The sequence below is a fragment of the Macaca fascicularis genome, chromosome 1 (genome assembly GCF_037993035.2).
Source record: "Macaca fascicularis isolate 582-1 chromosome 1, T2T-MFA8v1.1".
NCBI classification, from domain to species: Eukaryota; Metazoa; Chordata; class Mammalia; order Primates; family Cercopithecidae; genus Macaca; species Macaca fascicularis.
The window spans coordinates 62,435,704-62,540,416 of record NC_088375.1 but is presented as its reverse complement, the minus strand read 5'-3'; the positions used below and the strand labels follow the sequence as shown (position 1 = coordinate 62,540,416).

At 49.2% G+C, this 104,713-nt stretch overlaps 1 protein-coding gene across 4 annotated transcripts; it reads left to right on the top strand.

Moving 5' to 3' along the window:
• Nucleotides 1-23,300: 23,300 nt before the first annotated feature.
• On the top strand, nt 23,301-91,250 carry LRRN2 (leucine rich repeat neuronal 2). 4 transcript variants are annotated; one of them, XM_074033899.1, is made up of 4 exons: nt 23,301-23,712; nt 49,300-49,489; nt 75,513-75,615; nt 88,231-91,250. In XM_074033899.1, exon 4 carries the CDS (start codon nt 88,457-88,459, stop codon nt 90,596-90,598), a length of 2,142 nt encoding a protein of 713 aa, XP_073890000.1. In that variant the 5' UTR covers nt 23,301-23,712; nt 49,300-49,489; nt 75,513-75,615; nt 88,231-88,456; the 3' UTR covers nt 90,599-91,250. The 4 variants fall into 4 exon arrangements, with proteins under 4 accessions (XP_073890000.1, XP_073889994.1, XP_073889997.1 ...); XM_074033893.1 differs by lacking the exon at nt 49,300-49,489; XM_074033896.1 differs by lacking the exon at nt 75,513-75,615.
• The last annotated feature ends 13,463 nt before the right edge of the window (nt 91,251-104,713 follow it).

Here is a 104,713-nt window from a genome sequence, read left to right as displayed (position 1 = left end):
CGCACTACATAAGCCCTAGGCTTTTCCATCCACTGCCAAGGGCAAGCGCTGGGGAGGAAGAGGGAGTACTAAGAGATACTAGATTTTCTGCTCAGTTGGAAAGGTGGTTGCTTAAAGGACTGATTTAAGTATTCAAAGATCTGTGACCTTCTTTGTACCCTCAGCTGATGAAATACATCACTCTGTTTATGTTTCTGTAAATTTCATCTTTTATTTGTGCCTCTAACAGAGAGAGTTGGTCAGTGGGACTTGCAACGGAGAATTCTGACTCATGGTGGCCCGAAGATGAAGGCTAAGGAAGGAGGTCATTTGAAGCATATTGCATGGCCCAGGATCTTTAGTCTGCCCTGAGGACTGTAGATTCCAAACAGCAGAAGGTGGTTCCACTAAAGACTGCTTCAAGGGAGGGTCTGGGAGAGGAGTGAATGGGAAGACGCCCCTTAACACCTGGAGGTGATTCAGCCTCACCCTCCCCCAGCATCTGGCACCTACTTCTCCTTCCCAAGCACCTCACACCTCTGCTCAGGCGGTTCCCTCGGTCTGGAATGCCATTCTCCACTCTGCCCAGATGACAAACACCTGTACCTCTTTCAGGACTTGGCTTGAGATCTTTTCTCGGAAGATTTTCCAGACCTGTCCTGAGACAGTGTTTCCATTTCTCCCCATGCGCCCACTGGACCCTCTGTGTATTTCCATCATAGCACATATACCTTCTGCTCCAGGACTGCAAATTCCCCAAGGCAAAGATGGCCTTGTCTTTCTTTTTAGACTCAGTACCTGGAATGGCAAATGAGATAGATACTACCCAGGTAGAGCTTATAATCAGGCGGAATTTTTATAAAGGTATCTGAATAAGGAATTAAGCCTTCAGTGAGGAGCTTTAAATGCATGATATTTTACCAATTACACTACCAGGACTTTAGCATCTAATCTGCTTTAGAGTCACTCCTGCCTAGGGGAGCTCCTAAGTGAATGGGGGAAACCCTGTTCTTGCCCTTAAAGAGTTCCAGTCTGAGAGGGGTGACACAGCCCTTGCCCTCAGCGGATTCCCAGAGTGATGGGTAAACATAATGTATTAGTCACGACATTGTTTCCTGCCGTGTATTGGTTTCTTTTCATGCAATAAGAAATGTGGCCCGTGAAAGTCCAAGCCTAAATTGTCCTGCAGTTCACAGACCAGAGACAGAGCTTATATCCTAACACTGAATCTCAGAGAAGGCACTGTTTGGCCTTACATGGGCCAGGTACCCATCCCTGTGGGCAGGTGGGACTGAGTGGAAGAAAGGAGACCAGGCTGGCCCTGCTGATCTACACAGAATGGATTTGCCATGGGACAGAGGTCTGGTACTGGGGAGGGGATTTGGAGGGGAGCACAGCAAGTTGTGCTTGACTGACAAAACTACTGCCCTGGATTGCCGAGGAGGCTGGACATATAAACGCAGTGCAGAATGTAGACTGGGGCACATACCACAGAAGCAAGTGCAGATCAATACTCCAGAGTGCACTTAGAAGCTGGGAGGAGTCCTAGTGTTTGAGGTCAGGTGGAGTTAAACAGGGAAAGCTCACTGTGGGAGATGAATCTTGACGAGGAATTGGAAGAAAGAGTGCAACAAGTTTTGGGGTAGAAGAGGCTTGTCCTTGCAGATGCCTAGGGACAAGGATGGGGTTTGCTGAAGGAATACCCTGAGGAAGAAGAGTGCAATTTCTTGGATGATGCTGGAAACCCCAGGCCCCACCAGTCTCACACACCTAGCCCGGGGCCCTTACCCCTCTGCTCCCAGTTACAGCATAGGATGCTCGCCCACCCACAATGGTGGGGACCAGCTCTTGGGAACCTGCAGTCTTAGAAGATAAACCTGCATAGATTTACTCCTTCCAGAGAGAGAAACAGGGATGGGGGGTTGGCGTGGGGGGGGTTAAGTCCTGTGGAAATTAGCAATAGTGCAGTGGGGACAGGAAGGAATTGGGAATTGAAGGGGGAGAGGGAGAGAGAGAGAGAGACACTAGAGCCATACCACCCTGAACACACCTGACCTCCTCTGATCTGGGAAGCTAAGCAGGCCTGGGCCTGGTTAGTGCTTGGATGGGGGAGAGAGACAGAGGTTTTAGCCTGTGAAAGGAGAGACAGAGGTTTTAGCCTGGGATGGAGGAGAAAACAGGGGCAGCCCTCACTGTTGTCATGGCAACACAGACACATCCAACTGTGCCCATAAACTCCACTGTGTGTGAGTCTTTTCCTAAGCCAAAGCCCCAGGACAGAAAGGAACAAACAGAGCCCCAGGTGTGGGGCTCACCCCCAGAGAGCTTGTACCTCTCCTGGCTGGGCACTGCCAGGGGCAAGAGTGGGTGATTCCTTTCAGAGGTCACCTCTCCCTTGGAGCAGACAGGAACGCTTCCCATGCCAAGTGTCTTTTGCTGCAGAAAGGAATATAATGGTAGGCACGTGGTTTGTGCATGAGGCATGGTTGGGGCCCTGGGGTCAGGGGAGAGGTCTCCCATCAGGTGGGCACAGAGGGTGGCACAGCCATGCTCACACATCCCCATGGAGCCCAGGAGCTCACCACCAGGACCATGACGCCAGGCAAGGTACAGCCCTGCTTCCTTCTCCCCAGGTTGGAGTGTGCTGGGCTCCAGATGGATTTTAGGAAGGCAGATTCCTCAGTTGGCTGGAGGAGGAGTCTCTGCCAAGCACCCGCAAAGCTGAGCTTCCCCCACCCTCCTCTTCTTATCTCTCTCCCTTTTCATTTTCTTGCCCCCACTTCCTCTGCTTATCTTCTTTCAGCTCTCGTTTTCTTTTCTATTCGCCTCGCCTCTCTCCCCGCCCACCCTGTCCTCTTTCCTCTTCCTCTTCCCCTCTCCACTGTCATCTGTCTCTAGTTCCCTTGGTCTCTCTCCTCTATCCCCACCTGCCTTCTCTCTATTTAAATCGATACTGAAGCCAGAGGAGTAGGTGGAAAAATACTGCACTGGGGACAGCAGGGAGGAACGTTTTGGCGTTAGGCCTTTCCCTTCCTGCCACAGTAGAACCAGAGCAGAGATCCTGAGAACCATTACCACTCAACCATGCACCCCTCCCGGCACTCACAGCCCACACCCCAGCCAACACGGCCTCTGTCAGGTAGCAGGAGGCAAGAAGTCAGGGAAGGAGACAGCGGTCACACCCCAGTCCCCTCTTATGTACCCCGCAGCCAATTTTGATTCCAAACCCAAGAGGAAAGTGGAACTTTCTTAAGTTTGCTTCATCTTGGGGTCAAGCCTCATGGAAACCCTAGGTATTCTGCCGTTTGTAATTTGTCCAAAGCCAAAGTTGAGTCATCATGCCCCTGCCCCACAACTGAATTGTGTACTCATCACCATGGTGGGAGGGGGGCTGGGTCCCTGCTCCTGGGGAGTCCCAGAGTGCCTGGAACACATGCCCCAGGCCTGTGTGCTTGATGGCCTATGTGCTTGGGGCTGGGAGGACAGAGGTGGGCCTGAACATCTGGAGCTGGACAGAGGTTGGTTTAGAAGAATTTTCAGAACTGAAACCAAAGTTCAGAAATGAGGACAATCTTTTAACTCTCATTCTGCTAATATGGAACTCCTTCTTATGTTGTAAACCCACCCAGTGAGATGGAGGCTGCTCCTAAAGGTCCATAAACACATTTCCTGGAGCTCAGGACCCTCCCTTGGAGGAGCAGTTACCCACCAAGTAGCCCCTCTACTGCAGACAGCTATACTAGGAATAGGCTAGCCAAAGGGTGCCCCAGGATGTCAGCCTGGTGCCCCAAAGGAAACTCTTGACCCAAGAAACTCCTTCAAATGCATGCAAATTGACATTCAGTCACCTGAACGTCTCCTGGGTCCAGGTGCAGGCTGAGGGCGGTAATAAATGGGGCTGTCACCCCAAGAGCCTTCACTCATGCTCCAGGACCCCACACTGTAGAAAAATATAGGTCCCTGGGTGCCGCAGGCAGCAGGGGGTGGGTGGTGGTCAGCCATCAATCATCCGCTGCTGGGGCTGCGTGTGTGTACTGCACATATGTACTTGCCCTCACTGGCATAAATGTGACTGGGGAAGTCTTTGTTTATCTGTGTGTGCATGTTCGTGGGTGTTTTTTATCAGTGTGAAAAGGTGTAGTTATGCATATATTTTACATATCTGTGTTTGGGGGAATCTATGTAGGTACAGCTGGATCTGGACAACTGTGTGTGTGTGTGTGTGCGCGCGCACGTGTGTAAAATGAAGCATACACACACTACACAGAGAAAAAGCACTAGAGAAGAATGGGCAGGCCAGCACGAGTGGTGAAAGAAAGCATAGCCTATGTAAGGCCTTATGGAGTTCTTAGCTTCCTGCTAGTGTTCACCATGGTCCGTCTCTGCTAATCTTAATGGTTGGTATAGAATCTTAGTCATTCTAGAGCTGTTTGACTTTTCAGAGCTGTTTCTTATCTATTACCTCATTTGATCCTCATAACAATTTCACAGGGATTCCTTTCCTAAATTCCAAGATAAAAGTTCTGAACTCAGAGAGGTTAAGTGACTTGCCTAAAGTCACACAGCTCCTTAGATTTGACAAAGTACTACCTAGACAGTTCCAGTAGGTGAGAAATGTCATCTATATCAAAGAGAAATGGTACATTGCTTTGCAGCTCATTCATCTAATATGCAACAGGTCTAACATTGGTCTAATGCAGCCTGGAACTTGCCCCTCTAAGACCTCCTAAGTCTGGACTAGGGTCAGATGTGAGTGCAGCTGCCCTGCAGGATAAGGGAATAAGTAAAAAACTAAAATGCTTGGAAAAAAACAGCCCCCACTAGACTTGTGCCCTAGCCCTCAATGTCAATTTATTTGCATGCATGCATGCACACACACACACAGCCTGGGTGCCCTCTCCCTGTGCGCCCCAGTGTCCTCTCCCTGTCTATTGGCATCCTTGTGACCAGGCCTGCTCCCAGAGCACATCCCAGATCTATAAGAGGGAGCAGTTTCAGTTCCTGCTCTCCAAGCTGTCCTCATGTGGGCAGGATGCACATGCAAAATGACTTAACACCGTCAAAGAAAACACACAAACAAATGCAGAGTAATAACCCAGCTGTAGAAGCTTTATACAGCCATGCCAGGGGGCGGACGGATGAGTGGAGAAACAGAACCGGGGGTGCTGAGTCAAAGCAGCTGTGTTCTGTGTTCAGGAACTGAACTCTAAGGGCAAGCTCTAGCTGGTACCTATGCCTCAAGGTCTCTTGCATAGTCTGGTATGGAGCACTATTGAATGGATGCCTTGGACCCCATGGGCTTTGACCCAGGGTCTGAGGCACCTGTGGGGCCTGGAGCAGAAAGGTGAAGTGGCAGGAGACCAGACAGACTGTCTCTGCCAAGGGGTAGAACAAGTGCCTCCATATAGGCCTCAGGCCAGCCTCCTCCTGTGGCCACCGATGCAATCGATGGCTGCCAGAAGATCTGGCCTGCCCTGGCAGCGCCTCGAAGCTGCACCAGGACTCCATCCTGAGTTCTGCAGGGCTCCTTCTCCATTAGATTAACCGTCCTCCTGAACAAGCTGGGAGAGAAGAGGCCACTGTACACAGAGGGAAACTGAGCCCAGGGCAGAAAGGAACTGGGCATTGGTTCATGCTGGACTCTGGAGAGCCAGACCTGCCAGCCTTCTTCTTCTGGTACTTCCTCCTCCCCACTGGCCTCATTTGAGGTCTTCTGGAGGTTGATTTAAACCAAGCTTTTACAAAAAATCCCTACCTTGTATCCCTTAGTTTATTTTCCCTAGGCTCCAGTTCCCTGCTTGTAATTTGGATCGCCCTGAAACGATATAAACATCTCTCTGTTTGAAGAGCCTCTGAGGAGCCTACAGCAGCTCTCTGGTCCTTCTGTGATCAGAGAAAGCACTTGGGAGTGGAGAGACATGGGCCCTCCTACCCCTGCCCCTGTCTGTGTCTAAGTCTCAGGACCGAGGCCTGAGGGTGCTGGAGAGGATGAGGCCCTGACGGGTCTGAAGAGCGTGCAGGGAGCTGGAGGGCGGGGAGCACTTCTGCTCCCTGAACCATGGCTGGTGCTGCAGTTTACAGCCAGGCACCTAATTTATAAGCTGTTTTTACTGCTGTTGTCAAACAGCCACAAACCAAAGAAATAAAGTAGCCAGAGGAACAATGTCTCCCCTCCACCTTGGCCCTCCCAGCCTGTCTGCTGTGTCAGGTCCTCTGTCTCCAAGGCTGGAGAGCCGAGGTCCTCTGGTGACATATCTTCTAAAGTGATTCTCTTGGGGCCCTGAGAGGGTGGGAGACATATTTAAGGAAGCTAGTGGGGAAACCAAAGCCAACTGCATGGGACCGCCAGGTGGGAAGCTCCCAGGATCCCTCCAGAGAAAGGGGCACAGGTTCAAACTTTGCTGCCTCCTAGCCAGGCATACCTGGAAACTGCTCTTGAGCCCATGTGGCTACCTCACCAGCTTCTCCCTGGTGCCAAGGGGAGAAGGGCCAATGATGATGTCTGGCAGAAGGAAGGCAGTGATGGTCACTCTGGGGCTCCATCCCATTCAGGGGACAGCCCAACCATCACCCTGCTCAGACACAGCCCCCATGGTCCACACCACAGTCAGCACCTGATGGCCAGATCAGTGCTTGATGGCACGGTGCTGTTCCCTTGTGGGGAATGGTGTATGAGTCATGTCTTCTACACCATGATACCTCAGGGCACTTTGGTGTTCCCTTTCTCGTCACTTGTGGGCCGGTCCACAGTAAGCCGGTGATCAATAAATACACAGGGAGCGAACTGAGTGATTCTGGAAAGAAAAGGGGGACAACAGCATTGCCCCTGAAGAAGGTAGCAGGCAGGCATGAGGGTGCTGAGTGTGGAGTGTGAGGGAACCACCCAGGGAAGAGCTAGGAATGACCCCAAGGACTCCTGCTGACATGGCCATGGACTCTTGGGGAGAAGCTGGCCATTTCCAACAGTCACTCTTCTATATTTCACTTCCATGGTGGGCCTTGAACACAAGATGTGTTTGATCAGGTGCTGAGAGCTCCAAAAGGTCTCTGCAGTGAGAAATGTCAAGCACAGCCTCCCATTAATCATGCTGGAGGAACACAGAGGAGAGTGGCGGTCTCTCCCAGGGCCTCCAGGAATGCGTCATGGAGGAGGCAACACTTCGAGTAGAGTATAGAAGACTGAGTTTCCTGGCTACAGAATAGGAGACAGCTATTTCAAATCATGAAAGCAGGGTGGGCCGTGGCCACTCAGTTGCTGAATCCTATTTGCTCACCACAGATAACCAGCTCCAGCCACAGCTCAAGGTCAAGACTACTGTCTCTCCATAGCCACCCAAACCACAAGCTCACCTAGAGCCATTCAGAAATCCCTCTCCTTAGCACTGCCAGCCTAAGCAACTCTCCTGTCTGCCTTCTTTATCTCAGACACAGATGGATGATAGAACCCCCTCTTCTCTTTCCTCTTGTCCCAGCCCGGGCATCCCTCTGCCGATGGCAACTGCACTTGGTGTCACCTGTCTCCCTTCATTACAACCCTTCACACTTAACCAGAGAAATGGACCAGAGTGCAGCTCACTTATCTAATATACACTCACTTATCTAACATTGGTCTAATACAGCCAGGAACTTGCCTCCTAAGCTTGGACCAGGGTGAGGTGTGAGTGCAACTGCCCTGCAAGATAAGGGAATAAGTAAAAATCTAAAGTGCCTGGGAAAAACCAGCCCTTGCTAGACTTGTGTCCTACACCTCAATGTCAATTTGTTTGCATGCAATAAGTCCCCCACCCCTCTCCTATCCATCTACCACAACCTCTGTTAGTCTAATATCCATTCAACAACCACATACGGGTTCACTCCGTATAAGGAGAATGATAGATGCTAGGGAGGTAACCTTGACTGATATTTAGTCTCTGCCCTTGAGGAGTTCACAGTTGAGTAGAAAATCATGACACAATGGTCAAGAGTGGTATCAAAAACCACCTGTCTGAACCATCTCATTACAAGAACATAGGGAAAGATTAAATGACTTGCAACATCAGAGAACAACACTGCAGAGAAGGAGCTGGACCACTGTACTCTTCCCAGAATCATATTGTAACATGTATGGATTTGTTATCAGATGGACCTGGCATTGACTCTTGGCACGGCCATTTCCTAGCTGTGTGACTTTTAAAATGTTACCCAACATGTCTGAATCTTAGTTTCTTCCTATGTAAAACAAGGCGAGCAATGCCTTGCTTACAGGATTAGAATAAGGATCAGGGTGTCCAGGCACAGTGGCTCATGCCTATAATCCCAGCACTTTGGGAGACCGAGGCAGGTAGATTACCTGAGTTCAGGAGTTCAAGACCAGCCTGGCCAACCTGGTGAAACCTACTCTCTACTAAAAATACAAAAATTAGCCAGGTGTGGTGCTGTGCGCCTGTAGTCCCAGCCACTCGGGAGGCTGAGGCAGGAGAATTGTTTGAATCCAGAAGGCAGAGGTTGCAGTGAGCCCAGATTGTGTCACTGCATGCCAGCCTGGGTGACAGAGTGAAACTCTGTCTTGGTAAAAAAAAAAAAAAAAAAAAAAAAAAAAAAGAAGAAGAAGAAGGATCAGGGTAAGATGCTGGAAAGTGCCTGGCAACATAATGAATTCAGGAGGTAGCGTACAGGAGTGGTTGTGGCAGAAGGAAGGGTAATGATAACAGCCAACATGACTGCGGGTCAGGGGCTCCACATGTACCTTCTCATATCACCCCTCTGAACCAGGCACTTTTCATTTTTAGGACAGTTGAAGAAAATGAATCAGAGAATGCAAGGAACTTGCCCAAGGTTACCTAGCTAAGAGGTGGGGAGAGGCACCACCGTGGGTCCCACCCTGAGGTCCTGCCTGTGGCTCTGCTGGCCTGCTCTGACTATCAACCTATAAACATGTATGGAGTCCCTTGGGTTTACAAGCACTCTGGGGATATGGAGCAGAACACTGTAAAGTCCTGGCCCTCAAGGTTCACAGGGAGTTGAAGTAGTCAGGGAAGGCTTCAGAGAGGAGGCAGGGACTCCACATGGGCCTTGAAGAATGTGAATATTATAGAAAAATGGGAAGACACAGACAGACATTCCCACAGATAGAAATGCATGAGCCAAGGCCCAAAAGCAGGATTAGTGCCAGTATAAAGAGGTTTGTTTTCTCTTTTTTGTTGCTGTTGTTGTGTAGAAATGGAGTCTCACTATGTTGCCCAGGCTGGTCTCAGCTCCTGGCCTCAATTGATCCTCCTGCCTCAGCCTTCCGAAGTGCTGGGATTGCAGACATGAGCAACCCTGCCCAGCCAGGAGAGGGCATTTTGGTTTTCGTTTTTGAGATAGTTTCACTCTGTTGCCCAGGCTGGAGTGCAGTGGTGTGATATTGGCTCAATACAACCTTCACCTCCTGGGCTCAAGCGATCCTCAACCTCAGCCTCCCAAGTAGCTGGGACCACAAGTGTGCACCATCATGCCTGGCTGATTTTTGTATTTTGGTAGAGATGGGGTTTCACCACATTGCCCAGGCTAGTCTCCACCTGCCTTAACCTCCCAAAGTGCTGGCATTACAGGTGTGAGCCACCATGCCCAGCCAGGAGAGGGATTCTTGAGTCCCACATTTACATATCATCTTTTCATTCACTCATTCATCTCTTTACCCATTCAACACATATCTCTTGAGCACATACTATTTGTCAGGCATTGTTTGAAACCTTGGCAATAGATAAACAAGGATGCAGCTCTCAACTCAGTCTAGTTAGCAAAACGGTGCAATGTGAAAATGTTAGGGTAGACAATATAGGGTGGTAGGGGATCCAAAAGAAGGGCTCTTGATCTATCCCTGTGGAGTCTGGCAGGGTTTCCTAGAAGAAGTGGTGTCTGAGCTGAAACATGAGGGACGCAAATACAGAATGATTTCAAAACATTCGTACTCACTATCATCATGATCAGCATTGTCAAAATCACTTACATTTATCGAGGCCTCGCTAAGTGCCAGGGACCAGATTAGGTACTTTATATATATTCTCTTCTAATACTCATGACAACCCTATCAGGTAGATGCATGCTATTCATTACGCCTATTTAAACATAAAGAAATGGAAGTAAAGAGTGTTTACAAGACTTTCCCAAAGTTACATGGCCAGGAAGTGGCAGGGTCAGGGCTCAAACAAGGTCAGATGGGCCTTACCCTTTGTGTCCTCAGCCACTCGCCAGGCTAGATGGCAGAGAGAAGCATGCTCAGGCCCATCAGGTGAGTGTGAGTGTGAGTGTGTGTGAGAGAGAGTGCGTGTGTGTGTGCTGGGAGTGTGTTTAACCCATCAAGGGATGTTTCTAGTGTGCCCACAATACTCCTCAGTGTCACACCAACTGTCCACACTCTCAGCAGCTCAGTCTTCCTGCCCCTGGCAGGAGTAATCCTTCAGAGTATAAACCCGGTGATTCAAAATGCCAGAGTATCGAAAGACAAAGCAGCTCCCAAAAGGCCAAGGACATCTCCTTTTTCTTGAGCTTCTCCTACCCCTCAACCCCTCCTGAAAAATTGGCACCATGAGAAATAGAGAGTGAGGCATTCTAAGTTTTTGCCAGGGAAGCTCAGGAGTCCCACGTCCTGCTGTCACCAAACTCTCCCAGTTAACAAACCAGAACTGTCCACTGGAAATAAACTTCTGGAACTTGTACTCCAAGAGAGACAGCATGAAGTTGCATGCTTGGTTGCAGACCATTTCTGCCCTAAATCACTGTGGGGTCTCACTGTCCTCCCCACAGAATGAGGTGCTCTGTCCAGGTAAGTCTAGTCTGTCTGAAAGGCTGATTGTCTACCTTCCTGGAGCCCCACAAGATGAGGATTCAAAAGATGGGGGTGGGCATAGATGGTGATGCACGGGGCCAAAGTATGATGAAACAGGAAGAAGCCTATGTCTTTCCCTTCCAGATATTTGGGCAGAAAAGTGAGAGTTCTGAGCTCCTAGGTTGTTCCTGGGTTGTAGGGAGGGAATGAGGGTGATTAAATGAATCAAGCCTTGGAATGGCTCTTTCAGTGCTCAGGGCAGGGAGCATTATATACTCCCTGCCAACTGCAGGGCCAAGTCTGGCATCACCAGAAGCACATCATGGGATTAAGGAATGCAGACTTGGCCCAAAAACAAAGCAGCAGCAGAAGGCAAGTCCTATAGTAATTGAATTCAGGATCCTCCTTAAACTTGAAGGTGAAGGTGATTAGGCTTAGAATAAACAAATAAGCAAAATAAGTTTATAGTTCTACTTCACAGGGTAGATAATGCACTTAGAATACAATATCCCAAGAGGAGGCAGGAGTCAGAAACATACAGGGCTCCCAAATGAGATTATGATGACTTGGGGAAAATGGATTCATTGTAGGTTAGGAGAAGTGAAGCATTGTAGCTATATTCTTAATATTTGAGAATGCCAGAAAAATCTGGCTCTTCTGAAACCATCCTGGACGTCATGCCAAGACCAAAGGCAGACTGGGGGCTGACAAACAGTGGGAATATAAAAACTGAAGTTTCTTTTTAAAAAAACATTTTATTTTGAAACGATTATAGATTCACAGGAAATTGCAAAATAGTAGAGAGCAGTCCCATGTACCCTTCACACAATTTTCCCCACCAGTAATATCTTACATAACTATAGTACAATATATCGAATTATACTGAGAAATATAATTTACTCATTTTATTGGTTAAAATATCAAAAGCAGCAAAGGGACATCTGAACTGAATCTGTCCTCACAGGGTCAACAAGAATTCTGGACAGAAATAGAGTTATAATCAAACATTAATTAGGCTGCACTTTGATCCACTTCATTGTAACCAAAAGTCGTGCAACACGGGATACTGACAACTTGCATCCCCGTCGTCCCTATAGATGGAATTTCTGTTGTTAGATTCACTCCGGCTTTTGTTTAAGAATTGCTCAAGATGTTTTTTCAGATCCCAGATTCCAGTGAAACAGCTGGTGTTAGTCAGTTTGAAGACCCCAACCGAGGAACAGACTGACCCCGAGAATACAATTTCTTTATCTCCCTGTCCCTTGACTTCACTCTGTATTCTTTGACCAATCTCCCCACTTTGGCTCACTCCAAAATCCTTAAAAACCTTAGCCCTGGACTCCTTGGGGAGGTTTTCTCCTATCTCCTCATTTGGTGGCCCCAAGATTAAACCTCTTTCTCAGCTGCAGCCTGGTGTCTCAGCATATTGACTTGCCATGCACATCGGGCCATGGACCTGCTACAGTTACAATACAATCCACAGATCTCATTCAGATTTTGCTGGTTTTAAAGAACTCATTTGTGTGTGTGTGTGTGTGTGTGTGTGTGTGCGTGCGCATGCGCACGTGTGTGTGTTTAGTTCCATGTAATTTTACCACGTGTGAAGAGTCGTGTAATCACGCCGTTATCAAGACACGGAACTGTTCCATTCACAAAGATCCCTCATGCTCTCCTTTTATAGTCACACCATATCCTTCATCCCCAAGCCCCGGAAACCACTCCTCTGTTCTCCATCTGTGTAATTTTGTCATTTTGAGAATGTCATATGAATGGAGTCATGCAGTACCTTTGAAATTACCTTTTTTTTACTCAACACAATGCCCTTGAGATCTATCCAAGTTGTTGCACGTATCAATAGTTCATTCCTTTTTGTTGTTGAATAGTATCCAGTGGCAATATGTACCACAATTTGTCTAATCATTCAACCATTGAATGACATTTGGGTTGTTTCCAATTTGGGGCTATTACAAAAACACTGCTATGAACCATCATGTACAGGTTTTTGTGTGTACATGTTTTCATTTCTCTGGGCAAATGTTTAGGAAGGTGATTGCTGGATCATGTGGTTAAGTATATGTTTAGTTTTTAAGAAACTGCAGCTGGGGGTAAATGGACAGTTAGGAACATCTGGAAACCATGGCGGGGGTCTCCATTGCAGGGTCAGAGGCGTCCATTAAGTCTCGGCTGGGGCCTGGCTGGGAAGGGAACAGATAATGATCACCCTAGAGAGACTGAGACTGCAGCTGACACAGCTGGGACATGACCAAAGGCAATTGGAAGGAAGAGCTATCTGAACTCCAAAGCTATTCAAAGCAACCTACGGAGAACTCAGAAACAAATTTTAATCAGCAGAGTGATACTGGCCTCCAATAAACCTCTAACCATGCTAGAAAGATACGCTGCCCAGAATGATTCTCAAGCCGTAATAGTGTACTGGTAAATCAGAGCCCTGTGAACAAAAAGCATAATCAGAGGGTTAATTGTTCACTAAGGAGTTTTGTGGTCCAGCCCCAGCCTCCCTCAGGCTCTGCCTCACATGATTGGAGGAGCTGCCAAGTGGAGGACACCAGCTCATTCCCTCAACGAACATTTGCTGAGGCCCTACTATGTGCACAGGCCTCAGACCAAAACAAAAGAAGCCTCTGGACAGGTGGTCACATTTAGCGGTGAATCATAAGTTGTGCCAGTCAAGAGGATGTTGAGGGCTTTGGTCTTCTGAAGTCCTAGGATACCTTAGGAAAATTAGCATCCCACCAGCTACAGCTTCTCAACACAGGGCAGGTTATAGGGCATGCGGATGAGGCAGCGTGTCAGGGCCTTAGGAACAATGGCTAATACTGAGCACCTTGTCAGGTGCCGGGTGCCTGCCCTGTGCCAGGGACAGCACAATAATTTAAAAGGGTAACATTTATGCAACATTTGTTTATTGAATTTCCTACTATGTGCCAGAATAACCAAAGAAGACGCTGATTTCACAGAATAGGGAGAGCTACTTGGACAAGAGACAAAAGGGTGCTTTAATAGTCCCAGCCCAACATGGCCAATGCTTTCTTGATTTCCTGTGCTAGAGATTAAGGCAGCCATTCAGTAATTCTCCAGTAGGGAGGGGTGAGGGAGCTGAATCTCCAATTTGGGATTTAAGTAGAGTTTGAAAAAGCATATTCAACATGATACTATAATTCTATATTTGAAATTAATATTAAAATAAAAAGTATTTTAATTTCATTTTTATAATAAAAACTAGAGTAAGTCAGGCTTGATAAAACGGTCTTCGCTAGCACAGAGATATAGAAAAGAACTAACTCTCAACTGAGGACAAATTCTGGAGCAAAATGCAGTAAAATCCCCAAAAGTATGTATAGTATTTTTGTTTATTACAAATAAAGTTTGAGTGAAAAGAAAAAAAATTTAGTATTGTATTATGGGGGTTATCATAATCACCCTGGCCCTACACACTTTCTCAAATGACAGACCCTCTCCCATCTAAAGTCAGAAAGTGCAACCTTCAGAACACCAGTCGGGGGCCTAGGATGCCTCGCTTCTCATCTCTGTTTGAAATGCTGTCTCCTTCCTCCAAGAAGTCTTTTGTGAGTGTCAGGTTGTTCTGCTCTTCTCCGAAGGTCATGCTAGGAAGAAAGCTCCCCTTGCTTTGGAAACTGCCTGGAGCCAGACCTGACTGAAAACTCCCCTGTGTTGGTGGATTTGTCAGGGGGTCGGCCTGGGCAGTAGGGGTAACGCAGCGTGAAGCATTCCCTTCGCCAAATGCGGTAGTAGGAGAGCAGGAAGCAGGCAGCAGGAGACCACAGGGTCTCCATCCTGAAGCACCCACTAAACAGCATCTGGCAGCCCCTAAAATGTTCTAAACCTCAATCAGTGGAAAAGGAGCAAGATCAGCTTCTTCTCTTTGTCCTCAAGAAAAAAAAGATACATTCCAGATAATTTCACGTGATGAAAGAGGAAGAAGCGCTGAAGTAGCAAAGGAAATAAATTAACGCCATCTCAGCTAAAATCACACACAATTAAAACCTGGATCTGAATGTACTTTCCTGTTCAGAGAGAGCAGCTTGAAAATGACATGCATTAGTCATTCACTCCAGCCACCCGACTCAATGTACGGGGACGCCACACGGTCTCTGATGGTGGGGCTGCCGGAAGGAAAGGGGAAGGGTTCCTGACCCCAGTCTTCAGCTTTCTGTTCTCTCGTCTGGAGTCTGAAAATCCCACTCCTCCGTGGCAGAGGCATCCAAATGAGCCAGGTAAGCCAGGTGGGAAGAGACAGCTCTCTCCAGTGGCCACTTTACCATCTTTCCTTCATGGTGGGACCTGCCAAGGCAGAGGTTCGGGTCTGGGCCCTGGGAAGGGATTTGGTCCAAGAGCCACTTATGTGGACAGGCTCAGCAATGGCAGAGCTCCTGTCCACTCTGCCCAGGGTCCTGGCCTGCACGGAGGCTCTCCTGCCTTCAGACAGTCTCCCTCAGCTCAGGGAGATGGGATTTTCTTTTTCTCTTCTTTCTCCTACTGTTTTTCTTCCTCTTCTCTTTTAATTTTTCTTCTTTGAGAAAAAAAAAACAAAAAACAAAAAAAAAGAACAATCTTCAGCAAAGGAGATGGGTTAATGTGCCTGAAAAAAAGAAGACAGAAAAGACTTCACGAACCAAAAGGTCCCCAGGTGCCGACATACGACATACCAAGGCCAGTGACCAGTGACGGGCTGTTCTTCATGTCCCCTGAGGGTAAAATAGGAAGGAATGTGGTTTGTGGCAGGAGTAAGAATAAAATATAAGGATGAGCTTTTTGACAGTCAGGATTTTAATCCCTTTAACAAGCAGCTCTCGGGGATATGGGATCTCTTTTCCACGAAAGGCAGGAGAGTTGTGGAAAGCAAATGAAGGGAAAAAACAAAAACAAAACCAGTGGACTCAGCATCAGAGGACATGGGCCTGAGGCTTGTTCTGGCCTCTTGCTGGCTGGGGGAATAGGCAATGTGAGCCTCATCAGCACCGGATGAGGCAACACCGACCGCTCCCAGCACAGACTCAGGGACTCGGGTCAGTTTTACCCATGTTGCTTATCATACAGGCCAGCTCCTATGGACGGGAGAATGGGCCAAGCTGACCACTGCCTGAAGAACCACTTCATCTAGGAATAAGACTGTCTCCAGGTCACACCTCCCTCAACCTTCTCTCTCTGTGTTCATTGTCTGGATCCAGGCTTCAGGATGCTTGCCTTAGGCTCCCCAGTGGGGCTGGGACTAGGATGAGGCAGGGGAGGTGCCTAGGCCAAAAGTTAAGGAGGCACTCAACCCTCAGGTTCTGCAAGCACAGGGTCAGTACCTCAAAGCAAGTGCCTCCTTAAATTTTGTGCCCCGAGCATCTAGCTTGCCTTACCGAGTTTTAGCCCTACAGCTCAGTCCTCTGCCTTTGCTACTATTAGATGTGTTTCTGGACACAAGAAAGAATATAATAGCCCTTGATGAAGCTACAGTCCCCAGGGGGTCATCTGGACTCAATAGTTTTTACCGATTCACTTCTTCCTAAGGAGGTGAGAGGAGGGGACAAAGTCAGAGCCAAAGCAACCAATCAACAATGCTATTTGATCCAGGGAATAACACTGACTTCCCCTGCCCTGCGCACTCCTGGATGGGGATCCCCACTCAGCAGGTAGGGGCTGGTAGGGGCAGGGGGTAGATGGAGGCTTCCGTCCCAGGCAGAGAGAGTTTATGGGAAGTCTGCCATGAGCAAGGCCCTCCAGTGGGCACTCTAGGGAAATAGCAATGAATGATACAGTTCTTTGGGGGAATTTACCATTTAATAGGGAGGCAGTATACCCAGAGAGAGTAACTTTTCAGGCAAAATGCAAATGATTGCAAATAAACATAAAGTGGCATAGACCAAGACTATTCCTGCAGAAGGGAAGTGGAGTGGTGTGACCAGAATCAGGAGTGAATGGCGGAAAGCTTTCTGGAAGGAGCTGAATTTTCTCCATGGTTTACAGTGTTCCTCCAGGTGGGCTCAGAATCCCTTGGGGAGATGGTCAAAAATGCAGTTTGTGAGCCCCCCTTGAGACCTACTGGGTGAAACCCAGGAATCTGAATTTTAATCAATTCCCCCAAGTGGTTCTTCTGCACACACAGTTTCAGAAACACTAGTTTAGACAGAAATAAAATTGATCCATGCAGTAGCTGCTGGGAAAGCCCTTAGGAAAGATCTTTGGACATCCCCATGAGCTCTAAGATCTATGTTGGAATTAATTCAAATATTGGAAATAAGACCATAAAGACTTCCTTCTCTGACAGAAAATAAGAAGGAAAATATAGAGGTCAGAGACAGTACAAAGAGAAAAGAACAGGATTAGGATACATGAAGTCGCAGTTTCTCTGTCCTGTGAACCATTTCTGAAGTGAAATGTTCAGAAATGAATAGAATCTGATTACAAAAGAAGGCAATCAACAGAAATAAAAAGGCTGGATTTGGGCAAATATTTTATTCTTAACATGTAGGATACCCCGTGTGTATTTTATTTGCAAGCTTTGGAAATAAAGAACCAAGGCTTGATAGTGACTTCTGGAAAGATATACATTGAACACCATGACTCAGCACACACACATACGTTTACATGAAAAAAAAAAAAAAAACAAAAGTATTCATAAAATATGTCCTGTTTCATTTTCATTTCAACAAAAATTTGTTTTCTTTTTTTTTTTTTTTTCGAGGTGAAGTCTCGTTCTGTTGCCCAGGCTGGAGTGCAGTGGTGAGATCTCAACTTATTGCAACCTCCACCTTCTGGGTTCAAGTGGTCCTCCTGCCTCAGCCTCCTGAGTAGCTGGGATTACAGGCGGGTGCCAAAACACTGGCTGATTTTTGTATTTTTAGTAGAGATGGGGTTTCACCATGTTGGCCAGGCTGGTCTCCATCTCCTGATTTCGTGATCCACCCACCTCGGCCTCCCAAAGCGCTGGGATTACAGGCGTGAGTCACCACACGCAGCCTTTTTTCGTTTTTTAAAAAAGTGCTTGTTGCAACCCACTGATGGGTCTCTACCTGCAGTCTGAAAACCAATAAAGTAGAAGGGAGGTGTGGGTGATGAGCACTTGGGGATGAAGTCTTTTTGACAGCCTATGATGGGTCTCAGTGAGGTGGGTCAAAAGTCAACTCAAGAGACGCTTGAGGGTCCCTGGGACTGACATCTCAGAAAGCCTATTTTGTCCTGCCGTCAAGCATCTTCTCAAGATTTTCCTCCTCCAGAAAGCCTTTCTAGATAAGCACTCCAAATGGCATTCCAACTTCAGCTCTTACAGCCCTCTCAAATGTCCCCTGGTCTTGGTGTATGCGTGGCAGCCCTTGACTTAAAAGTCATGCACTTCGGAGTAGGCCAGATATACTCGCAAATGGTGCTGGCTGGCTGGTCTGTTTTCAGATGTGCCATGGCACACAAAACCCTTGTCCCCCAGCTTCAGACCTCTGAGGCCTCCCTTTTTGCCCATACAGGTTCTGAATGGGGGAAGAGGGGTTACTCCAGTCCTTTCCATGGTCCCTTCTACCTAAGTTAGCTTTTTCTTCAGGAATCTTCTGAATATGTTAAACAGAATAGGATTTGGTTACCACATTGCCCAGTTTAACTGTTTTAGATACTCAAATTCGATTTAAGAAATACAAAGTACACTTTGGGAGGCTAAGGTGGGCAGATCACGAGGTCAAGACCAGGCCGGTCAACATGGTGAAGCCCCATCTCTACTAAAAATACAAAAATTAGTTGGACGTGGTGGCAGGCACCTATAATCCCAGCTACTCGGGAGGCTGCGGCAGGAGAAATGCTTGAACCCGGGAGGTGGAGGTTGCAGTGAGTCAAGATTGTACCACCACACTCCAGCCTGGGTGACAGAGCAAGACTCTGTCTCAGGGAAAAAAAAAGAAAAGAAAAAGAAGTACAGGGCCGGGCGTGGTGGCTCATACCTGTAATCCCAGCACTTTGGGAGGCTGAGGCGGATGGATCAGGAGTTTGAGGCCAGCCTGCTCAAGACAGTGAAACCCCATCGCTACTAAAAATGGAAAAATTAGCTGGGCGTGGTGGCACGTGCCTGTAGTCCCAGCTATTTGAGAGGCTGAGGCAGGAGAATCGCTTGAAACTGGGAGGTGAAGGTTGCAGTGAGCCAAGATCTCATCACTGTACTCCAGCCTGGGTGGCAGAGTGAAACTCCTTCTCAAAACAAACAAACAAACAAACAAACAAACAAACGGAGTACAGGTGTATCATTTACGGTTGATTAAATATGGTGTCTGTGGTGTTTGTGCTTATGCCTATAAAAAGTTGGGCACTAGGACGTTGGCGAGGAATGTAATTTTTATGATCACATTGTTTCTGGGCAAAAACAGGTTCAACCTACATAGTTTTTACCTGCAGTGCCTTTTCCAGGAATATAACCCAAGATAGATTTAAGGACTCCCTGCAGTTCCACACAGCTCTGCCATCCGCAATGTGTGTCTCTCTGCCTTTGTGGTTCTCTGTGTTGCAAGGGTGTCTGTGGATCCTGGGAGCTCCCTGAGGGCAGGGGTCAGGGAAGATTCCAGTTTTGTGGGGCCGTCTTAAGAAAAAACTCGCAAAATTCCAAATACAAAAGTAGGTACAATGGTGATAATTACTTACAGCCAAGAAAAAAGACAACAATTTGCATGAGCCTTGGACATTCAGGGTACCTTTCTCCTGACATTGCTTCATTCCATTTACCAGAAATGCTTACATAAAAATGTTTCCTGTTCATAAACTGGCTTCCCCTCTTCACCTAGAACACTCTACAGTTCCCAGCTCTCATAGCCCACCCTCTCCCCACCATCCTGCAAGTCGAGAAGCCCTAAAGCTTGAGCTTCATTCCCTTCATCTCTGCCTCTGCCTTCACTTGTTCTCTAATAGCCCAGAGAACAAGGCTCTGCACATGGTATGCTCGGGCAGGGGAGGGCCAGAGAGCAATGGGCACCCCTGGCCAGTCTGTCTCACAGTGAGGTCCATCCAACCACCTGAATCAGAATCCCCTGGATGGTTTATCTGACATGCAGACTCTGAGAATTACAGAATCTGATGCTGGCATAGGACCTCAGCACCTGCATTGGCCCACACTCTCCAGGTGATTCCAAGGATCACTGCTCTAGTGCCATACTCTCTGCCTAGTTGGGTCACTGGTGGGACAACAGTCCTCAGTGACTCCCCAAGCCCCACCCCACATCTCCCAAGGAGGCTGAGCAGAGGCTGCGCACAACAAATAGCAGTGGAGGGTCCACTGAGGGACCCTCAGTGACCCATGCTACATCCCCGGCCTCCCTTCTCTGATTCGGCTCATCTGCCAGGCGCCAGTAGGAGCCATCCCCTCCTCACAGCCCCCACCACACAAACAGCATGCCCACCAGTTCCGTGTCCTGACCCCTATATGAGAGAGCCACCTGGCATTGAGTTAAGGATCATTTCTAGCGGCATGTAATCCCTGCATCCTTCTCCTAAGACACTCTGATGTCACAGAGTCCCAGGCTTCCTGGTGGGAAATTATGCATGGCCAAGCCCAGAAATTAAATTTGGAGGGTGAAAGGTCAATAACAGGGCCATTAAATCCTTAGGGTAATTACCTAAGAGCTTCCAAAGGACTGTGAATTTGGGCAGATTTTCCCAGGAAAGTATGAGACTCAGAATGGCAGCAATGGGAGCAGGGTTGGGAGAAAAATGTCGATCATGTACCATGCACCAGCTACCATGCTCATGCCAACCATATAGTCCCCGTTACATCTCACAGCAACCTATAAGTATGAATCCATTCCATTATTGCTATCCTCATCCTAAAGAAGTGCTAGGGAGACTTGGCTTGGTGTTTGGACTCTGCCATTTGAGGATCCTGGGTTCCCATCTTAGCTCTATTACATACTGGTTAGGTAAACACTGGACCTTGTTTTTCTCCTATCGCTAGAGTCCTGGTATTGGTCAAATTTTTGATGAGATGATGCATAAATGTGCTAGCACCTTGTCTTGCATGTAGTAGGTGCTCAATAAATGTTAACTGCTATTACTTGAATTAATATCATTACCCAGGAAAGAATTAGAGCTAGAGAAGTTCAATACTTTTCCTGAAGCAAGACAGAGTAAATGGACAAGTAGAGTTCCAAATCCAAATCTTTCCAGCTCTAAAAGCTACACTCTTTCTCCAACCTCATTGGGTTCTAAGATGTTTGGAGTCAGCTCAAGAGAAGCCTTCCCCTGTTTTCTTCCCACAGCTGATGAAATTCCCTTATGCCTCACCTAGTACATCTCACAGGTTTTGCCACTTAGGGTCAACCACTTAGCGAATGTTACTTGCATTTATCCCATTTATTATTTCAATAATCGGTTATTGGACATCTACTATGAAGGACTGGTCTTATCTTATTAAGGTGTAAGACAGTCGTAGGCTCCAGAAGCTTACCCTCTGGTTAGGAGATAAGACATATGAGTATGCATAGTTATTGGGAAGCTGGGGTGCTGGCATGAGTGCTCTCTCTGGTCATGCAGTTGGTAAAGGACTGCTAAAATGTCCTCCTTTTCACCATCAGCCTGTCTACATTGATATTGGCCCTTAGACTGGAAAGGTGGCTCCAGTGACTTGACAAGGGACTCAAGTGCTCAGGTTAAAAGCTTGGAGTCAAGTTTTGACCCCTTTCAATCAGTCAGTCTCACAGTTCTGCCAAGTCCTCTTTACAAAGGCCCATGCATTTACTCTATTCTCACTGCTCCCCTCCTCCTAGATTCCTGCAACTGCTACCTCAATAGTCTCCCATCTTCCTGCCTCTTTCATCCCAAATCACTTGAGCACAGGGCCACAGCTAAACTGCTGAGCCTGGCAATTCAGACCCTTCATCAGCTGCTCCCACCCTGTATACTCAATGTGGCATTGTCACACTGTGAAAATGAGGTCTCACATTCTGCCTACAGATTTTGGGCTACTGTCTTAAACTCTCTGGGCCTCCATTCCCCGGTCTGTTGAATGGGGATATTAGTCAGCTCAGAGTCTAAGATGAGAGAGATGAGAAAAGGCTGGCATCTAATAGTAGCTCTATAATTTTCCACCCTTGCCTCCTACCCTCCAGACAACCCATTCTACTCTGCTTGTCTCCACTTTCCTGCTTTTGCTGGTCCCCATATTCTCTTCTAGTTCAAATCCTATCCCTCCAACTAGGCTCAGCTGGAGACTCAGCTCCTCCGTTAAACCTTTTGTGAATAACGCCAGTCCATTTGGGTGGTTTCTTTTTGCATTTCCATGGCACTTCCATTGCCTTGAAATGTTAAAATTGGTTTCATATAGTTCCAACCTGTCACTCTGAGCTCCTTGAGGCCATTATGCTCCGTAGCAGGGATGGAGAGTGGGAACATGAGGGTGTTTTAGTGGGAACTTAATATGTGCTCATTCAATATATGAAGGTGAGAATCCCCTCTGTGCATACAGAACTCACAGACCTTCAAGCCAACTTCAAGCCACCAGGCGTGGCAGTCACCACTGGCTGTACCCTTGGAAAAGACAGGGCCAGAAGTTCAAGCACTGGATGATGGCAGGCAGCCCAGGGAAGCCACTCCTCACAGGACTCCATACCTTGGGCTCCACCTCATCCACTCTTCTGTTGTTGGTTCTGCAGGCTCTGGTTCAGACCCATCAATAGGGTGTGGCCTGCCATGGAGCTGAGTTTGTGATGTCTGTTCTGAGTGGTCCAGGCTGAAGGCTCCACCAAGGCATGGGCGTTGGGCATTGGGCCTTTGTCCCAGCAGGAGCCCCACTGTCCTAAGCCCCCACTAGTGGCAGTCACCCAGCTTTTCTAAACCACCAGGAAGCAGCCAGCAGCCTAGCACTCACCTTAGGCACCTTCTTGCTTTCCTTCCCCAGTCTTCATGATGTCTAGCTGGCAGAGTGGGGAACCCTGGAGCCAAACCCCTGACTGGGCCTGCCGGTTCCTGACTGAAATCGACCTCCTTCATTGAGAGCTAGGATGGAATCTTCCAGAATGCTAGAGCTGCCCGGCTCAGGATGCAATGCTGGAAAAACATGACAACTAAAGGGGTCTTCCACTTCATTCTTTAGGGTGAGAGGTGCCTGGGCCCAGTGACACAATTCTCACCCACCCCACTACACTCCTTAGTCCACTGTTAACTTCGGGAGGGTAGCACCATGCAAAGCAAAAACGTGATCTTAGGTGAATGCTGTGACTGAGCTGCACCTGTCCTCACAAAGCTGCTGAATTCCCCATTTGTCCTCCTGGCCTTTGCAAGAGGGTCTGAGGCAGTATGAGAGAAGCCAACCCTTCTCTTCCCGGACCCAAGGGCTGTGCCCCTTCTCTCAGCCAAGCCTTGTGCCTCTAGCCACAAGGACAGCTCAAGCTTTAGCGTCTGGCCCCACCCAACTCCTTCCTCCCGGGCGTGTGCGCGTTAGGGAGAGGGGGCCTCTGGCCACTCAGGAGTTAAAATGGCAGCGGGACTGGAGGGGGTTGGCGTGGCATGCAGACTGGGAGGAGGCGACCGGAGTGGGCTGGGGAGGTTGGGAGAGCGGCGGAGAAGCGAGTGAGGAGGGCGAGCGCGAAGCCGGGAGGAGGGGCGCGCGTGGAGGGGGTGCCGGGCGCCGCGAGGGCCTGTTCCGGGCACCTGCAAACGCGCGGCGCTCTTAAGGAGCGCCCGGCTCTCGCCCGCCAGCCTCTGGCCACGACGCGCCCAGGGCGCGGAGAGGGGGTGGGGACGGATTGGAATTCTGCCATCGCCCTCACCGGCTGGGCCCCGGAGCCGCTCTCAGGATAACTCCACGTTGGGGAGGGCGCCCGCCGAGCCTCCCGGGCCTGTGCAGACGGCGCGCGCGGCGGGAGGTCGCGGACCAGCGTCCCCAGCCCGACCCCGGGCGGAAGGCGAGCGGAGCGCGGCGGCGCGGGCAGCGGACTGCGGACGGCGCCCACCGGGTGAGTGTGCGGCTACGGGGCTGACCTGGGCAGCGCCGCCGCGGCCGGGGAGTTGTGGACACCGAAGTCGCTGGCATGGCCAAGGGGGACGCGGCGGGAGCAGCCGGAGCAGCCACCTCAGGGCTCCCTGCTCCTGCCCCGGCACCGCAGCGCCGCCTGACCTGGGTGGGGGCCGGGGGAGGGCCGGCCGCTGCCTTCCGCCGAGACGCCTGCAGGGGAGCCGGCGACTTGGGAGAGGGAGGCGGCCGAGGGGGAGAGGGACGGAGGGTTGGAGAATGCCCAGAAGCGGCCAGGAAGGGGGCGCCTTGGCCTTCGCCCGGAGAGACCAGAACCTCCCCCCAAACTGTTGCTGGGTAGAGCGGGGTCCTGGAGATGTCGAGGAGCCGAGAGGTGGCGGCGAGGTTAGGGAGGGCGTGACACGGGTGGACTGGCAGGCTGGAAGCGCTCCAGAGCCTGGGGACTTTCTCCACCTTGGAGCTCGGGAGTCTGTGCGGAGGGACAAGGTGGCCTTGGGTCTGTCTGAAGTATCTGGAACCAGGAGCTAGGCTCCTCCCGGGCCGGCCGGCTGGGGTCCGACCGCAGCCTGGGATGGGACATTTGGGGTGGGGGATGGGCCGGCCTGGGGCTCAGCCTGGGGACTCGGGCAGGGGGAAGCGGAAACGGAAGGGTGGTTCTGAGCCCACCACAACATCAAGGAGACAGGCTGGGCTGGCCAGCCACAGGTGGGCCGTCTGTCCTGCTGGCAAAGGGTGGCGCAGGCTCTGGCCGCCCAACCGGCGAGGAGCCGCGGGGTGAGGGGGAACTGAGCTCCATCTGGGGCCGAACGGAGGAGCTAAAGAGGTGCAGGAGACCCGGACCCTGGGGAGGGGCCCTGGGGGTAGAACTGTGCTCCCTACCCTTCCTCCCCCACCCAAACGAACAGGAAGGAAAATGTCAGCTGGGCTTTGTGCTCTGTTCCTCAGGCTGCCGCAGCTCCCATCTGTTGGAGCCAACGCAGCTTCTAATTGGGCGGCTGGCAGGGTTGGAGGGGGTGGGCTGGGCACAGCGCTCAGTTGCCAGAGATGTACTGACAGGCCCTCTGCTTGAGAACCCCAGGACCTAGGGTGGTGGGGAGAACAGCCTCCCTAGGTCAGGGCAGTAGAGGTGGCTTCCTGCCAGCTTGGTCACTATCAAAGGGGAAGATCTAGGTCTCCCTATGCACCCAGGCCGATAGCAGGCTCCATGCCCCCCTTTCCTGCCAGTCTAGGATGGGCTCTGGCCCAGCGTTTAGTCCCTGAATAAGAAGGCCAGGAGCTCCTCCCATTGCCCACGGCTTCTTAAAGCTCCCTCCAAAAAAGAGCACTGGGCATGGAGAGTGGGGATGGGCTCTGTTCTAGGCACTGGAGTTCCCTTGCCTTTGGGCCCTGTTGCTACCAGAAAAAGTCACATGTGGGTGGCCTGACCCACTTTCCTGTCCGGGTGCTGTTGTGGCGAAATGATGGAAACAGAAGGGCAGAGCTAGGGGTCTGAGCCTCCTAGGCCTTCTTCCTTCCCCTGGGCTGACTCAGACTTCTCCTTCTTGCGGAGGGCTCTCTCTGGACCTGGGATGGAACCTCATTATTTGCAAAGGATGGAACTAAAGGCCTCAGTGCCTGGGAGATTGAGGTCTGCCCAGGGTCTGGCACCTAGGAACACCCCCAAATCCACACCCTCTCTCTAATGCAGTCTCCTCCCAGGGAGACACCGAGTGGCAGCAAGAACTCAGAGATCTGCTAATTCCACCCAGGCTAGTACAGCAGGTTCCCTCTCTAATTCAACACAGTTCTTCCCCACTCTGAATCCTCTTTCCTGTGCCTCCCCTCTTCCTCCTCCCCCTCATCCTTCTCTCCTTCGCTCTTCACTTTCCTCCTCTAACACTCTTGACTTCCCTTTTCCCCCTCACACTGCTCTTCCTCTTCTCTTACCCTCCTCATTCTTCCCCAGATATCTCCGTTTCTTCCCAGTCTCTGTCTCCACCTTTGCCCCGCTTCTCCTGTAAACTGCAGCTTAAACCATAAGCCAGGCGTGCACGCACTCCCGCTCATCCTGCTGGTGGGAGCACACGCACTGTTGGCTTTGCTGCATCCCTTTTGCAGAGGAGCCTGGGCTGGTGGGCCTGGCAGCTGCATTTGCCTGGCCCTGGTGTCCCTTGCACCCTGTCATTTACTCACCTGCCCCTCCTACTCCCCACACCCTTATGTTGTTTATTTGAAGGGAAAAGGAAACTCCATTGCTTTTTTAAAAATGTTACTCATTCAACAACTATTTATTGAGCGCCTACTGTGTGCCTCTCATGATTTTAGAAGCTGAAGATACAGCGGTAAACAAACCTCTATGTCTCAGGCTGACCACACTTGTATCTGGATTTGCCGGCTGATTAGCTCTGTTCCTGCCAGGCTCGTTCAAAGACCCACAGCTTGAGGGGGCAGAGGTGAGGAACATGAACAATGCTAGTGAATTATCACACTGAGTGACCTCTAAAGTGCCAGGTACCGCTTAAGTCATCCTGTCCTTAAGATACTTTTCTGACCCAAAAGGATGGACCAGGTCACATCTCACCATTTATCTGGCAGCCCAGGGCTGAGTAGAAGGCTGGTGCTTCAGACAGAGAAGGGGGAAGGAATCAAATTTATTATTGAATACCTACTATGCACCAGTCTATGTGAGGAACATTACAAAAGTTATTCTGCTCAGTCCTGCTGACAGCCTTCTGATGTCTGCATTACCATCCCCTGTGTTCTAGCCAAGGAAATTGAGACCTGGAGAAGATAAACCACTTGCTCCAGGTCATATAGATCTCCATTTTGAAATCACTTATATCTGCAGTTCATTTGGCCCTATGATATCTGTGACATCTGGTAACTTGTACACTTATACTAACGCTTACATTATAACCTACCTTTTCATGGGGCCTTATCTCCCAGTTAGACTATTAATATGCATAAGGATTTGCTGAACAGTTGTGTGAATAAGCTTTCTTAAGTGATCAAGGAAGGCTTCCTAGAGGACCTGGGACCCTGAATGAGGAGACCGGGAGGGCAATGATGTTTGCCCTGTGTAGGATACTGTGTGATCCTACACAGGTATGTGACAAGTTGTAGGCAGGCAGTCCCTCAGCCCACACCCCACCTGCATTCAGGTAGAATTGATTCAGGGTCAGGATATAGAAGCTTGGTCTACGGCCCGTCTAATGAATAAGTGTCACTTGTGTTCTTAATCTATATGGCTTGGACTCTTTATAAAAGCTCCAAGACAAAGGATGGGGACTGGAAGCTTTCAAGCCCCCAAAGACTCCAGGGAAGGGCAAGGACAATGGTTGGAGGCTGGAATGGGGCAGGAATGGGGAGAGTGACCAAGGGACAGAAGAGAAGGAAGACAAAGGCAGAAGATAAACTGAGAAACAAAAAACACTTTTGACAAAAATGAAGTAGCTAAAAAAGACAACAAAACAAAACAGAAGACAAGAGATATGCAAAAAAGACAGACAGCAGCATGTGATTAGATTGCTGAGAGAGGACGAGTCAGAAAGCTGCCTTTATCTATTACTTTCCGGTGCGGCGCCTGGGTCTCCCTGGCCTACAGCTCAGAGGCTGAAATTTCACCAAGTTAGCCTCAATCAGGCATTTGCTTATTCAGTCAACCCATCTTTTCTAAGTACCTACTGTGTGCTTGGCTCTGTGCTAGGTGCAGGGGACAAAGAGACAGATCAGATGTCCCTGCCTTCAAGGAGTTCACCGTAAGAGTAGAGATTCTAGAGACACACCACTGGAGTTCAAATCCAGGCTTCACCACAATGTAACCTCTCTTTGTCTCAGTTTCCTCATCTATAAATGGGATAATAAAAGTACCTACTTCATAAAGTCATGAGGACTACATGAGGTGATACATGTAATGAGCTTAGAACAGTATGTGGTATATATAGTAAGTGCCATGTAAGTAGTAGTAGTATTGTTATTATTATTAGATGGAGGAGTCAGTCCCATAGACAATAATGAAACAAGTGTTGGACTATAGGATAAGTAGATAAAAAGGTGACTCAGCCAGGCGTGGCGGTTCACTCCTATAATCCTAGGGAGGCTGAAGCAGGTAGATCACTTGAGGTCAAGAGTTCAAGACCAGCCTGGGCAAAATGGTGAAACCCCATCTCTGCTAAAAATACAAAGACTAGCTGGGCGTGGTGGTGCACGCCTGTAATGCCAGCTATTCAAGAGGCTGAGGTGGGAGAATCACTTGAACCCAGGTGGCAGAGGTTGCAGTGAGCCGAGATCACACCACTGCACTCCAGCCTGGGCAACAGAGCAAGATTCTGTCTTAAAAAAAAAAAAAAAGTGACTCTCTGTTTGCTGTTTGCAGATTAGGAAAGGGTTGCCAAAGAATGTGATATTTGGGCCAAGGCTTGAAAAGGAATCAACCAGGCAGAGATGGTGGGTCTGGGGACACTGGTGATGAGGGTATTTGGGGCACAGGCATCGTGTATGAAAAGATACCAGGGTGTGTATGTGTTGATTGCTCTTTGTGGATGTCACCATCACCACTGACACGTCCCCCTCAGCCTCTTTGTCTCCAGTGCTGGGAGCTGGGCTTCCAGTGGGGCTGGCTGGTCGCCCAGAACATCCCCACATGTTTTGGTGCAGGGGACCTGGTGCATCCCTGCTGGGGTTTAGTCTCATGACCTTGGTCTCCTGCACGTTCTAAGCCCTCATCAAGCAGAGTCTGCTCCAAACCCAGGGCTGCTAGGCCTTGCACTCTGCCTTCTGACACTTCCTAGGGACCTGGGAGATGCCTTGGTCTGAGGGGGCTGCCTTTTAGGAGGTGAGTTTAACCAGGTTTGGTTTGGAATTCAGTTTTTTTCTGTGTATTTCTTCCACCCACACCTTCCCTGCTGCTCAGCATTTGATGGACCCGAAGTGAGTTCCAAGATAAAGCGCAGGCAGAGGGTTCCTGGGGCAATTACTGTTTCTCAGCTTCTACCTCTCACATGGTAGTAACACTAATTATCATACCTAGCATTTACTGAGCATTTACTATGTACCAGGCACTGCGCCAACTGCTTTACCTGCATTATCCCATTAAGTTTTCAAAAATACCCCTATTAGATAGGTAGTTAACTCTCATTATCCCTAACCTTAAAAGCCAAGAAACAGACTCAGACTTGTTCAAGGACGTATAGCTAGGAAAGATCCAAGGGAGGGAGTTAGCCCTTCTCTCTGACTTTAGGACTCCTCCTGCTTCTTCACCACCCCCGAATCTGGTGTTCCTTGGGCCTGGAGGGTGCTCTGGGTCATCTAGCCCATTCTCCTCCTTCCCTCCCTCCAGGAAGAAGTTCCCTAAGCCAGCCCTGTCCCAGCCAGTGGCTGCCTTTCTCCTTTTTGGGATCTTCAGAGAGGGTCTCTGTGACCTTTTTTTTCCTGCTGCTCCTGCAGGGTGTGATATTTAAGATCCAACATTGTTTCCTTCTGTCTCAGCTAAGTGCCTCGGGGCCACATGGAGCCACTAGCCTCAGAGAAGCTGGACCTTAAGAGTCAGTGCCCATGGACACATGGTGGGAACCAATGCAAGGGTGGCTCGCTGGGAGGCGTGAGAATGGGGCCCAGACCCCAGATAAGGTGGAGAGAGATGGGGAAGGCTTGTGATTTGTGCTGTCGGTGGGATATCTCTAACAAGGTAGACTCGTGTGTTTCAGGAAAAACAGGTACAATTGTTTCTATTTACAAACATCTCACAAGGCAGGTTCTTCAGGGAAAAACATACGGAAGAGGGGGGCAGGGCAGTGATTATTAGGCAACAAGCCTGGGTTCCCCAGGAAGAATGGGTCTGTCCTATCTCATCTTTTCAGGGGGAAGGAAAAAGGAGGAAGAGAAAAGAAAGGCAGCAAAGGTTACTTTGCTCTCTAAAATGTTCTCAGAATAAGCATTCAAATGTGGTTGGTGAAGGTGTCTGTCTTTGGCCTGGGAGGGCAAAGGTGGTGATGCCCAGAAGGGGGAATGACCACAGAGGGGCAGCTGGTGGGAAGCAAGACATTTAAAAGCTGTGTAGGAGGAAAGAGGAAAGAGAGAATTTGACACTTCACCCTGCCTGGCTGTCACCACTCCTCTTCCCCTGCCTTCTGCTGGGGCTCAGACAGCTTCAGGCCTCAAGCTTGAGAAAGTGCCTGCCCAGAATTGGGCCCAGGGGTTGAAAGGTGGAATCTACATTGCGAGGGGACCTGCAGAATCATCCTGTCCACTGCTCATCTCTGAGTGCCACCATGCCTCAGCCATCTCAGACATGGGGTGGGGCTGGAGTCTTCGTTCAGCAAGTATTTGTGAAGCATGTAGCCAGGCACTTAGGGCAGACAGCAGTGAACAACCAGACAGACCTCTGCCCTTCAGGAGCTTTTAGTTTATTGTCTGGGGATGCAGTAAAATAAACTTATAAAGGAAATGGCATATTGGAGTCTGGTAAATGCTAAAGAGAAAAAACAGGGAAGGGAAATGGGGGGGTCAGTTGGGAGAGGGGGAGTTTGTTATCTTGTGCAGGGTGGCTGCAGAGACCTCACTGAGAAGGTGACATCTGAGGAGAGATGAGAGGGGGCACTGCAGTTGGGGCAAGCTGGGCAGAGGGGACAGCAGGTGCAAGGGCAGGGAGGCAGGGCCATGCCTGGAGAGTGGGAGGCGGCGTGGAGGATGGCGTGGCTGGAATGTGGTGAGCGCAGAGTTGCAGGAGATAAAGTCAGAGGGTCAGAAGGAGGCTAGCTCTGGGAGAGTTCTGGAGCTGGTGAGGAGGGGGAATTTTTCCTCGGAGTAAGATGGGCTCTTGCAGGTTTGGGGCCTGGAGCGGCATGATTTGACTTTTTAACACCCCTGATCATCAGCCATCCATTCCAGCATTTCCCTCAGCAGCTAGTCAGTAAGTGCTGCCTGGTTGCCCTCTGCAGCCATTGGAGCTGTTTCAGCCAATCAGTACATCCCCACCAAGGATTCTCTGAGCACTGTCCTAGGCAGTGTGGGGTGTGAGGTTGGGAAGGAAATAAAAAAGCACAGGACACAGTCTTTACTGGTAAGGAAACCTACTGATCAGCTGGGGAGGCAGAACTTATACTCACATGAAATAATGAGGGAATAATACCAGACAGTATTTAAAACCGAGTGCTAAACTGTGTGATTTAGACTATAAATGTTATCGGAACTGTGAGCTCTGTGTGGGAGTTATATAGGGAACGCTTCCTCAGGGGGGCGCGGCTGATTTAGGCTTGGAAAATGGAGTAGGTTCGACTCTGCAGTGGGAAGGATTCTTGCACAGAGAACTTGGAGCTGGCAGGGTGAGAGGAGAGAAGGGTGGCGCCGCTGGAGGGGAGGGCACTGAGTGGGAGTAAGGCAGCCCACGTGGCAGCTTGCAAGGGCAGGGTCTTCTGTCTCTGGGCAGTCCCTGCTTCCCACCTGGGTTTCCGATGCCCCCTGTACTCTCTCCAGAGACATGGAAAGCCACCCTTTCCAGAAGGAAATCCATTATCTAGTGTCCTTGCCCTCTCCTGCCCAAGACCAGATGATCTCTGATCTTGGAAGTCCTCTGGCTGCAGGGAGTCCCATTTCCAGCTCCGGCCATTGTCCCAGGTCTGCACGCCTCTTAGTTCACTGGTGTCTGGAGCCATGTTCTCTGGAATTCCCTTAGGCTCCATGTATCTACCCAGGCTCCAGCAGCTTCTCTTCTCCCTTCCTCTCACTGCCTGGATGGGCCCCTGTTGGGTAGGTTACTCCTGTAACATTCCTGGTCGTTCCAGATATCGTGAACTGGAAATAAAATTGCACCAAGATGAGCAAACTTCCTCCCCCATGAGGGGTGAGTGTGTCCTCTCCCTGGATCCTGGGGGTGTGAGCTCACCTCTGAAGTATAGAGAGAGATCACCAGAGTGGAGCAGACTAGGATCCATTGGTAGTGCCCTCACCCACCCAAGACACAGTGGGGGGAGATGCTCTCCTCCCTGCCTCCAGCCCCCAGTCTAAATGCAGGAGCCAAGAGACCCATAGGCAAAGCAGTCCACTACTAGACAGACTTCTTCCCTCCTCTAGGTCCTCGGAGCCTGAGAAAGGGGGGCACATCCGTGGCACCCCAGCACAACCCCCTGGAAGACGCAGAGGCTGAGCCTGAGGCTTTTGTCCTTATGGCTCACAATCCAGAGGAAGTGGAATCAGTTGGCATTGGGTCAGGATTCACGGTCCCTAGCCACCTTCCCTTGGGCATCTTAACTGCTCTGAGCCTCAGTTTCCTCATCTATAAATCTGAGTTAATAACATCCACTTCCTAGGGTTGTTAATAATAATAATAAGAGCTAACATTATTGAGTGCTTATGAAGTACCTGAAGCTTCACTGCATTTATCTCATTTCATCCGCATAACGCTGTGAAGTAGGTATTATTTTCCCCCATTTTGCAGTTGAGGACACTAAAGCCTGGAGGCCATGCACAGCCAGCAAGTGGCAGAGCCAGAATTCAGCCCCCAAATCTTTCTGACTCCGGAGCCCTGATTCTCAACTACCACATTAAGTGAGCAAATCTGTGTAAAGTACCTGCTACAAAGTAGAAGCTCAATAAATGTTAGTTCCTTTTCTCAATTTCCCCAGGGCTACTCCTCTAGAGAACAGCGTCCCCTACTTCATCACATTTCTTTTCCGGGGTCCCCTGGGACATATGGTAGAAGTGGGAATGGGAATGAGCTGCCAGTTTATACTGAGGGAAGAAAATAAGTCCGAGAGAGGTGAGTAATTTGCATACAATCATAAAACTGCGGGGCTGTGATTACTGCCCGAGGCGCCTTGCCCATAAGAGTTATTGATTTCTACTGGGTCCCAAGCAGTTGGCAGAGGGTGTCTTGTGGAGATGAGAACAGAGGTTATGCTGTATGGAAGAATGAGAGGCCACCATCTCCCCCACAGGCAAGAAAGAGCCTGTCTCACCTGCAGAGGCGAGAGTTGAGCATTATGGGCCTGAAAGTTGCTAGCAACAGTACCTAAGCTCAGAGAGGTCTAAGACCCTATGCTTTCTGAGCTTAGCTACTGTTTCTAGAATTTGTTCTAAACAATCTGGGACCATTCATGAATCTTGGAAGAGGACAGTGTTGAAGGTCAAAGTGTGGAAAGACAAGATGTTATCTCACCTTTATGACTGTTAGATTGGCATGCTTTTTGCAACAGGTAAAGTGTGCATGGGTGGGTACACACACACACACACACACACACACATTGCTCCATGTAATCTCGCATGGAAATAAAAATGAGCAGACAACTGCAGGGTCATCTGAATTTTGGGGTATATAGGGAATGGAGGTGAAGAAGCTGAGACAGGGCCAATCCCCTAAAACAGTCCTCATTCTTTACTCCCCAGAGACCCATCTCTCTGCACAGCCCACAAAACAGCCTAAGCCTGCCAACATTCACCTCTGATGGGCAGACCCAGAGCTCCTCTGCGTATCCCCCATGGAGAAAAGGAGAAGAGCCTAGGTCATAGTGCTTCAGAACTGATGGCAACAGGAAGCCCTCTGGTTTTGTGGCTTTCAAACATTTATAGAAGTTAATCCATTTTTCAATGTATGGTAGGCAGAATAATGGGCCCCCTAAGATGTCCATGTACTAATCCCTAGAACCTGTGAATATGTTATGTTCCATGACGAGGGAGAAAGAAGATTGCTGATATCTGACTTAAGAATAAATTATCCTGGATTATCTGGGTGGGTCCAGTGTAATCACATGGGTCCTTTAAAAGTGGAAGAGGGAGGCAGAAGTCAGCATCCGGGTAATGCCATGTGTGAAAGGCTGGACCTGCCAGTGCTGGTGTTGAAGATGGAAGGGGCCATGGGCCAGGGCCTGTGGGCAGCCTCTAGATCCCTGTCTAAGAAGCTGGGATAGTCCAGGAAACAGAGTCTCCCCTCCAGCCTCCAGAAAGAAACACAACCCTACCGACACCTAGCTTGAAGCCAGGGTGACCCATTTTGGACTTCTGGCCTCCAGAACTATAAGAGAATATGTCTGTGTTGTTTTTAGCCACTAAGTTTGCGGTCCTTTGCTCACAGCAGCATCAGGAAACTAAATACAAGGCAAAAGCCAAGTGGTGGATCAGAACCCAGTTGGCCTCCTTCTGACCTCCCAGCCACCCTGGAGGGATTGCTTCATAACTTGGTGGCTCCAAGGAACCTGGTTTGAAATACACTGTGTCTGAAATGCAACCTGCTTATTCTCCAGACAATGAAATCGAGGCCCAGGAAGGAGTGGTTTTGTGTGCGGTCACGCTGAGTTAGTGGATGAGCTGGGACTGCAACCCACGGTCCACTCCTGTTTTGTCAGAAATCCCAGATGCTTACGTGAATTCTCTCATGAACTCATCCGTTACAATAATTGTATGTGTATATTTTTACATGTTCAACAAACGTGTGCATATAAAGGCCCAAGCACTGTGCTAAGAACTGGGCAGAGGCGACGTGAGCACCGGTGCAGGAAGATGAGCAGCTCTGAGTTCCAGTCCTGACCTCAGCCCCTCCCTGCCCTCAGCTTTCTCCAAACATCCGCAGCCAGCCCAAGTTGCTCAGATCTGTCTGTATTATTTGTCCTGGAACTGGTCCCCAGGTGGGCTTTCTCACAGCCACCTGCTCTGGGTAGAGACACAGCTCTGGGAAGGGAGAGGACCCAGCCCACTGGCCCCGGCTGCACCTGCCCTCGTGAAGCCTATGCAGCATTTATCACCCATAACAAGCTGCAGGTGGGCAGGACCCAGGGCCGTGGGAGGGAAGGGAGAGGAAAAGCAGGCAGAGGCAGAGCGTTGCCTAAAATCAGCGCCCTAGTAGTGCATATACCCTCTGTCAGGCATTTTGACCTTCCCAGCTCTCCCTGAAGCACACCTGAGCCACCGGCCGGCCCCCAGGGCTGCCAGCTCCCTGGTGTTGGTCTCCATGGCAACCCCACATTTGCCGTTCTGGTTTCTAATGACTTATTGGCATGTGTGGTAATTTGCAGAGCTTGGCAGGAAGAGCTAGGAGAGTAGTGAGGAGGGGAGGGGAGGGGAGGCAGTGAGGGGGACTTGGCAGTTGGCGGGGCAGGGGTTGGGTTTTGGATGGGGACAGAGGCACACTTATCCTGCCCCACCCTTCCTAGTCCCTGCTGAGTAACATCCAAAGTAAGGGAGCTGCTTCAGGTCCAGGGCCTCCCCTCCCTGAGGAGTATTGGCTCTCTGCAGGCCCCTGAGAGGGAGACAGATGGACAGACAGATGTAGTGCACAGCTGCTCACCTGTCAGGCAGATTCTGGCAGGCATGGGGGTGACAGCCACGTTCAAACATGGCAGGTCAGACCACTCATGTTTTCCACCACTCTCCTATCTGTCTCCTGGGCCCTGAGAACAAAGGGGTACCTGGGCCCAGGAGTCGCTTGGTCCTATGGGGAGTGAGGTGGGAGTAGAGTATCCAAGGACAGATCCTTGCTGCTTCTAGGCCTCTCACACACTCAGACAACCAAGCAGGGCAGCCCTAAATGAAATGCCAGATCACATGGGTAGTGGGGGAAAGCAGGGAGGGGAGAACCAGTCTAGCAATCACAGGGGCCTAGAGGAGCAGGGGCCAGTCCCCTCTCCACTTTTCTTTGGCAAAGCTTAGCCAACCTCAAAACGATTTCCCCAGGGCAAGGCAGTGGGAAGCCTCAGATTTGCTGTGTGGCTGCAGTCTTCCTGCATACTACTTTGCTGCCTCTGTCTCTTTAGGTCACTCTTGATGCTGCGATCTGTTGTGCATTTGTGGGAGGCAGCCTGATGTGCTGAAAAGAGCACCCTCTTGAAAGCTGGATCCATCTGGGTTAGAATCCTATGACTTCTGCTTCCCAGCTCTATGACCTTGGACATGTCTCAGTCTCTCTTTGAGCCTCATTTCACTTATCTATAAAATGGGTTTAACACACCCAGTTCACAGTGTTGTGAAAAGGAAACTGGCTCATGCTTGTAAAATGCTTGGCACACAGCAGGTACCAATAAATATTAAAGAATTTTAAAAGTCATCTTTTAATTATCTACCCAAATAAACAGGAATAATGTGATGGATAATTTAAATAATTCTGATAGACTTGGTAGGGTATTTTTTAAATATTTGAGAATAGTCTTCATTTAGTTCAGTAAATGTTTATTGAACATCTGTGTGCAAAGTACAGGGCCAAGTGGGTGTTTCCCGGTGTTTTATGATTAGGGTGAATTTAAGTTGCTGGTGCATTCTCTAAGCATATATCATTGGACAGAGGGAGAGGGAGGGCCCCTAGGAAGGCTAGTAGCAGAGAGGGGGTGGCCCTCGGTCAACCATGTAGGTGGATCTTACATGGACTTCTGAGAAGTGGCTGGCCCTAAGAGAAAGATCTGCATTGTGAAGGCCCTGTCTGGGTGGTGTGCAGTGAGATACACTGCCCAGTTTCTCAGAAATGGTGAGTCTGTTTTTAGAGCTGGATGAAGTGGATGATTGATGGAACCAGTGGGTGGTCACTCCTTCACTTTCACAAGCTGCTGCTGAGGCTTGAGGGGGCCGGTGACCACCCAACTATCAGCTGGAAGGGGAGCAAGGTGCACCTGCTCTCACCTGGGCATCTGAGCAGATCACAGCTCCCTCAACTAGTGCTGGGAGGGAGGGAAGGAGAGCAAGGGGGAGCTAGGAAACTTGGCTTCTATCTCTGCCAGCAGATGGACTTCTGCCTGCAGCAGGAGTCTGTCTGTTCTTCTATCAGCCTCCCTGCAGCCTCCTCCAAGACGGCGCGACAGAGATGTGCAAACAGAACGTCAGAGATAGCTGGGGCCTTGGAGAGCGTCTGTCCCACTGCTTTCTCGCCGTCCTCATTCACGTTGTAGCACACAAACACAGTGATAATGGCTCAGGGAGCAACTGACCCAAGGGCTAAGGGGTCGTGATCTCAGCACACCTGTACCCATTTGTTGCTCCCTAACACCACTTGGAAAGCTCTACCTTAGCCGGTTCTCCCAGTGTATTTTTATCTATGAGAAACTTAAGCATTGGGGAGGGGGAAGGACTTGAGATCACAGAGCATATTAGTGCCCTTGGGACTAGACAGAAAGCTCCTAACTTCTGGCTTTGTGCTATATCTACTACCTCAAGACTCCTTCTTCCACTGTTTTTCCTGATCTTTCACCCTGGAGGGCCTACTTCATGTGCAAGAGAATGTAATGTCTCTGAGACACCATTATTCTCCAAACCTCGCAAAATAAGGCAACATCCTCCCCACCCACCTTTATTCTCACTAGCCACCCTCTTCATTCAGGAAAGCCTCTGGCATGTGCCCATAGACCTTCTCCCTTCCCAAGTCTGTGTCTCTCCATCATCCTGGGTGAGATTAGTGACGACGCAGACAGCTTCTTCTAACCCAGACCCTTAGGGGCTCACCTATCTCAGCCACTCACTTGCAAGTTCATACTCTGTATTTTGCCATCCCCTGAAAATTACCTAGCAGAGTACCCAGCTTTCTGGTCACCATCTTCTACACCTTTTGGTCTCCCAGCTTGCTTGTCCAAGGACTCTCACATCACCACTTTTTTTTTTAGTCAGTCAAATTTAGCAGTGGGAGGGTTGTATGACACCCCCACTCTTTAACCTCCTTGGGACCTTTGCTCCATTGGCACCTCTGCTTTTTTTCTTTTTACCATCCATTACCTTCCACTGCCTTCCCTTCTCTGAGTCCAGGTAGAGTCCATGGTCCATTATTTTTAAGAATCCTCCTGCCAATATCCTGAACTCTCTTGAGCCTCTGTCTTTTTATTGTCCCAGTTTGACCAAGTCCCAGTTCTGGATTAATTGCTCTATCTGCTTCTTTCTACCTGCATTCAGGAATGTGGACCTGCTGGGACACACACATACACACACACACACACACACACACACACACGAAACAGATTGTTACTTCTACAAACTCACCATCACCAACCCAACTTGCTCTTCAAAAGTGCCTGGTGTTCCTACCACGTTCCTCTGGTTCTCTCTCCCCTCACTCTCCACAATGACTATTTCACACCTTCCTTCCCGAACCTCCGCCTCCACCCTCATGCTTAGCTGAGGACCTCACCTCCCACTTCACAGAGAGAGAGAAGTCACCAGGCAAAACTCCCCAACTTGTCCCCACCAAACCCACAAACTACCTGCCTCTGGGCCAGTCCTCTCCTCCTTCCCTCCTGTGTCTGCAGAGGCCGCAGCATGGCCATCACAGGCCAGTTCTTCCACCACCCATGTTCTAGATCCTCTCCTCTGCCTTCTCAGAAACAGCCTTCTCACCATGCTCAAGTTTCTCATGCCTTCAACAAGCAAAACAACAACAAAAACCTTCCTGAAGCCCGACTCCACTTGCTGCCACCACACTGTCTCTCTTCTCTGTACAAGCCAAATGTCTGAAAGGGTTGGCTGCAGCAGCATTCTCCATCTCTGCACCACCCACTCCTTCCCCAGCCCTGCTTCAGTCTGACTTCCTCCCCCATCACTCTGCTGAAGCAGCTCTCCAGATTGCTAAAGCAAGGGAACATTTTTTACTTCTCAGAAGCATTTTCCACTCTATTTTTTTTGACACTTTCTTTTCCCTTGGCTTCTCTGACCCCACATTCTTGGCTTCTCTGGTACTCCTGAGTCGTCTTTGCTGACTCATCCTTCCTGTCTTGATCTTTAAATGTTGGTGTTCCTTATGGTCTGGCTCAAGGTGTTCTCTTCTGATTGGATACTCTGTCCCTGGGCCATCTCAGCCACATGAATGGCTTCCGTTGTCATCCACATGCAGATGACACCCAGCTTCCTAGTCGGTGTCTTTTCTTCTGAGCCCCTTATCCTTATATTCACCTGCCTAGTTGACTAAGTTGGATGTCTCAAGAAACCTCAGACTTAAAATACTGAAAGCCAGAGTCGTGATTCTCCTGCTACATCTCCCACTGCCTTCTCACCCGCTGCCTGATCCTCCTCCAGTGCTGCCTGTTTTGTGAATGGCATAACCTCAAACCTCAGTTCTGCACGCCATCAGCTGGGAGTCACTGTCATCTCTTCCATTTTCTCCACCGCTTACATCCGGCCCATCACCAGGCCCTGTCTACCTCCTAAAAAGCACCTGGGTCCATCCACTCCACTCCTCCCCATCTCCACAGCCTCCACACTAGTTCAGACTGACTTTGCCTCTTCTCCAGGCTGTGGAATCATCTTCTCATTGGTATGGTTGTATCCACTCTTGAATCTCCGATTGTCAGAGAAGCCAAGAGAAAAGAAAGTGTCAAAAAAAAAAAAAATAGAGTGGAAATGCTTCTGAGAACGAAAAAATGTTCCCTGGCTTTAGTAATTGGGTCTCTGAATTGCTGCTGGAATGACCTTTTAAGGACACAAATCTGACCTAGTCACATTCTGTTGTACTCTCAAAACTCTTAAGTGATTCCCGTGCTCTTTAGGATGACCAGTGGGATGGTCTCTTGTGGTATCTGACCCGTGCCTGCACTGCAGCATCCTCACTCCCCTCCCTCACGCTCTGCACTCTGCACCGTGGCCTTTTTCAGCTCTTTGACTGCTGAGCTCCTTTTGGCCTCATGGCCTTCACATGTGCTGTTTCCTGGCCCTTAATCACTCTTCCCATCCCTTACTTCTGCTCCCTAAATACTAGTTATCCTGCAGATCTCAGCTCAAGTAGCCCTTCCTTAAAAAAGCATCCCTATACCTTCAGAATTTTACCAGGCCCCAGTTAAACAATGTCCTGTATGCTTTCTTCATAACACACATAATTACATCTAATTATACAGTTAGGTGCTTATTAGAGAAATGTCCATCTCTGCCACTAGGCTGTGACCCTATGAGGGTAGAGACCCTATCCATTGTATTATTGTTATCATTGGTACCTGGCACAGATTTGGCTTTTCCAGAAAATCTTGGGAGAGTGAATTCATCCATGAGAAGTCTTTAAATACAAAAAGAATCCATGAAAAAGTCCAAAAGGAAAGCTATTCCTTGTGTGTGGCATTGGTAGACCAGAAGACCATGCTCCTGCTCCCTTCCCTTCCCTGTCCTTCCTCAACCAAAGATTCAAAAGTCATTCACTTTGAGTTTCCAATGTAGGCTCCTCCACATGAATAGATTTTTCAGAAATAGCATTAACCTTTCACATGTGAAAAGCTATTTACAGTCAGGTGCAGTGGCTCATGCCTGTAATCCCAGAACTCTGAGGAGGCTGAGGTGGGAGGATCACTTGAGGCCAGGAGTTCAAGACCAGCCTGGGCAACATAGTGAGACCCCCCCCCCATCTCTACGAAAGATTTAAAAAGTAGCCAGGTGTGGTGGCCAGCGCCTGTAGTTCCAGCTACTTGGGAGACTGAGGCAGGAGGTGCGCTTAAGCCCTGGAGGTCAAGGCTGCAGTGAGCTAGGGTAGCACCACTGCACTCCAGCCTGTGCAACAGAGTGAGACCCTGTCTCAAAAACACGAAGAAAAACTATTTACAACCTACAAAACTCTTTCACATATATTATGGTGTTTGATTTTTTCTTTCTCCTTAGAGCTACACCCATGAGGAAGCTGGGGTGTGTATTATGATCACCTGTTTCACAGTGAAGCAAACTGCAGCCCAGAGAGGAGTGGTGGTTGCCCACAGTCACACAGCTGATCAGTGAAGAGCTAGACTTGAGCCTGATACTCAGGCCCCACTTCCTTGCCCTTTTTTGAGACAGAATCTCACTCTGTCACCCAGGCTGGAGTGCAATGGCGTGATCTTGGCTCACTGCAACCTCCGCCTCCCGGGTTCAAGCGATTCTCCTAGCTCAGCCTCCCAATTAGCTGGGTTCACAGGCACGCACCACCACACCCGGCTAATATTTGTATTTTTAGTAGAGATCGGGTTTCACCATGTTGGCCAGGCTGGTCTCGAACTCCTGACCTCAAATGATCTGCCCGCCTCAGTCTCCCAAAGTGCTGGGATTACAGGCATGAGTCACTGCACCCAGCCCTTCCATGCTGTCTCTACTGCTGCATATCGGTGCTTTATAGAAAAGAGATTGCTGCAAGTTCAAATTATCCACAGTAGTGGAAGGAGGAGTGGCACCACAAACAACCACCACCACCCACAGGGACTGGGAAAAAGGTGGGTCTAGAATGTCATGTGCAGTTTGGTTTGGAGCAGACCAAGTTGGCTTGGTGGGGCCAGCACTGGCCTCTTGCTTTTCTCAGATCTTCACAGGTCTATGGGGATTCATTCCATGCCAGGAATGGAGTACTCTGGAACAGGAGTGCCCAGAGAGTCCACAGAGTAAGGAACGAGGATGATCAAAGCTGAGAGAAGACAGTGGCTCCTCACCACACACTCCAGGAGGATAACATGCGAGCTCTTGAGACATGCACACCCTCCCTGGCATGGCTTCTGCCTACTTTGCCAGCCTCTTCTTCCACCCCTCACTGCCTCCCAGATGCCCAAGTTAAACCAGTGGTCCCCAGTTGCTCAGCCATCTCACGCAGCTTCACACCTCTGAGCTTTTCTCGGACTGTTCCTTCTGCCTGGGTGCCCTTGATAGTCTCCTCTCCTGGCTGACTCTTACCAGACAGACTTCACTACTCAGCTCTAGTGGCATCTTTTCCAGGAAACCCTCCCTAAAGCCCTGAGAACTCCTCCCATGAACAGAGCACATTCAGCACATTCTATTAAAAGTCTCTCTTTGCTGGGTCTTTCTCTTCTGCTGGATTAGCAACTCCTCAAAAACAGAGACTGTGAGCTATTTATATGGGCAACTCCCAGTGTCCCGCATGTAGTAGTAATAAAATCACAACATATATTGAAGCTTTACTATGTACTAGATGCTATTTAAGTGCTTTATATTAACTCATTGAATCCTCAGAATAACCATATGATTATGTTTTACACCCTATTTTTAAATTGTTTTTTAATTTTTTTTAAAAAAAGTATAGATTAACTGGAGATGCAAAGAAATGTGCAGGGAAGTCCACAGTACCCTTCATCCAGCATCCCCCAGCACCAACATCTTGCCTAATTACAGTGTAGTGTCAAAAAAAGGAAATTGACATTGGTATAACCCATAGAGTTTATCTGAATTTCACCAGTTACACATGCACTCCTTTGTGTGTGCCTGGTTTTGTGTAAATCCACCACAATCAAGCTACGTAACTGCACCATCACAGGACTCCCTTGTGCTGCCCTTGTAGAGCCATGCTACCGCATCTCGCACTCTGTCAGCCACTCAGCTATTCTTCATCTCTATAATTATGTTGTTTCGCAGTTGTTATATAAATGGGAACATTGAGTCTGTAATTTTTTGTTGTTGGCTTTTTTTTTTTTTGGAGACAGAGTTTCACTCTGGCATCCAGGCTGGAGTGCAGCGGCACGATCTTGGCTCACTGCAACCTCTGCCTCCCAGGTTCAAGCAATTCTCCTGCCTCAGCCTCCCGAGCAGCTGGGATTACAGGTGTGGGCCACCACGCCTGGCTAATTTTTTGTATTTTTAGTAGAGACTGGGTTTCATCATGTTGGCCAGGCTGGTCTCAAACTCCTGACCTAAAGTGATCCATCTGCCTCAGCCTCCCAAAGTGCTGGGATTACAGGCTTGAGCCACTGTACCCGGTGGCTTTTTTTGTATTCAGCATAATTTCCTTGAAGTTCATCGAGTAGTTGCCTATATCAGTAGTTTGTTCTTTTTTGTAGTATTCCATGATAGGGATATGCCACAATTATGTAACCATCCACCCACTGAAGGACATTGGCATTACCTCGTTTTGCAAATGAGAAAGCTAACTGGCCCAGGATCACATGACTAGCAAGTGGCACTTAATAAATGTTTAGCAATAAGCGCCTAATAGATGTTTATTGTATGAGCTCAACTGAATGAGGGTACTTTATGCTCTTTGGTTAACACCTAGCATGGTGTTTTACACATAGTAGGTGCTCAATAAATGTTTGCCAGCGAGGATGTGGATGAGATGGCATTTATATTTACATAACTAGCATCATGACCAACTTATTCCTATGCCTAGACATTCACAGGAGAGGAATATGTCCCTCTCAATAGCGTACACTTTCCGTTTTACTTAGAATATCAGGAAAGGAAAATTGGGGCAGTAAATATGATCACATACAGGGCTGGCATTTTATTGCCTAAAATGCCCAGAGCTTTTGGTTTCAAATTAATATATGCCATCTTTTCATAGTATTTTGCATCTAATTTGCAGTTTGCTCATTTTATCAAAATGCAAAGCAACCCTTCCAACTCCTGCTTCTTCCCATACCACCGCCCTCCCAGCAGGTGCTGGGTCAGGCTGTGCCGATGCAGTCTGCAGAAACAATTGGTTGGGTTCCGAAAGTGTCCATGCTAAGCTAAAAAGTCTACTGGGGTGTTTTAGCTTGTGGAAGCAGTGAGTTATTTTCACTCAGCGGGGGTCTCAGGAGGTTTAATTGCAGAGGATTTGTGGAGCTGTTGGAAGTCCTCAACCTCAGGTGTGAAGAGCCAAATGTGATTAAGTGATTGGAAAGGAACCACAAGTTGGACTAGTCTCTGTCCTGGGCACAGCGCCCAGGAGATGGGCTTGCTTGAGCAACTCCCACTGTCCCTTTGAAGAGTGAGGTGACAAGAGAGCCGACCCCAGCCTCCAGGGACACATTGGAGATAAGTGGAGTCTCCAGGGTGGCCTTTCACAGAGAGTGCCCTGTGGCCTTAAGGGGAACCCATGATTTTGGCCAATTAAGGCCACAAGTAGGAGGGACAGATAAAAAGGGTAAAACTGTGGGCCTTGCCCTCAAGGAACTACTAATGATGTCGACTCACCCCCAAAGCAATTAGAGGCCAGCTATGGGGGTGTTCACACCTGTAATCCCAGTGCTTTGGAAGGTGGAGGTGGGAGGATCACTTAGAGCCCAGGAGTTCAAGACCAGCCTGGGTGACAGAAGGAGAACCTGTCTCTGAAAAAATAAAAATGAAAAATGAGACTTTAAAGTAGTTTTGGCCTTTCGGCGGGCCATGTGGGACTGTGCCTTCAGACCCCCAGGGAACGCATGATCACTCTGTTGTTAGGGGCAGTTCTTTTTAAAAATTTTGTCTGTCTTTTTCTTTCGTGTCCATCTGTGATCCAAGTTAGGGGCAATTCAAAGGAAGAGTTGAAGCATTATCTTCCTAAAGAGAATGGAACCTCACCGGGGAAGACAAAATGGACTGTTGGGGAGGATGAACTGGTGAGGAAGTGGGGTCAATATTGGGGTAGAGAGGGTGACGTGTCTGATTTAGGACACTGTTCTAGGGACTCATGGGGAACTTTGGCACTTTAGGGAACTGAATGGGATATAAGAGCTGACCATCAGGCTACTGCAGAGTGTAATGAAAGACCAGATGAGGCTGTAAAGAGGGACCGTAATGGGGAGTGGAGGATGGGCCTGCCGAATGGCAGAGAACTGACTCCAGAAGGAGAATGGGCACAAGGCAGGCGCAGAAGATGGGGAGGGAGTTCCAAGAAGGAAGTTGGTAGCATGGCAGACGATCCCATCAGGAGCTCCCCGAGGCTGAAAGCTGCAGAAATGCTGTTGGATTGAGAAGAGCTGTGGGATTGAAAATTAACTCACAGGGGCTTATGCAAGAAGGGTCTGTGCTTAGAAGGAATCACAGGTGAAAGAGGCGTTTTTATTGTTATTTTTAAAGGTGGAGAGAGGGTAAGCAAAGGAGTGAGTTTCCTGAGGAGGTGGGAAGGGATGAGGTTGGTTTTAAAAATTCCTCTTCCCTTAAGTCAGAGTGAAGGGAGAGAGAGTGAACGAGCTGCGCAGAGGTGTGGGAGGCACAGTGATGGAGGGCAAAGGGGGTTACATCACGATCTCCATCTCCATCGGCCTCAGGAGGTCAGGCAAGGCAATCTGTTCTGAGGACGGGGTGCAGATGGGAGCACGGTGAGGGGCAGATCCAGAAAAAGGACTGTGCAGAGGTGCCGGGGCAGCTGCAGGGGAGGAATAAAGGGATTGCAGCAGAGAGGATTGGTTGAAGCTGGAATCATGAATGCATAATAGGGCTGGCGGCTTCAGTGTTGTCTTCCGCAATGCTTTGCGGGGAGAGGAACAGAGCTGGGTGGGGAGGATTTCTAATTTTTTATTTGAGGCAGGGGCAGCAATGACCTCAGTAACCTTCACCTCATTTTGTAGGACCTAGGCTGCCCAGTCTTCTGCAGAGAAACACTCTACTTCCCCCACCAGCCTGGCCGCTTCCTGTGGGCAGCCCAGCGGGGAAGCCCACTCCGCTGGCTTTGCTGTCTGAGGGAGCTCTCCATTTTTCAGAGCTTGTGGTCATTTCTCCTTGGCCTGACGTATCAATGGATCCAGTTCTAAAAGAGTCCCATTTGCCCTCCATTGCTCCCTGTGCGCTGTTTTCATTTTTCTCCCCTCGTCGATCTTGCAACAGCAGCGTAATAGCCTCCGAGAGGGTCAGACTGGGAAGATGAATGCTGGCCTGTGGGGGACTGCAACCTGCCTCTCCATTAGTGAGGTGATGGAAGACAGGGAGCAGAGAATGGATAATCCAAGGAAACACAAACAGACACACAAGCAGCTCACAGGATAACCTACACAGCATTTCCTCTTGTGCTTGGAGTGTGCTGTGATGACTTGAGTGCCACCGATTTGCTGGTCTAATTAGGTCTGACGTGGACAATGTGGTTGCATTTCCCACGGTAGAGAGGGCAGGGAGGAGAAACCAGGATGGGCTAAAAATGTTTGCTAGGGAGAAGCCACCAAGTGAAAGATCCCCATGTGCAGGCACAAGCAGACAGGAGAGCCTGTGATGGCTGCCACTATTTGAAGACTTGGTGCATTAAATGGACCCAGATACCCACAGTTCACCCCAGAACATAGCTCCCTACTCAGTGTACTCCTCACATGTTGTGTGTTAACTCCTTCCTGGCCAAGTCAACCAAGTAGAATGGCTGGGAAAGTTTCTCATGAGTAGTGCCAGGGTGATGATCTGGTACGGTTTATCCCTGTTCCTACCTGCACCCTTGCTGATATGCTCCAGGTCCATGAGCTGATGCCTCCAGGTACTTTCTGCCAGAGGAGCCATGAAGACTCCCAGGGGCCACTGCTCTGCCCTTCTGCCCAGTATCAGTTGATGCTTCCTTGGTGCCATTGGCATCAGTTGATGGTCCAAATGGGGGATGGAGGGGAGAGCCCCTGAGGCAGACAGAGGGCAGATGATAGAATAGCCTAAAAGGCCTCTGGAAATGAACTATTTGAGGAAACATGAATTCTGGTGTCCATGTCCCGTGTAATCTCGAGCTGCTCACCAAAGCTTTCTGGGCCTCCATTTCCCTTCTGAGGCCTTTTTTTTTTTTTTTTTTTTTTTTCCAGCTCAGTCCCCTGAGCCATCCTGAGAACAGAAAGGGGTTTAGTTAAATCAGTTTCCAGTGACCATGAAACCAGGCTGTCAGTAGGGAGGGACATCTTCAAATTCTCCTGGGTTTGTGACAAGGCTGGAGTATGTTTTCAAGTGTTTGGATAAGATGTTGTGGCAAAGTTACTCATCAAATGTGTATTTAGGTCCCAGTTCCCAAATACTTACCAGCTATTTGACCTTAGACAAGTTGTGCTTTACCTGAAGACCAATTGTTCATCCATAGAACAGAACTTATACCTGCCTCACACATATCTGTGAAAATCAAATAAGATAATGTGTGAGAAAGCATTTTGCAAGTTCATAAATGTCCCATCACTGTAGGAGGTTGAGAGGGAGAGGTAGCAGGGAACATGAAAAGATCATGGGACTTGAGTCATGTGGAGCCAAGTTCAGATTCCACTGTGAGTTGTGGCCTTGGACAAGTTGGTGAACATCTCTTAGTCTTAGTTTTGTCATCTGTAAAGTTGACATAAGTAAATTACGCCAGATAATTACCAGAGGATTAGATGGGATGGTGTTTGTAAAGGGTCTGGCATATGGTAGATGCCCCCGCCCCTTTCCCCACTCCCTGTATGTAGCTCCCCGTCACTACATCTTAGCCCTCCCAGACCCTTAAGTCAAGGATAGCTCAAGTCATCATTTGTCCACATTTTCAGATGCTCAGACTATCCTGGCATTTGTCTATGAAGTGCCACATTGTCTACACCCTCCCCAAGGTCTCACCTTTAGCTGTGGGTCTTCAGTCTTGGGTTCCTTCTTCCTTTTGGACAGAAGGTGCCTGCTGAAGATACAGAACTGATCACATCCAGTCTCCAGACCCTACAGAGGGATCAGGCTATTCCGTGAAACTCCACCTCCACTGGGGACCAGCTTTCCGCAGCAGCTACCCTTCCTGAGCCAAAGCCACTCCATGAGGTTTGCCCAGCCATCCTGTGGCAGGGTACCCAGGGTGCAGGGGTACAGGAGAGCATTCTTTGCTCAGAGAGATTCTCATCCCTGATGAGAGGATCTACTCCCTGTCCTGATCCTTCTTAGCCCAGAGAGCAGCCTCTCATTTCCCGCTACCGCTTCTGCTGTCCTGACCGTACTTTCTCTGTGCTGCAGTGTGGCCAACCTCTAACCCTCCCTGCCAACGGCATCCGGGAGCTCTCAGCCACCCAGCTGCCCCTCATGGCTCCCAGCAGCATGGCGCTTAGACCATCTAACTGGGCAGATGTTCAAGCCCCTGCGTGGTCTTTTCTGGTCTGTGGAACACCTGTCTCAAGATCACCCTTGGGGGTGTGGGGCACTCAGATGCAGATTCCCAGACAGCACTTCAGACCAACTAAATAGATTCCAGGCTGGCCAGAAATCTGCATTGTAGATAAGCTCCCACAGGATTCTTATGTACAGGAAAGTTTGAAAACCATTGGTGTGACTTTTTCCCCCGTTTTTATTGAGGTAGAACTCATATAGTGAAGTAAACAAATCATGCGGGCAACTTGAGTTTGAATATGGAGTATACAATATCCCCATATTACCACTCCCAAATCAAGATATAAAACAACATGTAGAACATTTCTAGCCGCCTAAAAGACTCTCTTACACTCAGCGTTCTAGCAATGTAGACTGGTTTAGCCTGTTTTTGAATTTCATGGGAATGGAGTATTTATCTTTTTTGCTCCACATCGTATCACTGCTTCCCACTCTTAAACGTGCAGACAACTCCTCTTCCATCCCATGTACCTTACCCTCTTCTGATAGAGAGAAAAAAATCAATCAATCAATCAACTGAATTTTTCAGGACCTCGCCCTAAATCCCTCTTATGGCAGTTTCCTCCATCCTCCCCTCCTCAGGCCTTGGGGAGATCACATTTGGCCCCCATCCTCCAAGCATTAGTGTCTCCAGAGGCCCAGCAGCTGTCACCAATGCTGCTGTGGAGGACCTGGGCCCACTCCCCTGCCAGTCCCTCTGTAGACAGCTACTAGGACACTCATTTGTAGTATATGGCTTGTCAGAGAGTCCAGGCACATTCCAGATGAAATTGGCCAATTTAAGCTACAAATGAAAAGACAAATGAGATGGAAATTGCACAGAACAAGACTGTTTCTCATCAGGAGGTATCACTCCTGACATGCTGAGCTGTGCAACCTGTTTAGGCCTCTCCCTGCCACTGAGGTCAGCAGGGCTTTCCCAAGGATGGGAAACACCACCTCCTTCACACGCACAGCCAGGCAGAAGAGCAGCCCAAGAGGCTCTAAGACGAACAGAGAGAGAGAGAGAGTAAGTGGGGGAGGAGGCAGAAAGTAAAGGACACAAGGCAGATACCTCAGAAGCAAGGCAATAAAGAAAGAGGATTTATCATTCCAAAAAGGAAAAAAAATATGTTGGACATCTGCTATTTACTAGGCCCCATTCTAGGTGTTCAGACTGTCAAGATGAACAAGACCTGCCCTTAAGGAACTCCCAGCCCTGAGGAGGAAAAGAAAGAAAGTGAGATGATGGAGATGACGACAGAAAAGGCAAGGGGAGATGGAGACACATCTATAAACAGGAGGAAGGCCAGCTGGATGGAGAAATGCGGGTGAACGGGAGACCTGGAGAGGAGCAGGAGCCCTGTGAACAAGCCAAGGGCATGGAGCTTGGCCTGCTGTCGCCCCCTGGACCAGGGAGAAGCAGCCTTGAGGGTCCTCTGGAAAGAGACAGCTCACAGATGTCTTTACAGGCATCAACTCTTTGGTTCTTGGTAAAGTGTCAAGGAGTGGGCCTGGCAGGGAGTTCACCAATCCAGTGAATGGGACAAACCAATGAACAAAATATTTGGATGATGGCTTATTCTCTATTATGTAAAGAGGGGTCAATGACCCAGGAGTTCTTAGTCCCTGGGTCTCTGTCTCATCTATTTTTTGTTGAGTTTAGTGAATTGCAGAGTCCAGGAATACAAATTTGTTTTCATGTGGATCCAAGCTAAATACAGTTTTAGTAATAATAATAATAGCAAACACTTGTAAGGCACTTACCATGAGCCAGGCTGTTCTAAACACTTCACACATAGTAACTCATTTGCATAGTAAATACACCGGGGAAAAAATCCTACAATGCATTTCAAAGCCAAGCACAAGTGACTTTTGAACTGTCCATCACACACACACACACACACACCCCGGAAAGTGGGTTATGAACTGTTGACCACCTTAAACCTCTCTCTTTTAGGTGGCCATAAGACAGATGTCCTGGGAGGCTGGGTTTGGAAAGCCATTCCAGGAGCACTTGAATGATTCCAGATTGCAGTGGGCCAAACAGGCTTACCTTCCCCCTCTTCCTCCTCTGAGCTGGAGCACTTCAGGCCAGGCTCCATGCAGGGTGCTCAGGCTGGACGGAGACCCTAGAGACTGTCATTAGGGTAAGTGTGGCCCTCTCTCCGGGGACTGCTCCCTGTCCATTACCAGAGCCAGAATCCATGTGCATTGCACTATTGTGGATGTTGCTAAGCGTAATTGCTACCAGGGAACTAGTTTCCATAGTGACAGAGGTACAGTAGGCCCTTGACATTCTCAAGGGAAACATCATAGCCCTTCATGAATCCATGGATTAGAGACTACCACATAATTTCCCCCATAAAATGCAGTAAACTATGACTGAGAAATATAATGAGAATGGCTATTGAGGGCAAAGTCACCCAACTCTCAGCTTGCCAGGAGGTTCGCCTGCTGGTCTCACAGCACTGGCAAGTCAGCATTACATATTATGTCATGTCAGACTGGGGTTGGTCATAATGGCAGAAGCCACCTTATGATAAACAGAGAATACCAGTGACTGCCTTTTGAATGACAACAGCAAGGAGGGACTTCTGTTTAAACATGATGGACTAACATCCCTGGTGCTCTGTGCTGCCTCCCCAAACCACACTACGAGTAAAGAAGTAAAAAAGATGCAGGCCCACAAGGGCAGGGGAGGAGATCAAAGCAAATAAATGTCAGTACAATTTTGGAACTTGAGAAGGTAACTGACTTGGCTTGATAGAGCAAGAAAAACCTAGAGACTCCCAAAGAGAGGAGTCAGTAAGAAATGGGCAGATTCCTGCTGTAAAACCACAGAGAGGCTGAGAAATGGTTGGCATCTGAAGACAGGGTATGGAGTAGGGCCAGAAACAGGAGAGTGATACCTCAGATCCCTTCCTCACCCCCATTTCACCCCATGACTGTCCCTGCTTTACCCTAGAGCATCCTGAAGAAAACTTTGCTTTCCAAAGGGACTGAACCCAAAAAGTGCTGACTTGGGGATATGGGTACAAGTATGGGTAGAGATGAGGCACTATGTTGGAAAAATGAGCATTTGCTCAAAGTTTCCAAGCCAAATGGGGAAGCCTTTTGGTCATTTCTTCCAGTTGGGTCTAAAAATATTGGTAGTTGGACAAGTGATGACATTTGGGAGACCCCCTCCCTCTCACTTAAGCCCTGCCCATTCCAATCGGCTTTAAATGTCTCACCTGTAAATACGAACCATTGACCGGGCACAGTGGCTCATGCCTGTAACCCCAACAGTTTGGGAGACAAGGTGGGCAAATCACCTAAGGTCAGGAGTTTGAGATCAGCCTGGCCAATACAGTGAAACCCTGTCTCCACTAAAATATAAAAATTAGCCCTGCATAGTGGCATGTGCCTGTAATTCCAGCTACTCAGGAGGCTGAGGCAGGAGAATGGCTTGAACCTGGGAGGCAGAGGTTACAGTGAGCCGAGATTGCGCCATTGCACTCTGGCCTGGGTGACAGAGTGAGACTCAGTCTCAAAAAAAAAAAAAAAAAAAAAAAAGAACCATTGGCTAAGGCTTACTAGAATTTTAAGAGAGGTATCTAATATTTAAAAAGCATAAGCCAAAATAAACAATAAATAAAAACTTGAAGAAAGGAAATACTATGCAGGGAGCAAAAGAACAAATAAAAACCTCCATCGCCACCTCAACTGATATCCTCAGAGAGTTGAGAGACAAAATTATACCCACAAAACAAGATCATGGGCCTTTTTAAAAAATTGAGATATAATTCAAATACCATAAAATTCACCATTTTAAAGTTTACAATTTGGTAGTTTTTAATATATTCACAAGGTTGTACATCCATTGCCATTATCTAACTCTAAAACATTCTCATTATCGCCCCCAAAAAACCCCATATCCATCAGCAGCCACTCCTCATTCTCCCCTTCCCCCAGACCCTGTCAACCACTAGTCTGCTTTCTGTCTGTATAGATTTGCTTATTCTGGACGTGTCATATAAATGGAATCATACAATTCGTAGCCTTTGTGTCTGGCATCTTCCACTTAGCATGTTTTCAAGGTTCATCTGGGTTGTAGCATGTGCCATTACTACGTTCCTTTTTGTAGTTGAATATTTCTGCATTATATGGATATACTACACACACACACACACACACACACACACACACAGAGATAGATATTTGGAGATGGAGTCTTGCTGTGTCACCCAGGCTGGAGTGCAATGGCTTGATCTCGGCTCACTGCAACCTCCGCCTCCCAGGTTCAAGTGATTCTCCTGCCTCAGCCTCCCAAGTAGCTGGGATTACAGGCCCGCACCACCACACCTGGCTAATTTTTCTATTTTCAGTAGAGGCGGGGGTTTCACCATGTTGGCCAGGCTAGTCTCAAACTCCTGACCTCAGATGATCCACCCGCCTCGGCCTCCCAAAGTGCTGGGATTACAGACATGAGCCATCACGCCCATCAGATATACCATATTTTTTTATCCGTCTATCAGTTGGTAGACATTTGGGTGATTTTTATTTTTTAAGGAAGATGCACAGAACAAGGTCTTGGAAACTTAAAATATGTTGTTTCGTTCAATGAAGATGATTACTTTCCAGATGGCAAGGGTCCATTAGGTGCCTAGCACAATTAATGAAGAAGAGACCCTCACAAAGACACAACATTTTGCGATTTCAGAATGTCAGGTGTAAAGTGAAGATTCCACAAGCCAGGAAGAAAAAGACAGGCTTTAGGATAGAGCAGACTTCTCAACAGCAGCCCTAGAAGCAAATAGGTCATGGAATGGTGTCTTCCAACATGTGAGGGAATGTTATTTACGATCTGAAATTATATTTCCAGTCAAACTGTCAGATATGGAGGCTCAATAAAGACATGCAAACATTTGCAAAAATGTTCATGCAAAAATTTTCAAACACTAAGACTTTCAAGAAACTTACCTCTTTTTCAAAAGCAACTCAAAAAAGATGTACTCTATCAAAACAAGGTGGAAAACAAGAAAGATGACATGAACCCCAGGGAAAGACAAATCGTAAGAATATTCTGTCATAAGAAAAAGCCTGAAAAGATATGCATCAAAATGTTAACAGTGGTTAGCACCAGGAGGTAGAAAAGGGGATTATTTAAATTTTCTCCATGTTTTTCTATACCTTCTAATTTTTCGATAAGAATGTCATACTGTACTTACCAGTTACTATATCTTTGTCACACATGGATGCAGAGAGCCAGGGGCAGGCCAGAGATAGAGAAGAGACAAAGAAAGAATAGAGGGGGGCCGGGCGCGGTGGCTCACATCTGTAATCCCAGCACTTTGGGAGGCCGAGGCGGGTGGATCACAAACTCAGGAGATCGAGACCATCCTGGCTAACACGGTGAAACCCCATCTCTACTAAAAATACAAAAAAATTAGCCAGGCGTGGTGGCGGGCACCTGTAGTCCCAGCTACTCAGGAGGCTGAGGCAGAAGAATGGCGTGAACCTGGGAGGCGGAGCTTGCAGTGAGCAAAGATCGCGCCACTGCACTCCAGCCTGGGCGACAGAGCGAGACTCCGTCTCAAAAAAAAAAAAAAAAGAAAGAATAGAGGAAAGGAAAGACGTGGAGCTCTGAGGGCCACTGTGCTGCTCTGAACACAGTTATCCTGCATTTTGGTGCCCTTGTCCTGTCGGCAGCCCCCAGGGCCACAGTCATATTTGTGAGTCTGTCTGCCCTGCTAGGTACAGAGCTTCCTCGGGACAGAGGCTGGATCTTGTTCATCTTGTATCTATTCCCAGTGCCTGGCAGAGAAAATACATGGAATTGGTGTTTGAATGGATGTAGAGAGGAAGAGAAAGGAAGGAGGAGGAAAAAAAAACACCTCACCTGGCTGGGCACAGTGGCTCATGCCTGTAATCCCAGCACTTTGGGAGGCCTAGGATGGCAGATCACTTGAGCCCAGGAGTTCAAGATCAACCTGGGAAATAAGTAAGATCCCTTCTCTAAGAAACAAAACATTTTTTAAAAAATTAGCTTGGCATGGTGGCACATGCCTGTAGTCCCAGCTACTTGGGAGGCTGAGGTGGGAGGATCACTTGAGCCTGGGAGATGGGGGCTGCAATGACCCCAGATCACGCCACTGCACTCCAGCCTTGGTGACAGAGCAAGACCCTGTCTCAAGAAAACAAAAACGAAAACCCACCAAACATAGAGCATAAACTTGGTGAGACCTGAAGTAGGGATGCCATCAAGGTTGTAGCACCACTTGCTAGGGTGGTCAGTTCCACCATCGGAGAACTTGCCTCAGCTGGGTCCAGCCACCTGTGTCCCACTCCCACTCGGCAGTTTCTTCAGCCAAGGCCTGGGGGAGCTGGGAATGTCCACAGGGGCTACGGAATGGAGAATGTCTTTTGCACACATTAAAGTTTCAGAACAACTACACTCACACCACAGTTCCCCAGCTACTGATAGTCCCAGAGCTCTTATAAACCTCCTGGGGCCCACTTGAGAGGAACACTTTGGGTTCATGGCAGGGATGTTGTGCTGGGGGAGTGGCAAGGAAGGAAGCCCTGATTTGTAGTGTTTGCCAGTTTTCAGTATTTCCATCACAGCCAATTTCAACCTACGATGTAATGTTGTTGAGGGTGGAGTTGGGAAGAGGTGAGCCCCGTCAGCTCTCATGGACTGGTGCAAGCTGGTTCCAGCACGCACTGGTTAATGCCAGTGATGGATGTGACTACCAAGGGCCACTTCTGCATGAGCACAAAGTTGGACGACTTGGATGGTTGGATGGAATCAAAGAGCTTCTGGTCCAGGGAAGGATGCAAGTAGCCACATGTGCTGTGAGTACTACCAGGGAGAGTTTGGCAGCGAGTTTTCTATCGGGGGAGGCAAAAAGGATGAAGACAGCTGGATGGGACCTGCGATACAAAGAAAGAACTTTGTACAACTTCCTTATCGACTAAGAAAGCAGGCTTTCATTCTAATTGTTCTGGTTTGCAGATGAAAAAAAAAACCAAGGCCTAACAAGCTAATGGTCACACAGCTAATAAATAGGCCACCACTGGGACAAACCCAAGCCTTCTGATTTTTCATTTAGATTAAACTTGTCTATAGTATTCAAACCCGTAAGTCTTTTTTTTTTTTTTTGAGACGGAGTCTTGCTCTGTCGCCCAGGCTGGAGTGCAGTGGTACAATCTTGGCTCACTGCAAGCTCTGCCTCCTGGTTCATGCCATTCTCCTGCCTGAGCCTCCTGAATAGCTGGGACTACAGGTGCCCGCCACCATGCCCGGCTATTTTTTTATTTTTATTTTTATTTTTTGTATTTTTAGGAGAAATCGGGTTTCACTGTGTTAGCCAGGATGGTCTCGATCTCCTGAGTTTGTGATCCACCCGCCTCGGCCTCCCAAAGTGCTGGGATTACAGGCGTGAGCCACCGCGCCTGGCCTTAAACCCATAAATCTCAAGTGAACAGCTTGAACATTCCAGTATCCAGAAGGCTCCTCATACCCCTTCTCAGGCAATTGGGTCTTCTAATTTTTAATCCAGTCCTCTTTACACCAGTCCTTACTGACTTTGGGTTGGCAGTATATCATGTACTTACAAGTATGGCTTCAAGGACAATGTTCCTCAGTGGTTAAGCACACAGACTTTGGGGCCAGACTGCCGAGATTCAAATCCCAGCTTCAGCTATGTGACCTCAGGCAGGTTACTTAATCTTAGGTTTTTGGGGTTTTTTTTGTCAGGGTCTCACACTGTCACCAAAGAGGGAGTGCACTGGCATAATTATGGCTCACTGCAGCCTCAAACTCCTAGACTGAAGTGATCCTTCCACCTCAGCCTCCTGAGTAGCTGAGACTACAGGTACATGCCACCATGCCCAGCTAAATAATTTTCCTTTTCTTTTTTTGAGATGGGGTCTCACTCTGTTGCCCAGACTGGGCCTTACAGGGCCTACAGGGTTCAAGTGATCCTCCTGCCTCAGCCTCCCAAGTAGCTGGGACTAAAGTTGCACACCACTACACCTGGCTGAATTTTTAAATATTTGTAGAGACAGAGTCTCACTATGTTGCCCAGGCTGGTCTTGAACTCTTGGTCTCAAGTGATCCTTCTGCCTCTGCCTCCCAGAGCACTAGGATTACAGGCATGAGCCACTGCACCCGGGCCAATCTCTGTATTTTAGATTCCCATTTATAAATGAAGATAAAGGCATCACAGGGTTGTTGTAGGCTTAATATGGGTTAATACAAGTAAAGTGCTTAGAAGAGTTCCTAGTTCATACCAAGTGTTCAGTAAGGGTCAGCCTGTCATTATTTGGCAAGGGAGAAGCAGCCGTCCTGGCCCAGAAATCAGAGAGGTGTGAAGAAGTTGATTAGAGATCAAGAAGGTAATCAGCCTCAGGCTTCCTTCAGGGTTTCCCAACCTGGGTTCAACGGAACCAACTCCTAGAGGAACTTAGAACTTCTGATTTGAGAGGGGCTAGCCATCTTGTAGCTGTGTACTTGTATCTTGCAGATGAGAATCAGAAGCCCAGAGTTCAGTGTGTGCCCTTATATTAATATTAGGCTGGTGCAAAAGTAATTGCAGTTTTTTGCTGTCACTTTCAATGGCAAAAACTGCAATTACTTTTGCACCATCTAATACTAGTCACTTCCCTGCTCTGGGACTCTGCTTCTTCCACTGAAAAACAAGGAAGCAAAATGAGGTGGATACCGAGGTCCCTTCTGCAGAAGCTCTGACCTGAGGACCAACTCACCTTGCTTAGATGTGGAAGCTGCCCCTGGGACAGACACTCACGTGAAGGTAGCAGGTTGGTGGGAGAGGCAAGACCTCACTTCCCTGCCAGCGCCCTCCGTCTGTAGGGGAATGGCTTCTGAAATGGACCCAGGTGCAGGACTGCCCTGGGCTAGCTCTTTTCCCAGGAAGCAGACCCAGTTGCCTGCATTGGAATCACCTGCTTGGAAGCTTTTCGATCTGCAGGTGTCTGGGCTCCACCCTAAGGAGTGGGATGGGCATTTGCATGTTAACAAGCTCTCTGAGTGATCCTTGAGCACGCTCTGAGTTTGGGAAATATTGGATTGGAGGGCTGGGATCCAGGATGGGAGGTGCAAGCTCTCATAGCAGAAATAGCTGCCACTTATCCAGTACCTACTCCATGTGGGGCACTTTTGACATCTCTAATCTTTACAACCACCACCCTGCAAAGTAGGCATTATTACTCTAATTGTAGGGAAGAGAAAACTGAGACCCAGAGCAATTAACTTGCCAGGCATCACCCAGATAATGAGACAAGGAGCCAAAACTTTAGCTCAGGTCCTTCTTTGCTCTTCTGCCTCCTTGCTGAGCTCCTAAACAGCTGCCTCTTACCTGACTCGAAACAGCGCTGGGAGGTGACCAGCTGAATTGGGAGAGGGGTGGGTTAATGTAAAGGCGGCTACAGCTGTGGATCAGGGAGGCAAGGAGGAAGGTGAGGGGACAGGGGTGGAGAGGAGGGGGAGAAAGGGAGAGAGGAGGGGGAAGGGTCCCATGGCCCATCTCTGTTTTTCCCTCTCCCTTTGCCTTTCAGGCATTCTTCAGGCTCACAGCCACTGTTTTGACAGGGTGTGAAGCCATCCGCAACCTTTGTCTTCTCGGCTTCCCAGCCTCCTATTGTCTCACTAATTAAAGATGTCTTGAAAAATTCCCCCTGCTCTGTGCTGCTTGGCAGAATGCCAGCATCCCACTGGGGAAAGCCACAGCAGGCATCTGGTACCCGGGCACTGGGAGACACCTGGGCCCTGGCAGAGCTGGCTGGGGAAGGGAGTTGGGCCAGGGGAGAAAGGAAGCAGCCTCAGGGCAGGGCAGGCAGGGGCTGGTGATTCTTAAGCCCTATAGCAGGAGGATGGGGTTCTGGAAGGAGGGCTGGGAGTTCTCACCTATCCTCGGGTAGAGTTGCTCAGTCCCCATTCGAAAGAGTTTTCTGCACGATTCCCCAGGAGCCCCCATCACCGGCTCCTATGTCCGACAGAACTTCCCTTGGGATGCTTTTTGTGGCAACTCACCTGAAAGCTCCCACTCCCCAAGCCTTTGCTCAGGCCGTTCCTTCTGCCAAATGCTGACAAGCAATCCGGTTTGCCTGGGGCTGGGGGATTTTGCGGGGATACAGGACCTAAATGCTGAAATTGGGAAATGGGGACAAGTTGGTCACCCCACTCTGCTTCAGCATCATCCAGGTGTCAGTCCCTTCTTCAAAGAGGCCACCCATGTTAATGCAGCACCAAGTCACTCTCCTATGACCTTGTTTAGTTCCTGAAATAGCGTTTTATTGCTGCCATAACAAATCGCCACAAACGTAGCAGCTTAAAGAAACACACATTTGCCATCTCACAGCTCTGTCGGCCAGAAGTCTGTCCGGGTTGGCTCGGCCGATTTCTCTGCTCCAGGTTTCAAAAAGGCCAAAATCAAGGTGCCAGCCAGCTGGACTCTATCTGAAGACTCTAGGAGGATCTGCTCCTGAGCTCATTCAGGTGACTGTAGGACTGATGTCCCTGCTTCCATGCTGGCTGGCAGCTGAGAGTGGTCCTCGGCTCCTAGGCAGCGCCCTCCAGTCCTTGTGCACAGCTTCCTCAGAACCAGCAACAGGATATCAGATCATCGCACGCTTGGAATCCCTCTTCTGCCTGCCGCTGGAGAAAGCTGCTTTAATGACTCATGTGACTAGATTTGTCCCACCCAGATAATCCAAGACATTCTCTAAAGTTCATAACTGTAATTACATCTGTAGGGTTCTTTCTGCCCTGGAAGGTGACAGATTCCACTGGCTCTGGGATTAGGGTATGGGAGTCTTTGGAGCCCCATCCCTCCTGCTGTCCGTCGTTCCTTCCGAGCCCCTACCACTCTTTGATGTCTACTTACACGTTTATTGTCCATCTATCCCCCCAAGTAAAATCCATGAGCGGAGGGATTGTGTTTGAGTTATTCAGCGCCGTGTCCCCAGCCCTCCTAAAGTAACACTTGGCACACAGTGGGTTGTCAATGTTTGTTGAATGAGTGAACTTTACAGGGACTTTTGGATGCAGAGTGGAAGTGGGAACTTCGGTAGGTCCAAGGAGGCTTCTTAGATACACCCCTCCGCAGAGCAGTTGGCGTCAGGTAGGCAAAGCGCCCCTCCTGGATGCCAGGCCCCAGCTGCTGGCATCCCCCAGCCTACCTCTCTGCCAGTGTTCTCCCCTCTTCCCACCTGAAGGATCCCTACCCTCACCCCTGACCCTCAGTCTCTCCCTGCCTGAGAATCCCAAAGGGCAGAAGCCACTGCTGAGTGTATCCCTGAGGGGTGGTGACGAGAAAAAGGCAGGGCCTGCCTGGCCTGCGCTGGGTTCAAGGCAATCCACCTGGGACTTCAAACAATTAATTTCCCCAATCTGCAAAACGATCAGCTTTTGAGGGAAAACAATTAGCCCGCTGCAAATTGTAATTGTCACCTCACTCCTGATTTTAATTTGGACTAATGAGGGCTAAGTGATTCCTGCTCCCTCCCCTCCCACTGCCCCTAGGCCCTGAGCCCTCACCTGCCAGCGGGCACTTAACCCTCAGCTGCCCAGCTTGCATCAAAGGCTGAGGAAGTTTTCGGGTTGGCACAGGGCCCAGGGCCAGGCTGGACCGGTGCTGGCAGGAAGGAGGGAGGAAAGAAGAGAGCACCTCCCACCCGGCCCACAGAGGAGTTGCCTGTTTACAAGGCTCATAGGCAATCAAAGTTTTATTGAATGGAATTGACTACTGACTCACTCCTTGTCACAGCCAGTTACCTCTGGCTGCACAGTCTCTGGGGACCCTGCTTCCAGGAGTGTCTGCCTCCTTCAGGCCAGGGTGCCTTTGCCTGGCCTTGCTCTCCCCATACCCCCTACTGCCGTGGTGGGGCTAGGCCATGATTCTCTGCAGCCGGGAGAGGGCTCACGTCTATGTCTGCCAGTCATGGGGGTCAGTGTGGGAAGTGAACCTTGGATCGTTTAATCGAACTTCCGTTCCTCTAAACAAATTAAGTCCTAGAGAGGAGAAGAATCTGGTCAAGGTCACATAGGGGTCAAGGCCCTGGAGGAACTCACAGCCCTTCGTGTTTCTTCTTATTGGTTGCTTAATTGTCTATCTTCTTACCTGGACACTGCTTTCCTCTCTTCCCTGCACAATGCCTGGCATGTTCAGAGATGCAGGAAAGAAGAAAAGAATGCATCCCGAGCAACCCTGTCCATGTTCTTCTACCACCCCCCACCCCCATTTAGCCTCATTTCCAGTTGGGTTGGGTTGATTCATTCATGTGCACATCCATTCGTTCACATACTGCAGCTGTGTGCTGAGAACCAGGCCATGAGCTGGGGATACAGAGGTAAATAAGGCACATCCTTGCCCTCTAGAACCTCACAGTCTAGTGGTTTCTGAATGTGGGGCTGTTCAGCCCAGAGCCCCTGACCCTCAGCAGGTTGCTCTGGGGCGAGAATCAACCCTGCGTCCTGAGCAGCAGCAGGTGAGGGAGTCAACTGCAGCTCCTGGCTTCTGCCCCTGGCCCTGTGCTCATCCACCTCTTTGAGTCACCACTGCTTGAGGAGTTAAATTTGGAATCAGAAATCCTGAGTTCTTGTCCTGGCTTTGACGCTGATTTGCTCTGTGGCCTTCCACAAATCCCTTTACCTCGTGTCCTTTCTGAAGTCAGGGTCTCGGCTCTGGTGCATCCACCTGTCTTTTGGTGACTCTGGCCTGACCTCATCCCAGCTCCACGCAGCTGCCTCTCACTCCATGTGCCAGTGGAGGCAGCTCAGCGAGTGGAAAGGCCTCTGTTCTGGTCAGGAGCCGTCTCTGTCCGGCCCTGCCACCACCACTGGGTAACCTCCAGTTAGCTGTAAAGTGGGGAAGGTCACCACTTTATATATATAATATATATATATTATATATTATATATATAATATATAATATATATATATTATAGGGGCTGTGGTCTGAACAGCTCCACATTTCAAAACCACTAGACTGTGTGGTCCTGGAGGGCAGGGATGGGTCTTATTTATCTCCGTATCCCTAGCTCATGGCCTGGTTCTCAGCACACAGCTGCAGAGTATAAATGGATGAATGAATCAAACCAACCTAACCAAAAAGTAGGCTGGTGGGGGCGAGGCTAGAAGACAAACTGTGGTAACAAGTCCATGCAGGTGAAGGCTCCCAGGAATAAAACTCTCAGTGCCATACAAGAGGACCTCATTGTTGGCATGCAGCGGTCGCATCTTGGATACCATCCCTCGATTCAGTGGACACACAAACTGGAGGTGCTGCGGGGGAGGCAGTGGAAAGCACATGGAAGGAATTTCCTGGCTCTGGGCCTATTTTCCTGGGGTCGCTGGATTGGATCCTCTTTCAGGCTTCTTCCAACTCTTGACATGCTGGGATTCGGCATTGAGATGTACCCAGTAGTGAGGGCAGCCTTAGGAGAGGCCACAGCTTCTTCTGCACCCTGCCCAGGCCCTCTCTGACTGTCTCCTGTGGGAAGGTGCAGTTGGCTGCACCTCTCTGACATTCTCCTCTTCACATTTTCCCCACTGTTTCCACACATGCTGCCCATCCCAGCCCATCCTGTTCCAGCTGTGTGTTCTTTCCCTATGGTTTGACCTGTCTTGTTTTCAGTAGCTGTAGCTGGGCTCACCTGCCAAGTGACCCTGAGTAAGTGGTGGAGGAGGGATTTGAACCTAAGTCTTTCTAATCCACAGTCTGTTAGAATATAGAAATGTATGTTCAATAGAAATATAATGCAAGCTGCATTAAAAAGGCAAAAAGAAACAGGTGACGTTAATAACATATTAACCCAATATAGCAAAAATATTTCAAAATGCAATCAATAACAAATTCATGAATGAGATATTTCACATTCTTTTTTCTTATTAAATATTTGAAAGCTGGAGTACATTTACATGTTAAGCACATCTCCATTTGGACTGGCCACATTGCAAATACCCAGTGGCCTCTTGTGGGGCTGCCACCTTGGATAGCTCTGGTCTTTGTTCTTGATATTGCTCCTTCCTGCTGAGTCATAGAGTGACTCAGCATAAAAATCAGAGCTGTCCATCTGGGCTTTGCTTCTCTTTGACTTCCTACTGCTCTCAGGGACCAGCCTTTCTCCTTTGGGCTCTTTTGGAGTTGGTGCTCTCTCCCCTTCCCTCTTACCTTCTTACCTGCCCATCCTCCACCTCCTCTCCCCTCACTCCCTCTCTCCCTCTCCTTGTTGTCAGACAAGAAACCTTTAAATAGGTGAGACAAAGGTGACAAATGTTCCTCATTTACATTCAAGTTCTATCTGCTTTTTTGGCCCTGTTGAATGGCACCTCTATCAAAACATCTCATTTGGAAATGTCAGAGTGGCTTTTGATAAGTCATCAGTCACTCTGATGGTGGCTGACAGATGTGGGTAACAGTGTGGTGGTATCTAATATACTGTGGAATGCATCTTTTGCAATTGTGTGGTATTTTATTTATTCAACGTGGCATGAAATCTTTATTGAAGGAAAGAAACTATTAACCCTGCCAGACCAGTCTCTTTAAGGCCTTCTTTTCCTCTTAACTTTCTAGCCTCTTTTTTTTTTTTTTTTTTTAACCTCCTTGGTTCCTTTCCTGGAATCAGAATCTTGCAATCCTGGTCACTGCAGGCCAAGTTCTTGGGCACCCCCTTGCCTACTGCAGCAAAAGTTAAGCCAGCCACACTCGTGGAGGCTCTGCCATCCCTACGGAAAATGGGTAAAAGCTTCTGGGTTGAGACAGAACCCTAGCTTGGAATCCAGTTGCTCTTTCCCTATGGCTGGGCTCATCTTGTCTTTGGTGGCTGTAGCTGGGCTCGCCTGCCAAGTGTCCCTGAGTAAGTGGTGGATGTGGGATTTGAACCTAAGTCTTTCTAATCCACGGTCTGTGTTAGAATATAGAGATCTATGTCCAATAGAAATATAATGCAAGTCCCATTAAAAAGGTAAAAAGAAACAGGTGAAATTAATAACATATTAACCCAATATATCAAAAACATTTCAAAATGCAATCAATAACAAATTCATGAATGAGATATTTCACATTCTTTTTTCATATTGAATCTTTGAAAGCTGGTATACATTGATATGTCCAGCACATCTCAGTTTGGACTGGCCCATGAATCTTGCCTGAGTCCTGACTCCCAGGTTCTCATGAAGGGAGAAAATCCAGCCTTGACAGTGTTTTTCCCTGGATGTAACTGCTCCCTCCTCCCCAACAGCTCCCCCAGCTCTCCCAGAGTCTGCCACAGTAGCTGCTATCTCTGATGCGCTGCACTGCTCCTGGGCTGTACCAACCCTGTTTCCCCAGAATTTCAGCTCAGACAAGAGTAGTTTTTTTTTTTAAGGAACGTTCACTAAAAACTAAAAGAAAAACTACACACACACACACAGCCTACCCCAAGAAAGCATGGAAACAAATCCCGAGTTTTTTCAGGTCATGTATTTCTGATCTAAAATACAGGCAGTCGGGTCCCTAATGAGACGGGCTGGTTCAGTCCAGGCCGCCTGGTCCCCACCCCTTCCCCTAATTCACCTGTGTCTGGAGTCCCCCCTCCCCGTCTTTTCTCACCTTGGAGGTCTTCCTTCCCTGCCACCACTTTTTCCTCCGGTCCTCCTCCCATTCTTTTGGGGTTGAGACTTTGGCCAGGTATTGCAAGTAGCCAAGCATGGTGGGATGACGGGTCTCTAAAGGCCCTGGGTTGTTACTGAGAGAAATCACTGTGCTAACTTAGTGATATGGTTTGGCTCCCTCTCCCCACCCAAATCTCACCTTGAATTGTAATTCCTATAATCCCCACATGTCAAGGGTGGGACCAAGTGGAAGTAATTGAATCATGGGTGTGGCTTCCCCCTTGCCTGTTCTCATGATAATAAGTCTCATGAGATCTGATGGTTTTATAAGCACCTGTCATTTCACCTGCTTGCACTCACTCCGTCCTGCTGCCCTGTGAAGAAGGTTCCTGCTTTTCCTTTTCCTTCTGCCATGATTGTAAGTTTCCTGAGGCCTCCCCAGCCATGCAGAACTGTGAGTTAATTAAACCTCTTTCCTGTATAAATTACCCAGTCTTGGGTATTTCTTCATAGCAGTGTGAAAATGGACTAATACACAGACATTCTGAAGTTTCCTCATCAGTACATGGAGATGGTAACACCTGCCTCAGGGAGTTGCCATGATGATTCCACATGCAATCACACATGTGAGAAAGTGCCTTGTCAACCTAAACCCTACTGTGAAATCATTCTTTTACCCATGTCCAGACACGATGGAGGAAAGGCTGCCCAGTGCCACCTTAGCAACTGACCCAGCCCATTCTCCACCCATTCTTTAAAGAAAGATGCCAACGCACACACATGTTTTAGCATGAGCCTTTACCTGTTCCTGTTTCCTTGGGGTGTTGTTTGTGATTTCTGCAGAAGGCAGCATCTTATAAAGAAAAGAACTGTTACTCTAGGGCCAGACCAACCTGGCTCCAATTTTAGCTCAGTGCAACTTCTTGTATGCCTCTGGGTAAATAAGCCACCTCGGTTTCCCCATCTGTATAATGATTTAAGAATATCAGTCACACAAGAGTTGGACCTATGACACTGTCAATGCTCATGACTATGAATTCCCTTCTTCATCCCCACCCCATCTCACCCTCTCCCTCTCTGTGCAGGTGTAAGATGGAGAAAGTACCTGGATGGTTGGCAAAAGCCTTCTGCCCTGCCCTGTGGCTTGGAGTAGATAGGTGCGGAATCCAGATGGGATGAGCGTATCAGTCCTCTAACCATCAACCTCCCACACAACTAGTCTACACACAGGCCTGCTCCAGCAGGACCCAAGCTAGCCACCCTTGGGGAGGGACTGCCACCTTTACAGGAAACTTCTATTAAGGAGATTCCACTGCCAGCCCTGGGAACCATGTTGTTTGTTCTTTTACCCCAAGCCGCATTTATTGAGCACTGACCATGTGCAGACCCTATGCCAGGTGAGGGGATGCTAGGGATGAAGAAGGCCCAGCCAGCCCCTGCTCTTGAGAAGCTCAGTCTGGGGAGGCAGATGGACTCACCATGGCTCATGGTAAACTAGGGTAGGTGTTGTGGGAGCAAGAGGAGAGAAGAAAGGTGTCACAAAGGGGATGACAATTGAGTTGACACTTGGAGGATAATTATGAGCTCCCTAAGCAGAGAATGGAAGGACATTCCAGAACAACAGGTTTAAAGACCTGAAATCACAAAAGAACAGCCAGCTCCTGTCCAGGGCAGGGGAAAAAGAAGAGGAGGAGAGGATCTGAAGAGGTGGGCAGGGATGGGGCTGTGGAGGGAGCTGCCAGGCCAGCCAAGGGCTCTACCCTTTGAGAAAGGAGAGAAAGTGACCTCCCCCATCACCAGGAGAGAGAGGGAGGGAGGCTGCATGGTACAGATGGAAAGTCCAGATGGCAACTGTGGAATCTCAGGGAAGAGCACTGTGAGGACGGCTTCATGGAGGAGAAGGGGCCAGATGTGAGGATTTGGTAGAATGTGGTCAACAGTGTAGGGGGAATGTGGCTTCTGACCACCATTCCCATTTTACTAAACAGCTGTTCCCCCGGGACTCCCTTTTCTCTGATACTGCAGTGGTGCAGCAGATGGGTAGGGGCATGCATGTCCCCGCCCATGCCTGCTGGGAAAGGGAACCCATTTACTGAGTGCCTATTGCATGCTAGATACTATGTCAGATTCTCTGCGAGCATTATCACATTTAATCCTCACAATAACTCTGTGATATAATACTCTCATATTACAGTATAGAAGCTGACACCCAGAGAGGTTCAGTAATTTGTTCAAGGTCACACTGGTGGGAAGAGGCCAGGGCAGGATTTGAACTCAGGTCTTTCACATCCTAAAGGCTTTGTTCTTTCCACTTTGTGGTGCAGAGCATTTGGTTCCCAGCTTCCTGAGCCTGATCTTCCTCTAGCCCCAGGGTTTCTGGAGGAATTTATATGACATTGTTGCTGCCTTCATCATTAGAAGGCTGTCACCAGGGTGACAGGGAACAGTAGATATGGAGCTGTCACAATGGGAAAAATGAGGCAATGAGGAAGGCACTCCATCACTGCCTCTGGATTAGAGGCGGCCACGGCTCTGCCTGGCACACACACCTTGTCATGATTCTCCCTCAGCTGCACCCCAACCTCATCCTTGCCCCCTCTTCAAATGGGTGGAATCCAGGCCTCAAAATGCACCCCTGAATTCCCAAATATGGAGTCATCTTTGTGGAAAGGGGCCAAACCACCATCTTCAGAACCAAGCAAGGACTAGAACAGCACTTAACATGTTGGGAGGCCACAGACCCCTCTCAGAAGCTGATATAAGCTATGGACCTTCTCGCCGGAAAAATGCACCTGTGCTCACACATTCACACACAAACATGTTTGCATGCAATTTCAGATAATTCCCAGACTCTCTGCAGTCCAACTGAGGACTTCAGATTAAGAAGGCTTTCTCTCTGGAGATGCTGGGGGGAATACATTTACAAAATACATCGTTTCTGATGATGTCTCCTTTTCTGACCCCTTCTCTGCTCCTAAGCGCCTGGAGAAAACAAAGGAAATATAACTCAGATGAAGTAATTGTTTTAGAAGAGTGTGTTGGAAACGCCCTGTGTGGAGAGGTTGAAGCACTGGCCATAATGAGAGCTTTGGGTTGTCTGTCTGTTTAAATGGCTCAGGGTTCTTCATGTCCATCATGGTGTGGGTGGGCTGTCCGACAGTCAGGATTTGGCTCCATGTCTGAAAATCAGTCTATCAGGCTCTGAGCCCCTCAGGATGCTGGCTTGTGAAACACTTAGGTGCTCCACCTTCCAGGGGATGGGCTGGAAAATGCTTTGTAGAAGAGCCCGTTGCTCCAAGACCCCTGAGGTCCTCCTCCCTCTCACCCTCAACTACCTCTGCAGGTTCCTGTTCCTCCCTGGCAGGAAGCACGTGTGCTCTTAATAGAGCTGCCTAATCACTTGTTTAAACTAGACATTGTGGGGGTAATGACTCCTGGCTGGGACCAGAGAAAGCCATCAGCTATCCTCTGTAGGGACGAGTCCTGCTGGACATGGTCCCTGCTGGCTGCAGAGGCTGGGGCAGTCCTTCCTGAGGCAGAGCCAGCTGTGTGGTGGGGCATAGAGGATGGATTGGGGACTGTTTGAAAGTTTGGCAAAGAGAGCTGGCAGCTCTTTCCCTCCCTTGCCTACCCTGCTACTCCTGGTCACAGGATGGACCCAAATGTGAGGGCTGATGGGAGTGCAGAGCCAGGAGACAGGGTGCCTGGGGTCGTTTCACCCCTCTGCTAGTGGCACTCAAAGGATAGCTCCTGGCACAGGTCAGTCCCACGTACACCTGCACCTGTCTTCCAGCTGGAGAAGACAGAAAATCTGGCAATACCTAAGGCTTCCCAGTCCCAGGGGTGTGACTATAAAGCCAGTAGATTCGCTGTTTGCCCAAAGTTTTGAGGTCTGGGGAGAGAGGTGCTAGAGAAATATAAGTTACAGCCATGTTAATTATTATTATTTTTATCATTATTACAGGAGAGAATGTTCCCCCTGTTAATTCCCTGGGAAAATGGCTGTGAAAATGAGCTGGCACCATCCAGGCCTTGTGCCCAGGAGAGCAAGAGCACTGGCTAATACAGCCTCCAAATCTGCTCCCCTCCAAGCTGCTTTACCTGGTCTGCCACTGCACCCCTCTGCCTGCCACCTCCCCTAATACACATGTGCACTCATGCACACAGATACACAACACACACACACTTACACACCTGCAGCCCTGGCTGCAGATGGGAGGGTGCATAGCTCCTGCAGCATTAGAGAGTGGATTTGGCCCTTGTTCCTACCTCACTGGGAGAAAACTGACTGAGCTATAGTAGAACCATGTGAAGGGGTGGGGGAAGACCTGTGCTTTAGTTGTTCTGGAGTTTTCCGCTTACAAACACTTTCACATGCATCATCCTGTAGGCTCCCTCACAGCCAGGTAGTTGGTGTGGTGGTGAAAAGTGAGAGCTTCAGCATCACACAGCACTGGACTTACATTGTGGCTTCTGTTAATACATGTACTAGCTGTGTGACCTTGGGTCAGTTGCTTAACTTCTCTGAGCCTCCATTTCACCATCAGTAAATGTAATATTACTCTCGTAGGGTTGTTGTGTGGATTAAAATTTTTTTAAAGCTTTGTGAAAGGCCCGACACATAGTTAGCATTTGATAAATGGTGCCTATTAAAATTCAAGGCAGATATTTTTATCCCCATTTTATAGATGAAAAGAAACTGGAGTCAGTGAGATTGTCCTATAGCTGGTGTCAACCTAAATAATGAACAGAGAGGCTCTGCAAAAGAAGAAGATATTTATTTGGGAATAGAGCATTGCACTGGGAATCCGCATGCCATAGTAAACTACATGTGTGTATTCAGGAAGGTAAAATAAGACAAAGATTTTTAAAAGAAAAGATGAGGAGGATTACATAATTGTTTTGAAAATAATTATCCTTGGCTACAAAGATCAATAACAAGGGTGACACCAGTCTGAGGTTGGATAGCTAGCTGTGGACAGATGTCCTTGCAGAAATATTTTTTGTGTAAGGTTTCAATGGTCTTTGTGCAATATTATGGCTTTTGCAATCTTTTTGATAGTTTTTGTTATCAGGCATCCAAGCATGAGAACTCTCTTCATGGCCTTCCCTGGGTCTATTTGTCATGGTGTTTTTTTTTTCTTTCTTTCTTTTTCTTTTTTAACCCTGGTAAGTGCTAGAGCTGTTATTAGAACTCCTGGATTTAGATTCAGATTAACTGTCTTAATGCCAAACCCTCAAATGCCGCTGTTTTCCTGGGAGACTTGGACGGTAATGGTGTGGAACTGTGTGGTCTTGAGTTAGCCTTTTGGCTTCCCCTGCAGCCAGCTCTGTCCTCCCTAGCCTGCTCCACACATCCATCCATCTGGAGGCTTCTGAAGGTGTCACCTCATGGCTGCTCAGTCTCTGCCAGGTGGGGCAAGGGAGTGGAGATGGGTAGAGGAGACCCCAGAACCCCGTGGAAACTTCAGGGCCTCATGGGGTCAGAAAAGATGGTGATGGATGGAAAGCAAGCATGGGGAATGGGTAGAGAAGAGACAGAAGAGTCAAGAAAAGAGGTGGAGAAGGGAGAGAGGAGCCAGGCCTCACAGTCTCCTCGGAAGGAACTGCATAGCCTGTTCCATAGACTCCACTTGCTACAGCCCCTGAACGCTCTTCCAGGAGGAGAAGTCCCACTTTCAGAAACCTGTTTCTTCTATCTGATAATAATGCATCCTTATGTTTGGTGGCCACTATGGTCTGAATGTTTGTGTCTCCCCAAAGTTTCTATGTTGAATCTTAACCCCTCAGTGTGATGGTGTTACAAGGCAGGGCCTTCAGGAGGTAAGCTCATGAGGGTGGAGCCCACCTGAGCGGGATTAGTGTCCTTATCAAAGAGACCCCAGAGAGCTCCCTCTCCCTTCTTGCCATGTGAGGACACAATGAGAAGATGGCCCTCCATCCATCAACCAGGAAGCAGGCCTTCACCAGACACCAAATATGCCAGCTCCTTGATCTTGGACTTCTCAGCCTCCAGAACCGTGAACAATAAATTTTTGTTGTTTATAAACTACCTGGTTTATAATATTTTGTTATAGCCGCCCAAATGGACTAAGACCATGGCACATCCAGCTATTTAATTTACTTTTCAAATATGATGTGATTGTGAATTTATGGTATATGAATTATATTTCAAAGCTGTTGTTTATATATAATTATATAATATATACACATATGTATGTACGTGTGTAAAATCGTAATATGATTTGTTAAGAGCATGGATTCTTGCTTCTTACTAACTGTATGATCTTGGGCAGGAGGAGGCTTAACTTCTTTTAACCTCAGTTTTCTCATCGGCACAATGGGGATAATAATATAATAGAGTTTTATGAGGATTAAAAGAGATAGTGAATGGTAAGGGCCTGGCAGAGAGTAAGCCCTTAATGAAATTAGCTAATTTTATGACATCTATTTTAGCTATACAAGGCATATGTTGTTAACTAAATTGTATTTATTTATTTATTTACTTGCTTACTTTAGAGACAGTGCCATCTGTCACCCAAGCCTGGAGTGCAATGGTGCATTCTTAGCTCACTGCAGCCTCACCTCCTGGGCTCAAGCAATCTTCCTGCCTTAGCCTCTCAAGTAGCCAGGACTACAGGTGTGCACCACCACAACAGGCTAATTAAAAAAAAAAAAAAGTTGTTATAGAGATGGGGTCTCACTATGTTGCCCAGGCTGGTCTTGAACTCCTGGCCTCAAGAGATCCTACCAACTCGGCCTCCCAAAGTGCTGGGATTACAGGAATGAGCCACCATGCCCGGCCACTACTCCCATTTTAGAATTGAGGAAACTGAGCCCAGGAGGATGTTCCTCTGTACATGTCTGGAGGGCAGCACCTTGTCTTATTCATCTCTGTGATCCTGTGCACAGGATTGGGCTCAATGAATCTTTGTAGAGTAAAAGACGTGTCACCCCTTGCTCAGTGGAGACCTGGCACTGGAATGCACAGCTCTGGGCTCCTAAGCCTGGGTTCTCTCCATCAAGCCAGGCTGACCAGCTAAGGAGGTTGAGCGGGCCCTTATGGCCAGGAGCCTCCTGGAGGCCTGTGGCCCTCTCCAGAGCTACCCAGGGGGCCGTGCCACCACTTGCAAACAGGGGAAGGACTTCCAAAGGTGGGAGCTGAGGCTGCCCTGCCAGGGGATGGCCATCTCAGGGCAGGGTCATTCAGCAGGCTTACGGAGCCCAACAACCCTTCCCCAGCCTGAGAGCAGGAGCCTGGGGGTGGCGTCCCACTAGCCAGGCAGATAGATAGCTTCTTCGGTCTGGGATTTCACTGAGAGCCCTAAAGCCCTGAAGCCCTGCTTCACTTAGCACAGATTAGGCATCATGGGGCCCTAAAGATCTCCACATGACCTCTTGGCAAGTCTAGGATTGCTTCCTCGCTATGTACTACTTAGAAGACCTTGGGCAAGTTACTTCACCTTTGTAGGCCTCAGTTTCCTTGCCTGTAAAATAGGGGTGCCAGTTGTTCTGCCTCCAACGGTGTGGGGGAATTCAATGAAATGGTGCACAAAAGTGCAGAGCTGAGTCCTGTTGTGAACACTAAAGCAGGTCGGAGGCCTGGCCCCAGATCACCACGACAGCGCTCGGGCTCTGCGAACAGTAATGCGTGAGATGAGCGCTGGTGATTATATTCCCCAGGCCTCTGCCTGCAGGCGTCATGCCAAGGCCTGATGCTCGGGGTAGGGGAGGTGGGGAGGAGAGCAGGCAATCACTGTTGGGGTCCCCCTACACTCAGTGAATGCTTTCACAAAGCAGGAGGGAGACCAGAAGAAAAGCAAGGAAAGGAAAAGAAAACCCTAGCACATTCTCCTCTGTCCTCCCCCAGCTCCGCAGCTCCTGGGGGAACTGAGCTGCATAATACAATGGGATTTAATAAAATGCCTTTAACTCACAAAGTTTGTCTGCTGCCAGCTTCTTAATTAAATTGCCTAATGCTGCTTTGCGATGGCAGCACAAACTCCTGTGTTTAAAGAGCACGGTGTTGCCATGGCACTCCCCCACAGGGTGAGCGGGGTGTGGAGGAGCATACAGATGAGGCCCGGGGGTCGGGGCCTTCCCGCAGAGTCCTCTCTACCACCCTCTCAGTGACTGCCCCCAGACACACACACACACACACACACACACACACACACACACACACACACGTCACATGCTGCAGTAGGCAGAGTCTGGTCTGGGAAAGGATTTAATCCTTGCTAAGAATGCTGAGCTGTGTTTTAGAACTGGGAGACTCAGGAGCATCTGCACAGAGCAGAGCTGGTCAGCTGGTCTGGCTGTGGACAGTGGGCGTCAGGCACAGCCCTTGGCACTCAGGGCAGCCCTGTGGGGCCTGGGGCAGCCAAGCGTCTCCCCAAGCCGCTCCCTCTGGCTGCCAGCAGCCACTACCCTCTCCCCAGTACACTGTACAATTACTCTCGTCTATATGTGCCCTGGCTTGAGAAGGGCGGGGAAGCATTGGGCTAGATCTGACTGCTTTGATGAGAAAGTAGGAATGTTCTTTCACATGTGGACAGTAGAGGAAAGAGAAGCTCATTTGCTTTATGGATTTTTCCTTCAGAAGTAATAGTTCTCAGTCCTGGCTTCACATTCAAACCATTTGGGGATTTTCCCCCCAATACTTTATTATGAAAAATTCCAACATACAGCAAAGTCAAGGGAATTTTGCAGTGAGCAATCATCTACCCGCCACCTAGACTCTACCATTAACCTTTTTATTAGACATGCCTTATCACATCTCTCTCCATCTATCCATTCCTCTATCAATCTATCTTAATTTTGGTGCATTTCAAAGTAAATTACAGACATCAGTACACTTTTCCCTAAATATTTCAGTATCAACAACTATGGGGTTCAATTTTTGCTTACAATGTTTTTTTTTAAATATGAAATTTACAAAGAAATCCTGGGAAGTTTTTTTTAACAACATGTGTGGATCCTATACCTCAGAGATTGATTTAATTGGTCTAGAGTGGGAAGTAGTCATCAACATATTTTATTTTATTTATTCTAAAAGACAGAGTCACTCTCTGTCTCCCAGGCTGGAGTGCAGTCGTGCGATCATGGCTTACTGCAGCCTTGACCTCCTGGGCTCAAGGAATCCTCCTATCTCAGCCTCCTGAATAGCTAGGACTACAGGCATGCACCTTGTAGCCCACTGCCCACAGAAAGACCAGTTGGCCCGCTCTGCTGTGTGCAGATGCCCCTAAGTCTTTCAGATCACTATGTTGCCCAGGCTGGTCTCAAACTCCTGGGCTCAAGCAATCCTCCTGCCTTGGCCTTCCAAAGTGTTAGGATTACAGGTATGAGCCTGGCCAGCATTCGTATATTTTAAAAGATCCCCGTGTAATTCTATGGTGCAGCCAGAGTTGAAGAACGGAGATAACAGGATGCAAATGATTGTCATTTGTATGTCCATGGTCATCCTTCTTTGAGTGTGCCCCTCTGTGTGCATGTGAATCCACTTATTTTCATGTTAGCATCATTGGGGGTCTCATTATTCAATGTGTATTTCCCAATTACAGAAGCTGCGTCTGTTTCAGGTTCTGTACACATCACAGCAATGAGGCCATATGCATGTTCTGATGGTGATCAGGGTAGCTATGATGACCAGGACTGTGACAGTGGCTGGAGGAGAAAGATGATGCTCGTGGAAGGTGTTAAGTGAGTGTGGTCATGGCAGCGAGCAGGGGATTCATACGGCAAAGATGGGGCTGGTGACATTAACAGAGATGGCCAGCTGCAGGTGGGCGGACCGTAGTGATGGTGGAGGTAAATCTCACGATGGCGTTGTGATAATGAGATGGTCATCCTGGTGATGCTGCTGCCATTGCCTGTCCCTGTGAGGGCGATGTGCCAACAGATGCTCATTCTGTGCAGTGATACTTGTCTGGAAAGAATGTTGGTTGTCACATGGCAGGAAGGTTGGTCCTTCCATTTGGAATTCTCACTGCTGCAAGGTACAGCTCCTTCCAAAATTCTGAGACCACCTGAGAACATTCTACCCCTGCAGCTAAGGAAGAGGCTCAGCACAGCAGCAGCAGCTCCTTGCTCAGCTGCCCTTTTCCACTGCACTTTAAGACAGAGCTCTGGTGTTAAGTACGAGTGGGTCATTAGGAACATTTATTTAAGATGAACAGTTCTGGGAGCCAGCCGGACTTGGGATGCCAGCCATCTCGTGATCGATAGAGATTATATTTGCTGCCTGCATGGTTTCCTGTTCCCTTCATGCCTGGTACACTCAAGAGAGGACTGGACAACTGCTGTGGTTCTCTCTCGCTTAACCCCTGCAGCAAGGAACAGAGGTGAGCAAGGCTCCAGAGTAGTCCTGACCTCTCTCCACGAGCTGGGATGACACCCTCTCTGAATTGCAGTGGGCTGCGGAGAGAGGTTTAAGAATGAGAACAAGGTTGGAGCCAAGACACATTACATTTAAAATATTTATATATTAATATTTACTTATATGTAAATATATATAAGCCCAGAGAATAATGCTGGAAAATACCTTTAAAATAATATTGTTCAACGCTTTTATTTTACAGATGAGAAAACTAGGGTTCGGTAGTCAGCAAATAAGATCATTGTTGAGAACAACAAAAACACCTTTTATGCATATATCTCTAACAAAACAGAGTGAACTCACACCTGTGATCTGATCGGATCTTTAGAATGGTCCTGTGAGTAGGCAGGAAACTTCCTGCCCACCTGAACAATGGCTCCTGAATCCCTTCCCAGATTTTTCCCACTATGCAGTGAGCCTAGGTCACATCTGTATAGTACTTCTCAGTTCACCATGCATATTTCACACTCATAGTTTCATTTTAGCTGTACATCTCTGTAAAAAAGAGATGGTACTAGTCTTATTCCCATTTTTCAGTAGAGAAAACTGAGGCTCATAGAGATAAAGCATCTTGCCCAAACTTGCACAATTAGAAAGCAGCAGAGTGGGAACTAGAACTCAGGGTGCCTATGTTACTGGGATGGCTTGAAACAACATAAATGTATTGTCTTGCAGATTTGGAGGCTGGAAGTTCAAAGTCAAGGTGTCAGCAGGACCATCCTCGCTCTGAAACCTGTAGAGGAGGATTCTTTCTTGCCTCTTCCTGCTTTCTGGTGGTGGCCATCAATTGGTGGTGTTCCTTGGCTCACAGCTGCAGCACTTCCATCTGTCTCCATGGCACATGGCACCTTCCTGTGTGCCTCTGTCTTCACATGGCTTTTTTTTTTTTTCTTATAAGGATACCAGTCATATTGAATTAGGGCCTTCCATAATAGCCTCATCATCAGGTGATTACATCTTCAGACACTATTTCCAAATAAGGTCATCTTTACTGGTACTGGGGGTTAGGACTTCAATATATCTTTCTGAGGAACACACTTCAACCCATAACAGTCCCTGACTTCCAAGCCAAGGGCCTTTTACAACATGCTGTTTGCACAGTGGGCTCCATCCCATTCGTTCTCTCCTCCACATCTTCTATTCCCAAGGACCAGGTGCTTCCCTCCCCTGCAATTCAGGATGTAGGGCTGGCTGAGAGCACTTTTCATTTTCTGCTCTTCCCAAATTATTACAAGCTACTAAAGTAAAATCAAGAAATATTGGTGGGCTTTTTGTCTTTTTTATTCCCAGACAGTAAAAATCATTAAGGCTTGCTCTTAATTAGTTTAATTTCAAAGCTTCTAAATATTGATTTAACCTACACTCTTTTGTACTTGCCGCAGTCATTGAATTATGCCTGTTATTGATCACAGATGGAAGCATTTCCTTCCACAGGCTTGGAGGCCCTGGGAGCCGCTGCTCCCACAGCGGGTGCACTGGGCTCAGAAGGCATGGATGGGTGTGGAGGAGAGGAAGCCTCTGCCAGATTGGAAAGGGCCTTCTCTTGAAGAAGGGCTGCTGAGCTTAGGCCAGGGGCCAGTTTCTTTCTCTTGGCTTGGCCCAGGCCCAACGGAGCTTGAATAAGTCAACTGGAAATCTCCTCATTCTATTCCAGGCTTGAGGAAGTGGAAGGAGAGCTGGGCAGCGGGGGCTGGAGGAGGGTGATGTGGGGTTGGGGTTTAGAGCACAGGTGTTAGGGCCAGCCAGAAGCAAGTTTGAGTCCTGGCTTTACCAACTGAATGTTCCGGGCTGGGTACCTTCCCTCTCACATCTGAGAAGTGGGGCTGGTAATTTCCACATCACAGTGTTACTGTGAGCATTCAACACAATCCCTCTGGTGAGGCACCTAGCCCAAGGCCTGGCTACTAACCAGTGCTCAGTCAATGACTACCATTAGCATCATTGCCCTCTCACTGGAAAAATAAAGACTGGACTTGGAAGCATACTGTATCTTCTAGCCTCAGCCTCGTTACTTGTTTAGGTGTGAACTTGGACAAGTCACTTATCTTCTTTCCACTAAAATGAGGATAATGGCCCCTTTGACTTCAGAGGGCTACCGTGAGAATCACATACATTGTAGTCCATTTGTGCTGCTCTAACAGAATACCACAGAATGGGTAATTCATAAAGAACAGAAATTTATTTCTTACAGTTCTGGAGGCTGGGAAGTCCAAGACAAAGTGCCAGCATCTGGTGAGGGCTACTCTCTGCTTTCAAGATGGTGCCTCAAATGCTGCGTCCTCATATGGCAGAAGGTACAGACAAAAAAAAAATTCTCTCTGTCAAGCCTTTTTACAATAGTAATTTATTTCTTCATGACCTAAACACATCCAAAAAGGCCCCACCTCCCAACACTGTTGCACTGGGGAATAAGTTTCCAGTACATGGATTTTGTGGGATATATTCAGACCATAGCAACATAGGATTGTGAATACAGAAGAATTTTTTTTTTTGAGACAGAGTCTCACTCTGTCACCCACGTTGGAATGCAGTGGCACGATCTCAGCTCACTGCAACCTCCACCCCCCGGGTTCAAGTGATTCTCTTGCCTTAGCCTCCTGAGAAGCTGGGATTACAGGTGCATGCCACCAGGCCCACTAATTTTTGTATTTTTAGTAGAGTCGGGGTTTCACCTTGTTGCCAGGCTGGTCTCAAACTCCTAACCTCAAGTGATCTGCCCACCTTGGCCTCCCAAAGTGCTGGGATTTAGGTGTGAGCCACCACACCCGGCCAATATGGAATAATTTTCATTGCAAGGTGCATTTGATCTGAACGACCTATTATTATTGATGGCTGTTGTAGCTATTGCCTTTTGTTTGTTTGGGTTTGAGTTTGCTTTTATTGTTAGAGACAGGGTCTTGCTCTGTTGCCCAGGCTGTAGTACAGTTGTGTAGTCATAGCTGACTGCAACCTTGAACTCCTGGGCTCAAGCGATCTTCTCACCCCAGCCTCCCCGGTAGCTAGAACTACAGGTATGAGCCACCACACCCACATAAGTGTTTTGTGTGTGTGTGTGTGTGTGTGTGTGTGTGTTGTTTTTTTGGAAGAGGCAGGGTTTCACTGTGTCGGCCAGGCTGGTCTCAAACTCCTGGACTCAAATGAGCCTCCCTTGGCCTCCCAAAGCACTGAGATCACAGGCGTGAGCCCCTGCACCCAGCTGGTTACTGCCTTATATGCCTCCTTTGGTTGGCCTCTGCCTGGCTATTGTGTCCAGACCATTCTGCCTCTGGCGTGCTGCTCCGCCGTCTTCATCACGTCACCCACACTCTCAGGCCCCAAGGGGAGCCACTCACTGCTTGGAACTCACCTCATATGTTTGAATCTCGGGACCTTTGCTCCTAGTGCCTCCTATCTGTGCATTACTGGCCTGTGGATTCCAGCAACACTACCCCTGTGGATTTTCCAGTGGCTTTATTGAAGTATAATTTGCATACCATCAAATTCAGCCATTTTTAGTGTACAGTGATTTTTAGTAAATTCCTCTGAATGTTTGTCTAACTTCCTATACAAGGTAGAATCATGCTGTCTTCCCTAGCTTGTGCCCTGCTGCCCTTGCTGTGTGACAGCTTTTATCATCCTCTAGTGGACTGGTTTGGTTTTCTTTCTAACCTGTGAATCCCCACCTGCCCTCCCCCATAACTTTGTATTTGCAGCCCTCACATACTTACAGTGCCTGGGATAAGGTCAGGGCTCTAGTTCATGCTCAATGGATAAGAGTTCCCTTGTGGCCAGGACAGAGGAGGTGAGGGAAGTCTTGAATACCCACCCTAATCTGTCAGCGTATAAGCAGCTCATCATATACACATGTATATATATATATTAGATTGAACACTCTAGGCGTCACTCTTCTTGGTTTGTAGAATTCTAATCTGAGCTGGAGAGGAGGTTAGAGATTAGCTAGCCAGCAATCCTCAAACTTCAGCGTACATCAGAACCACCTGCACAGCTTGTTCAAACACAGGTGACTAGGGCCAACCCTCAGGGTTTCTGATTCTGGAGGTCTTGGGTGGGCCAAGGAACCGGCATTTCTAGCAAGTTTCCAGGTGATGTGAATTCTACTGGTCCATGGACTACAGTATGAGAACCGCTGCTCTAGCCCAACCCCCTCATTTTGCAGATGAGAAACCCAAGGCCTAGAGAAGGAAGAAGACACCATCCAAAGTCTGTCCCCAAGCCGGGAGTAGAGCCAGCCCTGTCCCATGCTGCGTCTACCAGCTCTGCTTCCCCCATCTGGCTTTGGAGATGAGTGAGGGGTGGAAGGCAGGAAGCAGTCTCTGAGAAACACTGTCCACTGGCCTGCCCTGGCAAGGCGGGGTGCAGAGGACTGCCCAGGGAGAGGTCTGTGGGACTGAGGAGGGGCACAGGAGAAGGCCTGGGAGAGGGAATGTCCAGGGCATTGGAGGAGGTGGCCAGGATGGCAAGCCATTGTCTTGCGGTTAGTGGGAAGGAAAGACAAACCCGCCTCGGGGCCTCAGCTGCAGCCATTTATCTCCAGGCTTCCTGGACAGCTGACAGAGGGAGCAGGCAGCGCCCCCGAGACCAGGACTCCTTCCACGGCTTGATTTATCTAGAGCTTCGTCTGGCAAACCTGCTGATGAAATGAGTCTCCTTTTCTCTCCGCCTCATCAATTTTCATTCTGATTTCATTTTCCTTTTCCGTTAGAAGGGGCTTGGCCTTTCTCCATGTTTAACTGGGCTGCTCCCCATTCTCTGCCTCCCTTTCTCCTCAGCCACCAGAGCCCAGCCCCTCTGACCAGGTCTCACTCACCCCCACCTGACCCTGCCCTGAGGGTCCTTTCCTCAGTACCTCTGACACTTGGAGGCAGGAAACCCAAACCTCCTTAACTAAGGCCTCATTCACCTCGAAAGCAGTGGTGCTTCCCTGTATTCATCCAGGGCCATAAAGCCACTGTCCCTGTCCTCAAGCAGCTCGCAGTCTGAGAGAGAGAAGATGAGCGTCATATTTGATGTGAATTTTTTTTATTTCAACTTTTATTTTATGTACAGGGGGATCCATGTGCAGATTTGTTACTCAGGAATATTGCGTGACGCTGGGGTTTGGAGTATGGCTCCTGTCACCCTGGTAGTGAGCATATACCTGATACGTAGGTTTTTAACCCCCCACACACACACGCTGTAGTAGTCCTCAGTGTCTGCTGGTCCTATATTTATGTCCATATGTGCTCAATACTTAACTCCCACTTATAGATGAGAAGATGTGGTATTTGGTTTTCTGTTCCTGCGTGAATTTGCTTAGGACAATGGCCTCCAGCTCCACCTACGCTGCTGCAAAGGCCATGTTCTTTTGATGCCTGTGTAGTATTCCATGGTGCATATATTAGTTTGTTTTCACACTGCTGATAAAGACATACCTGAGACTGGGAAGAAAAAGAGGTTTAATTGGACTTATAGGTCCACATGACTGGGGAGGCCTCAGAATCATGGCAGGAGGTGAAAGGCACTTCTTACATGGTGGCGGCAAGAGAAAATGAGGAAGATGCAAAAGCAGAAACCCCTGATAAAACCATCAGATCTTGTGACACTTATTCCCACGAGAACAGTATGGGGGAAACTGCCCCCATGATTCAAATTATCTCCCACGGGTCCCTCCCACAACATGTGGGAATTATGGGGGTACAGTTCAAGAGGAGATTTGGGTGGGCACACAGCCAAATCATGTCAGTGTATACATAGCACATTTTCTTTGCGGATGTGGATTCTTGAGGGTGGAGGAAGGAGCAAGGGACTGATTATTTTGAGTTGGTGGTGGAGCCTGGTCGTCAGGGAAGACCACACAGGGGTACAGCATAAACTGTGACTTCAGAGATGGAAAGGAATTCCCCAGATACACAGGTGAGGAAGGGGACTTGTGGGCAAGGTCCCTGCATGTGCGAAGGCATGGGACAGGAGAGACTATCGCTTGTATTGCTCTTGAGTCTTCCTTCCCCTTCCCCCGTGCCCTTGCCTCTGTTCCAGGGATCCACTGGGGCTAAAGGGATGTCTTGGGGCCCAGACTGCTGGAGGAGCCATGCCGCAGGGTCTGTTCAGCACCCCGACCTGGCTCCTGATGCAGAGAGGTGGAGAAGCTCATGGGTCAGCACTGGGCTTGGCTGCCCATCTGAGGCTTGCAACTGTGGCCAGCGTGGAACGTCTATGGGAAGCCATCAGCTGGGACATTTAGAATTCTTCTGGTAGGGGAGGGGCACTCTCGACCCTTCTGGAGAGCATGTGGGGAAGCAGAGAAGCTGCTCCCCTAAGCCAGGAGGAGCTGGTGCTGAGTTGTTTATTGGGTGAGCGTTGTGTCCAACACCAGTGATCTTTAAATGAACTGAGTCCTAGAGCCGTCCTGACGACTAGAACTAGGATCCCGGTTGGAGACTGCAGGGAGTGCTTATAGTTGACATCAGACAGGGCAGCTCTGTTAGGAAGGAGTGTCACCTGCACTGGGAAGGTTCCAAGGAAGAGGCTGCCCACCTAAGAGACTGAGTACCCTGATAGGCCAGCCTGATGCTGGCCTAGTACAAAGGTGGTCTTGAAGCCCTGCCAGGGAAATGTGCCTCTAAGAAATCAAAGTGGATAAAAAGGGCAGGAAACTCTAATGAGCACCAGGCACTCTCTAGACATCTTTTTCAGATTCCCCCTCGCTATGAGGCAGGTCTGTCTCCATCTTGCAGATGAGAATCTCAGTGAGGAGGTTCAGGATCACACAGCCAGCATAGGACTCTGGTGCCACACTGTCTCTAAAGCCCGCCGTTCAACCACTCGCCTACGCTCTCAGAGAGGTCGGTGGAACCTGCGGGATTTCTGGAAGGGGAGCCGGAAAGAGCTTCAGAAGGGTGAAGACTGTCATAGGAGCATGGCAAATCCAGAGGCAAGAACTTGAGTCAGAGAAGAATGCCCTCTTCACCTGGGGGCCAGTGACCAAGGAAGGGCTGAAGAGGCCATGCCTGTAGTGACCCGGGTATTGCCCAGGGAACACAGGCTCTGGGATGATGCTTGTCTCCTTCCTGTCAGGAAGGAAGGAGGCAGAGGGTCTGAGCCCAGATACTGCCCACCCCATAGGCAATGGAGCCACCTGAGCTCTGAGACAGCCAGCCCCCTCCCCACTTGCCTTGCCTGCCTTGCCTTTATCTTCTTCCCTCCCTCCCTCTTTCTTTCCTTCTCCTGATATTCTCTGAGCTACCACTGTGTCTAGACTGTTGGAAGAACTGGCAACTTGGAGTACAGTTCCTGCCTCAGAGGAGCTCACAGTCTGGTCGGGGAGACAGCCAGCCAGCCAGTTTAGGATGGAGGCACACTAGGGCATCATGGGAGCCCAGGAGATGGTGCAGGGGGTCAGAAAAGTTTCCTCTGAGGATCAGCAAAAGCCTGGCAGCAAGTGGCAGTGAGATGCAGCCTGGAGCTGCCTCCGTGCCCCCAGCAGGCTGGCTCGGCTCCCCTGCAGGCTTTTTTGGTGCAGTGCACGCAGACAGCAATGACTCTGTGCTACCTACTGGCACCTTCCACTCCTAATTAAGAAATAATGAGGCAGGCTGCCTTCCAGGCAGCAGAGCTCTAACACTCTCTGCTTGGGCCAGCCAGGAGACCTGGGAAGACAGAGATTCCTGCCTGGGGACAGTCCCTCCCCTCCCAGGCCCAACAAGGGGGATTTCCTGGAACCCTGATCCCTCTCATCCCAGAAAGGAGGGGAGGGCAAGTATGAAAAAAGAAGCCTCACCTTTGCCCAGCAGATGCCCTCCAGTCCCTTCCCACCATGACAGCCCTGGAGGTCAGGTGAGCGCTGGCACCGAAATCATGGAACTGGCAAGGGCTGGTGATGGGGTTCGGATCCTGGCTCCTCTACACACTCGCTGTGGGACCTCGGTCCGGCCCCTTAGCTTTGTGGAGCTTAGGTTTCTCATCTGGAAAGTATGTCCCTCGCAGAAGGATGGGATGAGGAATATAAAGTGGCTAGCAAATAGAAGTCCTGGTACATGGAAGACACTCAGGAATGCCACATCTTTCCTCTGAGACTTTGCTTTCTGTTAGCATCCCAGTGGTGTCAACTAGAGTTGAAGGGACTCATTTTCCCAAAAGAGAGATTCTCAGGGTAATGGTTTTCAAGCTTTTATAGCTACAGCCCAAGGCAAAAAAAAAAAAAAGAAAGAAAGAAAAGAAAAAGCCTTGTATCATGTCCCAGTGCACAAATGTGTGTGTATAAAATAGCAGGGGGAGCATCTCAAAACAATGCTTAGTCTGGCTGCATACAATGCAGTCTGATATTCTCTATCATTTTTTTAATGTAGATCGTGACCCACGTTAAATTGTTTTCATGACCTACTAATGGGTTGTGATTCACAGTTCCCAGCAGAGTACCCCTCAGTCCTGCAAGGGAAAGTGCATGACACTAGGCTCTAGGGACACAAAAATCCATAACAAACCATCCATCCCTCGAGCAGCTCTCAGCCTGGTTAGGAAGACAGACTCACGGCCTAACAGTGAGGAAGCTGCCACTGTGGTTTGTTCAGAGAGTCTCGGGGGCAGCTGTGGGAGGAACCACTCTTCTCTAAGGGAAAGCGTCACAGGGGAGGTGGCATTTGGGATGGGTTTTCACAGCAGAAGAGAAGTTGAAGAGTTGAAGTTGGGGAAGGGCGTGGCAGGCAGAGTGAGAGGCCCGAGTTGTGGAAGGAAAAATAGCCAGAGTGCAGCGTGTCTGGGAATGAGAGGCAGTGAGGGAAGTGTGGCTCACTCGGGTGAGCAGGAGAGCCTGAAAGAAAGAGGCCACCGTATGGGACAAGGCCAGAAGTGGAAAGAGAAGGTTAAGTGTGAGCATTTTGGTGAGGGGTATGAGGTGGGAGAGGGCAGATGAAGAGGATGGGCATTTCCAGCCTTTGGTGGACGATGGTGCTGATGGCAATGGGAACAATGCAGCACAGCTAGATGGTGGGAGGAGATGTTGTGTTTAGGACAAGCAGAATGGGAGGAGCCTCTGAGACTGCCGAGTAGAGTGGCCCAGGGGATGGGTGGTTAGTGCAGGTCTGGGCCCCTCTTTCCTGGCCACCCCCAATCCATCCTCTTGCCTAGTGTCCTGGAACTCTGTGATGAGAAGGCCTAGGGGACAGAGGGGCCAGGAGGTCACCCACATCATCCTCCCTCAAGGTAGCATGGCACTCCCAGGCCCAGGCCATGAGGATGCTGCCCAGAGCTGAGCCCCAAAGCTGAGAGCAATTTTTAGATATGGGAACTCTAGAAAGAGAGAGAAGAATCAGCCTCTCTTCCTGGAGATCACAGGTTAAACATGAGACGGAGAAGCTATAGCCCACTTTGAAGTAGGAGGAGGAATGAAGTGGATTTAAAGTTCCTTAATGCCAGAGTAACCTAATTCCAAAGACCCTGGTCCCAACTTGTCGTGGAAAACGAAGGGGAATTCTGGGTTTTCCAGATGAAACTGCTTGGTGGCGATAGAAGTTGGGATGGTGGTTAGCTCCAGGTTGGGGCTGGATATTGACTGGGAAGGGGCACGTACCTAGGAAGCTTTTGGAGTGCTGGGAATGTGTATGTCTTGATTTGGGTGGTGGTTGCACTTGTACCTATGCATGTTGGGATCAGGGACATTTATGTACTCTCCTGTACATATGTTATGCCTCAACAATATTTTTTAAAGTTTATTACAAAAATTGAGAAGTGAGAAGTATTAGGTATTAGTATTAAAAGTAATGGCCAAAACCGCAATTACTTTTGCGCCAACCCAATGCATGATAAGATGAAAGGAGAGGCCACAATGCTGGGAAGCAATGGAGGGAACTAACAGGCACTTCGTGCACCTTACATCCCATACTCCTCACAGCAGTTCCAGAAGGGATGCAGGCATTATCCCCATTTCCCAGCTCGGGGATTTGGGGCTCGAAAGATTAAGTACTTTGCCCAAGGTCACACAGTGAGCAGCAGAGCCAGGCTCACGCCCCACCACTCCTCCTTCACATAAGTTATTTATGGAATTAGACTCTGGAAGAGCAGATAAACGCTGAGGCTGAGGTCTCCTCCAGCTCTGAGGTTTCCTCCAGCTCTGAGGTTCTGGTTATGTGTGATTAAATGGGAAGTGGGAGTGAGGGGCCAGGCTCACCTCCCAGGAGGAGCTGGAGGCCAGGTATGCAGATGGAGGACTGGCCTTCCTCACCCTCAGCATCCCTCCCACCTAGCACTTATCTGCTGGTGAGGAGGCTGGAGTTTATCAACGCTACACTCAATTATGCCGCCCATCTGTCTCCGCAGCTTTGGGGGGAGAGGGATGTCCTGGCACTGAAGCAGCCAAGGCCAGGCAATCGATCACCGCCTGCCACCCTCCCTCCGGACCCTCAGCTCCCAGGGGGCTGGGCAGGGAACCGCCAGGGAGAGGAGGGAGGAGGAGAGGAGAGGAGACTCTGTGTCCACCAATACCAGTCAGGAGCACTGGAGCTGTGCTGGGGCCCGGGCCTGAGAAGCAGGGAAGGGAGAAAGCACCAACAGCTTCTCCAAAACTCTTCCTTCAGACCTTTGCCAAAGGTCTTAGTTTAATCAGGAGCGTAGCGGATTAATTCCACAGTTTCTGCTAAATCCACAGAAACAGCCTGGAGGACATAGGCCTGACAGGGTTTGCAGCACCAGCCCTTCCAAGAGAGAAACTTGCCCTTGGAGTGGGCAACCAACCCTGCTTCTTGGAATACAGCTCTAGGGCTTTTGTCTGCTGTCACTGAAGCCCACAGCTGGCCAGCAGTCACTGCGCAAAAAGCAGCCCACAACCCCCATTCAGAAGGCAGGCTGAGGTTTGTGTGCAGCAGCTGGCTCTGTTTGTTCCTGTGGTTCCAGGCCCAGCCACACACACACAGGAACAGTGTCCTTCCCCACACTGTCCCCCAAGGGGGTCGTTCTAGGCAGGAGTCAAGGAACAGCAGCTGAGGGGCCCAGCAGGGGGCAGGTGGGGCGGAGGACCTGAGGACCCAGGTTTTCTCTGAAGGGATTTGCAACTGAGGCAGCCTTGCCCTCTGCTCCTGTAAAACAGGCGCTGATCTGCGTTGGCTGGGCTGGTGAGGCAGGCTGTAGAGTCAAAGACCCTGGGTTTGAATCCTGACCCCACTGCATAGAAGCTGTGCAACCTCTGATGAATCACTTCATGTTTCTTTCAGTTGCCTCCCTGGCAAAATGGGGCTAAATAATCCCTTCTTGCCTACACACAGGGTTGTTGGGGGGATTAAATGCAATGCGTGTTCTCTACGCATTTCACTATAGCCACTCTCAAGCACCCGCTACATGCTCAATCCTACACTTGGTGCTCTGAGGACACAAAAAGCATGTAAGATGTGGCCCCTGCCTCAGGCCGCTTGGAATCCAGTTGGGGAAAGTATACACGTGACAGTCTGAACTCCTGATCACCCCTGGAGATTACAGATGAAAGACAGTTAGCTTTCTCTGCAGCTCCCCGATAGAAACTGCTGATCAGCCTGCATGAGCGGGCCATGTGCAAGGCAGCCTTAGATGGTGATGGCAGGTGAGTGGGCAGCTCTGAGCTGCATCCCGGAAAGGGCTGCATGCTCAGCAGTGAGGGGGTGGACTTGCCTGGGCCTTTGCCAAGCCTTGGGGTCAGAGGTGCCGTGTAAGCATGAGTCTTCAAGTCACTGCCTCTGGATCCTAAGGCCCAGCCCCAGGCTCCTAGCCCAGGAGCCACAACCTCTGCCTCCTCCACCCAGCCCAACCAGGGGAGGGAAGGAAGGGGCAACAGTCTCGGGTGGAGGGGAAAGGCAAGTGCCTGGAGGGTTTCAATTAAGTTTTAAATGGTTCCTTGATCCCCTCAGTGCAGTTGAGCACTGACTGAGCGCTTAGAACCAAGTGTTGATGAAGAAGGGAAACTGGACTCAGGTAGGGTCTAAAAGTCAGGGAGATGCTGGGGCCCAGCTGAAAACCCCTCTCCACCTCCTCCAGCCCTCACCCTTCTCTCCACTTGGGAAATGTCTTGGGCTCTCCTAGTTGTTTTGTGTTTTTGAACCTGCCTCCCCAATTAGCATGGCACTTGCTAACTTATTGAGCCCTAGGAGCCAACTTCTACTGTCCCCTAAGAAGCCCTATAGCTGGAGAACCTCCTAACCCTGAGGGATGACTGGAGCTAGAAGGGAGCTAACATTTGTCCAGTTCTTTCTGTGCGCAACACGCTCATTTAATTCCAGTGACAAGCTAATGTAATACAGGAAATGGTTGCTCAGAGCAGTCAAGTAGCTTTGCCTCAGGTGCTTGGGTAGTGAGTGGTAGGGCTGAGATCTGGGTCCTGATCTATTTGCTGATGGGTCTGCTCTCTCACAGCAGGTGTAGGTGGCAGTCAGTGGTCTCTGGTATGTAAGTGTGGCACGACTACTGGCCATAGATCCAGTTCCACAACAGGGACCTCTCGGAGACTCAGCTTGTTCCCTCCTTCCTTTCCACCCACATAGAACACCACAAAATTCCCTCCCCACTTCCTGACCCCCATACACTGGCTTGGGTAGCTGGGTTCCCCTTGGACATGTATGCAGGCATGCAGGCATGTGTGCACGTGTGTTTGTTTACCTTGAGTTTTACGTGTCAGTGCACACACACCCCTACGCAAAACCTCTATGCCTTTTAAGTCATGGTTGTTTTTCCCACCTTCAGAAATAGCTGCAGGGGAAAGTGGGAAGTAGTCAAATGTAAATAGGCTTGCTGTGTTCCTGCTCAGGGAAGGGGACCCTGCCTCCAACTACTCCCCTCCCAAGCCCTACAACCTGGAAGCAGGATGAGATAGGTGAAGAACCCCTCTGGCCCACTGAGAGGCACCTGCCTGGATAGTGGCAGGAGACATAGCTCCAAGCTTTTTGCAGCTGCCTGGTAAGGAGTCATCACTCCAGGGGACAAGAACAGGCACATGGCCTGCAACTTTGGCAGTCAGTACATCCCAGACCCTCCAGAAGCCCAGGGCAGAGTCAGACCAGACAGACCTGGGAGCACAGATGTGAAGTGTAAACGGCACACAGCCCCCTGGACTTGAGTTGATTCTTGTATCTTGCTGCTCGCCAGCTATGTGACTTGAGCCAAGTTCTTTAACCTCTTCAGGACCTCAGTCTCTTAATCTGCAAACTGGAGGTATGAGTGCTTATCTCATATACCTGTTATGAGGGTCATGTGAAAAAAGACATTCAGAGTCTTTGAAGAGTCCTGAGCAATGGTGGGTGCTCAGTAAGTGTTTGTGCATTTCCTTGACACTTGTAGCTAAAAACTTACCTGGAATCAGATTCCCACTCAGGAGTCAGAACAGGCTTAAGAAGGCAACATAGTCTGGCCCCTTTTTGTTTCCATCTTTGGTTCTAGGCCAAGGCTATACTTGCCTCCATGGCCCTGGGATCTAAGAGAGAAATTGGATAGGTTCCTCACACTCAGGATGGAGGAAACAGCAGTGGCTCAGATTCTCGATTGGAGGGGTGATGTCCAATCTCCTGGGGAAAGGAGCTCTGGAGTCACAGAGATTGATTCATACAATCAGCACACACTGGGCACCCATCCTGTACTACAGGCACAAGAGGCAAGACAGGTCTCTAGTTAGAGGTGTTTTCCCATGGTGTGGTGAGAACTGTGACAGTAGGAAGCGTGAGTACTTTAAGAGCTTAAAGCCAGCCCCTTAGCCAGGTGGGGAGGTTTTGGAGAAGCTTTCTGCAGGTGGTGACTGAAGTTAAAGTTGAGCGTTGAAGAACAAGTAGGAGTTGTCTGGAAGACAATGAGGAGGAGACATCAGAAGGGTGGCATGTCACGGTAACCTCAGGTTTGTGTGCAGCGGGTAAGTGGGGTGGTGACAAGAGAAGCCAGGTGAAGGGGCCGGGTCACAGAAGGCCTTACCTGCACAGCTGAGGAGCTCAGACCCAGGCTTCTTAACTCCACTGCCTCCTGCTGGGCAACTCTGCCAGGCTGTTGGGAAAGGAGAAAACCTCCTGCCTCCGGGGTGAGGAAGTTGGCAAACACCACAGCAGTATCCCCACCCGGAGGATCCTAGGCAGCAGAACACCCCAGCCTGCCTGGGTGTGGATCAGGTCTGCTGCCTTTCACCTCTAGAGTCCTGGGGAGCCCATCCCAGGTTTTAGAAGCTGTTGTACTTATTTCCACCAATCCTCACCCACCTCCCACTTACACTGCCAGGGGAATTTCTGGAAACTTATCATTTTATCTTCCATTTACCCAGTGAGCCAAGGAGGCTGGGAGGAAAGAGGTAAGAAAGGTTAGAGAACCTACCTTACATCTCTCTGGGCTCAGAAGGACTCTGAAGATAACAATAATTTCAGCCCATCCACTCTCCTTGCCTCTCAAACACACGCATGCATGTGCGCACACACACACACACACACACACACACACACACACACACCTTCCTCTCCTTCACTGAAGACTCACAGTCACTTGCTCTGTGAGCAGGTCATAGAAAAGGACACTAAAGCCTTGAGGACGGTCCTGGCCATGACCTCTGCAGCTCTTTTGGCTTGTTGAGTCAAAAAATACGGGAGGGGCCAGGCGCAGTAACTCACACCTGTAATCCCAGCACTTTGGGAGACTGAGGTGGGCAGATCACTTGAGGTCAGGAGTTCAAGACCAGCCTGGCCCACATGGAGAAACTCCGTCTCTACTAAAAATACAAAAGTTAGCCAGGAGTGGTGGCACATGCCTGTAATCCCAGCTATTTGGGAGGCTGAGCCAAGAGAATCGCTTGAATCCAGGAGGCGGAGGATGCAGTGAGCTGAGTGTGCCACTGCACTCCAGCCTGGGTGACAGAATGAGACTCTGTTTTAGACAAACAAACAAACATGGGAGGAGGGGTAGATACTGCTTCTCTGCAACCTCCTTAACTCTGCATCCTCTTCTTCCAGGGCTGCCCCTGATGGGGCCTGGCAATGAGTGAGCAGGCCCAGCCCCAGTGGACAAGGAAGACAAGCCATATCCAGGAGGGCAAGAAGTGACACCTGGTGTAGAATGACTGCTCTGGGAGGGTGGTTCCTTGGGCCCTGGCAGGGTTGCTGACCCTTACCCTGCAAAACACGAAGAGCAGGACTCCAGACTCTTCTCGTGAATGGTCCCCTGCCCTGCAGCTCCACCATGAGGCTCCTCGTGGCCCCCCTCTTGCTAGCTTGGGTGGCTGGTGCCACTGCCGCTGTGCCCGTGGTACCCTGGCGTGTGCCCTGCCCCCCTCAGTGTGCCTGCCAGATCCGGCCCTGGTATACGCCCCGCTCATCCTACCGTGAGGCTACCACTGTGGACTGCAATGACCTATTCCTGACGGCGGTCCCCCCAGCGCTCCCCGCAGGCACACAGACCCTGCTCCTGCAGAGCAACAGCATTGTCCGTGTGGACCAGAGTGAGCTGGGCTACCTGGCCAATCTCACAGAGCTGGACCTCTCCCAGAACAGCTTTTCGGATGCCCGCGACTGTGATTTCCATGCCCTGCCCCAGCTGCTGAGCCTGCACCTAGAGGAGAACCAGCTGACCCGGCTGGAGGACCACAGCTTTGCAGGGCTGGCCAGCCTACAGGAACTCTATCTCAACCACAACCAGCTCTACCGCATTGCCCCCAGGGCCTTTTCCGGCCTCAGCAACTTGCTGAGGCTGCACCTCAACTCCAACCTGCTGAGGGCCATTGACAGCCGCTGGTTCGAAATGCTGCCCAACTTGGAGATACTCATGATTGGCGGCAACAAGGTAGATGCCATCCTGGACATGAACTTTCGGCCCCTGGCCAACCTGCGTAGCCTGGTGCTAGCAGGCATGAACCTGCGGGAGATCTCCGACTATGCCCTGGAGGGGCTGCAAAGCCTGGAGAGCCTCTCCTTCTACGACAACCAGCTGGCCCGGGTGCCCAGGCGGGCACTGGAACAGGTGCCCGGGCTCAAGTTCCTAGACCTCAACAAGAACCCGCTCCAGCGAGTAGGGCCGGGGGACTTTGCCAACATGCTGCACCTCAAGGAGCTGGGGCTGAACAACATGGAGGAGCTGGTCTCCATAGACAAGTTCGCCCTGGTGAACCTCCCCGAGCTGACCAAGCTGGACATCACCAATAACCCACGGCTGTCCTTCATCCACCCCCGCGCCTTCCACCACCTGCCCCAGATGGAGACCCTCATGCTCAACAACAACGCTCTCAGTGCCTTGCACCAGCAGACGGTGGAGTCCCTGCCCAACCTGCAGGAGGTAGGTCTCCACGGCAACCCTATCCGCTGTGACTGTGTCATCCGCTGGGCCAATGCCACGGGCACCCGTGTCCGCTTCATCGAGCCGCAATCCACCCTATGCGCGGAGCCTCCGGACCTCCAGCGCCGCCCAGTCCGTGAGGTGCCCTTCCGGGAGATGACGGACCACTGTTTGCCCCTCATCTCCCCCCGAAGCTTCCCCCCAAGCCTCCAAGTAGCCAGCGGAGAGAGCATGGTGCTGCATTGCCGGGCACTGGCCGAACCCGAACCCGAGATCTACTGGGTCACTCCAGCCGGGTTTCGACTGACACCTGCCCATGCAGGCAGGAGGTACCGGGTGTACCCCGAGGGGACCCTGGAGCTGCGGAGGGTGACAGCGGAAGAGGCAGGGCTGTACACCTGTGTGGCCCAGAACCTGGTGGGGGCTGACACTAAGACAGTTAGTGTGGTTGTGGGCCGTGCTCTCCTCCAGCCAGGCAGGGACGAAGGACGGGGGCTGGAGCTCCGGGTGCAGGAGACCCACCCCTATCACATCCTGCTATCTTGGGTCACCCCACCCAACACAGTGTCCACCAACCTCACCTGGTCCAGCGCCTCCTCCCTCCGGGGCCAGGGGGCCACAGCTCTGGCCCGCCTGCCTCGGGGAACCCACAGCTACAACATTACCCGCCTCCTTCAGGCCACGGAGTACTGGGCCTGCCTGCAAGTGGCCTTTGCTGATGCCCACACCCAGTTGGCTTGTGTATGGGCCAGGACCAAAGAGGCCACTTCTTGCCACAGAGCCTTAGGGGACCGTCCTGGGCTCATTGCCATCCTGGCTCTCGCTGTCCTCCTCCTGGCAGCTGGGCTAGCGGCCCACCTTGGCACAGGCCAACCCAGGAAGGGGGTGGGTGGGAGGCGGCCTCTCCCTCCAGCCTGGGCTTTCTGGGGCTGGAGTGCCCCTTCTGTCCGGGTTGTGTCTGCTCCCCTCGTCCTGCCCTGGAATCCAGGGAGGAAGCTGCCCAGCTCCTCAGAAGGGGAGACACTGTCACCACCATTGTCTCAAAATTCTTGAAGCTCAGCCTGTTCTCAGCAGTAGAGAAACCACTAGGACTACTTTTTACCAAAAGAGAAGCAGTCTGGGTCAGATGCCCTGCCAGGAAAGGGACATGGACCCACGTGCTTGAGGCCTGGCAGCTGGGCCAAGACAGATGGGGCTTTATGGCCCTGGGGGTGCTTCTGCGGCCTCCACAAAGTTGTCCTTACCTCCTAGGGGCACCTCTGCTGCCATTCTGAGGAACATCTCCAAGGAACAGGAGGGACTCTGGCTAGAGCCTCCTGCCTCCCCATCTTCTCCCTGCCCAGAGGCTCCTGGGCCTGGCTTGGCTGTCCCCCGCCTGTGTCCCCGGGCTGCACCCTTCCTCTTCTCTTTCTCTGTACAGTCTCAGTCGCTTGCTCTTGTGCCTCCTGGGCAAGGGCTAAAGGAGGCCTCTCCATCTCACCTCGGGGAGGCTGCCCTCAATGTGGGAGTGACCGCAGCCAGATCCGAAGGACATTTGGGAGAGGGATGCCCAGGAACGCCTCATCTCAGCAGCCCGGGCTCGGCATTCCGAAGCTGACTTTCTATAGGCAATTTTGTACCTTTGTGGAGAAATGTGTCACCTCCCCCAACCCGATTCACTCTTTTCTCCTGTTTTGTAAAAAATAAAAGTAAATAATAACAATAATACGGGGGAAAGGAATGAAAGGAAAATAATCCTCTGAGTACTGAGTGCAGTTAAGGAGCTCTGCTCTGGAATCTCCTCGGAGCCAGCTGGGCATGGCGACCAGCTGGGATATGAGAAGATGGACAAGAAAAGGGACAGGGTGAAAGAGGGGACAGTTTTTCCTTTTCAGTTTGAATTCTGGCCCCTGGGCCTGCTTCTGGCCCCCAAGAGTCTCTGTGGCTGTGACAATGACCAGAGTGAGGAAGGGAGGGAGGCAGAGTGCAGGAGGCAAGGAGAGGGGTGGGAGAGAACCATGGAGACAAACCCTGAGATGGGGAGAGCGGAAATTTCCATCACCAAATGCTGTCACCCCTTCTCCTTCTCTGATAAGCAATTAACATGCCAGAGCATAGGAAGCACTTCCCAGCCTATTTCTAATTAAACAAACCCAAGAGGCAGAGAATTGCAAATCATCAAGACAGCAAGAACTTTGGCTCGCTAGGGCAGGAGCAGGGCGTGGGGTGATAGAGGATTTAGGGAGAGGAGGGCTATGGGATAAGGAAATTACTGCATTTTATCTGTGTTTCATTTCAGTATAATTTGCAATGAGCATGGTTTGCTTTTTTAGTTTTTTCATTTTTAAACTGATTGAGTTATTAGGACTACATGTGAAGAGGAACATCTGTTGGGAAGCCATCAGAGCCAAGGGCAGAGGGGCCACTGTGGGCCCATCAAGGGGCCGTGTCAGAGCCAGAGGCCACTGAGCCACCGCTCTCCGTTTCTGAGATAGGCTGGGAAGGGAATGGGTTTCCTGAGACTGACAGAAAGCAATGCACATTTGGAGGGTCCCCCTGTGTTACCGACTACATTTGGCAGACTTGTTGGAAGCAGATCCTAAGCCCCCATCAAGACTGCAAATGTGTACATGAGCGGAAGCCAGACCAGTGACAGAGCATGAGGCCCCATGGATCTGGAGTGCTCACCTAAGCGAGGGTAGCATCGCTCTCTCAGGAAGCTCAAAGAGAGCAGGCTCTGCGAAGACCATCAGCAAACAGCCACAGTAGGAGCCTTCTTCCTTTTGGCTGAGGTCCTCACTCAAGCCTACATCAGTCACCTATGGGGCTTGTTAAACACAGATAGCTGGTCCTGCCCCCATAGTTTCCCATCTACTAGAGCTGGGTAACAACTGAGAACCTGGATGTCTAACAAGTTTTCAGGTGACACTGATGCTGCTAGACTGGGGACAACACTTTGAGAACCACTGGGCATAGGCCTGCAGTAGCTGGGATTTTTTACCACTTCTGCTTCAGGCCTCAGCTTTTTCATAGACAGTGTTGTCGCTTATGGCTCCAGAAGAGAGTTGGGAAGGGGCTGGAGGATGATCCCTCATCCCCACTCTTCTGACGCGTTGCTCAGCCCCCATTTCAATGATACACTTCCCTGAGGTCAGCAGCTCCTTTCATGAGTGTCATGAGTGCTTTTCTGCATGGCCATGTTATATGTTCTTTAGGGGAGGGGAAGGCAGAGATTCTTTCTACATCTACACACATGCTCCCCTTTCCCTGCAGCACCCTGGCAGACACCCCTAGCACCCCAGAGGGTTCTCTGCTGGTGAGCTTTGGGATCATCACAGCCATGTTCTAGGCAGCCGTGCCAATGGACTGGAGCTGGCCTGTGCAATTTAGCCTATTCTCTATCCTCCAGGATCCAGAAGCTCTGTAGGGAGGAGGTGGGACAGAGCCTGTGCTGATCATGGAAAACTGGAGTCAGAAATCAACACCTCTTCTTTCCTCCCAGAAGATCCACAGTGCTGCCTTTCTTCTCTGGCCCATGAGACATGGAGAATCAAGGTGTTCCCTTAAATAAGCTCCCGAGCCCTGTAAGAGCCTGTGGAGCCTGTAACACCCTCCCATCACCTCCTCCACTGCCACCCCAGAACTTACCCAAGAGCCCCTGGTCAGTCAATAGCCACCAAAACAGGGACCACCTGCGGATCCAGAGGTCCCAAGGCTTTAGATCTCTCAGGCTCAAAAGACCTGTACATGTGCCTGCAGCTGGAAGGTAGAAAGAGGGAGTGTTCCCAGCCCCAGAGGACCATGTGCCTGCTTTGATCTCTTTGCTACCCCTGTTTCCACCAGACTCCTCAGTTATAGAATGATTGTAAGCTGTGAGACCCTGGAGAAAGGCTGAAATCATCCAAGCCAGAGGATGCAGCTCTGGCTCCCAGATGCCATGTGCCTGTACTTGATGCACTGTGGCGTCTCAGCTGCTGTGGGGCTCACAGCTGCTCAAGCCCTTGAATGTGAATGCTTTCTTCTCAGAAGAAAATGTCAGTTATGGGGACTTAATCTGTGTCTCACCTGAATCCCCAGGTCCTGAACTGTTAGGCTACACCAGATCAGTTAGGTGAGGTGGGGAAAGGAAAGTAGCTCAGGGCATCTCTTCTGTAAACAGAGATGACACCGCAGGGATACTCCCCAGTTGGAGAGAGGTAGGACAAGGCACTCTGTGGGTTGCTGTGTCCTGGAATAGCCAGAAATGGAGCAGCTGACCCTGAGCAGCCTCTGCCCTGGTACAGAGCTGGACATGTGGCTCTGGTGTGTTTCGAGCAGGAGGAAGGACTGTGGGACCATCCCTGCCCTCTGGCTCTAGGTGTCCAATAACACAGCCTAACAGGTGACATTTGAAGTCTTAGCTTCAACACTAGACCAGGCTTGTGGGCAAATAAATGTACTGGGTTTAAAACAAAACAGCTATTAAGCCTGGTGTCTTCTGTACATTTCAGATTGCTTTTTTTTTTCTTTTAATCTTAAATAGGAAATAATACTTACAGCCAGGAGCAGTGGCTCATGCCTGTAATCCCAGCACTTTGGGAGGCCAAGGAGGGCAGATCACCTGAGGTCAGGAGTTTGAGACGAGCCTGGCGACATGGTGAAACCCCATCTCTACTAAAAATACAAAAAAGTTAACCATGCACGGTGGCAGGCACCTGTAATCCCAGCTACTCGGGAGGTTGAGCCAGGAGAATCACTGGAACCCGGGAGGCAGAGGTTGCAGTGAGCCAAGATTGCGCCACTGCACTCCAGCCTGGGCAGCACAGCAAGACTGCATCTCAAAAAAGAAAGAAAGAAAATGATACTTCTGTTTAAATTTTAAGCTTATGGCCTATCGTTTATTTCTATTGAAATGATTTCAAAACCTAACCCAATTTGTTGAGTGTATTAGTTTTCCCTCCCTAGTGCACTGGCAAATTCAGCCCTGCCTTCTGTGTCCTCATTCACTGCTCAGATAGGTCACAGAGCAGAAATGGGCCTGGAGACAGTTCCGCAGCTCACCACTGCAGCCTTCCCGCCAGCCTGACATGGGTCCATTAATCAACATGTCTGATGTGGCCGCTCAGCTAGCTACAAACCACCCAAATACACTATCTTGCAGCCTGTATTTCTGCACCTCATCTGTAGGGTTGTCAGGATAGACTTTGTGAGAAGTTGAGCTGAAATGAGGATGTAATGAGTGTGTGGCCTTCCTGGGAACCATCAGTCTAATCACCGTATCACAGAAGTAGAGAAGAATGACTGGTCTAGTGGAGGGGACCAGTTGGGACTTTCCTGATCTTAGCACTGAAAGTCCCATGTTTCGGGAACTCTCTCAGTCCTGGGGAAACTGGGATGGTTGGTCACCTTGTCTGGTGAACTCTAAGTCTACCCAAGCCATCTTCCTCCCTCCCTTCCAATCAACAAATATTTAACAAAGATGACCATGTGATAGGTGCTGTTCTATGAACTAAGAATACAAACAAAAGTCTCAGAGACTGGAGACCTTGCATTTTAGTAAGGCGAGAACATTGATGAACAGGAGAATTAAGTAAAAATATATAATATGTTGAATGGGGATAAGTACTAGGGAGGAAAAAAATGTCAGGAAAGGTAAGTGGGGCCTCGACTGGGTGGTCATAAAAGGCCTCATTGAGAAGGTTAACATTTCAGCAAAGACATGGGGGAGTGAACTAAGCAGTTGTCTGGAGGAAGAGTGATCCAGGCAGAGAGAATGGCAAGAGTGAAGGCCAAGAGCAAGGAGGCTAGCATGGCCGGAGCAAGACGGGGTGGAGGAAAAGTACCCGAGAGACCTGCTGTCAGAGAAGCAGCAGGTGGCGGTATTGGGCCCTGTAGACCACTGGAAGGGCTGGCTTTTCCTTTCAGTAAGAGGGGGAGCCCATGGAGAGGTCTGAGCAGACAAGGTGTGATTTGACTTAAAGGGATCCCTCTGGTTGCTAGACTGAGAACAGAACATGGGAGTCTGGGGTGTGCAAGGGCAGAAGTGAAGAGGCCAGATAAGAGGCTACCAGGACTGTCACCTCAGTTAAATAATTTCCTCTAGAACTTTGCCAGGATGGACGCTAAATGCACCTTTGTACTTTCTAAGTCTATCCTTTCCCCTGTTTTTGAAAATTGAAGCCACATTTGCCCTTTTGCAGGCTTCTGACTCCTCTCCGTTTCCCCATGATTTTTCAAAGTACTTATCCTAAGTAGTTCATGTAGATCAAGCCTCCGCCACCACATTTGTAAGCTCTATCAGTGCCCTGCAGTGAGAATGACACTCACTTAAGGTGGTGAGGAATGATCTTGATTGGCCTTCAACTCCATCTTAATTGTGTTTGTTGTTAAAGCACATCATTCCAAGGGAGACAGCAGTGACACACGCAAGTCATTATCCTGCTCTTCCATCAGCATCAACAACACTTTGACAGGTCCAGGCATGACGTCCGCCTTCCTGCTTGATGATTTTACCCAAAGAATTCTTGTGTGTTCTTCACAGCTTTCACAAGTGTCAGAGCAACCTGTCCTTTAACCCATCCAGTATATTCTTACCCATTTGCACTATTCTTTTGCAGTTACCCTTTGTTTAAGAACATCTCCAATATTTTGTAGAATGGCAATAATGCTAATATTGATGAAGCACTTACTACATGCAAGCCACTGTAGTAGGAATTTCACAGGTGCCATTTCATTTCATTCACAGCTACCTTATCAAGTGGGTACAATTATCCCCATTTTACAGATTTAGATATTAGAGCTCAGAAAAGTTAAATGATTCATCCATCCAAGGTTGCACAGCTAGTAGGTGGCAGACCCAGAATTCAAATGCTGTCTGATTCCAAAGGCCCTGTTTTCACCACTCTACCCTACTGTATTCAAATTTACATGCTTTTGGCCAGGCACAATGGCTCACGTCTGTAATCCCAGCACTTTTGGACGCTGAGGCAGGCAGATCACCTGAGGTCAGGAGTTCGAGACCAGCCTGGCCAACAAGACAAAACCTCGTCTCTACTAAAATACAAAAATTAGCTGGGCTTGGTGGCAGGCGCCTGTAATCCCAGCTACATGGGAGACTGAGGTAGGAGAATCGCTTGAACCCAGGAAGCAGAGGTTGCAGTGAGCTAAGATTGAGCCACTGCACTCCAACCTGGTGACAGAGCAAGACTCTGTCTCAAAGCTTAAAAAAAAAAAAAAAAAAAAAAGTATGTACTTTCAAAGTATGGGAAAAGTTTTTGGAGAGCAAAAGGACTTCTAAGATCTGTGTGCACTGGAGAGCTCCCTGTGCAGCCACTTTTATTTTTAGAGGCTGCCCTCTTTTTTTTTTTTTTTATTTAAACTCAGGATAATTTGCGACTTTATTGTCAGAACTTCAGTTTTAAAACCTCTTGAACTATATTCTCTTGAGAACCATAGCTGATGATTCCATTCTCTGAAGTTTTGAAGCATGCTTTGTAGAAGTCTGACTCTGTATTCTCACCTTTTCATTCCCTGGATCCTATCAACTCTAAAATTCTGTAGTGGCTTCCTCTGGAGGCTCTGATCACTCTCCTCAACAATGAGTTCTCTTTTGTTGGTCAGAATTAAGTCCAGAACAGCTTTTGCCCATGGGCTTCCTTTGCTTTTGAGCTTAGATGTCAGCTGGGCAAGTCAGGAACTCATCAGAGGCTTAACGCCGAGCTCAGCCCTGCACCAAACAAGCGCCTAGATGGCAGGAGTCGCCCCTCACTGCTTCCTAATCTACATGCCTGTTTTATAGCATTGATGAGAAAACGTGGTCTCCATGGTCTCCTTCTAGCCAAGTGGCCCGTGTCATTCTCATACACAATGCCCTCCCAAGCCATTCTCCTTTATCCTCATCCAAATGCTGTTTCTGCCTCTTCTTGACCTTCCATGGCCCTGTTATAGACATGAATCAGTACCCCCACCCTCCACCTCCACCACATACTCCAAACCTTTGTGTTTCTCTCAGTTCCTTTATCCACAGCCCCCAGCCAAAGAACCCTCCACCTGATTGTAGAAATTTCCAGTCACCATAGTTTCCTTCTCCCACCTTCAGTGCCACTGCACACTTAAAGAGACCTGGTTTGTGTTGCTTCTGGATGTCTCAGAGCTCTGAAAGAGCCATTGTTTGAAAATGGCAATTTCCTTCATGACAGAACACTAGTAGGTTGGGAAAACGCTAAGGAGCTATTCCTTAACTTTTAGTTGCCTCCCTTATGAATCAAAAGGGCCAGGCTGCCAGCCTGCAAGGGAGGAAGAAAGACCCAGACTCAACCTGTGTGAAAAGGATCATGTGTGGTCTATTCTGGAGGACGGCTAAGCTCATTGATATTGACCTTCTCACTTGCTCTTAGTAATAGCTCAATAAGTTAGGCCCAACAGATATTATCATCCCCATTTTATAGATAAAGAGACTGAGACTTGAAATATTTAAATAACATACCAAGGTCACACGACTAACAAGGTTAGAGCTGGAGTTTGAACCCAGGTCCTCTCACTCCGAATTCTCATGCCCTGTTCAGTTACCGCGCTACCTTCTACATAAAGAACAAGGATGTGGATGGCATATACTCCTCTCAGGGGTGTGTAACACTCAACAGAAACAATCAGGGGCTAACTACAGAGGATAAAGAAGAGATGGTATCGCTTACACCAATGGGGATTATAGGAGCTGTGTGTGTGGCAGGCAGAAGCAAGAGCCCACAGGGTGGTCCCAGGATGCATGGGGGTGGCTCTGAGCTAGGCAGAGGAGCCACAGCTGAGTGTGTGCTTCACCATTCCAGAGCTCTAAGACCATTGATCGCTAAAATCCAAGCTCTCTCAGCTGAAGCCAGCCTCAAGGAGACATCTGGTTTAGGCCCCTACCTTCTAATGGCTCAAATACCATTATCTCCATTCATTTTACAGTGAGTGATGGAGGAGGAACTAGAACCCAGGTCTCCTGACTCAGGGAAGGGCTGAATTAAGGATCACTGGAAGACAGGTGGCCATTTTTCTCAGGGCCCTCCACTAGAGTCAGTGGGTCAAAGATGGACTTCCATGAATTGCCGACCAATTTTTCTGTGTACATGTAGATGTAAAATTTTGGAGAGAGGGCACTTTAGATTTAATAAGATTGGGAAACAGGTCCAAAACCCAGAAAGGTCAAGAACTACTGCATTAAAGGGTGCAAGAATCATACAGCTGCAGGATTCGAGACTACAGCTGGAAGTTGCCAAGGGAAACAGAACCACCCACAATTTGAGGGTCTGCCAGGGAGGTTTAGATTGATGAACATTCACCATCTCTACACCTAAATGGGACCCAGATTTATGTATATAGACATTTCCTTTAAAATAAGGAAAATGAAGTAAATTCCCAGTGTTTTCATTTGCAAAACAAAGGCTCCTATGTCGGCCCTTAACCTTCAAGCTTTCAGCCCATCAACACCCCCAAGCTTTCTGGAATTTCACTGCAATCCCCCACATCATCCATGGGTCTCTGACTCCTGAGAACCACGTTAGAGCTCACTCAGCCAGTCAACACCTGTCCCACCACCATGTGCCCAGTGAGGGCAGTGGATTCAGCCTAGTGCCCTGAGAAACCTAGTCTAAAGCTCTTCTCTTCTTTAATCTTGGGTAGATTAGAATTACCCATCCTGTTCCGTTTCTCCTTTATGACCCTGCCCCAATTCCTCAACCTCTCTGACCCCACCATGCACATATGCAAATACATGGGCTGTGTTCACACGTGCACGTACATGTGCTCGCACAAACACACACAACTTTGTAGATGTCATGTGCAGCTCTGCTCCAGTCCCCCATTCTACACACACCATCTGCCAGAAGCTATTTTCAGCACCTAATAAAACTGTTTTAGAGTGAATCCTGGGGTGGTCTACCCTTTGCTTCCCCAGGGCAAGAGCAACTGAGCTCCAGATGGAGCTAAATTTTGCTACCAAGTGAAGAGGAGGAGAAAGAGTCAACCAAGGGCTATCAAGAGACCCTAGTGACCTCCCCACAAGCAGTATGGTGTGTCTCAGCTTTGTACTTACTGTCCCTTACTGTAACACCCTTGGGCTAGTAACCAAACCGCCCCACCTCACCCACAGGTGGCTACTACCTTACTCAATGGTTCTCATACCTGAGCACACATCAGAAGCACCTGGAGGGTGGCGAAAACACAGATTGCTGGGCCTCATCTCAGAGTTTCCAATTCCCTAAGTCTGGAGTGGGGCTTGGAAATTTGCATTTCTAACACAAGTTCCCAAGCGATTGCTGGTTCAGCGACTACACCAAGAGCTAGTGACTTAACTCATGAACTTGTTGTGAAGATTAAATGAGAAAACAGGTAAAGCACCTGGCACATAGTAAGATAGTGGGTCTCAACCTTGGCTGTGCATTAGAATCACCTGGGGAGCTTTAAAAAATCCAGATGCTCAGCACTGCAGACCAATTAAATCCAGGTCTCTAGGGGTGAGATACGTACATTACCACTTTTTGAAAAGCTCCCAGGTGACTTACATATGCAGCCAAGGTTGAGAGTCACTGAATTAAGTACTCAATAAATTTATAATGCCCTTTATAAACTACCCAGCCACCCCCATCCTGAGAGCCTCCCTCTCCTCCTCCTTCCCCAGGGTCCCATCTCTCACTCTGGCTCCCATAGCAAGACCTGAGTGAAGCCTAACCTTGGCTTTGGCTTCTAGAGTGGATGCTGAGGACCACATGGAAGATGAGCTCTGGTTCATTCACTTAGTGGCTCATCCACTCAGGCGCTCCTTCACTCAGTCATCATCAACCCAGCTGCCATTACGGCACCCACAAGGTGCTCGGGGGATGAAGGGATGAGTCAAATCCAGTGCTGTCCTCAGGAGTTGGTAACAAAGAACAAAAGATGTAGAGTAATAGACTCTCAGATTCCGAAGGGTCCTCCAGCCCCACCTCCCACCCACCACAGCAGTTGTCTTTACAACCTCCCCATCATCTCTTGCCAGCATCCATACTTTAAGTGACAGAAAGCACATCACTTCACAAGGCAGCCCATCCAGCTTAACAATGCTACTTGTTGGAAAGTTCTTCCTTAGACAGCTGAAACCCACTGCCCTGTTACCCCCACTCATTAGCTCTAAACTCTGGAAGCTCCTCATCCCAGGCTTGGCCTCCCACATGACTAGACTGCAGCTATCCAGATTCCTTCCGTGGTAAGGAGAAAATACAGCCTAAAAATCAAGGGTGCATTAATCCCATCAAAGTACAGAAGTCCCCTCTATGAAAATTAACTGCCACACATGGTAGCTCACGCCTGTAATCCCAGCACTTTGGGACAGCAAGGTGGATGGATCACCTGAGGTCAGAAGTTCAAGACTAGCCTGGTCAACATGGTGAAACCCTGTGTCTACTAAAAATACAAAAAGTAGCCAGGCATGGTGGTGGGCCCCTGTAATTCCAGCTACTCCGGCAGCTGAGGCCGGAGAATCGCGTGAACCCAGGAGGTGGAGGTTGCAGTGAGCCAAGATCGCACCATTGCACTCCAGCCTGGGCAACAAGAGTGAAACCCTGTAAGAAAGAAAGAAAGAAAGAAGGAAAGAAGGAAAGAAAGAGAGAAAGAAAGAAAGAAAGAAAGAAAGAAAGAAAGAAAGAAAGAAAGAAAGAAAGAAAGAAAGAAAGAGAAAGAAAGAGAGAGAGAAAGAAAGAAAGAGAAAGAAAAGAAAGAGGAAGGGAGGAAGGGAGGAAGGGAGGGGAAGGAAGGGAGGGAAGGGAGGGAAGGAAGGAAAGGGAGGGAAGGGAGAGAAGGGAGAGAAGGGAGGGAAGGGAGGAAGGAAGGATAAAATTTACTTTCTGGCTCTCACAGCTTGTGCTGGGAAGCTAAAGTTAACATAACACAAAAATATTCACTAATGAACCAACCACAATTTACCCTTTACCCCTCACTAATAGATTCTTTTGGTTTAACTCCAGCCTCAGCCTGACCCAATCTATTGTGTCAAAGGTCTTTGTTGGTCTCTGCTAGTCGTGGGTGGCTACCACCACAAGCAAATACACGAACCAATTGCAAAGTGAAATTGCATATCCTGCCTCCCAAAATGCAGATTTTAATGAGGTTGATGAAATCAATGTTAGAGAAATTTTTACAACATCCACAAAGCCATTGAAAAGATAAGGAGCTAGGGGAGACCAACTAAACTGAAGAAGAGAAAACCAACAAGGATCATGACAACACAGTTACCTCCAAGTCAATGATCTGGGTATCAAAAATTGAGAGGCCTTTGGAAAATGAAGCATCGCAATGTTTTTGCAAAACAAGGACCCTCTTTAAGATCTTGCTGCATTGGCTGGGTGCGGTGGCTCACACCTGTAATCCCAGCACTTTGGGAGGCCGAGGCAGGCAGATCACAAGGTCAGGAGTTCGAGACCAGCCTGGCCAATATGGTGAAACCCTGTCTCTACTAAAAACACAAAACTTAGCCAGGCGTGGTGGTGGGCACCTGTAGTCTCAGCTACTCGGGAGGCTGAGGCAGGAGAATCTCTTGAACCCAGGAGGCAGAGGTTGCAGTGAGCTGAGATTACACCACTGCACTCCAGCCTGGGCGAGAGAGTGAAACTCTGTCTTAAAAAAAAAAAAAAAAGAAGAAGATCCTGCTGCAAAAAATCGAGGAAGCAATGAAGAGTGTTTCCCTCCAGGAGTCTAACACTTGGTTAAGGAGTCCAGTATTACCAGTGAAAGAATTTCTATACTATGTCAAGTACAAGTCAGCGATGATCAAGAGTTAGATTAAGGGGAACGCAGATTAACAATTCAGAAGGGGAGGTCCAAGAAGACTAGAATGATTGGCTAAGGCTTTGCCAAGGAGGAGGGAATGGCTTGTTTTTGAAGGAGGATGTAGATCCACCATCACCACCGCCACCTTCCTGTCGGCCTCCTATATGGATACCCACCATACTCCAGTCAAGAGAGGCCCAAAAATCTACATCTAACATGCCAGGCATATTGAGGAATTAAACTGTGATGTATATGGTCAAGATCTCAGGAACGTAGACAGGCAATGGACCAGGTCACATGGCAGAGGAGGCCAAGGGCTAGAGGCACCCCTAGAGGTAGAGGAGGAGGGCACATCTGAGAAACCACTCGAGCCCCCGGGTGCCCTATGTCCAGCCCATCTGGGTGTGTGGCCAACAGGCCTGTGCTGAGGGTTCCCCATAGGTCCGGCTGCTTCAGCCAGCAGGTGGACGGAGAAGTGCAAAGTCACATTTCACTCAGTGAAAAGGAAATCGGCAGCAATTAGCAACCTTTCCCTCCACGCTGATGTTCCCCTGTATGGGCAGGGAGGCTTCCCAGCTTTCATCCCGTACATCCTCTGCCTCCAGTGGGACCCCAGGGAGGCAAAACAGGTCGCAGGAATAGGAAGGCAGACCTTCATGGGTGTGGGACCCAAAGGAACATTGCGTTTCCCACCTCTCAGCCTCCCCACTATTTTTATACAGAAGAAATAGGCTAAGGTGAATGCCAAGGGGAAAGTAAGTTATAAATACATGCAGAGAGGAGAGAAGAAGTGGGGTATGTGTGTGGAGGAGGTGCAGTTAGGGAAAACGGCAGCTGTGATTCTTGGCCATTTTGGTTCCAGTTAAGCACCCAGGGTCTTCTTCTCCAGCTGCCTCTCTGGGTCCCCATCCATTCCCAGGCAGGAGAAAGAGTGCCTGGGAATCCAATGCTACTCAAATGAGGGGAGTCTGAGTCAGGGTTGACCTCTCACTTCCTATAGCCCCCAGGAAAGGAGAGCTGTCCATACCCCATCCCTACCCTTACCTTCACTTCGCTTTTTTTTTTTGGTTTATTATTATTATTTTTTAAAAGAAAGGGCAGTTTCTATGTTTCATTTTTGTGTATGTGTGTGGCTTGTGTGTGTGTGTTTTAGTTTTTTTTGTTGTTGTTGTTATTTGTTGTTGTTTGAAACAGAGTCTCACTCTCTTGCCCAGGCTCACTTCAACCTCTGCCTCCCGGGTTCAAGCGATTCTCCTGCCTCAGCCTCCCGAGTAGCAGGGACAACAGGCACACAACCACCATGCCTGGCTAATTTTTGTATTTTTAGTAGAGATGTGGTTTCGCTATGTTGGCCAGGCTAGCCTCAAAATCCTGACCTCAAGTAATCTGCCCACCTCAGCCTCCCAAAGTGCTGGGATTATAGGTGTGAGCCACCATGCCCAGCCTTGTTTGTGTTTTTTGAGACAGGGTCTCACACTGTCACCTGGGCTGGGGTGCAGTGGCACGACCATAGCTTACTATAGCCTCGACCTTCTGAGCTCAAGCAATCCTCCCACCCCAGCCTCCTGAGGAGCAGGGACCACAGGCAAGCACCACCGTGCTTGGCTAATTTTTGTATTTTTTGTACAGATGGGTTTTCACCATGTCACCCGGACTGCTCTCAAACTCCTAGGCTCAAGCGATCCCTTGGCCTCCCGAAGTGCTGGGACGGCAGACGTGAGCCATTGCGCCCAGCCCTGCTTGCTTTTTTTAAAAAATGTAAGTCATCTAATTTCTTTCTTTTTTTATTTTTAATGGTGGTAAAAAGCACAAAACAAAATTTATCATCTTAACCATTTATAAGTGTTCAATAGTACTAAGTATGTTCATATTATTGTAAACCAATAGCCTGAATTCTTCATTTTGCAAAACTGAACTCTGTATCCATTAAACCACCACTCCCCATCTCCCCAAGCCCCAGCCTCCGCCAACCGCTGTTCTACTTTCTGTCTCTATGAATCTGACTGCTTTAGATACTTCATGTAAGTGGAATCATACAGTATTTGTCTTTTATTTCACTTAGCATAATGTCCTCAAGGTTCACCTATGTTGTAGAACATGCCAGACTTTCCTTCCTTTTTAAGGCTGAGTAATATTCTCTGGCGTGTATGTACCACGTTTTGTTTATCCATTCATCTGCCGATGGGTGTCTGAGTTGCTTCCACCTCTTGTCTACTGTGAATAAGGTTCCTATCAATATGGATATGCAAATATCTCTCTTCAAGACTCTGTTTTCCATTTGTTTGGATAGATACCCAGAAGCAGGATTACTGGATCATATGGTAATTATATGTTTCATTGTTTGCCATGGTGGCTGCATCATCTTACATTCCCACCAGCAGTGCACAAGGGCTCCATTTCTCCACGCTGCTTTGCATTTGAGTCTTT

Excerpts from the sequence above, each read along its gene's own strand:
- LRRN2 (XM_005540558.5), top strand. The coding sequence starts at position 88,457 with ATGAGGCTCCTCGTGGCCCCCCTCTTGCTAGCTTGGGTGGCTGGTGCC.